The sequence below is a fragment of the Leucopleurus acutus genome, assembly GCF_964270905.1.
Source record: "Leucopleurus acutus genome assembly, chromosome: 2".
Lineage (NCBI taxonomy): Eukaryota > Metazoa > Chordata > Mammalia > Artiodactyla > Delphinidae > Leucopleurus > Leucopleurus acutus.
Window position 1 is genome coordinate 41,748,556 of NC_139143.1, and position 106,058 is coordinate 41,854,613.

At 44.5% G+C, this 106,058-nt stretch overlaps 3 protein-coding genes across 5 annotated transcripts; 1 reads left to right on the forward strand and 2 right to left on the reverse strand.

Annotated features, from left to right (window-relative positions):
* Nucleotides 1–2,686: 2,686 nt before the first annotated feature.
* On the forward strand, nucleotides 2,687–21,612 carry CNTN2 (contactin 2; the record flags this gene model as incomplete). The annotated part of the gene is made up of 22 exons (XM_082834186.1): nucleotides 2,687–2,771; nucleotides 7,033–7,177; nucleotides 7,261–7,436; nucleotides 7,598–7,693; nucleotides 8,074–8,283; nucleotides 8,556–8,655; nucleotides 9,801–9,976; nucleotides 10,377–10,513; nucleotides 10,955–11,084; nucleotides 12,480–12,630; nucleotides 12,752–12,879; nucleotides 13,428–13,603; nucleotides 14,128–14,248; nucleotides 14,752–14,910; nucleotides 15,395–15,544; nucleotides 17,618–17,688; nucleotides 18,005–18,239; nucleotides 18,583–18,695; nucleotides 19,802–19,988; nucleotides 20,334–20,446; nucleotides 20,929–21,097; nucleotides 21,503–21,612. Exons 1-22 carry the CDS (start codon nucleotides 2,693–2,695, stop codon nucleotides 21,610–21,612), a joined length of 3,132 nt encoding a protein of 1,043 aa, XP_082690312.1. The 5' UTR covers nucleotides 2,687–2,692.
* Nucleotides 21,613–29,886: 8,274 nt separating this feature from the next.
* TMEM81 (transmembrane protein 81) lies at nucleotides 29,887–30,672 on the reverse strand (the record flags this gene model as incomplete). Its single annotated transcript, XM_082832313.1, has 1 exon — nucleotides 29,887–30,672. One exon carries the CDS (start codon nucleotides 30,670–30,672, stop codon nucleotides 29,887–29,889), a length of 786 nt encoding a protein of 261 aa, XP_082688439.1.
* A 1,536-nt stretch (nucleotides 30,673–32,208) lies between these two features.
* Nucleotides 32,209–68,481, reverse strand: RBBP5 (RB binding protein 5, histone lysine methyltransferase complex subunit). Of its 3 annotated transcripts, none has more exons than XM_082834356.1 (14): nucleotides 68,353–68,481; nucleotides 56,754–56,779; nucleotides 55,742–55,914; nucleotides 47,938–48,078; nucleotides 46,972–47,134; nucleotides 45,680–45,789; nucleotides 44,499–44,618; nucleotides 44,257–44,410; nucleotides 44,088–44,159; nucleotides 43,338–43,455; nucleotides 41,944–42,013; nucleotides 40,970–41,199; nucleotides 40,170–40,247; nucleotides 32,209–34,275 (listed from the first exon to the last, which is right to left on the reverse strand). In XM_082834356.1, the coding sequence occupies exons 1-14, from the start codon at nucleotides 68,369–68,371 to the stop codon at nucleotides 34,247–34,249; spliced, it is 1,503 nt and encodes a 500-aa protein (XP_082690482.1). In that variant the 5' UTR covers nucleotides 68,372–68,481; the 3' UTR covers nucleotides 32,209–34,246. The 3 variants fall into 3 exon arrangements, with proteins under 3 accessions (XP_082690482.1, XP_082690481.1, XP_082690480.1); XM_082834355.1 differs by having other exon boundaries at nucleotides 32,209–34,272; nucleotides 40,056–40,247; XM_082834354.1 differs by having other exon boundaries at nucleotides 40,056–40,247.
* Nucleotides 68,482–106,058: the final 37,577 nt, after the last annotated feature.

Here is a 106,058-nt window from a genome sequence, read left to right on the forward strand (position 1 = left end):
CCGTTTTGCTCGGACACACTCAGGATAAGTGCCTGTCTCCCCGAGCCCACACCCTACCCCCTCGCTGAGCTCTCAAGACTGGCAGGCAGACAAAGGGCAGGAAGCAAACGATGACTGAGCGCCTTCTCTGTGCCAGACTCCGGACGGGGCACACCTGTGCCAAAGGGGTGTTTTCAAACTCTTCGGAGCTGCGGAAACCTTTGAGTAAAGGGAACCTCGGAGGGAAGTCCAGCAGATAAAGCAAGTATAAGTGGAGTTGCTCTGGCTGAAGTGGGGAGGGGGCCTGGTGCCCCATCTTCTCTCCACGCCCCTATCCCCACCGCTACCCGAAGGCAAGTCCTAACAGCCCCAAGACTGCCTCTGCAGGGCACTCTGTACCTCACTCAACACTCAGAACAGCTCTGCAAAGAAAGTGTTACGATCTCCACTGCGCAGATGAGAAAACTGAGGTCCACCAGGGGAGAGAACTTGTCCAAGCTCCCAGCACTGTTAGGAGATGAAGCCAAGGTCACCAACTCCTGTCCATCGATTCCAACGCCTGTTGTGGTTCCCAGTGCCCCAGTGGCTCCCTATCATGAGGACAGCTTCCTGCATTTGTGTACCATCCAGGGTCCTGCTTCTAGATTCTTCCATGACTAAGCACCCTGCTGACCCCAGTAACCTGAGAGCATGTGTGAGAGTGTATGTGTGTATGAGAGAGAGGGAGGGGGTGTGTGAGTGAGAGACAATTTGTGTGAGAGGGAGTATGAGGGGTGTGTGTGTGTGTGTGTGTGTGTGTGTGTGTGCCCTGGGGTTGCCCTTGGGCAGCACTGAAGACTGGTCAGCCCACTGTGTGTGAGTGTGAGCATGTGACGTGGAGGCACACAATCACAGCTGTTCTCAAGCAGTTAAGTACAACACACAAGTGATACCTATTCTGCGCTGAGGGTGCTGGGGGCGTGTTGGACGGGCTGGAAGTGCTGAACCTCTGGGTTCAAGCCTGGAACTGAAAGTGGCAAGGATAGGGAGGGACAGGTGGAGAGGTGGCACCTGGCCCCCTTCCTGACACAGGGAGGTGGGTATGAGGCTGGATTTGGGGCGGGGGAGGGAGTGCCATCTGTTTAAACACCACTCCCGCCACTTGAATCGGAACACCAAGCTTCTCAGCCTATATCCTCCCTGACGGGCCCTGGACCCACTTCTCCCCTCTCTTCCCCCCACCCCCCGCCTGCTCCTTCGGTGTCAGCTGTGGCTGTTGGGAAGGCAGTAACGGGTGGTGGTGATCAATATTGAGGTTTAAGGGCATTTGGGAGCCCTCTGTTTCCTGGGGAATAGAGCCCGCAGTGTGGCCGGGAGATCCTGAGCTTGCACCGGTCTTCAGACTCTGCACTGGCCCTAGAGGCAGACTCAGGTCATCAGCAGCCTGCCATCTCCACCTCCCCACTCCCACCCAGGGGCAGCGTTCCCAGGCCCTCGGCCACCCTGCACTCTCTGGGAGAATCACAGTCTCAGAGCTGGAAGAGACGCTAGAGAGCACCCATTTTACAGATGAGGACGCTGAGGCCCAGAGATGGCATGGGTCTTGAAGCCAGTTAGTGGAAGAGCCCCCAGCCGGGCTCGCTCCCTCAACCTTAGATCCCCTCCTTCTGCTCTTAGTTTTCTGCAAAGCAGGTAGCAGGGCAGAGAAGCAGAATATGCAGCAGGGCGATCTGGCCCCCAGTAGCCTGGGAGCCCAGTGACCCAGACTCAGTCTGATAACCAAGAAGCAGGCCCCTGAGATTCCACACTCCCCCCACCCCAAACTGGGCAGGACAGCCTGGAGATGGGGAGTTGGTGGAAGGCTGGACCTGCTCTCCCCCCAGACTGATGGAGGGGGGCTCTGATTTGCTCTCGGTGCCCCCCAGGGAGCAGGTTCTTCAGGGCTCCAGGATTTAACCAAATCTCTGCTCATCTCGGCAAGAGGGAGGCTCCTCTAGGAGCTGCGTTAACTCTTTCGGCCCAGAAGGCCTGTCCAGGCCCACTAGCCCATCTGGTTGGGAAACCTTACTAAGGGGGCCAAGGTTATGGCTCCATCATGTACAGTACCTAAGTGCCTTACCTGGGGTCCAGGTGAGAGGGTGTGGGCAAATCAATGAAACTCCTCCTCACTGGTTCCCAGAGACTTGCTGCAGCTCCCAGAGGGGCTTATTACCCCCAACCCAGGCAGCTGTGTGCGGGGCAGGGGAAAGCGGGCCCGATTCCTAGAAGATGTTACTAGTTCCCCAAACCCAGGCACGGGCCCTGCTCTCTTCTGGCCCTGCACTGAGAGCTATTACCGGGTGAGCAGGCGCTGGCTTCTTGCCTCCCAATTAGTCACTGCTTTCACTCCCTGAGCAACACCCTGCTGGCTGCACGGGAGGTGGGGTGAGGGTACAGGGCAGAGCCAGACTCCCAGGGGGCCAGCAGGAGGCACTCGGCCCTGGGAAGAGCTCCTTGGTAATGGCCAAGCCCCTTCCCCTGGGGCCCTGGGGAGGGTGAGAGCAATTCCAGCCTCTCCCCAGGCTGAGGCAAAGGCATCGCCGCTGACCCAGATGTACCTGGAGCTGGGAGGGGCGCTCCTCAGCTCAGAGTCCTCCCCCGTCTTTCTGCCTCCCTAGGTCCTTCTCAGCCTCCAGCCAGACTCTCCCTGTGCAGGGCTGAGGCTCCTCTCCTCCGCTCCCCACTTCTGCCTGGAATGCTCACCATGGGGACACCTGCCAGGAGGAAATCACACTTGCTAATGCTGGCCGCTGTGGCCCTTGTCTCCACTCCAGGTAAGAGGGCTTGTCTGGACTCTGAAGCCTAGCAGGCATGATCACAGCATTATATCATTGCTATTATGTTAGTGGTGACTACAGAAATAATTGACTGCACTGCGTGGCACTCCACTTTGAGGCCATTTCCTTATAAAAGTTTCCTGTTTGTGGAGTTTACTTTCCCTTTGAGATTAGGAGGAGAGGGAATGAGTCTTTGTCGTATTGTAGATGATCCAGAGAGGGTGAGGGACTTGCCCTGGGTCACACAGCGAGACTATGGCACAACCAGATCTCCATGACATCAGCCTAGAGTTGCAGCCTCTTAAGGCTGCAAGATTAAATTTAAAATTAGTTGCTTAGTTGTGTTAGCCACATTTCAAGGCCTCATAGCCGTATTGGAGAGCACCGTTTATAGAATATTTCCATCATCACGGAAAGTTCTATTGGATAGGACTGTCTAGGGTGCCCTGACCACACAACTCTGGGAGGGTTCCTCAGGACAACAGTGAAGCCTGGCAAATGGACCAAATGTGGAATGGGATCTGGGAAGAGATGAGGCAGAGCAGGGCGTGGCCCAGGAAAAAGGCAAGAGGGACCCAAGCAGAAGTTCTCATGCCAGGGGTGCTTCAAGTGGGGAGAGGGGAGGAAGGCGTTTGGCAGAAGGAAAAGGAGGGCACGGAAAACCGAGCAGTGCAGCACAAGGGGCCCGGCTGGCTGGATTCTGGAGAGTGGGCTAGGGAGGCGGTATGGGATCCCCAGGCTGTCTGAGCTGGGGGAACTTTCCAACAGCCTCTGCTGCTCGGAGGGGCCTGCTGGAACCGCTGCTTGGCCTCTCTCCCCTGACCCTCAGCCCGGATCAATAGACGTTTCTTTTTTCCTTAAAGATCTCCGTGGGAGAAAGGGCACCCATCCTCTGGTGTCCTTCTGGAGTTCTAGCTATACCTCAGGCTCCACCCACCCCCCCACCCCACAGCCCCTGCAAGGCTGCAACCAGCACATTTTAAATTCTTCGTCTCACCAGGGAAGGACTCCACTGGCATAGTTTCAGATGTTCTCATTATGTCCTAACTGCCTCCCAACCCAGCATCCAAGTCAGTGAGGCTGCTGGGAAATAGGGGAGCCTCCCAGGACCCCAGCTCCAGGCCTAGCTCCCAGTGCCAGGGCCCCCCAGGTCTGGAGGAGCTGCTGGGGTGGGGAGCCCAGGCTGCAAGGGGCAGGAGACACCCACCCCAGAGAGAGTGGCGGACGTACCCGGGCTCCTCCGCGTTCCCCACCCTCAGGGTCAGTCAGTGCTGGGACCCCATCATCTGAGGTAAGCAGTATGTGCAGCCTCCGCGGTCCATAGACCCAGAGAGGCAGGAAGGTCAAGGGAGACGGGACCTGGTCTGCCACCTCCAGCAACCGCAGAGGCAGGAGCGGAATATCCCATGGCTCTTCCCACCCCCTAGGAAGGGGCCTCAGCTCTTGGCTGTCTTTGCGCACCTACCCTGGGGATGCAGCTTCGGATTCCTGCACCCCAGTGCAAAGAAGGGCAGCACGGCTTCCCCTCCATGGTCTCAGCTCCCTAATCTCCTTCCTCCACGAGATCCTGATACCTGTGTTTGGGGGAGCAGAGTTGTCAGGATAGGGAATCAGGAGAGAATCAGAGAGGATGCCGAACAAGGACAGCACAGAGTGGGTGGCTTTCCCTGGGAGTGTGTGTGTGTGTGTGTGTGTGTGAGAGAGAGAGAGAGAAAGTGCATGTGTGGGTGGATGTGTGTGTAGTTTCAGAGGGAGGTGTGGGGTGAGTGAGGGTGTGTCTGTGGATGTTTGAGAGGGTGGAGATGTGAGTGCGTTATTATTGCATGGAAGGCATGCTACATTTGGGGGATGATGAATGTGTATAGAAGGCCTTACACACAGCGCATGGCTCTCAACTCTATCCGCTCTTCAGAATGCCCGTGAGGCCCTTTTAAAATCTAGATTCCTGGGCCTCACTCCTAGATTCTGATTCGGGACCTCCAGGATAGAGCAGCATCTCTGATGGTCCTGATGGGAAACTGAAGTCAAGAATTCTGAGCCCTGTGGTTAAGGACGCTGGCTATGGGGGAGGCTGGCCAGGGTCCACACCCCTAGATCTGCTCCTTCTCTGTGTGACTTGGGGCAAGTTATTTAACCTTCGAAGTCTCAGTTTTCACATGAGCCAAACGAGAAAATGGCACTGCCTACTTTGTAAAGAGGTTATGAGAAGGAAATGTGGAGCATGGTATTTGGTAAAGAGTTAGCCCTCGATAAATAGCATCTATTCTGTTATTATGAATGCCTAGATGTAGATATAAATAAGTATATGTGGACATTTGTAGCCATATGTGCATGGGAACGGATGTGTGTATAAATGTGTATATCTGACTACTGGAGTAGCTTAGAGAGTCATGTATGTATATATGTGTGATGTCTGTGTGCATATAAGGAAGTGTGCATACGTGAGAGGTGGAAAGCATGTGTCTGTGGATATTGGGTGAGGGTGTGTATATGGCTGAATGCCGGAGAGAAAGCTTTTTCTGGAAGCTTAAAGTATCAGTGTGCCCCAGGCCCACTCAGCCACCATCCGCCCCCCTCCCCCCCCCACCATCCAGACAGAGTTACTGGAAGCTGCTATTATGCAAGGTTGTTCCCAGCAGCCTGGCTGCCTCCGCTACCCCTCCTTTCCCTCCCCTCCCGGCAGTCCCAGCTGGGGCAGGGGTCCCTACCCTCCACCACCATCATTAACTTAGGATTAAGCTGGGCTCTCCAGCCGAGAGGATGCGCCGCCATCTCCGAGGCCTGGGGCGGCGATGAGGGACAGTGATGGGTGGTGGGGAGGGCGGATGGGGGATGCCATTTCAGGGAGCCCTGCCTCCTTCCTCATTCTGAGAGCTGCTTGACAGCTGCCATCACTCCCAGGGGTCCAAGGCTGGGCCTCAGCTGTGGCATGGGGCCCACCCCCACCCCTGGACCAGGGCTGACAGCTGGATGCACCAGGAGAGCAGGCACTAATTGGTTAATGGGGATCCCCCCACGACCCACCAAGGAGGGCCTGAAATCAGCTTCATGGAGGGTTAGGAGCCAATTAGGGGTGGCCTGGCTCCTGCCTGACACCACAAAGGCAAAGAATGACCGGCCACACCAGTCCGCAAACAGAGGCAGATGTGAAACACTGCCCTCTGCCTCTCAGACCCTGCCCCGGTGAGCCTGGACAAGGGGACGTGGAGAGCAAGGCATCTGCCCCGGGAGGGGGCCAGGCAGGAAAATGCCATTTGCATGTGGGATACCCATCTGTCCAGCAAATTCAGGAACCCGAGGTCTAGAGCTGCGCGTGCCACAGGCTTGCCCTGTGACTGTGGGCAAGTCGCTCCCTTTTCTGGGCCTCTCTTTCTTGAAATGTCACAATGGAATTTTATAAAATGCCCCAAAGCAACGTGTACGTCATCCACCCACCACTGAGCCTTCCTCTTCCCCTGACCCCCACCCGGCCCCCTCACTTGGGTCCAGGAGACGGTGGCTGAGTACACACCCTGTGTCAAGCTGAACCCTGCTACAGACCCTGGGAGGGGGGTTCATGTTCTTTCCATTTCACAGGTGAAGACGCTGAGGCTTAGAAGGGTCCTGTAACAGCTAATAGAGGCCCAGGGCCAGAGCACGTTCTCTCAGGACGCCCTCCCCAGAAGGAACACTAGGCTCCAGGGCCACACCTCCTCTCTCCCCCTTTTTAGCCAGTGGCTTCCATGCATCTCTCAAGGCGCATCTCACACCCTGCAGGTCAGCTCTTCCATGAGCCCCCTGACTGCTTCCACTCCGAGGGTCCCTGCTCTTGAACCTAAACCACTATTATGGCTCTCACCTACTGTCAGTTTTCTGTCTTCCTCCCTGGGTCGCAAGCTCCTTGAGGAAGAGGGACTGTGTCTTACTCATTTTACTACACAGGGCCTCACCCAGTGCTAAGTATACAGCAGGTACTCAATATCTGAGTATAGGAGGGGTGACTGACTGAACTAAGTGACTAGATGGGGTCTGCCCAACCTATTGAAATTCAAAGTTTAATTAATTATAATTAAATAAAATTTAAAATCTGGTTCCTCAGCTGCACTAGCCATATTTCAGGGGCACAGTGGCTAATGGCAAATAGCTACTGTACTGGACAGGGCAGAAAATGGAACCTTTCCATCACTGCCGAAAGTTCTATTGGACAGCGCTGCCCTGGAGGCCAGGCTCCAGCTGGCCCCTAGGCCCTAAGACCTCTGGTGGTGTCCCCCATCTGCAGCTTGGAGCTCAGCCTGGGGATCCCCGGCCACCTTTGGGCCTGTCTTTGAAGACCAGCCCCTCGGTCTGCTATTCCCAGAGGAGTCCACCGAGGAAAAGGTGACACTGGCATGCCGTGCCCGGGCCAGCCCTCCGGCCACCTACAGGTGAGACCCTCGCAGTGGTGCTGGGAGGCCCTGGGCAGTGGGCAATTTTTCATCACATCAGCCCCTCTCCGCCACCACTGCAGGTGGAAGATGAATGGCACCGAGATGAAGCTGGAGCCAGGCTCCCGCCACCAGCTGGTCGGGGGCAACCTGGTCATCATGAACCCCACCAAAGCCCAGGACGCCGGCGTCTACCAGTGCCTGGCCTCCAACCCAGTGGGCACCGTCGTCAGCAGGGAGGCTGTCCTCCGCTTTGGCTGTGAGCCCCACGGGGTGCCGGGACGCTTTGGGGTAGAGAAGACAGGGCTGGAAAAAGTGTCCAGAAGGGCGGGTGACTACTTCCCCATGGAGTCTGAGCTGGGGAGGGAGGGTCCCGCAGCCTTGGAGGACAGCGCCTGAGCACACGGTCTCCACCTCCAGTCCTGCAGGAATTCTCCAAGGAGGAACGAGACCCAGTGAAAACCCACGAAGGTTGGGGTGTGATGTTGCCCTGTAACCCACCCGCCCACTACCCAGGTGAGTCAGGCCCCTGGGCCATGTTAGACAGAGGGCACAGGAGGGGCTTCTGGCCGCTCAGCAGAAGAGGGATGGAATAAGAGGTGGTAAGTGACCCTTGGAAGTACTGATCCCGGGGTGCCCAACTCTAAATGATTCTGTGCCCCACCCCCCATCAGACTGGGAGGTCCCCAAGGGCAGGGGCTGTTTCCCCAGCAGACAGCACTCCCTGAGGGCAGAGATAAAGTCGCATCTTCCCTCTAGGTCTCCCCTCAGCCCCAGTTCAGAGCACAGGGGCTCTCAGGACAGGGTCTACGGATCCCCAGCAGCGCGTTGAGGTCCTACCCAGAGTTGCTCCATTAGCCCAGCACCCCCGGTTTCCTCAAACTCCCCATTCCTAGGCTTGTCCTACCGCTGGCTCCTCAACGAGTTCCCCAACTTCATCCCTACGGATGGGCGTCACTTCGTGTCCCAGACCACAGGGAACCTGTACATTGCCCGGACCAATGCCTCAGACTTGGGCAACTACTCCTGCCTGGCCACAAGCCACATGGATTTCTCCACCAAGAGCGTCTTCAGCAAGTTTGCTCAGCTCAACCTGGCTGCGGAAGGTCAGGGTCAGCGGGCAAGGCGAGGAGGAGGGAGCTGAAGGGGTCAAGGGGCGTTGGGAAAGGGGGTCTTCCCTTTGAAGTTGTGAAGAGCAGCTCAAAGCGCACAGGGTCTGGGCCTGGACCCCAGGGTCTTCCTGCTACATGGCCTCAGACCCTTGCTGCATGCCCCCAAGGGGAAAGGGAGTCAAGAAAGTGTGGGCTCTGAGTTGTGCTGAGATCCTAAGCACAGGAGCACCTGATCTGGATCTGATGTGTGAACCCTCTCTCCCCAGACACCAGGCTCTTTGCCCCCAGCATCAAGGCCCGGTTCCCAGCAGAGACCTATGCGCTGGTGGGGCAGCAGGTCACCCTGGAGTGCTTCGCCTTCGGGAAGTGAGTGGTGGGGGAGGGAGGAGACAGGCCAGGGCACAGCCTCTCAGAGCCCCTCAGGGAGAGGGCAGGCAGGGCCGGCTCTCAGTCATCTGGGTGCCTTCGCAGGGTCTAGCAGAGTGCCGGACCCACAGTGGGTAGCAACCGCCACTCACTGAGCACTAACTCTCCGCGGAAGACATCTTCCCAGCAACGTGCATGATAGGCTCAGGCAGCTTATACAACACCCCAGGCTGGGGGCAGGTAGCATGGTGTGTGGACCCCAACCCAGCCTGCCTCGTTCAACTACTAGCTCTGTCACTTGCTGGCTGGGAGACCTTGGGCAAACCACTTAACCTCTCTGTGCCTCAGTTTCCCTATTTGTACATGGTGATAATAATAGTACCTACCTCATGGGGTTGTTATGAGGATTGAATGAACTAATATATGTACAGTGCTTAGAATAGCATCTGGTATTTAGTAAGTATTCTGTGGATGCTAACAGTTATCTCTTAAAATAGAAAATGTATGATAGAACTCTTACTCTCTCAGAAAAAGGACTCACTGGAACAGGGCTAAGCAAATAGCAGGTACTCAATAAATGTTTGTAGAATGAATGAAAGAATGTGATTTGTGCATTGGTCCCCTCCTCCCTCACATATCTCCTGTGGTTACCCAAGATGCCCCCTGCTTTGTGGAAAGTTATTGGGCTTCCAGAAAATCCATATTTAAAACACATGAAGGGTAATGCGTTACCTTGTAAGACTCACCGATACCTCAGTCCATTTTAGTACACAGATTACTAACAACTTAATCCCCTTTGAAAAGTAGAGGCAAGGCCCTGTTGGGGAGAGGAGGAAGGGGACCCATAAAGAACCAGATTGCAGGCCGCTGCTGAGGAGGGCAGGCCCAGAAGAGGCCAGGGCAGGGTGGGGTCAGGCAGGGAGGGCAAGTCAGCTTCAGGAAACAGACCACCTGTGCTCTGAGCCTCCCTGGGAGAGGCCCCTCCTCCTCTCCTGGCCGCTCTCCCTCTGTCTCTTCCCGGCCCTCCTCCCCGTCGTCCCCACCTGCCCAGCATCTCAGGGGGACCTGGGTTGGGGGAGGAGTTGCAGGCACAAGGGAGTCTGCCTAGCTCAGCCCACCCCCTCTGGCTTTGTCTCCCCTGCCAGCCCCGTCCCCAGGATCAAGTGGCGCAAAGTGGATGGCTCCTTGTCCCCACAGTGGGCCACAGCCGAGCCCACCCTGCAGATCCCCAGCGTAGGCTTCGAGGACGAAGGCACCTACGAGTGTGAGGCGGAGAACTCCAAGGGCCGCGACACCGTCCAGGGCCGCATCATCGTACAGGGTACAGAGCCGGACACCCTCGCCGCCTGTCTTCCCCTGTCCTTGAGGAAGCCGACCCAGAAGTCAGGGAGGAGATTAGGCAGCCCCTTGCTGAAACTTTCCTGCCCACGGGCTGCACTGGGTATGGGACCAGACGAGGCTGGTGCTGTGGTCAGCTCAGAGCTTCAGTCAAGGTTGCAGAAAGCACATGGAAAGCATTAGAATGACTTAAGTCGCTAAAAGAGTTACTGGCAGTGCCAGTTGTCTTGAACCTGCTTCTCCCCACCCCGGAATGCGGCTGGCGCCCTCTGCTGTCTGGCGCAGGAGCTGCAGCCCTGCAAATCCAGTCCAGTTAATTCGCGGAGCTCCTCCCAGCTCCTCCCCAGCCCCTCCCCAGCCTTGCTCTCCCTTGCTCCCCGCAGCTCAGCCCGAGTGGCTCAAGGTGATCTCAGACATGGAGGCTGACATCGGTTCCAACCTGCACTGGGAATGCGCAGCCGCCGGCAAGCCCCGGCCCACAGTGCGCTGGCTTCGGGATGGGGATCCTCTGACCTCCCAGGTAGGAGACCTGGGGCTTCCTTCCACACACCCAGCACACCTTCCTCTGCTCACCTGGTTCCCTCACCCTCCAGATCTCCTCCCCTTCCGCACACTGGCAACCTTTCTGGGCCAATTAGGGTGCCACAGCGTAGTTCTAGGTGCTTCTCTCCATCCCAGAGTCACATGGCCTCAGGCTGGTCAACTGGATAGAGTCTGGAGGGTCCAGGGACCTGAGTTCAGGCCCAACTCAGCCACAAAAGCACTATGTGGTCCTGAGTGTGTCACCTGCCCCTCTGGCTTCCGGGTGCAGACGTGCGGGGAGGCCAGGGGAATCTGTGCGTCCTGGGATTCCAGGTGGCCCTGGATAGGACTGGGCATACAGGCGCCCCCTCCAGGCAGCCCAGTCTCCACTGCATCCACCCCATAAGCCCCCACCCAGTGGTCCTGATCTTCTGCACAGGCCCGGGTAGAAGTGCTGGCCGGAGACTTGCGATTCTCCAAGCTGAGCCTGGAGGACTCAGGCATGTACCAGTGTGTGGCGGAGAACAAGCACGGCACCATCTACGCCAGTGCCGAGCTGGCCGTGCAAGGTAAGGGGCCCAGGGAGAGAGGACGTCTCCGGGGACACCCAGGTGGGGGGCGTTAGGGGTTGTGAGTTGCAGCATTTCTAAATGCACACACTCACCTGGCAGTTTTCCTTAGTTTTCCAACAGCTTCTGAGTAGAACTCAGGGATTTAAGACAGGAGATGAGACACTAGATGGAGCTCCCAGAGGACAGGGTCTCTGGCTTGACCCGCGTCTGACGTGGAAAAGGAAATGTCTGCCGCCTTAAAAAAAAGTGGCAAATGTCACTGAAAGCCAAATCAGCTAGATTTGGGTTTAATGCAGCCCCTTTGCCTGTGTGACCTTCGGCAAGTTATTCATCTCTTTGTGTTTCAGTTTCTTGAATAATAAAATGTGGGCAATAATAGCCCAGCCCTCATCCAGCTGCTGTGGGGATGAAAGGAGATGACAGAGCTAGAGCATAAAGAACCTGCCCATCACATAACAGGTGCCCAGTAAATGTCAGCTAGTCCAGTATCCTCAGATGTGTGACTTAAGCTTGTAGTCTGTTTCCTCATCTGTAAAATGGACAGAACGGTACCTACCTCATCCAGTTGTAGTGAGGCTTAACTAAGACTCATTCATTCATTCAACCAATATTTCTTCAACACCTCCTAAGAAGTGAACACGAAAAATAAGGTCTCTGCCTTCAAGTATCTTACAATCCAGTGGAGAGAGGGAGGCAAATAAACACAAAATCAAACAATTAAATAAGATAATTTCAGACAGCCATAAAAAATACAGTAAAGAAAATCCCGCAGAGTGCTGTGGGTAAGGTGGGCCAGTTAGAGGGGATGGTCAGGGAAGACCTCTCTGAAGAAGTTGCATTTGGGATGTGAACCAACCATGTGAAGATCTGGGGGCTTTCCAAGCGAAATGTATAGTAAGTGCAAAGGTCCTGAGGCAGGAAAAATCATGTCATCTTCACGGAACCAAAAAAAGAAGAGGAAAAAAATGGCCCAGGTGATAGAGCACAATAAGTGAGGGAAGGAATGGAGCAAGATGTGATCAGAGAGGTAGGGACTCCTTTGTGAGCCCTTGGGAGGCGTTGGACTTCATTCTGAGTGTCTGTTTTGTGTTTTTAAAATGATATTCCTGAAAAAAAAAAATGATATTCCTGGCAGCTGGGTGGAGAAGAGATTGTAGAAAGAAAATGCAAAATCAGGAAGGCCAACCAGCAGAGATCTGGTGGCAGTGGGGGTGATGAGAAGGGGCTGGATCCTGGCTATTTTGGAAGTGGTGCTGCTAGGGGGTCACTCGTGGATTGCCCATAGAGGGAACATAAAATGTTTAACATGTAGCCAGGTGACATCTGACGCCAGGGCAACGAGTGCTGGTTTGATTCCCTGCGTGACTGTGGGGCGCTCCCCCTTCCTTCCAGCACTTGCCCCCGACTTTAGGCTGAATCCTGTAAGGCGTCTGATCCCCGCAGCCCGAGGGGGAGAGATCGTTATCCCCTGTCAGCCCAGGGCAGCTCCGAAGGCCGTGGTGCTCTGGAGCAAAGGCACTGAGATTTTGGTCAACAGCAGCAGGTACAAGCCCCACCCCCCCTGAGCAATTCCTGCTCACCCTCTCTCTCCCTGGAGGTGAGTCCCCTTCCCGTGACTACAGTGTATCACTGGGTTGGCCAGATCTGCTCTGTCCTTGCTGCAGAGTGACTGTAACTCCGGATGGCACCTTGATCATAAGAAACATCAGTCGGTCAGATGAAGGCAAATATACCTGCTTTGCTGAGAATTTCATGGGCAAAGCCAACAGCACGGGCATCCTGTCTGTGCGAGGTAAGGACCATGTTTGGCTGAGGTTGGTGACTCAGCCACCACGGGGTGCCGTCCCTCCTCGCCATTGGGCTCTTGTGTTCCCATGTTCCTCCTAGTTTGTTTGTTTGTTTTGCGGTACACGGGCCTCTCACTGTTGTGGCCTCTCCCGTTGCGGAGCACAGGCTCCGGACGCGCAGGCTCAGCAGCCGTGGCTCACGGGCCTAGCCACTCCGTGGCATGTGGGATCTTCCCAGAACGGGGCACGAACCCGTGTCCCCTGCATCGGCAGGCGGACTCTCAACCACTGCGCCACCAGGGAAGCCCCTAGTTTGGTTTTGAGGCTACCCCAGGATTCGGTTTCTCTTGGGACTGCCCCCAAACACCGCCATCCGGGATATGCTTCTGCCTCCCTCCCACGCACTCGCGGGGCTGCTGGGAGGTCAGGATGCTGTTGGCCACGCTGCCTGTTCTCTTTCCTGGGGCTCAAGACAGAGCCTCTCACCCTGCCCTGCCGCCCCTGCCTGGGCCTACTTCCTCCCCTTCCACTCAGGGGCCCTTTGTCTTGGTAGATGCAACCAAGATCACTCTAGCCCCCTCGAGTGCCGACATCAACTTGGGAGATAACCTGACCCTGCAGTGCCACGCCTCCCACGACCCCACCATGGACCTCACCTTCATCTGGACCCTGGATGACTTCCCCATCGATTTCGACAAGCCTGGGGGTCACTACCGAAGGGCCAGTGTGGTAAGGCCTGAGGCCAGAGAACCCAGGGCTCCTCCCTCCTTCTGGGCAGACAGGGGACCCACGAGAGCCATCAACACTCCCAAAGCTTTTCCCCCTTCCCCCAGGAATGCCATGATGGCAAGCTCATCCCTGGGTTCATAAGCGCCCTCCCTTAGACGGGCAGTTCCCCGGATTCCACCCGACGTCTATGCATTTAGAAGAGGGTTAGGGTCAAACCTGGAATTCCACACACCGAGCAAGACTCACTCCCCTACTCTTGTTATCCTGCCCCCCAGCGCAGATGATATCATTAACTTGAACCATCACTGACTGTCTTCTGTAAAAAAAAATGTCGTTTAATCCCCAGTGGTACCAAGTAGAGACTAGCTGATCCCTCCCACGGAACAGAGAGGAAGAGCGAGGTGCAAGGGGTCTGGGGAAGTAACAGAGCAGGGGACTCTGAGCCCCGCCTCCTGTCCCCTGACTCATGCACTAGCCAGGGCTGCTTCCTCTGACCCGCCCCGCTTCCTGTCCCCCGTGTGCAGAAGGAGACGGTTGGGGATCTGACCATCCTGAACGCCCAGCTGCGCCACGGTGGGAAGTACACATGCATGGCCCAGACGGTGGTGGACAGTGCATCTAAGGAGGCCACAGTCCTGGTCCGAGGTGACGGGTTCCCACCCCACCCCCACCGTGACACCCTCAGAGGCCAGCTGGGCTATTCTGACCTTCACTCCCTAACTAACTCCCACCTCTCCCTGAAAGCCGTGGGAAGGGCTCCTAACAAGTCTGTTGAGCTGAACTCATCCCGTGGTTCTTCACAGGTCCTAAATGAATAAAATATTCTTTCTCCAAAGCTACAATTGTAAAAAAATCCACTCCTAACACATCCCAAGACTGGAGAACTTGCTGAGGCCAGAAGTTTCAAAGCCTCATGCTGGGAAATCTATACACATCTCTGTGAGAGAGCCTCTGTGACCCCTCCAGCCTTGGACACATCCTTCCTCCTCAAAACACCCCATCTGCCACTCACTACTGCCCCCATTCCTTGCCCTCCCAACCCGGTGTATGTTTCCTGCGCCCTCTGCTGCTCCCTCTTGGTACTGCACCAGCCCAAGCGAGCCTGAAGGAGGTTGGCTCAAATTTGTTGCTCTGACCTCTTGGTGCAGGTCCGCCAGGTCCCCCAGGAGGCGTGGTTGTGAGAGACATCGGTGACACCACTGTCCAGCTCAGCTGGAGCCGTGGCTTTGACAACCACAGCCCCATTGCCAAGTACACCCTGCAAGCTCGTACTCTACCTGCAGGGAAGTGGAAGCAGGTTCGGACCAGTAAGTGTGAGGCCCCACCCAGGTCAGTACTGATTAGGCCTGGCTGTAGGGGGGGCAAGGGGGGGGGTGCTGGGGGTCAGAGGCCAAGGCTGAGCCTGGAGCTTCGAAGAGGGACAAGTGTAGACCCCCTGCCTGCAGGGAGCTCCCAGGCCATTAGGGAAGATGGTCGCACAGGCGGCAGAAGAATGGGGAGAGAGTTGGAGAGGGAGGCACTCAGTCTGCACCCTTGAAGCACTGGCAGGACTATTAATGGGGCAATGAAAACATTCGTGGGGGTGTGGGATGCACACAACATCTTACAAAGGCTCCAAGGCAGAGAGGTCTACGAGTTTCCCAGTCATTCCTGTAAAAGGTATTGAACCCTTAATATAGCGGGTACCACCGTGAGAGCTGGGCATAAAAAAGTGATTCATACCCAGTCCCTGCCCTTTCCATCTAGATCAGTAAATGAAGTGCAGAACACTGACTCCCTGGTGCCTTGCAGATCCCGCCAACATCGAGGGCAACGCCGAGACCGCCCAGGTGCTGGGCCTCACGCCCTGGATGGATTATGAGTTCCGGGTCTTAGCCAGCAACATCCTGGGCACTGGGGAGCCCAGTGGGCCCTCCAGCAACATCCGGACCAAGGAAGCAGGTCAGAGCCCTGGGTGACAAGTAATGTCAGGGCACAGACCCTAGCCCTCCTTAAAGGGAGCCCCAAGCAAGCAGCAATTACATGGAGTTCCAACCCTGCTCACCAGCCTTCGGACTCTAACAAAACAGATGAGAAAGGAACCCAAGTCAGCAACACTGCACAACGTACTGTGCCTTGGGCCACAGCCTGCCAGGGCTGCAAGCCATCCAGTCCAAACCACTCATTTAAAAAACAGGCCAACCTTACAACTGCATGTGAATCTACATTTGTCTCAAAGTAAAGAGTTTAATTTTTTAAAAAATGGAAAAACCATTCCATGTGAAGGAAGGGTCACACTGGCAGAGCCTGGACTTGAACCCAGGACCATGGGGTGATGGGCAGATATCCTCCCTGGAAGTGCACGAGCTGCAGGAATCAGTTAATGAGGAAGGGGTGTGTGTGTGTGTGTGTGTGTGTGTGTTGTGCAGGGCACTAAGTAAGCAGCTGGTGCTCTAAGTCCTTCTTTAGATGGTTTCTTTGGGAGCAGGAAGAATGGACAATCTGCCCACAACCCTCCCTGAAAGGCAGGTAGGTGTCAGAACCTGAGTGGGGAAGGAAGGGAAGAGGTGAAGGTGAAGGCCCAGAATGAGAACCCTGGGATCCTGAGACCAGCAGCATGGAATCAGGACCTGCCTCCCCTCCATACCCACCCAGGCCTGCCCCACTGAATGTGTAATGAGGGTCTGCCTTTTTGTGTCCATAAACATGGTTTCCTGTGTGCCCCATGCTGACTCTCCAGGCTCTTTCTGGAATCATTCAATATTTTTTACTTGTACCTCTCCTGAGTAAAGAATTCCAGAAGGAGCACTTTCTTTGATTGAACTTCTTGGACAGTCAAAGGGTGAGGAGTGGTCTCCTTCACTGTAGTCTCCAGGAGTTGAGCACAAAGACAGCTATGACGCAGAAGAAAGATGATGAGATTTCAAATCAGAAGAGCTGAGTTCAAATTCAAACTGTGACATTTATTAGCTGTGTGACTTTAGGCAAGTCACTTAACTGCTCTGGGCCTCAATCTTTCCACTCTGAAAAGGGTAATATTAATGCCTACCTCGCAGGATCAAATGGGTAATGTGTTTAAGTGCCCTTTGCAAATGAGAAGGCCCTAAAGTATCATCAGAACGAAGTGATAAGTGTCCAGTTGCTGGATCATCTACAGAAATATTTTAACCCTCAGCCAAGTTACCCCCTGCCAAGCTTCACGATCTAATTAAATACATTCTTGTTTTAATATCAGTCTTTTGAATACTAGAGACAAGTAGGAAATTAAGTCTGCCATGAAAATAAAAAAATAATAAAACAACCTGTAACCCAAAAGAAATGTTTTTTGGATTAACTGCAGTTCTGAATTATTTATTCCCCTTAATTTAAAGCAAATTAGAGTTGGTCTCTGCTACTTAGTTTAAACCAACAAGAGGGTTCAAGATAATGATCATTTATGGAGTGTATACTATATGTATATGCTAGCCACTGTCTTGTTTAATTTTATTCTTCTTACAGCCTTTGAGAGAAACATTATTATCCTTATCTTACAGAGAGGGGAATCAGAGGCTCAGAGAGGTTAAGTAACTCGTCCAGAGAAACTCAGCTAGTAAGTGGCAGAGGTGGAATCTGATCTCAGGTCTGCTTGACTCCAAAGCCCACGTCCAGAGGGACTCTTGAAAGACAAAACCAGGTCCCATTGGAATAGTTTCAGAAGGATAGGTGTTAACTCTTCTCTAAATGTTTGGTAGAACTCACCTGTGAAGCCATCTGGTCCTGGACTTTTGTTTGTTGGGAGTTTTTAAATTACTGATTCAATTTCAGTACTGGTAATTGATCTGTTCATAGTTTCTATTTCTCCCTGGTTCCGGTTCAGTCTTGGGAGATTGTACTTTTCTAAGAATTTGTCCATTTCTTCTAGGTTGTCCATTTTATTGGCGTGTAGCCAGGGCCCATTGGAAGGGTGTCCTTGTCCTAGGATGCTTTTTGGTCTCAGACTCAGAGCTTTTGTTCCCTCACTGCCCATTAACTGTCTGTGTCCCTTGGCCCTGACAGCCCCCTCGGTGGCACCCTCAGGTCTCAGAGGAGGCGGTGGAGCCCCTGGAGAGCTCATTGTCAACTGGACGGTAAGCTGCAAGGACAGAGGCAGGGCTATGCCTCCAGTTCTCTGGGGGGACAAGTTCTACCCCACCCTCACCCCCACCCGCACCTGGTGGGACTCGTCTCAGGAGTTGAGCAGCATGCAGAGAGGACCCAGACAGAGCCACTGCACGGTCCTGACTCCAGAGCAGACAAGGTCCCTCCCCTCCCCTGGTACCCACTGCAGGATGGAACCACCGCAGTCCTGGGGCCACCCCTCTTGGTGAAGGCTGGGTGGGGCTGGAGGACGGGCAGGAAAACGCAGCCGCGGCCCCTCGCCCATGCCACGCTCTTGCCCCTCAGCCCATGTCCCGGGAGTACCAGAACGGAGACGGCTTCGGCTACCTGCTGTCCTTCCGCAGGCAGGGCAGCACTAGCTGGCAGACCGCGCGGGTGCCCGGCGCCGATGCCCAGTACTTCGTCTACAGCAACGAGAGCGTCCGGCCTTACACCCCCTTTGAGGTCAAGATCCGCAGCTACAACCACCGCGGGGATGGGCCTGAGAGCCTCACTGCGATTGTGTACTCGGCTGAGGAAGGTGGGCCACCCTGGGGCCCATGCGGCATCCCCACCCCAGCAGCTTGCCCACGGGGTGTAGGGTGGGGGAGTGCTCCTCACACTCCTGCTAGGTTCCGCAGGTGGGGTGGAGAGGACACCTGGCTTCTAAGCCACTGGCTTCCTTCCTAGCCCTTGCTACCTCGTCTCCCCTCAGGCCTAGAGGAGGGAGGCTCTCTGGAAAGAGAAGTGGGCCCCGGGGGATGCTCTGCACCCTGCACCCTGGGCTCCGTAAAATCCTAAGAGAGGGCAGTCCCAGCTGGCAGCTGCTCTGTAGGGTACAGGGAGTGCCTGGGAACCCAAACCCACTCTGTGTCGGTCTCCAGAACCCAGGGTGGCCCCTACCAAGGTCTGGGCCAAAGGGGTCTCATCCTCAGAGATGAACGTGACCTGGGAACCGGTGCGGCAGGACATGAATGGTATCCTCCTGGGGTATGAGGTGAGCACTGACCTGCGCTGGGAGAGGAAGGGGTCGGGGGGTCAAGGCGCGGGGGCACCTCATGGCTTGCTAGTCCTCCTCCTGGAATCACTCATTCACTAACCAGGCACACAGCACGCAGTCTATGCAGCACCATGGACGCAACCTCAGCTAAGCCCCTCTAGCTGATGCCTGTAGACAGCCTTGAAGTTACTGCTTGGCTCGAGCCGGCACTGGACGCTGTGGAAGCCCAGGGGAGGAGGAGCAGGTTCTGGAAGGGGCATAGCCTGCCCGTTTCATGCCAGAGCCCAGTTAGCCTGGCATCCTCAGGGCTGCAGAGAACAGCATGGCCTCCTCTATGTACCAGCCGCTCATCCTGTCCCTGAGGAACTCTGGGCCCAGCAGTTTCTGACCCAAGACTTGGGCCCACTGGTGACTCCACACTGGGGTACATGCGGGGGTGGATGGAGAGTGAGAGAAAGTGAAAGGAAGGGAAAGAAGGGCAAGCAGGAAATGTCATTGTCTACGGGAGAATCATCATACTAGTGATGTTGTCAGTTCCATTCAGGAGAGTCAGCTCTGGGCTTTAGCACAATGGGTTAGGCGAGCCCCACTGAGGAGATAGCTGCAAACTCTGCCATTGATTTGGAAGAATATCTAGAAGGCCTTGGTGTTACGAGGTCTATGACAATGGGTTTGCATTTACTCCGCAGCCCTCATAAGCTTGCTGGAGTGAGGGCTGGGGGACTACTTTGCAAGTACAATGTGCGTTTCATAGCCTTTAACAGAGCCCCCACGGGATTCCTTGAATTAATTAAATGGGGTTGGTTTCAGCAGGCCATCACTAGGTTGAGTCAGTGCCCACACCCCCGCTCCCTCGTTCAGCCCACGTATTAAGCTCTCTCGTTGGACTGGGCACTCTGCTGGGCACCAAGAAGGGAGCAGCCACTTACATCAACTTGTCCCTGCTCCCTTGGAGCTCATGATCTAGTGTCTAGGTTCTGAGACCTGAGACTGAGTTACAAGCACCAGCAAGGAGCAGGATGCAGGTGTCCAGAGCCAGGGTCAGGGAAGCCCCGAGGTCCTGGGTTTGACTGCTGACCCTAGGGTACCCCTGCCCCCTTCAGATCCGCTACTGGAAAGCCGGGGACAAAGAAGCAGCTGCTGACCGAGTGAGGACAGCAGGGCTAGACACCAGTGCCCTAGTCACCGGCCTACACTACAACACCAAGTACCACGTGACTGTGCGGGCCTACAACCGGGCCGGCACTGGGCCTGCCAGCCCTTCCGCCAATGCCACGACCGTGAAGCCCCGTGAGTCCGTCAGCCTGGGTGGGGGTTGGGCAGTATATTTTGGAGGCGGTGCCTCTAGCTAGGATCACTCTTTCCCCCAAAGACAAATGCTCCAGCCCACAAGCCCTGGGCAGGACAGAAACGAGGCAGCACGTCTAATAATAACGAGGGAATGGAATTCATGGCCTCTGAATTGCCTCCCTTTTCTCCAAACTTTGTTGGAGGGTGTTTCTCAGGCAGCGGTGACAGAATGTTCTGGGTCCAACTGCTTTGGGAAGACATCTAGAAAAAGGCTGGCTAAAAGCAAGGGGGTGAGTGGTGGGGAAACATTGGGAAGTCTCCCCAACTCTCTCCCTCCTCTGGCAGCTCCACGGCGACCCCCTGGCAACATCTCCTGGACTTTCTCGAGCTCCAGTCTTAGTATTAAGTGGGACCCTGTGGTCCCGCTCCGAAATGAGTCTGCAGTCACAGGCTATAAGGTAAGGAAGGGATCAACCAGGCATTGAACGCTGAGGAAGAGCTCACTTGTATTTCTGGCAAACACAAGGGAGCTGCAGTTTCTAGCCAGAAGGATCTGAGTTAGAGGTAAGCAGAGAGTTTGGGATTGTGAGAGGCGTGAAATCCATGAGCAGTTCTTCAGGGAGCAGGTAGTAGCGACTAGAAGAAAATGGTATGACTGCGGAAAGACAGGGTTCAAGGGGGCAGCGATGGACTGGGTGAAGTCTGGGTCCTTCTGGTCTAAGGAGTCTGCAGAACCAGTTCAGCTGCTTGCAAGCTTTTCTCGTCCCAGTGGGGAGCTTGTTCAAGAGCCTGGACCTGGTCAACAGGAAACGGGAGGGGTGAGGAGGCAGGACCTCGAGGGCCCAGAACCATATGGGCTCCTCCCATTCCTAGGGCTAGGGAAGAGGAGAATCAGTCCTGGTGTAAGGAAACTCTTGCCTGGCTAACCCCCTTCCCACAGATGCTGTACCAGAACGACTTACACCCGTCTCCCACGCTCCACCTCACCAGCAAGAATTGGATAGAAATTGCGGTTCCTGAAGACATTGGCCATGCCCTGGTGCAGATTCGGACCACAGGGCCAGGGGGGGACGGGGTCCCGGCAGAAGTCCACATCGTGAGGAATGGAGGTGCTGTCTCTCCCCTTATCCCCCATGAGTATCAGGGTCCATCCAGACGCCTGATGCAGGAATCATTCCCACCCAAGCCAGACCCCAACCCAGCCAGTCCCCAAGGGGGAAAAAAGCAGGCAGGCAGGAACCAAGTGCAAAGTAGCCCTGGAACTGCCCTTGCTGCCCCTCCTTCCCACTCCCAAACATCCCTGAGGGCTGAGGTAAGTGCACTCCTTTCACGGGAACAAGAGCAAAGGTCCTACAAAACACTGCAGAAGGAGGGCTTGAGAACACCTCCCCGTCCTGAAGCCAGCCCTCCGTGAATCTCCTTAGGGAAGGTCTGGATTCTGTCCTGAGGGTGGGACAGGGATGTGCAGGTCCCAGGCCCAGCTCACTTAGCCCATTTCCGCCTGCTGGTTTCAGGCACAAGCATGATGGTGGAGAACTCAGCAGTCTGTCCAGTCCCACATCCTGGCACCGTCCTTTGTCACTCCGTGGCGACACTGATCCTCATAGGCTACCTGGAGCTCTGATCTCGGCACCCCTCCCTCTCTGCCACAGCTGGACACCCACCTCCGATGGACAGAGCCAGCTGGCCCCAGCCCCTTCCCAATGCCAAGGTGGCCCAACACTGTGCCTGAGAATGACTGGTTTTAAATACCTACTTTAAGCAGTGCCCTTTTCGTAGGAGGTAGGATATTTCATATTCTGCCACAGGATAGAACCCATGCGAGGAATTTTTTTCTTTAAAGCAAGAGGCACCAGACAGTAACTTCCATGATGATACTGAACCCTATGCCTGGGTCCTCTAGGGTGCCTGGATGGAAGGCAGGCCTACAGGAAGAAGGGGGTTTAAACAGGCATCTGCGCATCAGCGGAGATAGCACTCTGGGACCGCATATGGACTCTGCTCCAGAGAGCGGAGTCCTAAGCCCGGGAACACCGGACAGGAACGGGACAAAGCTTAAACAGCAGCATCTCTCAGTCTAAGGAGAGGGCCAAACCTGGGGACCAGGGACTCTCCTACTTTCTCCTCTTAAAGGACAGCACGGCTGGACCCTGACATTGTCCTGGATAACTCCCTGGAGGCCCCTGCCACCTACCTTGATGGCTGAGAACCAGTGCTCTGGTGTCTGAGGCCGGGAGCCTGAGCCCCTGCAGCTCCGGGGGGCGACGCTCCCGACTGCTGGGTGGGAGCTAAGAGGGGTTGAGAAGCTGAGACTCCTGGTGGAAAGGGGCACCAGACTTGGCCTGCGGCACAGTCACAATCAAGGTGATGTTGCCCTCTTAGCCAATACTGCCAACCCAATCCTGTCACCCCAGAGTGACAGAAGCCACTACAGGTGGCTGGGTGACTAAAGGGCTTGTCTTGGGCAGGTCCCCCACCGCACCAAGCCCCAGCCTGCACGGTCCCTTGCGGGTTTGAGTAGGAGGCAGGAGTGCCTCCACCGTCCTCCTCCAGCAAAATGCAGCTGTAATTCTGTGTGTCTGGAGTCAGGAGTCTTCTGAGAAGGGCAAAGGATAAATGCGGCCCTACCTGCTCGCAGGAACGCCCTGGGCCACATGGCGACCCGTCCCCCAGGCTGCCTTGGATGCTCTTTTGCATTCCCCCAGAAGACGAAGGGGTAAATAAATGGGACATCTTAGCTTGCGCTCTGGGTGTATTACCAGTCACAGCACGTCAGAGCTGGAAGAGGCTTTAGACCTCACTGGGCCCAAGCCACCACTCTACAGATGAGGTAACAGAGTTGGAAGGGGCAGGGCCTTCCTCAGGTCACACAGCCTGTCAATGATGGGGCTGGGATAGCACTCTTCTCCAACCTTCCTGTCCCAGGCTCTTTGTCTACCCAGAGGAAGGGGGCAGTGTTGAATGGCTACGACCTGGTTAAGAAGGTGGTTAAGAAGGGCACTGGGCTATGAAAATTCTGCTTCAAGAGGTGCAGGTGGGTGATGGTGGGGTGCTCGGCATGGCTGGGTCCCAACCCAAGGCGCATGCAGACTACAGGAGACCCCAGTCTTTCTTTGCCTTCTGAGCCTAGCTTCTGCTGGGACCTCAATATGCAGTGCTGACTTGAAGCCCCCTGCTCCCCTTGCCCTTGCTCCAAGAAAAGAGGCCAAAGCAAGGCAGGGATTCCCCAAATCCAGGCAGCAGTGGCGGCACAACCAGGAAACTCCAAAGCCTATGTTGTGACAGGTGGCCCTTCACATATAGGAGCAGCGGGACATCTTGTAGGGCACAGGCCCCCTGAGCCTGGTTTCTGTAGTTTACAGTTAGAGCTCTATTTTGTTATGGTTTTTAAATTTTTCAAGTCCTGCTCTATTTTCCTGGGCAGGTTTATGTTGGTGTTTACCCACTACACATTTTTTAAAAATGTAAGCTCACATGCCTTCTCCCTGCCACCACTGAACCTACCAGCCTGCCCCTGGCCCAGGACTGCCTCCTTGGAGCCCTCCAATCAAAACCTCCTCACCTGCTCCCACCCTTCACCCCCATGCGAGGTGCTGGGGGCTCAGCTGAGTGACCATTCTTCCACTGCAGGGACCCAAACTTGTCCTAGCATCCATCCTGGTCCCCCATGGCTGTGATCTGGCCTGTACCCAGCTCTATCAGAAAGGGGATGCTGAAAGTAGAAAACCTCCTTCCAGGGTTTAGCCGATTCTTTCCTCACTGCCTCGGCTGCGGGAGGAGCAGCAAAGGGACAGGTGTCTAGATGCTGGGCCGAGAGGGCTGACCTGGACTGCCACAGGGACTCACCTGTGCAGCTGGCGGCTGCAGCCCCTAAGCTTGCTTGAGGCAAGAGAGAACGACTAAGAGTCTTAGTTCTGCGGAGGCAGACAGACCCTCTGGGAAACCCAGGAAGGGTTTTTCTAACTAGGAGAACTCAGCCTCAGGAAAACGTAAGCCCTGTGCAGGAAGAACTTGTCCGGGGGACACAAAGCTGGACTAAAATGGATGTTCCTGCAGGCCAAGACTCAGGCAGAGTGCTGGTTAAGACTGAATAAGACAGCAGGTGGCTTGAGGACACGCAGGCACGTGAAGGGGAACAGCCCGTTGGTGACGTGGCTGCCCAGGAGCTGGTGTGGAGGCAGAAGAAGAGATCAGACGGCTTCTCAGAGTCCCTTCCTGCCCAAGAGGCCCGACTGTCGCCTTCGCTGCCCGCACGCGCTGAGGCTCGCTCCTGCTGTGGTAACGACTCGATCCTGGATCTCTCCCCTCTCACACGCCAAGCCCCGGACAAGCAACCAAGGGGAAACAGCCACAAACCAGTACTTCACCCTACAGCTCAGTGGCCAGCAAGTGCCTGAGGACTAGGGACAGGCAGCGCTTCAGGGCTCGGGAGAGTCTCCGTTCTGCGTACGTTGGGGCTCAGCCTATAGCGCCCTTTGCCCCAGCCCTGGCTGCTCCAACAGCCCAGATGTATACCTCACCCTTGGGGGAAGGGCAGCTCTCTTCAGGTGGAGTCTCAGGACCCAGCGCGATTGGGTTACCTACTTTCATCCAGGGAATCAAATGATACAGGTGGTCCCAGGGAACAGGAGGGCCATGGGGTGGGGGGGCTCTTTTTGATAAAATGACAGGAGAGCCGTCAGAAAAAACATCTGCAAGGAGACCCTGGACTGAGTAACTGAGGGGCTTCTTCCTTTTGTAGGGACCTCTGAGAAATTTTGACAGCTGTTTGTCTTGGGGTCTAGGGTAGGTGAAGACTGGAGGGGACGCTGCAAGTGTCCGTCAGGGCTGGGATTCTTGGAATCAAAAGGTGCTCAGCACAGGAAGAGTCTTGGAGCTCCTGCCCGCTGGGGCCCCTGCAGCATGCAGGGGGGAGTGACTGCAGTCACAGTCATTTATGGGGCAAGGCTCACCCCAGGCATTCTTTTCCCAGCATACACTGCTGCCTCTTGGCAGTCGCAGGAGCCAGGCTAATCTACTCTGGGCAAGAGCCCGAGCTGGCCCTAGAATGTTTCACTCCCTTCATCTCTTCTCCAGCTAGAGGTCTGTGTGCTTCCGGATCTCAGAATACAACAGCCTACTGGGCTCCTCTGTATTGGAGGGATAAACAGTATCCTCAAACCTGAGTTTGAGGCATAGGTGTAGCTATTTCCCTGGCTCAGACCTAACCTGGGCTTCATCCTGGAGATGAGCAAGGTTGCCAGAGAGGCTCCTGGAGTGGCATGAGGGATTAGATGGGCACTTTTAAGGGACTTCAAAGAGCTCCATGGAAAGAGGTGCTTGGTAGCTGTATATATGGTAATAGGCTTTGGGAAGGCAGGACAATAAAGGGAAACTGGAGAGGAAAAAAAAAAAATGGGTCTGATAGCTTTCCCCAGAGCCCTAGGAAGCCTCATGCCCTCAGATGGGGTGCACCCTGCTTTGGCCCCCAGACTCCAACTGACCCACCCCCTCCAGGGCCTGCATAGCTTAGAAAAGCTCACAGGTGGGCAAGGGTTGGGGCTTCACTGGACCACTGACTTAACTCAGTTTTTGTTAAAATGGACCCGCTCCCACTGACCTACTGTCTGTCTCTCTTACACTTCTTATAATGGTAGTTATTTATTGACTCTGGTAGCAGGCAGTTCTTAAATAAAGACGGTTTCTCAACCTGCTGAGGCAGCTGGCACCAGCTGTGCGTGTTTTTATCCTCAGACTAAAGAGTATCTCCTTGTCCTGTTCTCTAACCCTAGGCTTTTACCCAACACCTTCAGCCTTCACAAAGTCACCTCTAAGGAAGTCACAACACACGGTCCATATTGCTTCATTCAGTCCTGGGAGGGGAGAAAAATTAGGCCAAGCAACTTTAAGGCAGGCCTCAGCAGAGCAGGCATTCTCCTAGGCTGGCTGGCTTTACCTAACAGGATGGGCAGTAAACAGTGCTCATCTGATGGTACTGCTCAAGCTTCCCTGATTTTTAAGACATTTGAGGTACAGGTTTCTCCCGCTCCTCAAAAGTAGAGTGTTCCTATGAAATCTTTCTTAAGCTGAAATGGTGTAAAGCAAAGAAGCAATTACCTTTTTTTTTTGAAACAGTGAAAATCCTTCAGATTTCTTTTCAGTTAGCGAAAACAGGTACTAACGTAGGTTTCTCGTAAAACCAAAGTGGTGGAAAGTGAACTTTCAAAAAGCAGGGGATACCTGTATTGACTCAGCAGTACCAAAGGGAAGTCTTCTCCCCGCGGAGACATAGTGACCCCCACCTGGTGAGAAGGTGCCTCTAGCCTCTGTTCACAACAACCAAAAGAATTTGAATTTCTAGTCACATTTTCCAGCTGCAACACTACCGTGCATTCAACATTTATCACACCTTCTATTACACCTGAGATGCGTGATACACTTATGCAGCTGTGTAAGTGTTCAATTCTTTTGGTGCAAAGCAGGTAGGGCTCCGTGCTGACTGAGCCTGACAGCTTTCTTCAGGGAAGAGGGAAAGCGAGGCGAGGAGAGGCCCCACTACTCGATGCTGAGCTGTGTGCCCAGGGCCTGTTCAGCACAAGAAGCCCAGGCTGACAACGAGCCCCTGACGGGGCCACATAGATAGTGGTAGTTACCACACAGCCTCATCGGGAGCGCTGGCCACTCTGGAGCCCAAATCTTAGTCCAGGCAGCATCTCCTTGATCCTTCAGAGGCAGACCACATGCACAGAATTCAAAGAACTAAATTGGGTTTTGGTCTGCACTAACACATCTGAGGGGGTTTTGTTCTCTTCCCTGTTCAATCCCCTCACATCCTCAGAGTCAAAATTCAAGAGCCCAATGCACAGAGGGCTGTAAACCTAGAGCTGTACAGTATTCCATCCCCTGTTCGTCTACCGTCTTACAACAGTATGCTGGAGAAGTTATTTAGCTCTTCTTGGGTCTCAGTCTTTCCATCTGTAAAATGGGAAACACTGTACCCCTCAACCCTCCTCCCTCCTCGGCAATGTAATATTAATGTTTTACAGTCTTCTCTCAAAGCAGAGCAAGCTCTCTCCTGACTCTTCAGCCAAGTGTCCAAGTCTGAAGTAATGAGCTTCATTAGTGACATTTCCCAACTCATGCATGTCTGGTCCTTCACAGTTTACAGAGACGTTTTACTCACAGGATCTCATTTGATCCTCACAATCATGTGTTTCAAAGAGAAGGCTCAGTTAGCTTGCTCCATTACACAGTCAGTAGCAGGAACACGACAGGTCTTCTGAGTAACATCCTATCTGAGGTAGAGAGAATGGGTGAAAGGGTGTGTGGAAATTTTAAGATCTTTTCAAAATAAGAGCAATAGTTAAAGACTCCCTATGCATGAGTCTAAGCCAGTGGTTCTCAACCTTCGCTATATATGAGAATTACCTACAAAACTTCTGAAAAACAAAGATGCTTCGGAACTCATGATTTACATATACCTAGGACACTCAAACAGCCTAGAAGCAGTGACTCCCCAGTGGCAATGAGCACATCTAGCACCCAGACCATGGTTTCTAAATACTACTCCCCACACTAAAAGGACCAAGAGCCCCTTGGAGAAACAGAGTCCCTCGGAGAATCTCCCTTGGAGATTCAGGTTTGGAGAAAGGAAAGTCCAAGTGTGCATCTGAGGCATCTTGCTATAGCAAGGACATGCTCAAAGTCAAGTGGGACCACACCAAAAGGACAAAGGAGTTGGCTTGAAGGGACTTCTGGCCAAAACTGGGAACAATCTGAACATCAAAAATATGACAACAGTAATGGATTATATATAATTCACTGAATATAAAACAGAATTCATTGAAACGTCAGAAGAATAAAAAGAATAGCATTTCTTTACAGAAAAATGCAGGGTAATAAATACAAAAATGAATTTAAAGAATCCATCATTTTGCAATCCCCAGCACGTAATAATAAGGCAAAGACCACGAATGGATTCTAAAACGCTTGTGAACGTTTTTTAGAAACCAGATAATCACAAAGCATCACCCCACAGATTACAAAAGGAAAACATATACAGGTCCACCACTGGAGAGATCTGGCAGTCACCACCTTAACCAAACGATCAAGCTTAGCATCAACCATGGGTCACCCTGACATTGTGCCTCCCGAGGTCACGCAATAAGTACATATTATTTTCGCTGGGCTCTTGTCAAAAATGTTTAAGATTCATTCCTCAGGAATCTACTCATGAGGAAATAATTGTGGGACACTATGCAAGACAAATGGCCTCTTCAATATGAATGTCATGAAAAAAAGAAAAGTAGGGGATCTGTTGTAAAATAAGACTTAAGAGAAATAATAATCAAATGTAATACGTGAACCTTCATTTGATCCTAGATCAAACATCAAGTTAAAAGTTCTAAGATTTTAGAAATTGGGAGAAACGAAGTATCAACTATTTGTAAGATTAGGAAACTGTTAGTGTGATGAAGTCATTGTAGTTATACAGGTGAACGTCCTTATTAGGAGATGCATACATGATTTAGGGGTAAAAGGTCACAATGTCTGTGACTAGCTTTCAAGTGCTTCACATAAAATCAATATGTATTTAGAGAGGAAGAGAACTGGAGCAAAACGTTTGCAATCCGTGAATCCAGTTAAAGGGTCTGTGAATGTCATCAAACCTTTCTTTCAACTTTTCTATGGGCTGGACTTTATTTTTATATATAAAATAGAAGAAATAACAGAGATCCACTGGTCATAATTTAAATTGAATTAGCATCCTCAGGTTAGGGCTCAGGAATCTTATTTTTCAAAAGCTCATTCGGGTGATTCAGACACACGGCCAGAGAAGATAACCACTGGTCCAAGTCTTGTTTCTGCTACTTCCTCTGTGCTGAGAAAAAAGTGAGGGGAAGAAATGCTAATTATCTCATATAGAATTAGCTCAGCTGGCGGCCCAAGAGCAATTTCCCTGATAGTTCCACAAGCCAAGGCAATTACCTCAGACACAGTCTGAATGGCCTCTGAAGGTCTTAAGATTGGTTTTCCTGTTGAGGAAGGAAGGTACTAGTCCTCCGTTACGGGGCCTTGGCTGCTGTAAGAAACCTCCAGCAGCACAAGCTTCAGGGCACTGAAAGAGCTAGAAGGACAGGAACAGGGAGCAAGCCTAGGAACTGTTCAGGGGCAATCTACCAGCTGAAGAATCCAGTGTTTCACCAGGAATTCAACTTAGCACTGAGCACAAAGGTTTCACCTGGGAGTGTATAAGGGGTGCAAATAATTTATTAACATTTAGTGACTGTCTCTTACATACCTGAGTCAGAAGTCATTACTAACACCCTCGGCTCTGCCACACATGGGCATATGCCCCCAACAAAGCGATATGTTCAATGTCTATTCTAAAAACGCTGGTGTAAGTTTAACCCCAAACCAGACTGATTATGGGACAATTTAAACAACTGCAAGAAATTTTAAACTAAAGGGCAGAAAAGGTTAGGTTTCCATACAGCTACTGGGAATTGTTTTTATTGAAGAGGAAAAAAACACTTTCACTAGAAAAGCTATTATATCCTTCTACACGATTATACTGCTCGGAAGGGAGATCAAGGTAGGGAGGCATACAAGTTGTAAAGGGTAGAAAATGAATGCAAACTTGGAAGACAGAACTCTTCCCAGGAGCAGGGAGATGCCTGCAGTCAGGTTTCCTGGGTACCTAGCGGGCAGGGAAGATCTGGAAGAGATCCATCTGGAACACAGAGTTAGGGAATATTGCCCACAGCTACCATGATGTTGCCCCGCATCACAACCCCCACTCACTCCTGTGGTAGTGGAAGCCCCCCCTCTTAGTTAATCCACAATCCGGCAGGCAGAACACTCCCCTGAAAAGCTAGTTTGGCTTCCTGAGCAGCCAGCCCTTCGGCAGCAAGGTTTGTCAGGTCTCAAGGATGGCACTGCTGTGGATCACCCTCAGTCCACTGCACAGGGCGATGCTCACCAACACGCCACCAGTCACACCACTGGCAATTCCTATCCCCACAGCTATGGTCACCTTCTTTTTCCACGGTGGGCGCTGAGGCCTGGAATAGTTGTCCAGATTCACTTCCAGGCCCTCATCTACTAACTTCTGATCCTCAGTAAGGGACTGATGGAAATTCAGGTTCACCAAGTCAGGAGGGAGGACCCTCAGCCCGAAATAGAGCCTCTTGACAAGTCTCAAGTTCTTTAACAGCTGCACGTCACACCGGTAGGTCCCAGAGTCATACTCCTGAGCGGACTGAAACTTTATAAAGTGGGAACTGGCTCGGAAGGGTTTGAAGACTTCATCATCAGTTGAGATGATAGCCCGAGCAAGTCTCCAGGTGAATCGGAAAGCTTCCTGTCCAACCTCCAGGATGTCTGAACTCAGACAGCTCAGCTTAAATTCCTGCCCTATGAGAACGGTGAAATGGAGCATTCCACAGATCCAGTTGGTCAGACATTCCAAGCGCTGAGACTTACACTTCCTTCTCACTCCATCAGGGCCCACCTCACAGACGGTCTCCTCCTTATAGCCAAGGCCACAGGTGACAGTACAGGTTGTGGCATTGACAATAACTTTCCCCACAGCTTCTTGCAGTTTCTCAGGAATGGCCAGTGTTTTAGGTAAAGTCACCACCAAAGGGAGATAGAAGGCCAACACCAGGTTCCCAAGGATGAAACTAGTGGCCAAAGTCTTCATGTCTTAGTAGGCATTTCACCACCCTCAGCCAACACCCGACGTGTTCCAGCTAAATCCTCCACAACGTAATTTAATTCCTTCGACATGAGATAGCCTTCAAAGTCGAAAGATATGATGCATGCATTGTCAATAAAACAATACAACTTAATAAAAGTCCAGTCCTTATTAACAGGTGAGGCCACACGGCAGAAAAAATGTCACAAGGTTGTTGCTTTACTATCACTACTTGTTAACAACCACCTTACCAGTCTTCATTCTTTTCCCATCCTTTTAATGCATTTAAGTCCACCTCTTGGGAAACAAAGATGAAAAGACTTCAGAAGCTGAAGTGAATTTCCAAATTACCTCAATGTATAGTAAGGCTGTACCATTCCTCACCCTTTCCCCTCCCCTCCAAATTGTAGGCTCTGAATTCAAAGGTTTCAAAATACCAGCTAAATCTGCCCAAATAAGAAATCAAATATCAAGTCTAAAAAAAAAAAAAAAGAGAGGATTAACTTGAATTAAGTTATTATTAACTTTAAATGCTCCTAAACCTTCTATAAAAAGGATTAAGAACTCTGGACTGAGAGGCAAGTGATTTACCCTTCCTGAATTTGTTTCCTCCTTTGTAAATTAAGACCTCCTTGCCTATTTCAGGAAGGTCACTTTGAGCATCAAAAGTGATAAACTGTACATGAAAACACTTTGTAAAGTGTGTAAGGAATTTTAAAAAGAAATGAAAATTCATGAAGGCAAGGGCCAAACGGGCTTTTAGAATCAATGCTTAGCAGCAAGACAGGCGATGTTAAATGCAGCTCCTCTCCCACTTCTAGGCACTCTTCCTTCCTAAAGGTACCGAAGATATATTCTGGGGGAGAGGATATATAATTCTTCCTGACTCTCAGTCCAGTCCCCCCAACCCCATAGAACGAGAAAGGAGCTCATCATTCACTTGGGTCAAAGTTGCTATGCAACAGCTATGATGTCAAAAAAGATTCTCAGTCACATAACAGGATTAATAAGTAGACACTCAGATTTGGAGATGATTAAAATCAAAGACTTAAATAGACTTTATGAAACATCTTATTCTTTAGGAGACAATAAGTATTCGATGGATTTCAAGGCTATTTAATCTAGGGAGAAAAAGTGCTAATGAAGAGGAATTTATCTGTACTTACACTTTAAGAAAGGTCCTTGGAAGGCAGGAACTTCCTGGCAAGAGTTTTTGTAAGCTCCACAATGTCTCCTAGCACTGAGGCCTCTACAGAGTAGTTATACACTTACTGAGCTAAGGAATTGGAAGAGAGGGCATTCCTACATGATCCTTTTTTCACTAACTTTTTGCTTGAATTGCTTCTTTATATTCTTGTCCAAAGGCAGGTATCTGGACTACCTGGCCACTCCTTAGCCCTTCCAGCTGTTATTTCTACACGGAGAAGATCTAATATCAACAAAGTAAGCTGCATTTTCTGTTGTACAGAGTGAAGTGGCCGGTGACTTTCAGAAGTGATCAGTGTCTACAAACACACACCTACACCTGTTCTTTAATAAACATCAGGTTTTATTTACAAAGCATTAAAGCTTCAGCAAGAAGTACCCAAGGCTAAGTCTCATCTCGTACAAAACTACAGAACATTAGAAAACAAAACACTGGGGGGTGGGCAGGTGACAAAAGGGAAAAAGAATATGCATATATTGTACAAATCGAGAAAATCAAACTGAAATAGACAGAAGGTTTTAGGAGCTGAAACAAATTCCAAAAGCATAAATAATTATTAGGAGCTGCTGCCAGAGACACTCTGACAGGGCTGAAGTTGACTTTCTCAGTAGCCGGTTTAGGAGGTGGACAGAGCTTGAACATCCCAATGCTCAGGCAGAGGACCCCCAGCTACTCTGCATGTGGAAATAAGGCAGACACCTCTTGTATCACACAGTTTGCATACTACTGCACTGTACAGTACAAAGAGAAACAAAATGGAAATAATGTCTGCAAAACAAAAACATGTCTAGTGACCCACCTACCAGTCTCAACCACTGGTCTAATATGAAATAGGAAACGAAATTCACAAAATGAGCATCTGAGGAAAAAGCAGTGGCATCTAAAAATATAGACATTTTGCCACTGAGTCAGGGAGAGCTCTTGCTTCAACTACTGAACGTTTTGGTTCTAAAGATGGAATGGAAGAGGCTCTTGCTGATGTGTTCTACTTTGATTTCTATGCTAAAATCCAAAAGGTAATCACCTCGTTTGGCTACCTATCGGAGCAACCACCAACTGACAGAGATTTCCCAACAAGCACAGTGTTTAACTCTCCTTTGAAAATACCGTGAAAATGATGATCCAGATTAAGCACTTCCAGGCAGCTCAAAGCTCTGCTCAAGAGAGGCTGGAGAGGCCCCTCCCGCCACACCTGGTTTCGTCACTCTGGATTTTCAGAGAATTTCAAACACCTAGTGTACACATCCATCCAATCTGCTACTTTTTATACAAAGAACAGCAAAAGCAAAAATTAAAATTTTTTTTTAAAAAGCTAAGCAACCTTTCACAGAAAGGAAGTGACTGGAAACATGTAGGAAGGAAAAGGGGTGTGGATACAAGGAGGGGAAATGCAATGACTGATGGGAAGGACAGATGTCCACGAGCAATGATAAAAAAAAAAGGTGCTTAGATTTTTTGATTTGAACTGTGTTGTCATTGCTTTGATTTTGGACGGTTTTATTTTAGTCCTTGCATAGATTCCCCCACCCCCAGCAAAAAAGAAGTCTGCTGAGAGACACCTCGGTTTGTTTCTGGCTCTGGAAGCCAGTACAGGTAAAGCAATATAAACTACTGATGATTCTTTGCTGGAGACAAATGAACTAGCTATCTTCAAAAACCATGATTAATGAGAATGAACCAATACTGGAGGGAACCATGCAATGAAAAGGATACAAAGAAAAACCTGACTCTCTTATAGCTCAACTTCTGGAGCAAAATGTTACAGTATGTGAACAAAGAGGGGGCCTTTCTTATCTTTCTTTCCTTTTGGAAAATCTGAAATCTTTCCAGCACTTTCTTTTCTGCCCATCTTTGTAATACAATATGGAAATATAGGAGGTATCTGGTGAGTGGGTAAGTTTAAAAATGGAAGAAAGAATGTGCAACAGACGTTTTTCTAGGATACAGGCAGCAAAATTACAGATAAGAACAAGTCACTCAAGGACGTGCACTGTGGAGGGAAGGAAAGTAGGAGATAGGAAATGACAGGCCGAAATGGTGCTGGGTACAGTAAAGACAGACAAGCAAAACAGGAATCTCTTCTCCAGCAACATAACAAGCATTAAAGTTTAAATGAGTCAAAACTCCTGTTTGATGTCTTCACAAATCCTCATTCCTGAGAGCCTATTTGGACTTATGCTTGAAAGGGAAGGGGACATATATTCTTCTTCCTTAATTCAATTCTTCATTCAAACATAAAATTCACTCCTTCCACCTCCTGGGTGGAAGACAGAGGCCTTTGTTTTAAATTAAAGTCAATCTCAAATGACTGACCACAGTGTCCAGAGGCCACACGATGGCAAAGTAGGGAAGAACAAAGAACTTCAAGGGCCTTCATAACAGTTCTGAGATCGCTCCCCCTGCTAAAGAGATGAGACATAAAAAGATTTCTTTTAGCATCAACTTAGACCAGTTACTTTCAAGAACACAAATACAGATGCTGGATGATGCATTACAAGCACACATGGGCTAAGAACTTCCCCCCTTTAAGTTAAAACCAACTCCAACTCCCAATTACTCTTTACTGAAGCAACAAATAATCCAAACCCCACCCCCTCCCTCAGTACTTTTCTCAGCACTGCCCCAAAGGGAGAAAAAAAGGCAAAATGATCAGACTTCTACACATTTTCCAAGCTTCTAACCATTCTCCAAGGTGTTAACATACAATGCTTCACATTCCAAAAAGTGCAGTTAAGTAGAGGAAAGGAAATTCTAGGGTACTACTGCCTCTTTCAATCTTTCATATACTAAACTAATTCGCCACTAAATGATTAAAGGTGAGCAACAAACCCTTTTCCAAACACCCTTGTTCCTTAAATGATACTCTCAGCTCCTCAGAATCCCAAATATGGTGAAATGTTAATGAAAACTACTGTTGGCATTTCTATGCGCCAACAACTGATCAATTAATAAAATCCTAAATAGTAAAATCAAATGAACACTTCCCTGATTACTGCATAGAAGCTGTTCAAGCTCTGAGGGACATCCTTAAATGGGTTGCTGTGAAATATTAACTAGGAAGTGTAAAAAGAGATCAAGGTGAAGAAAGTCCTCCCAGTGTCATCTGGAATGGGGAAGAACATTCCACTTGAAGGTAAAATAGTTAAAAATAATTGCCCAAGTTGTAAAAAAAAAAAAAAAAAAGTACCCATTTATAAACCTTGCTTTTAACCTGATTTTAAATAAGTTCAAGCACAGATGAAAACTGGCAATAAAAATAAATTCCAATTTGCCTGAGAAGAGACTGAAATTATGAGATACAAACTCTCCTGGATGCTACATGTTAAAAATCAAATTTAAACTTTATATAGTTCAGTAAGATAAAAAGTATATTTAAGCATCTGTTTTTCAGATTCAACATAAAATGTAATAATTAACTTCTTGAATTGATTTTTTTAAAAATCGTGAGATAAAAGAATCTACTCCACAGGGCTCAGTAACAGGCCTTTAACACTTTAAGGCTAGCTTCTCTGATTGTTTCCACAGGTACTCTGACCAATCTAGGTTAACAGTTAAAAAAAAGACAACATTGACATTTTAAGCCTAACTCATGAGAGGAAAAAGTGGCTTGCATTAATAATGGGCACTCAAGATGACTAATGAGCTACATCATTATACTGATTATCTGAGGTCAGTTAATGTTTTTTCTTTAATCGCTCTCTTTCCTGTGAACAGACCAAAAACAAAGCTTGTTGAGGCATCAGGCAACAAACCAATACCAGAGCAAGCAAGTCTGTGACCAAGATAAGATACACAGCAACAGCAACAAAGCAGAAGATCTCCAGGCTACTTAAAAATCTGCCCCAAGTATTATTTAACCGCAACATGACAGAAATCTCCAGTAATATAAAATTAAGAAAAATTCAGCTAATGGTAAACAGCTGTTATTGGTACCTCCCCAAAGCAGCCAAGCCAGGGTGGCTTAAGAAAACACTTAATTTTCAAACATTACCTTAGTCAGCTAATAAGACCACACAGAATGAGAATACCCAACTAGCCATCTAAAAATATGATTTTAGCAGGAATTCATAAATTAGTCTTTGAGAGACTGATCATTTTTCAAAAAGGTGGGGGGAAGCCCCTACCAATCATTTAAAACAATCAGATTCAGCAAGTGAACAGAACATAGTTCAGAGGCCCAGGGTGGGGGGCCAGCACCAGGAGGGCAGTGGTGCAGCCAAAGGCAGGGAAATCAGCGCGGGGCCTGTCGGCCCCCAGAAGCGGCACCTCTGCTCAGTTTGGCCTCAACAGACCATTCCCTTCATGCCCACCATCCCACAAGGCCTTTAGACCACATATGTGACAGACCACAACTTTGTCACACTTGCTACCGAGGGTGTTTACTGCCAAGGAGCCCTACTTCTAGGGCAATCTTTGAGCGGTCACAGGGCAACCGGGACACTGGTGGCTCTGCTCACATCTCAAGTTTCGATCCTGAGGACTGTCCTCTGCAGAGTATCTAATAAGGTAACCAGGGGGAATCTGATAGATGGTGCTATGTCGATCTGGACTTTCTGAAAAGTCCCCGGCTCAGGGTTACCCTTAAGCTTCACTGATGGGTCCTCCCTCATCACAGAAAGTGTGTCTTCGTGGATGTGAGTCCACTGGTACTGTTCAGTACTGATGAGCTGTTTGATAGGGAAGAATTTTCTACAGCCTCAGATTCCAGATGGCTAGATTACTTCTATTGGCGGTCTATGTGTCTTCCAACTGTCGCCTGAAATGCATAATCTCCTGTTGCAACATGCAACAGACTATAGCAGCTTTGTCAGGCCTATCAGGGCTTAGTGAACAGTTTCTTCAGTAACTGATGAATTGCAGATATTAACAAACAGTTGGCATTTATCTAACTTGAGCAGTAGCCTACACCTACAATCTGCCTTCAAATGATTTGGCTCTAATACAAAAGCAGGGCATTTGCGGGGAGGTCCACAAAGCACTGAATCTATAAATACACCCATCAGACTGAACTAATCTTTCAAGATGGTTCAGCCTCAGCCACTGAGGATCAGGATTCATTTCTTAATATCTGGTGGAAAATCCACAGTGACAGCATGCTGCTTTTTACTGAAACTCTCCAAGGTGTGGAAGAACGTGAGACATAAAGAGTTTTTATTACCTCAGAGGCCTGGGGGAGCTATGTGAAAATGAACAGCATGTGTCAGCCAGCCTCTGCCTGCTCTGGGCCCTCCAAGCTGAAAATGGTATTGGATGAAGCACCACCCTCGCCCGAAGAAACCCACACAAAAGGTATGACAGGTTGTCCTGAAACTGAGACTTCTAATGGCGCGCTATATGATACTCAGTTTCAGCACTCTCCCCCAGACTCACAGCCTTCATAAAGACCCAAACCACACTGCAGCTAGTGGCTAAAAGCCCTTCTGAGGAAGTGTCAGGACTAAACCACAATGCCTTTTTTGAGGTTTCTTAATGATCCTGCTCCTCAGCACACTCGGGAGTTTGATCTGGCCATTTCAGTTTTGGAGATTTCCATTCAGGAAAAGGCCAAGGAACCAAGGCAAGAGAAGAAGAAGATGGGAAGAAGGAAGTAGAGGTTACACGGGGAAGTATGCGATGCAGATAATCATGAGAAGTTGGTGAAATGTTTGCAGTAATCTAGACAGTTGTTTTGTCTGTGTGGTGTCAGAAAGCGTATCATCACCCTGGCCTTGTTATGTAAAAGTCTCCTCTAGTCCTTTCAAAGGGTGAAGCCGTTAAAATAACTGCCTCCATTTAAGGCTGACCAACTCAAGTCCCTGATAACAATAATGAAGAAAATAAAAATCCAGTCTGAAGCACCCTGCTGTTTCAAGACACAGGTTCTAGGCTTTAATGAGGTCAGTACCTTTTTTAACCTTGTCAGCTGAGTGAGTGGGAATAAACTTCTAATAGGCCATTGATAATGATATCCAGTCTTGCTAGAAGGAGTTTTGAAATGCTGACATGTACAAACACTATGTATTTCACACATAGACCAAAATTTCAATGCAGTATTTTGAAAACTTCAGGGAATAAAAAGGCCCATTCCTTTACGGCTAAGTAAACTTTCTAAGTAAACTTTCTAACATCTCATTTACATGTTTTTGAAGCATAGCTAAAAAATACCACTGCTGTTATACTCGAAGCTGTAAAATGTAACAGTACTTCATGGTACCTTTGACAAAAACCCAATTTGAGAAATGTCAAAAATATTTAGTGGGGCTTCCCTGGTGGCGCAGTGGTTGAGAGTCCGCCTGCCAATGCAGGGGACACGGGTTCGAGCCCTGGCCTGGGAGGATCCCACATGCCGTGGAGCAACTAAGCCCGTGAGCCACAGCTACTAAGCCTGCGCGTCTGGAGCCTGTGCTCCACAACAAGAGAGGCCGCGACAGTGAGAGGCCCGCGCACCGCGATGAAGAGTGGCCCCCGCTTGCCGCAACTAGAGAAAGCCCTCGCACAGAAATGAAGACCCAACACAGCCAAAAATAAATAAATTAATTAATTAAAAAAAAAATAATTTAGTAACTGTTAGTGATATCAGCTATAATTAAAAGTTGAAATCACTGTATTATAGAGAGAAAATTTTAGTTTTTAAAAACTTCAAATGGTTTATTTGCCATACACTTAGTATTAAAAAGCAAATGATTACTTACAGATAGATTCTGAAGATGCTGGGAAAGTATGTCTTAGAGTATTTCAATTAATTCAATATGTTTGCCTACATTTGAAATCACCCTGAAGCATTTCAGCTCTTGGGGCCAGGGAAATCTATTTGAACTTCAAATTGTTTCTTCTATAGTGGCATCTGCTTATGCAAGAAGTGGGTTATGGAAGGATGGTTTTTATTTACATTAGTCAATTACTGACATGCAATCTTTGCTGGCAATGTCCATATAACTCTTCCAGGCTATTTTTAAAAATATACAGACATGGCCCTAAGTGGACTGAATGTGGAGATGGTAACTGATTATCGGTGGAGTACCATAAGTATTGTTGCTGGGAAAAAAAATGCTAGTGCTCCAATGGTATGGTGTTGGACTATGAAAGTCTAAATCTAGTGAACTTGAGGGGAAATACTCAAAATGATGACTAATTGAGTCTGTTTCAGCTTCTCTGCAGAAGAGAATTCATGTTCACAATGATTAACTGGCTTAAGGAACTCTGTTTTGCATATCATCACATTTGGATTAACACAATTAAAATTTTAAAGTGGGGAAAAAAAACCCCTAAACACAAACACTGATATTTTGTTAGTCCTGCCTCTGAATCTACTGACCTAGCCACAGAAAACTGAGAGTAATGTATTAACTAAAGCAGTGCCTAAATATAAAACAAAACAAAAAGTTTCCAAAGCCCAACAATATTTGAGCAGAAATGAACTTGAGTTTGCTTACTATTTTCCAAACAAAAGACCATTTAGCCTAGATTCACAAGTATTTGACTGGAAATTGAAACTGTTCTCCATCCTCCAATAAAAATCCCTCAATTATATAGAAGTGAGAAAACAGTAAGTTTCAAGAGGCTTAGGTGTTAAGAAGCTACAAAGTTTGTCTTTTTGGTAATCTCCTGTTTAAAAAAACAAAACACCTCATCTTCTTCCTTAACATTATGGTACTACAAACAACTCCATCACTGCTTCTAGACTACTGAAAGAGAGAAAAACACCACCTCTGGGATTTGAACAATTTGAAGAGAGAGAAAAAAGATGCTACAGTTAAATGGTCAAGGGCTGTATAAAGAAGTTCATATTTCTGGTTATCTGTTTGGATCTTCCATTTGAGACAAAACAAAAAACCTAGGAGCAAACACAGATTAAAAAAATGAATTAAACCAGGGGTTCTTACCCTTTTTCAGGTCACAGATTCCTACAGGAATCCAGTGAAATGTACAGGCATCTCCCCCCAAAAAATATTCATAAAATATTTTGCATAAGACCAAGGGAATGGAGATCCCCTGAAACCTGGTTATAGACCCAAGGTTAAGAGCCACTGAATTAAGCCAAATCTGGTTTAGCCTGCCCTCGGCAGTAGTTTAAAACTCAGAGAATATCTGCCACTGGGGAAAAGGAGGGAAGGAAGGAAAAAATGCTGCAGTTAAACGGAGTTGGGGCTGTACAAAGCAAGGCCACGAAGCAAGCCAGACAGTGCTCTCAATGTGTCCTTACCTGTCAAGGGCTGGCTGAGCTCCGCCTGCACTTTACCCTTCGCTGATCCTTCCAGAGGTAAACCTCTGTCCCCTTTGTAGAGTTTCGGTTTAAATGGAGAATCTTTCTCTTTACCTTTTGATCCTTTAGGCCGGCCTGCTTGCTTCTTCTTGGATTTGCCATCCCCCTTCACACCCAGTAGTGGATGGACTTCTGTAAAAGGACAGATAGGCAAAGAAAGAAATCCACACATCACCCCAACTGAGCATGTGCCATGCCACCTATCCATGAGCAAAGAATTCTGCTCTTGCATCTCAGGTCCACTAATACAAGAAGAAAAGTTTGTTTTGTTTATTAATTATAAACTACAGAAGTGTGGCTATTAAATGAGAAATAGTTCCTTGGCCACATGGCCTATGTGATTCATACGAAGCCACAGCAGCTCTAAATGGAAAAGGTAGCTCAAAGACACACTGACACTTTATCACACAAGCCACAACAGGAATGCACATGTGCACACTGGCATGTGAGAGCAGAAAGGGAATGGGCTTTGGTACGCGACAGGCCAGACTCAACCATGTAATTAAAAAGGCTTCTAGAGTCAGACTGTAAAAGTAGGTAGGAAGAATTAAGGTTGTCCAAGTCTGACTAGTACTTTACTACCTAATGAGAATCTTGGGGGAGAGGTAGGGTATTTAAACAAACTGAGCCAGATGTCAGACTTAAAGTATGTCATCTGAGGCAAAGTACTGAGGGCAGAATCTCCCCATTTTAAAAGAGACGTGAAGCAGATGAAATTATTACAAAGTTGTAAAGCACTATAAAAAAGACTCATGGGAAAATTCCTTTAAGGTAAAATCACCCAAACAGGAAATTACCAGATTGTGCTAGAGAGTGGCCTCTGTCAGGCGAGGGAGAGAAAATGTGGCTCTTACCATCATTTGGTACTCCTTGCAGTTCAATATTGGTTGTTTTGGGTTTCTTCTTAGGTGGCTGGGACCCATCTGTTGAAGACTGCCTCTTCTTCTCTGAACTAGCCCCTTCGTCCATCAAGGAGGTTTGGACTGCATCCGGTGGGGGGCCATAAGGATTTTCTTCTGGGTCTTCTACCTCAGGGGCAATGGGTAAATATAATAGAGCCTTTGAATCTTCCAGCTCTTCATCACTATTTGGAACAGGATCAGAAAAGGGATAGGAAAAAAGAGGAGAAAGTTGCTTAAACCGTGAACCCTTCCTCTAGGGCAGAATCATCTAACCGTAAGCAACATGTATGGATCTAAAATTTCAAGAAAGCCAAGACAAATAAAAAGAAATCAGACAGGGGCTTCCCTGGTGGTACAGTGGTTAAGAATCCGCCTACCAATGCAGGGGACACAGGTTCGAGCACTGGTCCGGGAAGATCCCACATGCCGCAGAGCAACTAAGCCCGTGCGCCACAACTACTGAGCCTGTGCTCTAAAGCTCGCGAGCCACAACTACTAAAGCCCACGTGCCACAACTACTGAAGCCCATGCACCTAGAGCCCGTGCTCCACAACAAGAGAAGCCACCGCAGTGAGAAGCCCGCGCACCACAACAAAGAGTAGCCCCCGCTCGCTGCCACTAGAGAAAGCCCGCGTGCAGCAACGAAGACCCAACGCAGCCAAAAATAAATAAATAAACTTTTAAAAAAGGAAATCAGACAACACGATTAATAAAATCACTAGTAAAAATAAACGGCATAAACAAATTATTTCACTTCCTTAAGATTTTTCTATCAAGGGAGAAGGGAAGGGATTTCTTGCACACCAAAGGAGTTCTCTCTGAGGTCAAAGGCAGATGGGCCTGAAGGAAGAGCCGGGGAACTGAGCAGCACAACCAGAGACTGAGGAGGAGGAGCACCCCAGGCCCAGCCTTCAGCGGCAGCTCACCTGCTACAGAAGGCGGCAATAGGGTCCACACTGGTGACATCCACTTCCTCATCCTCTGCAGCATCAGCCCCTGCAGGACAAAAACACAGCAGAGGTGTGAGAAGTAGTAGAAAACTGCTTTTTACATATAGCTTATGGTTTTCATAAACTGAAATCCAGGAGAAACAAAGGAGGAAAACCAAACAGTTTGTTTTACTTAGTCGTTCTGCAAATATTTACTGAATTTCCACCACACGCTAGGCACTGGGAATAGAGCAATGCCCCAGGAAGGTGGGAACGGTTCTTCAGTAAAAATTTTAGAAGTCTAACTGGGGAGACACATACACACAGATAATTTCAGTTCCAGAATCTGTTCCTGTTACTGTAGCACACTAAGTGCTGCAGTAAAGGTTTGTGCAATGTGCCAAGGAGATGGGAAGGAGAAAGAACTTCTGCGGAAGTTTGGGAAGGCTTCGTACAACACAGTCCAATAACACGAATACAATCCAGAATATACTGCAGCCCTGACGGTCTTTCTAAGGCACAGGAGGCATGTAAGTTATCTAATATCACAAAAGTGAGGACCAGCACTTTCAAGCTGGAGAGAACTAATTTCAATCCCAATTCCCCGATTCCTGACATCATCAAGTGGCCCAGCAGTCAATGACCCGTGGCATTAATTACTCAAGCTGACAGTGCCAACTGGGCACATTAAGCATTCATACACACAAACCCCTGCCAGATGCAAAGCCCTGTGTTTAGACAACGATGGGGCTATAAAATGAAATCTTTATTCTCAAGTAACTTCCTATCTAGAAGTTCAGAAGCCAAGAGATAAAAATAACAATGATCACGATCATAATCATAATAGAAGAGAACATCTGAATGCTCATTATGGCCTAGACACTATAGTGAGCCCTTTACATGAATTATCTCATTTATTCCCCACAACCCTAAAAGGCAGGTACTATTGTTATCCTTATTTTACAGAAAAGGAAGTTCAGGTTTAAAGAATAAGTATTCTGCTCAAGGCGGTCTGACTCCAGAGCCCATGCTCTTTACCTTCATCTTACTGACAAAGGAGTGACAATACGCAAACAGCAGCTGAGCACCCAGCGTGTGTGGGTGGCTTTGTTAGGTGCCCCATGCAAATCCTCATTTAATCATCTACAATTAGTCAGGAAATACGAAGTGAAACGTTAAGAGAGCTGCTTGAGCCCTAGGAACGCCCATGTAAGCCCTGAGTCAATGCCTTACAAATAAATATTCTAAAAACACTGTCAAAACTGTGTAAGCTTAGGAAAAAAAATTAGACTAAGTGCTGAAATGAATTTTCAACACAAATTAAGAATGAGTACTGAGTAAAACAATCATTTTTCCTTTGGGAAATACTACCTGCAATTGAGAAATATTACCTGTCTGTTCAGGCTCACTCTTATCTTCATCTTCAATATCAAACTCTGATTCCCTTTCTTCATATTCTACATTTTCATCCAATTCTTTGAAGTCTGGCGCAAATGCACTCCAATTTTCCTATGCCACAAACAAAACATACTACTTAACTGTGTGAGAAAGCAGTGGTCTGTAACCTAGACATTAATGATATAAATAAAAGGACTGACCATGAACAAGACTAAAAATTCTGAGATCAAATTTGGCAGATAATAAAAATTAGGTGTCTACAGTTTTATTACCTTAAGGCATTTCCTATCTTAAACATTCCATGGTATTAACTGTAGTTCTTTCATAAATAACGGCCTTCTTTAATCTTTTTAAGATGTAATTCTGAGGTAAAATGTTAAGTTTTCTTCTGAGTACACTGATTACAAATATAATTAAAGGTGTTCAAAATAAAACCAAGATGTAAAACAGAAGCTAACTGAGCTGAAAATAAGAAAAGCACAAGAAAACTCTATCTCAGATGAGCAACAGAAAAACGTACTAGGAAGTACACTAGATTTTCTCCCTGAAAACAGAGCTGGTAAATTGACTTTGGACCAAGACCTTACCATTAAAATAAAGCAAAACTAGATGCACTGAACTATTTAATTAGAAGAATGGAAAAGAAAGTATATAAGGTAATTTTGGGCTTACTATTTGTAAAGTTCTTTGATAAAAGGAAAGGGTATCTAGCTTCAAAGCAGTTAAACCAGAAAAATACTTACTACTTGATTTTGTGCCCAGATAGATACCACTCCACTAGAAATGGATGCTATGATGGGTCGAACAGGATGCCACTAAATTTTAATGAAGCAAAGAAAAATCAATTCTAAGGATGAATCCAAGATTTTCTGTATTACATAAGTAACAACAGCAACCTCTCATCCTACTCACAGCTACATCCAAGAGGAGTTCTCCTCTTGTCCCATGGAGAATCTTCACCAGGTTACCAATACTCTTCTCCCAGATGTACAGGGCATGCTGCCGGGCTGACCCTGCGACTATGTATTCCCCATCCCCAGAGAAACAACATTTCTTCCATGGGGTCCTAAAGGACAAAGAAAGTACCCAAATAGAACCAGAACCTGACCCCAGGCCATGAATTAGCACGTATTCTTCTAGGTTGTGATACATACCTATTCACCAAGTCCTGCAATTTCTGCATGGGTTCAGGCTCTCCATCTCTTCCACAGGTTAAGATTTCTCTACCATCATAAACTCTAATTATTCGATCTGCTGTGTTAATTAAAAAGCAACTACAGAAAAGATAAAAAAATATCAACACCAGATGTCAGAATCTGTTCCTGTTAACATTTTCCATGGCTACCAGTTACTTAGAAGAGTACCATAAGACAACTAACAAATCAGGGAGAGACTGAGTGAAAATCTAAGTAATAGACTAGACTACTGATATATCTACTTGTCACCTTCCAAGCCAAAATACAGCGTGAAGTGAGAAAACGCTTTACTTCCTTTCCTGTGTAATCCCTGAACCCTAGATGCACAAACTAATCAGCAGTATTTGACTAAAATCCAAACCCTCTAAATTGAAACCAGTTTCCCGAATTCACAAGCTTACAGTTAAATATATATAAATACTTCATTCCTCTGGCCTGCTTTATATACAGTATATTCTTAATGAGTTAATAAACTAAATATATCATTCTGGATTGCCCAATTTTTTACTGTGATAACACTGAGTGTTGGAAACCTGTCTAAAATACAAGTTATTTTACCATCTTCTTACAGACTTCACTGTCTCGTGCTTCAAGAGAATTTGAACATGAATGTCCTCTAAGTATGTATGGTGGTTCCCATACAAAATAGGATGACTGTTACTTCTCTTACTGACAACCTATTTTCTTCTTGTTTCTGCTGATAGATAAATCTACTTCTAGCTGGGTAATCAAACTTATCAGAAAAACATCTGAAATTAAACGGGCGGGTAAATAAATAGGTTTTATGTAAGTAAAGTGCATATTCAGTTACTATGTGAATTTGTGATATCAATTCTGATTATAATATAACAGCTCACCTTTACCCAGTGTTTACCATATGCCAGACATTTTGGTTCTATGCACAGACCACTCAGACATCTTTTCTGTAAAGGAACTGCCTGTTAACCTCCCGATAAGATGTGACTGCTGGCTCAAAGCAGTAAATCTTATAAACTTAAGAACCAGATAGTGACAGTTTCTATAACTATTTTCTAAGTAAACTTAAAAAAAATTAATATACACAAAAACTGTGAATCTCAATGTATTTTTGCATTCTACTCACTTTTAAAACTGTCTCTAAAAAGACAGGTCTCACTTACCTGCCCTTCCGAGCAAACTCTATTGACTTAATGGCTGTGGTATTGCTTGTTCCAGTTGTTACTCTGAAGGAAGCAACAAGATCCTGAGAATCTGTTTTTAGGACCAAGATCTAAAGTTTAAAAGAGAAAAATAATAAGTATTCTGATAACTTACAGTAATTAGATTTGACTTCTGTTTCTGAAACTGGGCAAAGACTGGGTGAAAATATTAATATAAATATCTCTATTCCCATGTATTCAACTTGATCAACTGCTATTGCCTTTTACCTCTTCAATTAAAGGACACTGTCTTAACCTATTGTTAAAAGATAATGTTTAACATTATCCAGAATCAAAAAGTAGAAGCAACCCAAGTATCAACAGATAAAATGTGACACATACATACAATGGAATATTATTCAGACTTGAAAAGAAAGGAAATTCTGACACATGCTACAACATGAATGAATCTTAAGGACATTATGCTAAGTGAAGTAAGCCCATCACAAAAAAACCAAATACTGGATGAGTCCACTTATACAGGTACTAGAATAGCCAAATTCATAAAGATAGAAAGTAGAATGACGGTTTCTAAGGGGTGAAAGGGAGTAGGAAATAGCAAGTTATTATTTAGTAAGTACTAGGTGAGTGCAAGATGAAAAGAGCTCTGGAGATAAACGATGGTGATGACTGCATGACAATGTGAATGTACTTTACACCACTGAACTGTACACTTAAGAATGGTTAAGACGGTAAATTTCGTTAAGTGCATTTTACCACAATAAAAAAAAAAACCTGCCACTCTCTAAAGCAGCCATGAAACTGTACTAGCCCACACGTCCCAGTCAAAAAAAAAAAAAAAAAAAAATCAAAGTGCACTGGAACTCAAACTCTAATAAGCTTGAAAAGGACCCTAAAGCTCACCTAATCCAACTTCTTAGTACATAAAACTATAGACTAAGCTAGCCTAAATTATACAACATTTGCAGACCAAGATATCAGATATTTTATCAGCAGTACTCCATTGATGATATGATTTTTAAATTTTATAATTTAGTAATGGCCTTTCATTACTAGCATCCAGTAAAGGCCCCCCATCCTTCTCTAGGTCAAATTACCTCTGACTGCTCTAAATCCAAAGAACAGAAATTATTAAGGCATGAGAGAAAAATAGGCTATATTTACCACAGGCAGGAGGCATGCTTAGTCAAGGGGTAAAAGAAATTTCAAAGAAAGAACAAGCAAACATGAAATGAGCCAATGTACAGGATGACTGATGCATATTTCACCAGCTTCTAAGCTTCTACGCTTACCTTGCCTTTTGCATTTCCTGTATAGATATATTCTCCTCGCCTATCAAAAGATGCAACCACGTTCAAATCGGAGTCATCGTCTACGGGCAGAACAACATGTTTGGAATCTGAAAGGGTCAACATGACAGGAGCAGATTTCATGGGACACACGAGAACCTTGTTCCTGTTTAAAAATATGAATAGTACATTGGCTGTTGCTATGATATCAGAAGGCTGACTCTCTGCTCTTTTCTGTAATTCCTATCTACTACCTCATCAACTCTCCCAGCCCAAGCATATTTAAAATAGTGAAAAAGCCTAAACTCTAAATTCCTAATAATAGGGAAATGACTGAGTAAAGTTATGAGATCTTACCTTGACAAGATAAAATGTAATTATTAAAAATAAATATGAAGATGTAGCAAACTGGTAAAATATGTATGAAATAAAGTGAAAGTCAAAATACCAATTAAAACTATGTAAAAATACATATTTGCGTACATCTAATAGACAAATGCTTTGTGAGCCAGTAAGTGCTTTGTGAGTTATGAAGCACTATACAATAAGCTTTATACTTAAAGAGAACTTGCCTAAAAGAAAACCTAGAGAAATGAAGATAGTTATATCTCAGTAATAGAATGATGGGTTAACTCTTTTTCTTAAATATAGTTTTCATAATGAACCGTTTCCCCTACTAAAGAAATTCAAATTGGAGGAAAACCCCAGGTAAAGAACAGTTATTATACTTATTTCTACCTTTGCCCATTTCTGAAGTCTTAATTAATATAGGCCAGTTTTTAACTATATACTATAACAGTCTCTTTAAAATCTATTCACTAGATCCAGATAATCTGGAAAGATTATTTTATATAGAAGAGGTTGAAGAGATGTGGGCTTTTGCATCCTAAAACCTTAAACTGAAATTGTCATGGGCCTGGAGATAGAATTAGACCCACCCCAGGAGAGAATAGCACAGATTAAACATACTGATCTCGCGGATGATACTGGACTTTTAAGATGGGTGAAGGGAATCGAAACCTCTGGTCGCAGTCGCCTGAAAGGACATCCCACTGTGACACTATGTTATCAGTGGAAGCACTCACGAGCTTATGACCATCTCGACTCCAGCTGAGAAGGAAAAAGGGTAACTTAGCACACATTCTAAGTATATCATATCACCCTTATAGATAAAAAAGCATGAGTCACACTTATTGCCCTAACTGCATGGGTCACCAACGTTTCTTCTTCTTTATTTTTTAAACATATACGCAAATCCACAACAAGCTTTCCTAACTAAGCAATAAAAAAGAATGTTTTCATGACATCTTCATATCTAGTAATAGAAGCTCTTAACAGTTCAAGATAACAGTACAAGTGGCTCAGTGAAAAAAGGGAGACTCAAACATTTTAGAAAAGTATAAAATCAGCTGGCCCTTAAGTGTTGATTTAACAAAAAGCAGGTTTTCTTCCCCTTGGGGGGAGGGGGAGGAGTAGTTGAGCTTTCTGAAGTTGTCTCAGAAGTAGCACTATCATAGTATAAGTGAACCAGTACAGATAGGTATCTGTTATTTAAAATAATTAAGAAAAGAATTAAGGAAGGAATTAATTCCTCCTGCTAAGTACAGTTAAACATCCTAACATTATACGGAAAACAACCATAAAAAGTTAAAGAGAAGACAGACTGTCTAGGGACTACAGGATATGAGGAACGACACGGCAGTGAGGTCCTTAGATTTTCTTTTTGCCTCATATATCCTGGACTGGGTGACGGAGATGCCAACAACCCATTAGCATCAAAGGCACACACACAAAAAAGTCTCCAGAAGAGCCAAGAGACTAGGAAAGGACAACCAGCAGATGCTAACACACAGATGACACAGGTGTTAGTATTACCCGACAAGGATTGCAATGCAGCCATCATTAAAATGCTTCAACAAGCAATTACAAACATGCTTGAAACAAATGGGAAAAAAAAAGTCTCAGCAAAGAAATAGAAATATAGAGAAAAGAACCAAATGGGAATTTTAGAACTGAAAAATATAAAAACTGAAATAAAAAACTCGAAAGATGGGTTCAGCAGCCAATGGAAAAGAGGAAGACAGAATAAAAAATTCCCAATCTGAATAGGAGAAAAAATGTAAGGAAAAAAATTAACAGAGCCTCAGGGACCTGTGGGACTATAACAAAAGATCTAATATCTAATATCCATGGCATCAGAGTCTTGGAAGGAGAGAAGAAAGAGAGTAAGGCTTAAAAGTATTTGAAGAGGGCTTCCCTGGTGGCACAGTGGTTGAGAGTCTGCCTGCCAATGCAGGGGACACGGGTTCGTGCCCCAGTCCGGGAAGATCCCACATGCCGCGGAGCAGCTGGGCCCGTGAGCCATGGCCGCTGAGCCTGCGCGTCTGGAGCCTGTGCTCCGCAACAGGAGAGGCCACAACAGTGAGAGGCCCGCATACCGCCAAAAAAAAAAAAAAAAATGTATTTGAAGAAATAATGGTTGAGAGAGGATATGGGAATATATGTATACATATAGCTGATTCACTTTGTTGTACAGCAGAAACTAACACAACATTGTAAAGCAATTATACTCCAATAAACATGAAAAAAAATTATGGGTGAAAATTTCCCAAATTTGGCAAAAGATGTAAAACACACAGCCTCAAGAAGCTAAGCAAACTTCAAACAGGATGAGCTCAAAGAAATCCACTCCAAGACACAACCTTCTGAAAACTAAAGACAAAGAAAAAAATCTTGAAAGCAGAAAGAGGAATGACACGTTACCTACGGGGAACAATAATTCACATGACAGCAGATTTCACACCAGAAACCATGAAGGTCCAAAGAAAGTGACAGTTTTTCAAGTGCTGGAAGAAAAGAACTGTCATCCCCAATTCTACATCCAGAGAGACTAACTTTCAAGAACAAAGGGGTAATCAAGGCATTTGTCACCAGATCTACCCTAAAAGAACGGCTCAAGGAAGTTCTCTAAGCAGAAAGGAAACAATAAAAGAAGGAATCTTAGAACATCAGGAAGAAAGAAAAATGAAAGGGTTTTAAAAAATTAAATACTTTTTTCTAGAGTTTTGATGTTTGAAGCCAAAATTATAAGTTATATAGGTATCAATATACATAAAGGAAATGTTTAAGACAATTATACTATAAACAAGGGAGGGTAAAGGGATGTAAAGGGAAGGTTTCTGTACTTCACTTAAACTAGTAAAATGTCAACACCAGTAGACTATGATAGGTTATGTATATACCATGTAATACCTAGCAACCATTAAAAAGCTATACAAAGAAATACACTAAAAAATACTACAGGAGCTTCCCTGGTGGAGCAGTGGTTGAGATCCTGCCTGCCAATGCAGGGGGCGTGGGTTCGAGCCCTGGTCTGGGAAGATCCCACATGGCATGGAGCAGCTGGGCCTGTGAGCCACAACTACTGAGCCTGTGCTCTGGAGCCCTCGAGCCACAACTACTGAGCCTGCGTGCTACAACTACTGAAGCCCGTGCACCTAGAGCTCGTGCTCTACAACGAAGAGTAGCCCTCGCTCGCCGCAACTCGAGAAAGCCTGTGAGCAGCAACAAAGACCCAGTGCAGCCAAAAATAAATAAATAAATAAATAAAAGAATAAAAAATACCACAGATAAATCAAAATGGAATTCTAAAAATAGTTCAAGTAACCCACAGAAAGGCAAAAAAGAAAACAGAGAAATGAAAAACAGAAGAGACAAACAGAAAAAGAAACCCAAAATCAGTCTTCATTCAAATTTTGCAATGAAGAGGAGTTGCTGCTGAGGAACATAGAGGATGCAACACAGTTCATGGTTAAGAACAGAGGCTCAAGTCAGATTTATGCTCAAGCCTAGACATTACAACCTTCTAGCTGCGTGATCTTGGGCAAGTTATACAGCCTTTTTGAGCTTCAATTTTCTCACTTATAACATGGAAATAATAGTATCTACCTGCAGACTCTTGAGAGACCTAACATTAATACATAAAAAACTCTCAGTGCAATACAGTAAGTGCTCAAAAACCATTAATTATATTAGAGACAAGATAAATGTATTCCCAGACTTGTAACTCACAGCAGAGGAAGGCAGGAGTAAACTGAGGAAGTGAATGTGGAGGGACTAAGCTCAAGTCTGCATACAAAGGACTCAGGTGCCTGTGTCTCCCACAACCTCTAGAACACTCCCAGTCAATTAGAAGATCCTTCTGGAGAATCTAAAAAAGAAGATGTCTACAGATACTGTAACTTGAGGGTTGATAACAAAAAAGCCAATGGTCCATCCAATTTCAGTAGATGATGGGAGGGTAAAAGGGTGAGATAAAGCTCACATATACTGTAATAAAAAGTCACGGATAAGTTCTTGAAATTAACAAACTAAGAAGAAGTAATATGCATAAATACTTTAGAAATATGAAGACAAATATTAAGAGAAACAAACCAAAAGAATGGAAGTACACTGGGAATGGGACATTATTGGATTATTGGGAATGGGAAGAAACAAGGGACAGCTTCTGCTGCTGTTCCCCTAAGCATTTTAGCACAATCTGACTATGAAACAGAATGTTAGCTATATTTCCATTTTTCCTTTAAACCCTCTGCATTTTAATAACTTTTTCTTTCATAGCAGGCTTGTATTTCTGTTGTAATAGAGGGAAATCTATTTTTAGAAATTAAATTATAATCAGAGGTGAAACTAAGAGGGGTTTTCCCATTAAAACTAACAATATATTCTTCAATTCCAAATTCCATGAATTCAAGAATTAGGGATTCTCATACATCCTCACATCTGACAATACTGTTTCTTTCCAAAATACAGACAGGTCTTTACTAAGTCTAATATCTTAGAGTCTTAAACATCATTTCATTCTACCTATGGCCCCTATCCAGTGACTGAATATCTTCTGTAGCATCCCTATGAAGAGACAGCAAGCCGAAGCAGGGCCAGTCCCACTGGTTAAGTTCTTTCCTGGGCAGTCCATCCCATCCATAGGCACCTTTGCTTGGGAGCTCATCTCTATTCTAAAGTAACATTTGTTTCCCTATAAATCCCGTTCACTACCTACCAGTCCTGCTTCTTCTCCTTAGGTCAATTTTTCTGTCTTGCACATGTCAGTTCTTTAATAGCTGAAGACAGCTATCATGCCTATCCAAAACTTCTCTTTGGTGAAATTTTCTTAGTCCCTAACACGTTCAAATACTACACAACAATTAAAATAATACATAAAGTTATATACTAATGAGGATGAATCAAAGAAAAATGCAAAATGCATATAACTACAGATCATAACTCTCATGTATACTTATATATACCAAAAATTAGGGAACAGTTAAATAATTATGATGCATACATACTAAGCAATACTATATATATCGTAGGTACACACACACACACATATATCAACACAGAAAAACATCCACTATATATTAAGTGGAAGAGCAAGCTAAAAAACAAAATGTATAGTATGTCTCCACTTTTTAAAAAACATACACATGTATATGTGTATTTTTATACATGCTGAGGGAGATACAGATATATCTTACAGATGAAAGATATATTCCATATACTCTAATACTACTTACCTTAAAGAGTAGACAAAGAGCTTTCGTTTTTTACTCTATATACTCATATATTGTTTGAATGTTTTAAAGTTCTTAATAATCAAGTTTTGTGATAAAAAGTTTTAAAATGTTGGGGGGAGAGGGGGAAAATCTCTCATTGTTCAAACCCTTTGACCTAGCAGTAACATACTTTTGGAAGTCTACACTAATGAACAAACATAGATCAAACGCCTACTGGGCATCTTCACTAAGATATCCCCACCCATCCAACAAGTACCTGAATGCCTACTACATACCAGGTATAATGCTACAGTAAAATGGCAGACAAGGTTCATGTATCACAGCACCTACCATGTTCCAGGGAAGATACTCATAAAACAACTATTTGCAATAAAATACAACAGGAGACACACAACCGTGATCTCAAATTCACCATTATCACCCTCAAATCTTACACTTAACATCTTCATCCAAGCAGGAAATCTGAGGATCTTAACTTCTCTACTTCACTTACACTCCTTATCTAATTAATACCTAAGACCTCTTATTTCTACTATTTCTCACATCTGTACCATTCGGCTCCATTCCTACTGCACCTATCCTCATCAGCTCTAGCCTAGGCCACTGCAATCCTATCTTCATTCACTGTCCCCTTCAATCTCTTTCCCACATGCTGTTCTAGAGATCTTTCTAAAATAAAAAGCTCATCACGTCACTTTCCTTCCTAAAGTCCTTTAATGGCTTCACAGTACCTACACGATAAAGCTCAAATTCATAGTGTGGCACACAATGTGCTCCATGAGGACCTGTTTACCTTGGCTGTTGCCATGTCACATCTCTGATACCACAATCCAGCTAATCTGAACTACCTGCAGTTCCCCATTTTACCATGCTTGTTTCAAGCTGATGTGCTTTTGCCTGTACAGCACCTTCTGCTTGGAATACAACTGGCAAACACCTAGTCATCTAACAAGTTTGAGGTTAGAAATTACCTCATCTTTGAAGCCTTTTCTGACCACACTTCTTCTCCAATACAATTGATCATTTCCTCCTTTGCACTTTTGCCTCCACTAAATCCCAAATATAGTTCTTATGTAGGACCTACAAAGCTTTAGTACATGTAGCTGTATGCACATGTACCTCCCCCTACCAATCAAGAATTTCTCCTTACTCGTTTTTGTGTCCCCCAAACCCTAACACTAACCCTAATCGTAAATGCCTAAAGCAGTATCTGGTATATAATACATGTTCAATGTTTGCTGAAGAAATGATTGTATGAGAGAAAAATTTTATGTGCAAAGACGCTGACTGAACATTATGTAGCAGAGAAACAAAAATGGTTAAGTAAATTATGGTTTATCTATCAGAAGATATTTAGCCATTAAAAAAAAAGTTTTTAAAGGGTACACAAGCAGGAAAATGTCTGGTCAGTGTTAGACAGGAAAAGACCAAAATATAAAATAAAACATAGCACGCTTACAAACTATGCTTTTTATTTAATTTTTAAAATTTATTTATTTATTTATATATTTTATTTTTGGCCGTGTTGGGTGTTCGTTGCTGCGCGCAGGCTTTCTCTAGTTTCGCAAGTGGGGGCTACTCTTCATTGCAGTGCACGGGCTTCTCATTGTGGTGGCTTCTCTTGTTGAGGAGTACGGGCTCTAAGTGCACAGGCTTCAGTAGTTGTGGCACATGGGCTCAGGAGTTCTGGCTTGTGGGCTCTAGAGTGCAGGTTCAGTAATTGTGGCACAAGGGCTTAGTTGCTCTGTGGCATGTGGGATCTTCCCGGACCAGGGCTCGAGTCCGTGTCCCCTGCATTGGCAGGTGGATTCTTAACCACCATGCCACCAGGGAAGTCCTACGCTTTTTAAAAATTATACATAGTAACAAATCAAAATATTTACAGTAGTAATATCAGAGTGGTAAGACTATGGGAGATAGTCTTCTATCTTCTACTTTGCTGTATTTTCCATAATTTTCTAAATTATTATTATTTTATAATAAAAATACATTTTTTTTTTTTTTTTTCCATTACGCGGGCCTCTCACTGCCGCGGCCTCTCCCATTGCGGAGCACAGGCGCCAGACGCCCAGGCCCAGCGGCCATGGCCCACGGGCCCAGCCGCTCCGCGGCATGTGGGATTTTCCCGGACCAGGGCACGAACCCGTGTCCCCTGCATTGGCAGGCGGACTCTCAACCACTGCGCCACCAGGGAAGCCCAATACATGTATATTTTTAGTGATGGTTCTAAAACTAGATTGTGATGATCGTTGCACAACTCTGAATATATAAAAAACAATGAAATGTACATTTTAATTGGGTGGATTTTATAGCATGTGAATTATATGTATCTTAATAAAGCTGATAAAAATGTATGTATCTACTTAAATCTTTATTGCAAGAGCACAACAATAAAAAAAATAAATAAAATGCAAAGGAACTGGAAAGAACCTAAGAAATCATACAGGCCAGTTCTCTCATTTTGCATATTAGAGAAACGTTTTGGCCAAAGCCGCCAGTTCATTAGTGGCCAAAGCTAGACTGGGATTCAGGCCTCCTCCCAATCCAGTGCTTTATAATACCACTGCTGCTTATATTTCGACAAAAGGAAATATGTTAGTTTAATAAATCTAGATCTGATTAGGTGTTTTTGGTCCCAAGTTCATTTAAAAGAAGTGCTGCCCCAAAATAAAATTTTCTGAAAACAGATAGTCCCTGAGAATAAGAATGAAATCAATGGGATTTATATAATACCCGATTTCAGCTCAATATATTTGATGGGAAGCCTTAATAACTACAATTCAATGAAGAAACAGGCATGTTTGTGTTCACTAAAACTACTGTAATTCAAGAACATGGACAAGGCTGGACACTTTGACTTCCAAGCTGCCCTCCTAACCAGGATTTTTTTATTCTAAATGAAAGGTCAATATCACAAGAATACTACAGCTGCAATCTGTAAATGTCTCATTTCAGTACTGAAATATTCTCAGACAGAGCCTGATACAGATCCATATTACAATGAATTTCTCCCCCAAAGGTGTTGAAAGCAGCATGGATTCAAGGTCTCCATAGGCTATGAGAAATTATGTTACTAATGGCTGTATATTTAAAACTCTAAATATTAAAATTTATCTAATGAGACTGGCAACTACACAGTCACCGTTCATCCCCCCGATTTAACTCATATTTAATACATTAACTTTAAAATTCCTTACCATAAGGAACAGACTGGATGAATGTGCGCACTAATTATTTTAGCAATGCCTCTTGTCAAGAAATCCCAGATGACAATTCGGCCGTCATTACAGCCAACTGCAAGCAGTGTGCCCCACCTGTTAAAGGTGCAAGTCAGGGCCATGCTGATACAATCCAAAGTTCCATCAGCTTCCTAAAGATTAAAATGAACATAAGAATATAGACAATAATACCCAGGTATCCAAATAATTTCTTAAAGTTTCTCTAACATCTATGATAATTCTCTTGAATTTAAATTATGATGTATACCAAAATAATCTCTATGTGTGTTCTCATATCTATTAAACTAGCCCAAATAGAGAAATATTTATAAAAGCTAACAGAGAATTTTTAGAAACAGATGTGACCAATCCCTTGCATTACAACTATAACTTCGTACAAATTCTCCGGAAGGCAATTAGGCAAAATAAAACAGGATTCACTAAAAGAGTCATCTTACTGATCAAGTAATCATAGTTCTTGAAATTTATTCCAAGAAAAATAAAACAAAACCCCTGTGTAACATTAGGAAAATCAAAAAATTTATATTAATATCAAGCCATTTAAAATAATCACGACTACATTAAACACACTCTAAGTGTTACAAAATATTTTTACATGTAAAGCACACTTATACCGTACGTGTTATTACTATGCAAAAACACTGATCAAAACTATAAAAGCACACAGAAAAAAAATTTACATGAAGGTGATAGTACTGTTTCTGAAAAATGCTTCAATCAAAAGTATTTTTTTAATTTAAAGGGAAATGAACTGTAAGATTTACATTATGTTGAAATTTCCAGCCAACATTGCCTATCTACCTCCCCTGCTGCTCAAAATTAAACATTTAGTTCCCTTTTATAGCAAAAGATCATCATATTTAATGCTTCTATTGTCAAGAAAAAAAAAAAAAGATGAAAACGTAGTTTCCACTCAAACATAAAAGCTAGGGAGTTACCGTTTTCTAAAATCACAATACAATACTCTTACCTCTGGATAATTCTGCCCAAAGGACTCTGCAACAAAGCAAAGGAAGAAAGTTGATGGAACATGTGCAACATACCAGGAATCCTACAGCTCACAACTACCGCTCACAAACAGTGTACAGCAGTGGCTTGCAAAGCGTGGATGGAGAACTGGCGCCCTTTCAGGGACTCCATGAGGTCACACCTATTTTCAATATCACACCAAGATGGTATGTGCCTTTTTACTCTCATTATTTCACAAGTTTACAGATGAGTTCTGAGGCTATACGAGCTGTGATACTGAAACAGTATGAATGCAGAATCCAGCCAACTTCTATTGATATTTAGGCAAACATTAAAGAGATTTGTAAAAATGCAAAACAATGCCACTCTTCTCACTAAATAAGTTTTGTTTTAGAAAAGTTATTTTTCATAAAAACGTTATTAATGTAAACATGTAATGGGGTGTTTTTACGGTTATTTTTATGTAACAAACTTTAAAAAATCAAATCAGTCAACTTATCTTAAATCCCAACTACTCTCTTAAAACCTTTATTAAGAGCAGCCAACCAACAGGGTTCCCTTCCTAATAATAGTACTAAGGCTATAACACAATCTGGTAGTTGGTTAAACACACAATTCTCTGTATTAATTTCTTAAGCAAATAACATTTTGGTACAGACATCCCTGAATACTTTTCCTATATTAAATTTGGCGTTTATACATTAGTGATAAACATTTTGAGCTATAGTACGATACTGCCTGCTTGTCAGAAGTTTAAGGTTTAGAAGTTTAATGCAGTAGCAACATCTTTATCAGTATTTACTTATGTTATTACCTAAACATTTTATTAGCATGATATTTAAACTATACTCTGAGAACTACAGATCCAAGGAAGCTGTTTTACATTTAGGACATTCAAATAAGTTTTTTACCATATGATCCAGCAATTCCACTCCTAAGTATATATTCGAAGAAAATGAAAATACTAACTCAAACAGATACATGCACCTTAACGTTCACAGCAGCATTATTTACAAGAGCCAAGATATGGAAGCAACCTAAGTGTCCATCAACAGATGAATGGGTAAAGAAGATATAGAGTATGTGTATATATATGAATATTTATATATCTATGAATATTTATATAGATAATAAAATAGTTCTCAGCCATAAAAAAGAATAAAATTTTGCCATTTGTAACAACATGGATCAATCTGGAGGGTATTATACTTAGCGAAATAAGTCAGAGAAAGACAAATATTATATGTCACCACTTACATGTGGAATCTAAAAAATAAAACAAATGAAAGAATGTAACAAAACTGAAATAGGTTCACAGATATAGAGAACAAACTCATGGTTACCAGTGGAGAAAGGGGAGGGGGAGGGGCAATATAGGGATAGAGGATTAAGAGGTACAAACTACTATGTATAAAGTAAATAAGCTATAAGGATATACTGTACAGCATGGGGAATATAGCCAATACTTTATACTAACTTTAAATGGAGTATAATCTACAAAAATATTGAATCACTATGTCATACACCTGAAACTAACATAATACTGTAAATCAACTGTACTTCCATTTTTTTTAAAAAAAGTCTGAAAACCAGTTTTATTACATTTTGTCCTTTATAAAAATTAATAGAAATCAAAACAGTGAAAACATTAAAACTAATCAGAATACAGGCCCTAAAGTTAAGAAAACTAAAAGAAAGATGAAAATAAAGATGAATACTTGCCCCCCCACAAAAGGCAATTATTTTGATTTCTCTAATGTGCACCAGACTTCAGTGTCTGATTGCATTCAAATACTAAAGACAGGAATGAAATGAAAAGCTGAAACCAGATTAAGATAGGTTATTCTGAAAGAACCTTTTTAAAATTACTAAAGTCATACATGTAGGTAATACAGATATGTGTAATTAAAAAATGATATAGTTTCCTCCCTGCAACCCACTTACTAAGGTAAAAGCTTCCATATATTTCTATATGCTTAAACAAACATTAACATATTTAAGGTTTGTTCTTTAAACAAAATACTACACATATTATATGTATTATATGTAATATATGTATTATAATATGTATTATTAACAAAATATCTTATATATATTTCCAAAGCAATAATATAAATCTATATTCACATGATTGAGAGAAAAAAGGAGTATTCATTGAAAAATTAAAAACAAAACAAAAAAACACAACCTAAAAATATGAAGTACTCAGGAAGGAGTAGAGTATGACTTCTGTGTTCAGAGATGGGAAAGCCATATTTAAAATTCTGAGAGAAACTCCCTGGCAGTCCAGTGGTTAGGACTCCGAGCTTCCACTGAAGAGGGCACAGTTTCGATCCCTGTTCAGGGAACTGATATCCGGCATGCTGCGCAGTGTGGCCAAAAAAGCAACAACAACAAAAAGATTCTGAGAGAATCCAGAATCCTGGGACCATTTTAATGTATGATTACCCTTCAACACAGATTACCCCTGATTTTGTATTTTTGTTTTATGTTTTAGGTGTTGTGGGTTTTTTTCCCCTTTTTTGGAGGGTCATCCTAGTTAACAGGATTATAACAAGGAGTTTAAAGGAACACAAAGAAAAAGTGTGTATAAAAAAGACTAAGCTCGTCTGGGCCACTTTGGTTGAAGAGCCTGAGCAAGAATGCTGTCAAGTAGGGTTATGGTAGCACAAGGCCACTGCCCCTAGATGCTCAAGGCCACTTTTATATTCTCTATCCTCCCACCATCTAACCACCCATCATCTAACATTTAACATTTTGTTACAATTAGATTCTTAGGCTTGGTTCTAAAGACCATGAAAGGGGGTAAAAAAGATGCCCAAATGTAGCTGCCAAAGAGAAATAAACCCTGGTCGGATTTAACTTCACAGTACACTTGATAATTCAAAAAACATGAATGACACATTTCCAAAACTGATTACAGAAGAAAAGTCCTTGACTGGGTCAATGAGGAAAAAACACATTGAGAGGTTGTTAAAGACCTACCATTAAATTTTTTTTTAATGTTTAATTATAAAAAAACGGACAGCAGGCCCATATGGTTTTATGAGCAATTTCTCCTAAATCTCAAGGTGCAGGTAATTACTATGTTATTCAAGCTATTTCTGAGCAGAAAAAAATATGTATTCGTGTTTTATAAAGCCAACATAGCTGATACCAAAACCTGATAAGATGATACAAAAAGAAAACAAGAGTCTCTTTCACTTAAGAACATAAATAGTGGGACTTCCCTAGTGGCACAGTGGTTAAGAATCTGCCTGCCAATGCAGGGGACATGGGTTAGATCCCTGGTCCAGGAAGATCCCACATGCTGTGGAGCAACTATGCCTGTGTGCCACAACTACGAGCCTGTGCTCAAGAGCTCACGAGCCACAACTACTGAGCCTGCGTGCCACAACTACTGAAGCCTGCACGCCTGGAGCCCGTGCTCTGCAACAAGAGAAGCCACAGCAATGAGAAGTCCATGCACCGCAACAAAGAGTAGCCCCCTGCTCTCCGCAACTAGAGAAAGCCCGCGTGCAGCAACCAAGACCCAATGCAACAAAAAATAAATAAAATTAAATTGATTCTTTAAAAAAACCCCAAAAAACAGGGCTTCCCTGGTGGCGAAGTGATTGAGAGTGGCGAAGTGATTCAGAGTCCGCCTGCCAATGCAGGGGACACGGGTTCGTGCCCCGGTCCGGGAAGATCCCACATGCTGCGGATTGGCTGGGCCCGTGAGCCATGGCCGCTAAGCCTGTGCGTCCGGAGCCTGTGCTCCGCAACAGGAGAGGCCACAGCAGTGAGAGGCCCGCGTACCGCAAAAAAAAAAAAAAAAAAAAAGAACACAAACAGTACAGGGTATTTCACCTCTAGATTCTGCAGAAATGAAAAGTAATTTCTAGCAGTGTATATAAGTATAACCGAATTCTAAACACAAAAAATCTGGAGTTTATTATTCTACCATGTAAGAAGGCATAATGGAATAGCAAGGGGAAAAAAAAAAATAGGCCTACTCCAAACTCACTCCAAAGGAACAAACAATAGCACAATGCACTCTAATGTATTCAATATATCCTTGGACGAGAATGTTTAAGAGCCATACAATCCTATGAGTAGATGCTGAAAAAAAAATTTTGCTAAAACTCAATAGCTCATTCTAATAACAGCCACATCTAACAGAAGACTACAATAAATGATAAAAACTATTAACCAAAAACACAACAATTATCATTCTAAAAGGTGAAATATTAAAACCATTCCAATTAGTATCAGCAACTAGAAAGGGATATATCACCATTATTAGTTAATATTCCTCTTAGAGGTTTCCAGCCAATGGAATAAGAAAATGAAATAACTGGTTTAAACATTGACTATAAGAGATAAAACTATTTCTTTTGCTGATAACACTGAATACCTAGAAAACACAAATTCTAATTTTAAAAACCACCCAAATTAATAAGAAAATAAGGCAAGGTGGTTTGATACAAGAAAAACATTCAAACATTAACAGCTTTTCTTTAGGTTAGCAATTAATATCCAGAAATGAAAATGAAGGGGAAAATTCCACTCACAATGGCTACAAACATAAATATTTAAGGAAAAAATGTAATAAGAAAGACATGCCATGTATGAAGAATAAAACTATAAAATCTTAGTTAAGGCCGTAAAATATGAATAAGTGAAAAGACAAACTACATTCTGGGGTGGGAAAGCTTAATGGCTTTCTCCAAAAACTAGTAAATTTTATGCAGTTCCAGATGGATTAAAGACAAATGTTAAAAAAAAAATCTACATGTACTGTAAGGTTGCTGATATATGATAAAGATAACATTTAAATTTAGTGGGAATTTATTTAATATATAGGGATGGACAACTGACTATCCATCTGAAAGAAAAAACAGCTCCAGTTCCTCTCTCATACCACATATAAAAATAAATTTCAGGTAAATTAATGATTTTTTAAAATCAAAAATCTTAGAAGAAAACCTAGGAGATCCCATGTATAATCTAGGGTGGGGAAGACCTTAACCAAGTTAGGAAAACCGAAAGAAAAGAGAAATACATTAGATTATATAAAAACTGGAACATTTTGCATGGCACAAGTTCCCATAAACAGTCAAAAGATTTAGAAAAAATTGGCAATGCAGATGACGGACAGGAGTTGACATCTACACTATAAAGCAAGTCTATACACCAATAAGGAAAAATGATCAAAAAGAAAAGATAAAGAATGTGAATAAACAAGTCACAGAAGAACAAAATGAGATGGCCTCTAAACAAAGGAAAACATCAAATTCAGAGAAATGTAAATCGAATGAAAAATGAGATGCCATTTTCATCCATCAGACAGGAAAATTTAGAGAGAGAACACCTGCTGGGGGGGAAAGGGATATTGCCTATAAAAATGGGAACTGTTATAGCCGTTTGGAAAAGGAATCTGACAGCATCTATTAAAAGCAAAAATATACATAGTCCTCATCTCAGTAATCCTACAATTGGAAACCTAATCTCCATAGATGTAAACACAACAATGGGACTTAAGAACAAGGGTACTTAAACTATTGTTCTCGGTGGCAAAAAAAAAAAAAAAAAACACCCCCCCCACCCACCGCATTGGAAACAAGGTAAATACCCATTATTAGTGTAATGGATGAAAAAATTGTGGTATTCAAATATGGATAAATTACACTAATTCTCTTCAAAATTTTTATTGGTGTTACTTAAGTGAAAAAAGCAAGACACAAAGTGTATATCTCATTTTTTTTGTTAACATTATGTATATACACACACACACATATAGGCATAGAGAAAAATATGGAAGGAGATACACGGGATTATCAACAAAGAATGGAGGAGGCAAGGGAAAAAAAGAACACTTTTTAAAAAAAAGCATTTATAGGGAATTCCCTGGCAGTCCAGCGGTTAAGACTCCATGCTTCCACGCAGAGGGCACAGGTTCAATCCCTGATCAGAGAACTAAGATCCCACAAGCTGCACGGAACAGCCAAAAAATATAAAAGCATTTACAGTTAAGTTAAAATTTGATATCGTGAGTGTGTATCTACACGAACGCATTAAAAATCCTTAGTTCTATTATCTCCTAATGTGTAGGAATAGTATCTCATAAAATTAAGTGAAGAAAGCAAGTTGCAAAAAATGTGTATAAAAAGTTCTATTTCTGTAAAAAAGCAAAAACAAAGCCCTTACAAATTGTATTTAATTATACTCATATGAGCAAGGAAAAGGTATAAAAGGATAAATTCCAGACAGTTACCATTTGGAAAGGAGGAAAAAGGCAATTTTTTCTGTATGCATATTTGTATTGTGTCCACTGTTGTGCTAAATATCTACTGTATATGTTAATTTGAAAAGCATGAATTTAAAGAACTTTAATGAGTTTTCTAGACTTAAACTCATGCTGGCTTATCATTTCTTTGAAGTGCTCAAGCCTGCATTTATCATTAGCAGCTACGGCTTACTGAATGCTTATGTGTCAGACTCCATACTAAGGTCTTCTACATACTGTCTCATTTGATCCTCTCAATTCACTATTGAGTACTATCATACTCCATTTCACAGATAAAGAAAGTTAGGATTAAAGGTTATCCCCAAACTGACAGTTAAAAAGTGGCAAAACTGGAACCTGACCAAGAAACCCTACTCTTAACTATAACTGCACTAAAAAGCCTCTATAATCTTGCCCAAATTTGACCTCAAGGTTACTAGTCTATCATTTGCAAAACACATCTGCCCTTTATTGAAAATAGTCAAAATTCTGCCTATCTTCTTTCTTTCAGCATGTCTTCTTTCCTCTCCCCAACTCTCAAAGATCACCGACATTATTTCACATGCCAAGTTCCTTCAAGGCCAAGGAATATAATTCGACCAAGAGAAGTGAACTAAGTGACCCATCTAAAATCTCTACCTATTGAGGACTCTTCTTGGCCATAACCAATGATCACTTTATTTGTTCAAAAACAAACAAACAAAAATCCTTTTCCCCAGAGAAGGCAAAAGAAAAATAAGAAGTTAAGCATTCCTCATGGAAGCAACCTAAATGCCCAACAACAGACAAATGGATAAAGAAGATGTGGTACATATATACAATGGAATATTACTCAGTCATAAAAAGAAATGAAATTGGGTCATTTGTAGAGACGTGAATGGACCTAGAGACTGTCATACAGAGTGAAGTAAGTCAGAAAGAGAAGAACAAATATTAACACATATATGTGGAACCTAGAAAAATGGTACAGATGAACAGGTTTGCAGGGCAGAAATAGAGACACAGATGTAGAGAACAAACGTATGGACACCAAGCGGGGAAAGTGGCGGGGGTGGGGGGTGGGGGCGGGGTGGTGGTGTGATGAATTGGGAGATTGGGATTGACATGTATACACTAATATGTATAAAATGGACAACTAATAAGAACCTGCTGTATAAAAAAAATTATAAAATAAAATTCAAAAAAAAAGAAGTATTCCACTTCCCTTTTGCCTATAAACTATAAAAGCCCAGAGTAGGTGCATGAAGATATTTGTTGAGTGTTGAATAAATAATTTTGGTATTACACCATCCAGCCCAACCAAGCAGGAAACTTCTTTGCTCTTAGCACTCCACATAATGTTAAAAACCCTTTCTAGTTGCCTCATTTTTACAATCTTTGCCTTCAGTCACATTAGCTTTCCTGACACTATTCTTAACAGCTAGTGCCACCCTCATATATTCACCTTCAGCAACGTACCCTTCTTTTGTACATGCCTCTTTGGAATCTGAGTTTAGACTGCTTTCAGTGCAAGCACACCAGTTCCCTCAGGTGCCTCCTCCTTTTTTCCCAGTTAGGACCCTTCCTCCAAACTGCCTTTTAGCTTTCTAGGTCTTGGAATAATATCTATTCTCTAAATTGCTGAACATCCAACTCCTTAAAAACTCGGTTACCATGAACTCTAAACTTTCGTGGTCCTTTTCTCCCAGTGGAAGTATTTTCGACTTGCCAACCAATTCCTCCCTACCGTAACAGTTAGGTCCAGAGTAGCAGTTTCCATTCCACTTCCTCAGTCTAACAGGTGATGACACAATCCGCAGCATTTCTTTTTAGAGAAATGCAACTTGCAGGTGGCTAAATAACTGATCTTACCACACCCCAATCTGATGCCATCGCTACCATAATTACTATATTTCCTTGGCTCCAGTCTGGGCTCCCTCATCAATCCTTAAGAAAGCTGCTACAGCCAACTTTCTAAGCCCCAAATCTCATCACGTCACTTACCTGCTCAAAACTCTCCCTTGTTAAACAATATGCTGAACTCCTAAGTATAATTTTAAAAAGCAATAATTTGGCCCCAACCAGTATTTTCCATTTTATCTTTGACTAACTCCGCATTAGCACCTGGGACAGAACCTTGCATAATCCACCCTAAGCACCAGCTGTAAACTGCTAACCATTTCCAGAATATGTATCACATGTTCATGCCTCAGAATGTTCGCCCCTACTGTTCTCTGCACTGGTAATTACCTTCTCCATTTGTCCCTCTGGAAAAATCCTCCTCCATGTTTACTGTCTGCGTTAAATGGCACTTCCTCTATAAAGTAATCCCCAAATTCTACCGCCAACCCCAACGAGGCAGAATTAATTGCTCTTTCAGCTGGATTCCCATAATGGGGTTCCCACTATTTATTGTGGTTCCATTTCATAGTTATTTGTTTATGCCCCTATCCTCCTAGTTTTATGTATTTATCCAGGGCAAAAGCTGTATCTTATTTCAGTGTTTATCAAACATTAGGAGCCAATCCACCACAAATGGATAAATCATTCAGTGAGCCATACCATAAAAGTTTTTTAATAGATCAGAAGATATCAGAGGACACTGAGCATAACAATTAGTATCATTTTCAGAAACAGTTATATGTGTATGTATGTATAATGGACTGTGATAGAAAATACATTTCTTACGATGAGCTGTAGTAAAAGTAAGTTTGAAAAACTCTTATTTAACTTTTACCTCCAGTGCCTACTGCCTAATACACAGCAAGGGCTCAGAAGTGGTTGCAGAGGTAAAAGCATTTGAGAGTCCACATTAAGAATACATTATCATTCCTTTCCTTTATCTGGCCAGCTACGGTTTGGTATGCTCCCACAATCACATTACTTCTGTTCCTTTCTCCTTTATATCTGTAATAATTAACTTTCTTGCTATAAAACTCAAGTCATTCCCATAGAGATTTATATCTTTTGAATCCAGTCAGCCTTCTTTTAAATTGTCTAACCTTCCAATGCTAAATATTCCTTCCTAAGTTTTACCCACATGAATCTTCTCTATCATACAAGAAAAATCTTTCCCATCTGCTCTTTCTTTCAAGGTATGAGCCTATCTACCACCTTTTCTCCATAGTTAAGTTTTTAAAACTAAACATCAACCCTTTGCCTCCAGTCCATCTCACTCATCTTCCTAAAATCATTGTAACTCAGATTCTGTTCAAGTTGCTAAGGAGCCCAAAGTTGCCCAAGAACTAAGTAGAGTAGCCCTTTCTCAGCTCTTAGCCTCAACTGCTCTACAACTGCTTCTATGGAAGACACCACACCAAACTGCATTCTCTTCTACCTCTACATGAATAAATATATGAAAAGCACTTGAAAATAGGCCTAGCTCATAGTAAGTACTATGTAACTGTTAGTTGATATATTATCATTTATTCCTCCTCCTATTCCCTAAATATAGATGATTGTCCAAGATTCTGTCCTCAGCAGGTTTCTTTTCTTCCCCTCCCACTTTCTCCCTGGGTCTTATCATCTCCTCACAAGGTTTTGTCTAGCCCACCTGTAGGAAGGTTACAAATCTCTCTCATAAATCCAAACCCATCTCCTGAACCACAGGCCCACACTCAACATACCCAATGCTAACTGTCTTTTCCAAATGTCCTTAAATGTTTATGAATAGCACCATCACAGTTCCCATCATTTTTCACTTCACTCCCTTCCTCACCACCAGCACCACCACCAGTGCCGCTACCACCATGATATGTAGTCAATTTTCAAATTGTCAACTCTACCTTCTCAATGTCTTTTCTTTCCATTTTCTAGTTCAGACCTTCTTTATCCCTCATCTACTCTAGCCCTCCAAATTGGCAGACTCAACTACACACTGTTGTCAGATAAATCTTTTTTTTAAAAAAATCACAGCTCTGATTGAGTCACTTACCAGGTCAAAACCCTTCAATGGATCTGCCCTACTTTCCTTAAAAAGCACAGCTTTTCAGCTGGGTATTCAAAAGCCTCCAAGGAGTAGATGGTACTAATCCCATCTCTTGGCCTTCTCCTTATTCACAGTACCCACAACCTGGCCAAGCCGGAAAATACCTTTAGGACTCATCTCACTGATGTCTTAGCTCAAACGTATTCCTAATAAACACTCCTTCCAATATCTCCATACTTCAGTCTGTCAATATTTTACCAATCTTAAATATCCACTCAAAACTCCAAATCCTCCACAGGTTTGGTTTTTTGGTTGTTTTTGTTCTTTCTTGATTACCTTTCTTCCCCTGCCCCAAAGATATTCACTCCCTCTTCCAAATGTTCTTAGCCCTTAGTAAAGACTCTTTAAGGCTGGCCATATATACACTAATATGTATAAAACAGATAGCTAATAAGAACTTACTGTACAAAAAGTAAATTTTTTAAAAAAGAGTGACCTATATTCTACAATATAGTATAGCTATTTACATAAACACCTTATTCTCCACACTTAACAAAAAGCTCCTTAAAAGCAAAGACCATTCCTTAAATAGCTTTACAGTCTTTAAGACTGCCAGTATATCTAATGAATTTAACTGTTTTAAAGAGAAACACAACCACTGAAAATAGCAAGTTGCTTAGTTCTTGAAAACCTCAGACATCCTTAGGCTACGATGCTAAATATTACCTAATGAAAACCCAGAAGAACCTACAGTTTATAAACAACTTGGGTAAAGGGTAAGGAGGAAATGAATCAGAGAGGGTGACAAAAGTAAACTGCCTTGTAGTTCTCCCCTCAGTGTTTTACACACCGTCCCTGATAAAGACCTTAAATAGAAAGTCAAGGTAACTGGATTCCAGTGCCACCTATATGCCAACTATACCATTTACTTTCTTAGTGCCTTCAAGTCAGTACCCTCTGAGCCTTTTTTAATTTATTCAATGAGGAACTTGTACTAGAAGATAAACACGTTCCCCTCCTTAGGCACCCCATGTTTCTTCAAAACCCCATGCTTCACCCAAAACCCTGACAAGTGTTCAAAGCTTTACCTCAAGCCTCAGTTCCTCAGATTCCTTCCCCCAGTAACTCTGGTCCTGCCTGCTCTGGGCTACTTCAGCACCTGTGATCCTTGTAATCGAAACTAAGTCACAAACTATCTTTCCCTAACGCTTCACAATTGAACTGCAAAGTAGCCTCGGGAAAAGCAATGCATTCCGCTCAGGCAGAAGCTAGGCTTCCTCTCCCTGTTGCTGCTCCATAACAAGGCGCCCAAAAAGACGCATCTAGAACTGTGTCCCTAATGTTGCAGCCTGAGTCCCCTCCGCCTGGGTTCCCTCCTTTCCAGGACCAAAAGGTTCTCTAAGAAGCAGCCATAGTCCTCCTCACCCAGTAACTCGAGGTTCATCCCTGAGGACTCTGGCCGTCCGGTCTCAGCTCCAGCAACGACACCTTCTCTTCCAACCGCTTCCAAAACCTGCGTCTAACTGGGTGACGCCGCAAAGAGCCTGGCACAAGCTCCGGAGACTTTCTGGTTTAGAAGACCCCACGGCTTCCGCTTTCTTCCCTCGCCTTCCTTGTTCTTTCAAGTGGGCTGTCCATATATATGCCTAACCAAAAAGAAGAAAAAAACTCTCTCGGAATCACTTGACTATGATATTTTTTAATGGATAAAAATGCTATCGTCACTCAGGTTGTTTTAAAAGTGCAAGAATTTGGGGCTGTTTTCTCTCGGATCATGTAAGTGAGCTAGAGAGTTTAGGCACATAGTTAGACTACTAATCCTTCCCGTGTTGTGCGTTCAGCGGCGTTCTCCCGGCTGGCTGCCTCAGATGCCGCCGGAAGGTTCCGGCCGAGTGCCTGAAGTAGCACAGCAGGAACGGTTGGACCCAGAGCTCGAGTGTGGAGCGCAGCTGTACGCGACAAGGCGGTACTCGCCCTGTATGTAGCCTAGTTATCGTGTATCTGTCTCAGTCTCGTGAGAATTATTCCACATTTGTAAAGGTATGACATCGATCCCACAGAAACGTCCGATAAAATTTATCTAAGGATTTACCGTGTACCCAGCGTTGACCCGGACCCTGGAAGTGAATTGGAATGGGAGGTGGCTGAGTTCCCTGGAACTCAATCAGACAGAACTGTGACGAGATACCCAAAGCTACTAGAGGCCAGTTGATGAAACTAGCGAATGGGCAAATTCTGTATAAACAGGTTTTGACTATGGACGCTGTGGGCTATGACAAAAAGGAAAGATGGGCGTAGGTTGGCTGCAAAAAACGTAGGACTGGAGCTAGATCCTCTTATGTAGATTATGTGGCCTCTTATGTAGCCAGTAATCCCAGCTCCTTTCTTAGTACTAACTTCACCCCTTGGGCAGTATTTTATCTTCTGTGTCTCAGTTTTCTTATATGTAAAACGGGGGTAGTTCTTACAGGGTTATTGTGAGGGTTAAATGAGTAAACACATATGAAATACTTAGAACAGCAAGTGCCCAGTAAATGTTAGCTATTACTACTTTCCCCTAAATTATCTCACTTCCAGACTTCCCTGGTGGTACAGTGGTTAACAGTCTGCCTGCCAGTGCAGGGGACACGGGTTCAAGCCCTGGTCCGGGAAGATCCCACGTGCCGCAGAGCTACTAAGCCCGTGTGCCACAACTACTGAGCCTGCATGCCACAACTACTGAGCCTGCGTGCCACAACTACTGAAGCCCACGCACCTAGAGCCTGTGCTCCGCAACAAGAGAAGCCACCGCAATGAGAAGCCCGCGCACCGCAAGGAAGAGTAGCCCCCGCTCGCTGCAACTAGAGAAAGCCCACGCACAGCAACAAAGACCCAATGCAGCCAAAGATAAATAAATAAATTTATAAAAAAAAGAAAAAAATTATCTCATTTCCTTGAGAACATTAGAGTAGCTACTGGCCCCATTTGACCAGGTGCAGTAATTGAGGCTCAGAAATTAGATATGTTAAAGAGAAAACCACAGGCCCAAAACGGCGTCACTTGTGCTAAAGCCCGTGATACCAGATCTAGATCTAACACCTGATCTAAATGCAGTTTCAAACCTTCGCCAGAAATGTAATCTTTATTGGCTAGTCTGGTATTTTCAGCACCAATGAGGTAATGTCTCCTGGGCCCTCTCCACCTCTGCTTACCACCCGACACCCCCCAGAAGGAGCAATCTGCATGATAAAACCCTTGCCATTCCCTTCCTCCCAGAAAGAAGGTCTCTTGACCTAAAAATAATCCTTTCTTTTCTTTTGCTAATAACTCCCTTACCCTACCCTTCTTCCTATAAAAAGCTTCCATTTTGTACATCCCTCAGAGTGCCCTTCTGTTTACTAGATGGGATGCTGCCCATCTAGTTTAATAATGCCAATTAGATCTTCAAACTTACTTGGTTGAATTTTGGTTTTTAACAGGCAGTTTGCATTCCTTCACATATCCAAAACGTGGCCAAAATGCATCTCAAATATTGTACTACCAACGATGGTATGTAGGAGTATTTCTGCACACCTTTGTAATCATTCATTATTATCAGTTCTCTCAAACGCTGCCAACTGGGTGGGTGAAAAAATGTCATTGTTACATTTATTTCCTAATAAGGATGATCAGCTTTTCACATGTATAAGTGTGTATTTTTCTCTTCTGTGAGGTGACCGGTTCATATCCTCTGTCTATTTTTTGGATGGAGTATTCATCTTGTTTGATTTTTTTTTTTTTGCGGTACGCGGGCCTCTCACTGTTGCGGCCTCTCCCGTTGCGGAGCACAGGCTCCGGATGTGCAGGCTCAGCGGCCACGGCTCACGGGCCCAGCCACTCTGCGGCATGTGGGATCTTCCCGGACCGGGGCACGAACACGTGTCCCCTGCATCGGCAGGCGGACTCCCAACCACTGCACCACCAGGGAAGCCCTTGTTCGATTTTTAAGCAAGGAATAATATGATCAGATTGATGCTTAAAGAAAGAAAACAAGGACAGTGTGGAGCGGGGCTTGATTAGAGGGGTGGAAAGCAGTTAGGAGATTACTACAGTAATCTTGTAGAGATGAGGAAGACCTAGGTAATGCATTCGAGAGAGGTACCAGACAGAACTGACTGAATGGGAAAGACCTTTTGCATGTGGAAAGTAGAAGGTCAGGAGGCTGGTGTGACTCCCATGTTTCTAGTTTGGTGGTTCCATTTGCCCAAGTAGAGAATGCAGGAAAAGGAATAGCTTTGGCAATGTAGATGAAGAGTACCCCACTGGGACAAGTTGAGTTTAAGGAGCCTGTGAGAAATTGAAGTGATCCTACAAGCATGGAGTTCAAAGAAGAAGTCTAGGCTAAAGATCTACTGTATTTCATCAATTCTAATATGTACACTTTTCCACATTTAAAAATCTCTGAAATAGGGATATATCTTACATTTGATTATATCTCATATTTACCAGTGGGTTTGTTAGTGCTAAGAATCACTAAGATAAGATAATCATGTGTCTTATAACTTGTGGCATCTTTGATTTGATGATAAACAGTGTTATTGGTCGACTTTTGCTTTACAAAGTCTTTTTTTTTCTTTTTGGCTGCACCATGCGACATGCAGGATCCTAGTTCCCCATCCAGGGATCGAACCCATGCACCCTGCAGTGGAAGTGTGAAGTCCCAACCACTGGACCACCAGGGAATTCCCTACAAAGTCTTATTAATACTACCAACTACAAAGGAAGGTACCCATATTTGTGTGTTGAAGGGGAGAAAGGGAAATTTAATATTCTTCCTTCCCGCCCTGAAGCAACTTGTACCTGTCATTCAGATTCTATGTGAGAAAGAACTTTTTTTAGCTAGGCTGAACTTCTGTTTCATTAAAGACTTTTACAGATCCTCCTGAAATTAGGCCAGCAGGTATTTACCTCTTCTCCAGGTAAAAATGAGGAATTCTCTGAGTGGAGCACCTCCTAATCAGCTAGGATACACTCCTGCAGCTGGCTCAAATCACAGGCAGTATGGTGAGGGCCAGGAGATTATTGTAACATTTCAAGGATATAACCAGTGGTTCTCAACTTTAGCCACACGTTGGACTTTCTGGGGCACTTCAAAATAATATAGGTGCCTGAGTCCCAGAGATCCTGCATTAATTGCAGAATCTACCTAGAGCATTCCTAGGCATGGTATTTTAAAAGCTCCTAGGTGATTCTAATGTTCAGACAAGGTTGAAAACCACTACTGTAGTACAAGGCTGGGGGTGCCACCCAAATTATTGGCTGAGACAGGGAGTGAAGGCTTTCTCAGAAAGTGTACACTTGACCACAATCTGTGCTTATTGTCAGAGATTACAGACTTCAAACGTAGAGCTAAGAAAGAAAACATTATATGGGCAGTAACATCAGCACAGCTCTTGGTTCCCTGGAGGAAAGAAGGATTGGAGGGGAAGAAAGATCTGTGCTATTCACTTGAATATACACCTCCAACAATGGAAAAATACATATGCACAGGTTATTCATTGCAGTACTGTTTGTAATTGCAAAATATTGGAAACAACCTAAGTGTTCATACATTTATGGTATGTAATACAATGGCATACTCAGCAGCTATTTTAAAAAATGAGGAAGAACTCTGTGAAATGATATAAAGTGGTTGCCAAGACATACTGCTAAAAGAAATGCAAACCACAAAAGATTTATCTATACAACGCTGGCCTAAGAAAGAAAGGAATATAAGAAAACATTCTGCTTTTGACCATATGTGCAAAAGAAATACAGAAAAGATAAATCAGAAACTAAGGAGACTGGTTACCTATAGGGAACAGGTGTGAAAAGAATGGAAAAAAGGGGGGGTAAACGAGAATGGGGTAACAGGGATGAGGAGGTAGTGATACTGTATATATTTTTTAACATCTTTATTGGAGTATAATTGCTTTACAATGTTGTGTTAGTTTCAGCTGTATAACAAAGTGAATCACCTATATGCATACGTATATCCCCATATCCCCTTCCTCTTGCGTCCCCCTCCCACCCTCCTTATCCCACCCCTCTAGGTGCTTGCAAAGCACCAAGCTGATTTCCCTATGCTATACAGCTGCTTCCCACTAGCTATCTATTTTACATTTGGTAGTGTATATATGTCCATGCCACTCTCTCACTTTGTCCCAGTTTACCCTTCCCCCACCATGTGTCCACAAGTCCATTCTATACGTCTGTGTCTTTATTCCTGTCTTGCCCCTAGTTTCACGAGAACCTTTTTTTTGAGATTCAATAAATATGTTTAGCATACAGTATTTGTTTTTCTCTGTCTGACTTACTTCACTCTGTATGACAGACTCTAGGTCTGTCCACCTCACTACAAATAACTCAGTTTCCTTTCTTTTTATGGCGGAATAATATTCCATTGTATAAATGTGCAACATCTTCTTTATCCATTCATATGTTGATGGACACTTAGGTTGCCTCCATGTCCTGGCTACTGTAAATAGTGCTGCGTTGAACATTGTGGTACATGACTCTTTTTGAATTATGGTTTTCTCAGGGTATACGCCCAGTAGTGGGATTGCTGGGTCGTATGGTAGTTCTATTTGTATCTTTTTAAGGAACTTCCATACTGTTCTCCATAGTGGCTGTATTAATTTACATTCCCACCAACAGTGCAAGAGGGTTCCCTTTTCTCCACACCCTCTCCAACATTTATTGCTTGTAGATTTTTTGATGATGGCCATTCTGACTGGTGTGAGGTGATACCTCATTGTAGTTTTGATTTGTATTTCTCTAATGATGAGTGATGTTGAGCATCTTGTCATGTGTTTGTTGGCAATCTGTATATCTTCTTTGGAGAAATGTCTATTTAGGTCTTCTGCCCATTTTGGGATTGGGTTTTTTGTTTTTTTGATATTGAGCTGCATGAGCTGCTTGTATATTTTGGAGATTAATCCTTTGTCAGTTGCTTCGTTTGCAAATATTTTCTCCCATTCTGAGGGTTCTCTTTTTGTCTTTTTTATGGTTTCCTTTGCTATGCAAAAGCTTTGAAGTTTCATTAGATCCCATTTGTTCATTTTTGTTTTTCTTTCCATTTCTCCAGGAGGTGGGTCAAAAAAGGATCTTGCTGTGATTTATGTCATAGAGTGTTCTGCCTACATTTTCCTCTAAGAGTTTTATAGTGTCTGGCCTTACATTTAGGTCTTTAATCCATGTTGAGTTTATTTTTGTGTATGGTGGTAGGAAGTGTTCTAATTTCATTCTTTTACATGTAGCTGTCCAGTTTTCCCAGCACCACTTATTGAAGAGGCTGTCTTTTCTCCACAGTGTATTCTTGCCTCCTTTATCAAAGATAAGGTGACCATATGTGCGTGGATTTATCTCTGGGCTTTCTATCCTGTTCCATTGATCTATCTTTCTGTTTTTGTGCCAGTACCATACTGTCTTGATTACTGTAGCTTTGTAGTATAGTCTGAAATCAGGGAGCCTGATTCCTCCAGCTCCATTTTTCTTTCTCAATATTGCTTTGGCTATTCGGGTTCTTTTGTGTTTCCATACAAATTGTGAAATTTTTTGTTCTAGTTCTGTGAAAAATGCCAGTGGTAGTTTGATAGGGTTTGCATTGAATCTGTAGATTGCTTTGGGTAGTATAGTCATTTTCACAATGTTGATTCTTCCAATCCAAGAATATGGTATATTTCTCCATCTGTTTGTATCATCTTTAATTTCTTTCATCAGTGTCTTATAGTTTTCTGCATACAGGTCTTTTGTCTCCTTAGGTAGGTTTATTTCTAGGTATTTCATTCTTTTTGTTGCAGTGGTAAATGGGAGTGTTTCCTTAATTTCTCTTTCAGATTTTTCATCATTAGTGTATAGGAATGTAAGAGATTTCTGTGCATTAATTTTGTATCCTGCTACTCTACCAAATTCACTGATTAGCTCTAGTAGTTTTCTGGTGGCATCTTTAGGATTCTCTATGTATAGTGTCATGTTATCTGCAAACTGTGGCAGTTATACTTCTTCTTTTCCGATTTAAATTCCTTTTATTTCTTTTTCTTCTCTGATTTTTGTGGCTAAAACTTCCAAAACTATGTTGAATAATATAGTCGTGAGAGTGGACAACCTTATCTTGATCCTGATCTTAGAGGAAATGCTTTCAGTTTTTCATCTTTGAGAATGATGTTGGCTGTGGCTTTGTCATGTATGGCCTTCATTATGTTGAGGTAGGTTCCCTCTATGCCTGATTTCTGGAGAGGTTTCTTCATAAATGGGAGTTGAATTTTGTCAAAAGCTTTTTCTAAAAAAAAAAAAAAAAAGCTTTTCCTGCATCTACTGAGATGATCATATGGTTTTTCTCCTTCAATTTGTTAATATGGTGTATCACATTGATTGATTTGCACATATTGAAAAATCCTTGCATTCCTGGGATAAACCCCACTTGATCGTGGTGTATGATCCTTTAAAGGTGCTGTTGGTTTCTGTTTGCTCATATTTTGTTGAGGATTTTTGCATCTATGTTCCTCAGAAATATTGGCCTGTAGTTTTCTTTTTCGGTGACATCTTTGTCTTGTTTTGGTATCAGGGTGATGGTGGCCTTGCAGAATGAGTTTGGGAGTGTTCCTTCCTCTGCTATATTTTGGAAGGATAGGTGTTAGCTCTTCTCTAAATGTTTGATAGAATTCGCCTGTGAGGACATCTGGTCCTGGACTTTTGCTTGCTGGAAGATTTTTAATCATAGTCTCAATTTCAGTGCTTGTGATTGGTCTGTTTATATTTTCTGTTTCTTCCTGGTTTACTCTCAGAAGGTTTTGCTTTTCTAAAAATTTGTCCATTTCTTCCAGGTTGTCCATTTTATTGGCATATAGTTGCTTGTAGTAATCTCTCATGATCCTTTGTATTTCTGCAGTGTCAGTTGTCACTTCTCCTTTTTTATTTCTAATTCTATTGATTTGAGTCTTCTCCCTTTTTTTCTTGATGCGTCTGGCTAATGGTTTATCAATTTTAATTATCTTCTCAAAGAACCAGCTTTTAGTTTTATTGATTTTTGCTATTGTTTCCTTCATTTCATTTTCATTTATTTCTGATCTAATCTTTATGATTTCTTTCCTTCTGCTAACTTTGGGTTTTTTTGGTTCTTCTTTCTCTAATTGCTTTAGGTGTAAGGTTAGGTTGTTTATTTGAGATTTTTCTTGTTTCTTGAAGTAGGATTGTATTGCTGTAAACTTCCCTCTTAGACCTGCTTTTGCTGCATCCCATAGGTTTTGGGTCGTCGTGTTTTCGTTGTCATTTGTTTCTAGGTATTTTTTCATTTCCTCTTTGATTTCTTCAGTGATCTATCGGTTATTTAGTAGCATATTGTTTAGCCTCCATGTGTTTGTATTTTTTACATTTTTTTTTACTGTAATTGATATCTAGTCTCATAGTGTTGTGGTCGGAAAAGATACTTGATATGATTTCAATTTTCTTAAATTTACCAAGGCTTGCTTTGTGACCCAAGATATGGTCTATCCTGTAGAATGTTCCATGAGCACTTGAGAAGAAAGTGTATTCTGTTGTTTTTGGATGGAATGTCCTATAAATATCAATTAATTCCATCTTGTTTAATGTGTCATTTAAAGCTTGTGTTTTATTTATTTTCATTTTGGATGATCTGTCCATTGGTGAAAGTGGAGTGTTAAAGTCTCCTACTATTATTGTGTTACTGTCGATTTCCCCTTTTATGGCTGTTAGCATTTGCCGTATGTATTGAGGTGTTCCTATGTTGGCTGCATAAAGATTTACAATTGTTATATCTTCTTCTTGGATTGATCCCTTGATCATTTTGTAGTATCCTTCTTTGTCTCTTGTAATAGTCTTTATTTTAAAGTCTTTTTTGTCTGATATGAGAATTGCTACTCCAGCTTTCTTTTGATTTCCATTTGCATGGAATATCTTTTTCCATCCCCTCACTTTCAGTCTGTATGTGTCCCTAGGTCTGAAGTCGGTCTCTTGTAGACAGCATATGTATGGGCCTTGTTTTTGTATCCATTCAACCTGTCTATGTCTTTTGGTTGGAGCATTTAATCCATTTACATTTAAGGTAATTATCAATATGTATGTTCCTATTACCATTTTCTTAATTGTTTTGGGTTTGTTTTTGTAGGTCTTTTCCTCCTCCTGTGTTTCCTGCCCAGAGTAGTTCCTTTAGCGTTTGTTGTAAAGGTGGTTTTGTGGTGCTGAATTCTCTTAACTTTTGCTTATCTGTAAAGGTTTTAATTTCTCCATAGAATCTGAATGAGATCCTTGCTGGGTAGAGTAATCTTGGTTGTAGGTTTTTCCCTTTCATCACTTTAAATATGTCCTGCCACTCCCTTCTGGCTTGCAGAGTTTCTGCTGAAAAATCAGCTGTTAACCTTATGGGGATTCCCTTGTATGTTATTTGTTGCTTTACCCTTGCTGCCTTTAATATTTTTTTTTGTATTTAATTTTTGATAGTTTGATTAATATGTGTCTTGGCGTATTTCTTCTTGGATTTATCCTGTATGGTACTCTCTATGCTTCCTGGACTTGATTGACTATTTCCTTTCCCATGTTAGGGAAGTTTTTGACTATAATGTCTTCAAATATTTTCTCAGACCCTTTCTTTTTCTCTTCTTCTTCTGAACCACTATAGTTCGAATGTTGGGGTGTTTAATGTTGTCCCAGAGTCTCTGAGACTGTCCTCAGTTCTTTTCATTCCTTTTTCTTTATTCTGCTCCCTGGCAGTTACTCCCACCATTTTATCTTCCAGGTCACTTATCCATTCTTCTGCCTCAGTTATTCTGCTATTGATTCTTTCTAGAGTATTTTTAATTTCAGTAATTGTGTTGTTCATCACTGGTTGTTTGCTCTTTAGTTCTTCTAGATCCTTGTTAAATGTTTCTTGTATTTTCTCCATTCTTTTTCCTAGATCTTGGATCATCTTTACTATGATTACTCTGAATTCTTTTTCAGGTAGGTTGCCTATTTTCTCTTCATTTATTTAGTCTTGTAGGTTTTTACCTTGCTTCTTCATCTGTAACATATTTTTTTGTCGTTTCTTTCTTTTTTTTTTTTTTTTGTTGGGTGGTGCTGTATTCCTATCTTACTGGTTGTTTGGCTTGAGGCATCCAGCACTGGAGTTTGCAGGCAGTTGGATAGAACTAGGTCTTGGTGCTGAGATGAGGACCTCTGGGAAGACTCAGAGCTCCCACCACAAGAGCTCGGGGCTGACCTTCTGGCCTGGGAACCAAGATCCCGCAAGCTTTGTAGCACAGTAAAAAAAAAAAGAAAAAAAAAGAAAGAAAAAAGGAGCAGTACAATCTCAAAGAATAAAAAACAAAATTAAATTAGAAAGATAAAGTATATATTAGGAAAAATAAAACTATAATTGAAACAACCGCAACAAGGTAAAATAAAACCACAACAGAAAAAGAAAAAAAGGGGGGCTGGTGGAACAAGCCAAAAGGAGAGAACAATAACAAAGTATAAAGAATAAAATAAAATTAGAAAAATAAATATTTATTAGGAAAAATAAAAATATAAAAGAATCAACATCAATGAATCAACAAGGTAAAACAGAACCCCAATCTAAAAGGAAAAAAAAAAAGAAAAATGAAAAGCCTTGGCTATGGGGGCGGAGTTTAGGCGGGGGTGGAATTTAGGCAGGGGTGGGGTTTATGGTGGGTCAGGACCTAGGCGTGTGGGGGGTGATGTTTGAGCATGGGGCGGGGCCTAGGCCGGGCGACATTCAAGCATGGGGCGGTGCTTCTGCTTAGTACCTGCGGCGGAAGGGGAGAGGCAGCCCTTCAAAAGCAGGGCATCTGGAGTGAGGAGTTCTGGAGTTTGGAGGTAGGGCCTTGAGTGAGGATGTGTCGGTGGGGTTTAGGCCCAGTGAGTTGGGGGTTTCCAAGTGTAGAGGTAGGGCCCTGGGTGCAGGTGTAGGGGCGGGGCTTAGGTTCTGAGCGGCAAGAGGGAGACTCTGAGGGCAAGGGAATAGGCCTGGGAGCCCAACAGGCTCCCCAGTGCCTAAGTGGACAGGGAAAGCGCTGTCCGCGTTCCCTTCCATTCCTTCATGCCTCTCCCCCACCGTCTCCCCCAGGGTCTCCCACGTCGCTGCTGGACCCCTAACCGTGGGGTGGGGGACCCACTTGGTGTCAGAACACCTCCCCATCCCCAAACACCCCTCAGGGGTGCTGGTCCTGGAGGTCCGGCCTTTACTTTTGCTCCCCCTTCTCCCCCTCCCACTCCATCAGGAACTGTGCATCTGGAGGGGGCCTTGGTGGGCAGAGGATCAGGCCTGGGATCTCAGCAGAGGTTCCTGGGGGCCCAAGTGGGCAGGGGAAACTTGGCCATGCTCCCTGTTGATCCTCTGCCCTCCCAGTTGTTCCCCAATTTTCCCCTTAGGGCGTGGGAACCCTTGCCCTCCCCCAGCTGCCCCTCAGGGGCACCCATCCCGTCCTGCCTCCACTTCTCCTCCCCCTTCACTCCCCCCATGCCCCACGTCCTACCTGATGGCTGGGGGTTCCTCCTGTCCCCTTAGGTGTCCGTGGTCCCCGACTGGTGCCTGGTAGGTGCCCTAGTTGTGAAGAGACGCGAATTCTGCATCCTCCTAGTACGCCATCTTGGATAGTGTATATTTTTGTATTGCTTTGACCCTTAGAACCATAGTGGTGTATCACATACTCCCAAAATAAACAAACAACTAAAACCAGCTAGGATGTGGAGAGAACCCAAATGGAATAAAAATGCTAACAAATGAGCCTATTCTAAAGCAATAACATAACTACACTAAAAAGGATGGGAGGAAAAGAACTAAGATGAATTCTGGGAAACAGCATCTTGATGGGATACTATAAGCCTAAAGACAAAAAGAACTATAGAAAATATCACCATTAGGTAAACACTAGTAATTGTTGCAGACAAGTCCCTTTAATGAGTGCTAAAATTAGTGGGCAGAAGTTTGAGAAGAAACAGAGTTTGAATAGTCTCAAAATATCTCCCACAAGATATTTATTAACTATAAAGGAAAAGATAGTAATTTTACAGGGAGAAACCTAGTGTAAACCACCTTAAGTGATAAATGTCAATATCACCAGTAATAAGATACATAACATCATGAACCTGTGATAGAATTCACTGAGGACACACATCATACCTGTAATATTCAGTCTAGCTATTCTAAAACATCAGACAAACTCAAATTGAGGGACATTTGACAAAATAACTGACCAGTACTCTTCAAAAAAGTCAGTCATGAAAGACAAGGAAAGGCTAAGGAGCTTTTACAGACTGCACAAGGCTAAGGAGAAATAACTAAATGCAATGCGGGATCCTGGACAGGATCCTAGAAAAAGAAAAAGCCATTAGTAGAAAAACTGGTAAAATTCAAAAAAGGCCTTTAGTTAGTAGTATTGCACCAATGTTAATTTTTTGGGTTCTGATAATTGTACTGTAGTTACGTAAGATGGTAACATTAGGGGAAGACGGAGGAGAGGTATATGGAAACTCTTAAGCCTATCTTTGCAACTTTTCTGTAAGTCTAAAATTAATTCAAGATAAAAAGTTAAAAAGAAAAAGAACAGGGCCTTCCCTGGCCGTCCAGTGGTTAAGACTCACGCTTCCACTGCAGGGGACACGGGTTTGATCCCTGGTCGGGGAACTAAGATCCCGCATGCTGGGCAGCACAGCCAAAAAAAGAAGAAAAAAGAAAGAAAAAGGACATTATCTTCTCCTACAACTCTTCTCATGAAGGTGGTTAACCCGAATCAAATTTTGCACAACCTTCCAGAAGATCATTGCCTAACAATAAAAGGAAAGGACGAAAGACTTTTAAAAATACAACTAACTTACATTCAAGCAATTCCACATAAAGTTCTGAAGATCTGGATCTGAAGAGGCGATAAGGAACTAGAAAAATGGTGGAAAACATAAGTCAATCTAAAGTTACGATCTCCAAAAAACAGGAAACACTGGTTCTATTTCCAACATATGGAGTCTAAAAACTCCTTTTGGAGGCTCTTCCTCCAGGACCAGAGCGTGGAGCAGCTTCAGGGCATGAGACTTGTGCAGTCACATAGGACCCCACACTTAGAAGGGCCCCACACTTGGTTTAATGTCCTGCTGTTGCCATCTTGAAAGTCTTAATTTTTGAACAAGGGAGCCCTGCATTTTCATTTTGCACAGGGCCCCACAAATTACACAGCTAGTCCAGTTTGCCTCTACTCGTCAACCACAAGTTTGCAGAAAGAGAACCCCATGCACGTGGTGCACCCTGTCCCCCTGCCACAGTTGATTGCTCTGTATGCCCTGATCCAAAACTGAACCCAATTAGACTCCTTTCCTAAGAATTTGAAGTAGGAATTAATTGGCCTCCATAGTCTGATACATCTATTGACGAGAATAGATGTTTATTACAAGGCCATTGTCTCCTAAACCATGGTAGTTGGCTGCAGATTGAATAATAAAAAAGAGGTTCAGAAACAAGTCAAAGATAATGCTGTCTGGGGGCTTCCCTGGTGGCACAGTGGTTGAGAGTCCACCTGCCGATGCAGGGGACGCGGGTTCGTGTCCCGGTCCGGGAAGATCCCACATGCTGCGGAGCGGCTGGGCCCGTGAGCCATGGCCGCTGAGCCTGTGCGTCCAGAGCCTGTACTCCGCAACGGGAAAGGCCACGACAGTGACAGGCCCGCGTACCGCAAAAAAAAAAAAAAAAAAAAAAAAGATAATGCTGTCTGCATCCAACTTGTTCCAGAACATGTTGCATTAAATTCTTCTCATTCTGTTAAATAGCCTTGGACCTTTATAGAAGACAACCTTTTTTTTTTTGGCCACGTGGCATGTGGGATCTTAGTTCCCCTACCAGGGATCAAACCCGCGTCCCCTGCATTGGAAGCACAGAGTCTTAACCACTGGGCCACCAGTAAAGTCCCAAAGACAGCCCTTTTGCTTGTGCTATCCCAAAACACTTTTGCTGATTACAAGGGTCCTAACTAATTCCACTCCTTAACAGCAGAGAATGTTCAAACCCCATTTGTGTTGGAAGGGGTTAGGGAAGGAAGTATCATTTCAAACTGAAAAGACTTACAAAACTATTTCTAAAACCAAACCCAGCCATTCAAAATCACTTTGATAAAGAAAATCCACAGTTGCTCCTCTTCAAAAACAGGAAAACATTGCATAAGAAAAAGCAACAAAGAAAAACCATATGAAAAGAACAGGTTGGTTTCTTCTCAGTACTCTGACTTTCCAATTCTAATTATTTTGATCATCTTTTGTGGGCTGGATGCTAATATTCTTGATGAAGTTCAAATTAAAGCCCTTTAAGAACATTAGACAAAAACCTGATGGGATTTTCAATGCAGTTTTTTCCCTGTTTACCCTCTCTACCCCCTAGTCCAAGAGGACCTTTTTTTTTTTTTTAAGGGAAGTTAGATAACTTGTTATAGAAGTCAGAGTTCAAGCTATGGGTGCTTCCAAAAAGAGAACAACTGTTCTGTTTGGCAATAAATCTTTATAGGAGGAAGAAGAAAAGTTTATTCCCCAATATCTCCACCCTCAGTGCTCTGTAAATGGAATCTGAAGTCCACCTCATGCCAGGCCAGAACCCAGTTTCTTTTTAAGTCAGAAGTGAATATCTTTATTAATTTTAATACACTCTTTAAAAAATGTATTAAAATTTTTTTAGGTTTTTTTAGGTTCACAGCAATATTGAACGAAAGGTACAGGAATTTCCCACGTACCCCCCTGCCCCCACACAGGCATAGCCTCCTCCATTATCAACATCCCCACCAGAGTGGTACTTTTGTTAAAATTGGTAAACATACAATGACACATCATTATCACTGAAAGTCCATAGTTTACCTTAGGGTTCACTCCTATATTGTATATTCTATGGATTTTGACAAATATATAATATCATGTATCCATCATTATAGTATCAGAATAGCTTCATTGCTTTAAAAATCCTCTGTGCTCCATTCATCCTGCCCTTCCCCCAACCCCTGGCAAACACTGATCTTTGCACTGTCTCCACTGTTTTGCCTTTTCCAGAATGTCATAAAGTTGGAATCATACAGTGAGTAGTCTCTTCATGTTGGCTTCTTTTACCTAGTAATATGTGTTTAGTTTCCCTCCATGTCTTTTCATGGCTTGATAGCTCATTTCATTTTAGCGCTAAATAGTATTCCATTGTTTGGATGTATCAGACAATGTTTATTTATCAACTTACCTACTAAAGGACGTCTTGGTTGCTTCCAAGTTTTGGCAATTGTTAATGAATCTTCTATAAACATCTGTGTGGAGATTTTTGTGTGAACATAAGTTCTCAGTTCCTTTGGATAAATACCAAGGAGCATGATTACTGGTCTGTACCCTAAGAATATGTTTAGTTTTGTAAGAAACCACCAAACTGTCTTCCAAAGTGACTGGGACTGCACTGGGACTTCCCTGGTTGTCCAGTGGGTAAGACCTCACGCTCCCAATGTAGGGGGCCTGGGTTCAATCCCTGGTCGGGGAACTAGATTCCACATGCATGCTGCAACTAAGAAGTCCACATGCCGCAACGAAGATCTGGCACAGCCTAAATAAATAAATATTAAAAAAAAAATGACTGTACCATTTTGCATTCCCACCAGCAATAGATGAGAGTTCCTGTTGCTTCATATCCTCATCAGCATTTTGTGGTGTCAATTTTCTGGTGTGTAGTGGTATCTCTTATTGTTTTAATTTGCATTTCCCTGATGACATATGAGGTAGTCCATCTTTTCATATGCTTATCTGCCATCTGTATATCTTTTTTGGTGAGGTGTCTGTTCAGATCTTTTGCCCATTTTTTAAAATATTTATTTTTTATTTATTATTTTATTTTATTATTTATTTTGGCTGCACCGTGTCTTAGTTGCGGCACACGGGATCTTCTTTTAGTTGCGGCACCGGCACGTGGACTTCTTAGTTGTGGCATGCGGGATCTTTTTTTAGTTGTGGCATGCGGGCTTCTTAGTAGCGACGTGAGTGTGGGATCTAGTTCCCTGACGAGGGATCAAACGTGGGCCTCCGCATTGGGAGCACAGAGTCTTACCCACTGGACCACCAGGGAAATCCCTTGTCCATTTTTTTTAATCAGGTTGAGTTTTAAGAGTTCTTTTCTTTTTTTCATGGATCATGGCTTTGGTGTTGTATCTAAAAGTCATTACCATATCCAAGGTCATCTAAATTTTCTCCTAGGAAAATGTTATATTCCAGGAATTTTATAATTTTACATTTAGTTCTGTGATCCATTTTGAGTTAACTTTTGTGAAGGTATAAGGTCTGAGTCTAAATTCATTTTTTTGCATGTGGATGTCCAGCTGTTCTAGTACCGTTTGTTGAAAAGACTACCTTTTCTCCATTGTATTGCCTTTGCTCCTTTTTGGAGATCAGTTGACAAAATTCATGTGGGTCTATTTATCTATTCTTTCAGTAATATCGCACTGTCCTGATTAGTGTACATTTATAGTAAGTCTTGAGGTCAGGTAGTGTCAATCCTCTGATTTGGTTCTTTTCCTTCAGTATTGTGTTGGCTGTTCTGGGTCTTTTGCCTCTCCATATAAACTTTAGAATCAGTTTGTCCATATCCACAAAATAACTTGCAGTTGATTGAATACATAGATACAGAACCCGTGGATACAGAGGATCGATTATGGGACTTGTGCAACCGAGGGTTTTTGTGCCCGTGGCAAGTCCTAGGACCAGTACCCCATGGATACTGAGGGATGATTTCACATTAATTGATTTTCAAATGTTGAACCAGCCTTGAATATGTGGGATAAATCCCACTAAATCATGGTATAATTCTATAATTAATTCTTTTTTTTTTTTTTTTTTTTTTGCGGTACGCGGGCCTCTCACTGTTGTGGCCTCTCCCGTTGCGGAGCACAGGCTCTGGACGCACAGGCTCAGTGGCCATGGCTCACGGGCCCAGCCGCTCCGCGGCATGTGGGATCTTCCCGGACCAGGGCACGAACCCGCGTCCCCTGTATCGGCAGGCAGACCCTCAACCACTGTGCCACCAGGGAAGCCCCAATTAATTAATTCTTTATAGACATTGTTGGTGCTAATATTTTGTTGACAATTTTTGCATCTATGTTCATGAGAAATATTGATCCGTTGTCTTCTTTTCTTGTAATGTCTTTGTCTGGTTTTGGTATTAGGGAAATGCCCTGGTAGAATAAGTTGGGAAGCAGTCCCTCTGCTTCTGTCTCCTGGAAAAGATTGTAGAAAAATGATATAATTTCTTCCTTAAATGTTTAGCAGAATTCACCAGTGAACCAGTATAAGCATGGTGCTTGCTATTTTGAAAGGTTATTAATTATTGATTCAATTTCTTTAATAGACACAGACCTATGAGATTATCTGTTTCTTCTTGTGTGAGTTTTGGCAAAGTGTGTATTTCAAGGAATTGGTCCATTTCATCAAGGTTATCAGATTTGTGGGCATGGAGTTGTTCATAATATTCCTTTATTATCCTTTTAATGTCTATGTGATCTGTAGTCATGTCCCCTCTTTCATTTCTGATATTAGTAATTTGTGTCTACTCCCTTCTTTTCTTAGTTAGCCTAGCTAGAAGCTTATCACTTTTACTGATTTTTTCAAAGAACCAGCTTTTGGTTTTGTTGATTTCCTGTTTTCAATGTAATTTATTTCTGATTCTATATTTTTATTGTTTCTTTCCTTCTGCTTACTTTGAATTTAATTTGCTCTTCTTTTTCTAGCTTCTTAAGGTGGCTTAGATGACTGGTTTTAGATCCTTTTTCTTTTCTGATATATACATTCAATGCTATGAATTTTCCTCTAAGCACTGCTGTACTAATCAGGGTTCTCCAGAAAAACAGAACATATATTTTTAGAGAGATTTATTATAGGAATGGGCTCACGTGATTATGGAGACCAAGAAGTCCCACAGTCTTCCATCTGCAAGCTAGAGAACCAGGAAAGCTGGTGGTATAATTCAGCCAGAGTCCAAAGGCCTGAGGACCAGGTAGGGGCCATGGCATAAGCCCTGGTCTGAGCCTGAAGGCCTAAGAACCAGGAGCTCCAATGTCTGAGGGCAGGAGAAGATGGATATCCCAGCTTAAACAGAGAATGAATTCACTCTTCTTCTGCCTTTTTTTTCTGTTCAGGCCCTCAGTAGATTGGATGATGCTCACCCACTTTGGGGAGGTCCATCTACTTTACTCAGTTCACCAATTCAAATGCTACTCTATTCCAGAAACACCCTCACAGACACAGCCAGAAATAGTGTTTCACCAGCTATCTGGGCATCCCTTAACCCAGTCAAGCTGACGTATTATAAAATTAACCATGACAGTTGCTTTGCTGTATCCCACAAATTTTGATAAATGATATTTTTTCAGTTCAAAATATTTAAAAATTTCCCTTGAGGTTTCTTCTTTGACCCATGTGTTATTTAGAAGTGTGTTGTTTAATCTCTAAGTATTTGAGGATTTTCCTGCTACCTTTCTGTTATTGATTCCTGCTTTAAGTCTATCATGGTCTAAGAGCAAGCATATGATTTCTATTCTTTTCAATATGTTAAGGTGTGTTTTATGGCCCAGAAAGTGGTCTATCTTGGCGAATGTTCCCTGTGGGCTTGAGAAGAATATGTATTCTGCTGTTGTTGGATGAAGTAGTTTACAGATGTCAATTATATCTAGTTGACTTATATGCTGTTGAGTTCAACTGTGTTCTTACTGATTTTCTGCCTGTTGGATCTGTCCATTTCTGATAGAGGGGTGTTGAAGTTTCCAACTATAATAGCAGATTCATCTATTTCTCCTTGAATTTCTATCTGGTTTTGCCTTGTGTATTTTTACACTCTGTTGTTGGGCAGATACACATTAAAAATTATTATGTCTTCTTGGAGAATTGACCCTATTGTCATTATGGAATGCCCCTCTTTATATTTGATAACTTCCTTTGCTCTGAAATCTGCTCATCTGAAATTAAAATAGCTACTCTTGCTTTCTTTAATTAGTATTAGCATGGTATATCTTTGTCTATCCACGTACTTTAAACTATATGTGTCTTTGTACTTAAAGTGGGTTTCTTGTATACAACATATAGTTGGGTTCTTTTTTTGATCCATTTTGACAATATCTGTCTTTTAATTGGTATATTTAGATCATTGATATTTAAGTGATTTTGGGTATAGTTGGATTAGTATCTACCTAATTTGTTACAGTTTTCTATTGGTTGCCCTGTTCTTTGTTCCTATTTTTGTCTTCCACTCTTCTTCTGTCTTTTGTGGTTTTAAATGAACATTTTATATTATTCCATTTTCTTTCCTACACATGATCTTAGCCAAAAGGCCGAGGAGCGATTCCATTTTCTTTCCTTTTTTATCATAAGTTATATTTCTTAAAAAACATTTTTTTAGTGGTTTTTCTAGAGTTTGCAATATACGTTTATAAATAATCTAAGTCCACCTTCAAATAACACTATACAGTTGACCTTTGAACAACATGGGTCTGGACTGCACTGGTCCATTTATATGTGGACTTTTTTCAATAAATACATACTACAGTATTACATGATCCACAGTAGTTGAATCCGTGGATGCAGATCTGCATACATATGGAGGGAGGACTGTAAAGTTATATGCAGATTTTCAACTGCATGGAGGATCGTCACCCCTAACCCTTGGGTCAACTGTACTGCTTCATGGGTAATACAAGTACCTTATAATAGCAAAATAATCCTTATTCCTTCCTCTCGTTCCTTATATCATTGCTGTCATTTATTTCAATTATACATAAACATATAAATTATATATACATATATTTATACATATGTAAGAATACATAGTTGAATAAATGATTGCTATTATTATTTTGAAGAAACTATTATTGTGAGATCAATTAAAAATAAGATAAATAAAACTATTTAACTTCACTATTCCTTCTCTGGTGCTCTTTTTTTTTCATACTGTAAGTCTGAATGTCTGACCTATATCATTTTCCTTCTCTCTGAAGAACTTTTTTTTAACATTTCTTTAAAGGCAGGTCTACTGGCAACAGATTCCCTCAATTTTTGTCTGATGAAGACATGATATACTGGGTAAAAGGAACTATGGTAAATAGGCCTTTAGTAGTGTGGTGATGTGGTGTGGGGAGAGGAACTGTTCTGTAGTCCTGCGATTAGGTGTCAGTCTTTTAATGACCCTGTGCTCTGGACTGTGAAATTCGCAAGTGCTTCTCAGTCCTCCCCTAGCCACCCCTTAGGTGGCACAGGATGGCCAGAGTGGGCTGGAGTTGGGTGTTTCCCTTCCCCCAGGTTAGTTGGTCTCTAAAAAACAAACCCCAATAGTTTAGACTCTGGTAAAATAACTTCTCTTTAGGGCAAGCCTTGTTAAGAAGAACAGAATGTTCTGGCATAGTTCAAAATGGTTCCTTTTCCCCCACCCCTACTGGAAGCAAGAGGGGATTTTTCTTCAATATTTACTGTGAGAAATGGCCAAGCTACTGGAGGTAAAACTCATAAAAGTGTGGGGGTCCCCTATGACTGCGTACCCCTGGAGTTTCTAGCCCTCAAACTTGTCCACACTGAGCCTCCAGCAGTTCGTCAGTTACAGTTCAGGTTTTCATACCCTGGCAATGGCTCCTGCAGGTTTCTGCTCTGTATTGGCCTATCTCTCTCTCCAATTTTAGGGGCCGTGGTTTGCTCTGTGACCTCACTTCTCTGATGGATCTGTTTATTTTTCAGTCTGTTCAGTGTTTTACTTGTTAGGATGGAGTGGCAACTTCCAAGCTTCTTACAAACCAGAAGTCCTACAAACCAGACTGGAAACCAGAAGTCTTGAGTTCTTTGTCAAACTTGTTCCTTTCCCATCTCCCTCATCTCAGTAAAGTCCCCTCATCAGGGACTCAGGTGCCCAAGCCAAAACCTAGGAATCATTCTCAATGCTCCCTTCCTCTGCACACCCATATCCAAATTACAAGCAAATTGTATTAATTCAGTCTACAAAATCTAACCTGATTCCATCTATTCTGCTCCATCTCTGCTGTATCACTACAATTCTTCAGTACATCTCTCTGCTTCTTCTATGGCTCCTTTATGACCCATTGTCTACCCAGCAGGCAGTGACCTTTTCATAACATAAGTTAAATATATTATTCCTCTGCTCCAGTGTTTTCTCACTGCACTAATAATAAAATTTAAAATCCTTACCCTGGCCTTCACAGCCCATAAACTGATCCTAACTTCTTTTCCTACCTCACCTTCGAACTCTCTCCCTTGCTTTCTGGGCTTCAGCCACCTTTACTTTCTTGTTTCAAAAACATGCCAAGTTTGTTCCCATTTAGAGCTTTTGCTGCTCCTACTGCCTAGAACATCCAATCTCCCTTGCCCTCTCTGTAGCTCTCCAACTTTGTATAGTTGATTAAATTTTATTATTCATTTTCTGCTCAAATGTCATAGAGTTATTCCTCATAGAGTTATTTCCTTACCACCTAATTTAAAATGACACCTTTCATTTTATTGTCTTCCATCTTGTTTTCCATGCACTTACCTCTTTCTGGTATTAACTTATTCTCTTGTGTTTTTATATGTTATTTTATATCAACTGCCATTGGAAAATAAGTTCTAAGAGGGGCTTTCTTTTTTTAAATATTTATTTATTTGGCTGTGCCAGGTCTTAGTTGCGGCACAGGATCTTCGTTACCGCTTGCGGGATCTTCATTGCGGCATGCGGGATCTTTAGCTGTGGCCTATGGGATCTTTAGTTGTGGCATGTGGGGTCTTTAGTTGTGGGCTGTGAACTCTTAGTTGTGGCATGTGGGATCTAGTTCCCTGACCAGGGATTGAACCCAGGCCCCCTGCACTGGGAGTGTGGAGTCTTAGCCACCAGATCAGGGAGTCCCCAAACCCCGGGCCACGGACCAGGACTGGTCGGTGGCCTGTTAGGAACTGGGCCGCACAGCAGGAGGTCAGCGGCAGGCAAGCGAGCGAAGCTTCACTTGCTACCACTCCCCATCACTCCCCATCACTTGCATTACCGCCTGAACCATCCCCCAGCCCCATCCGTGGAAAAATTGTCTTCCACAAAACCCGTCCCTGGTGCCAAAAAGTTTGGGGACTGCTGCCCAAGAGGACTGGACTGGTGATATAATATGTGATATATACATTGTGATATAATATAATATGTGATATATATATTGTGATATAACCTCACAATAACTCTGCAAAACATAGCCACTGACATCACTATTTTCACATGAGGTGCTGAGGTTTTAAGAAGAAAAATGACCTGCCCCGACACATAGCCTGGCTAAGGGGCAGAGTCTGAATTTTAATTCAGCTGTATCTGGCCCCAAGACCATGCTCTTCCTATAAATTAGAGACAAATAAGGGCTGCAGTTTACTCCACTGTGCCCCAAGCACTGTGGCGAACATTAGACCTCTTTCAGCTGAATCAGCACTTCACCCCAAGGAGATGGGTGTATTCTCCCAATTCTAGAATGTGGGTGGGCAGCTGGGGGCTCCTCACCAGGAACTGCACGTTTCCTGGACAGTAAGATACTTAAGGACAAGCTGGGGCACGTGGGCCACGAGGCCTGAGTGCAGCCCTGTTGCTCGAGTCCCTTGTTGTGTGTGGCCAGGGAGGGATAAGACACAGGGATGAGCATCTCTCGGAAAGCCTCCACCTTACTGTCCCACTGAACCTGCTGAGAATGAGCGGCTTGAGCTCCCTGCTAGACACCACACCTTCCCTGCCCATCTGCCTACTCCTGCCCTGCAGTGTCAGTGCTCTGTCACCCATGCTCTTGTCCTCCCACTGTGTTGGCAGTCTGCCCTTTCTGCCTACCAGGTTCACAGTCTAGGGAAGGGAAAGAGGTAGTGACCACTCAGACTCACCACTTAATCACAGCAGTACACCAGTCACTCTCCCTCCCCCCATCTCGTCCTTGAGCATGAGGATCAGGGGCTCCTGTTTCCAAAGGACACAATGGTAGGTCCCACAGTCAGGCCCTGCAAGTCTGGACATAGTACAGGTTCAAGAGGGAGAGAAGGAAAGGCAGTCACAGGCTTGACCTGTAGGTTCACATCTACCCCAGTCTCTTTTCCCCCAGGGTTCCAGCATCAGGGAAAGCATCCACCTAGCCTCTGCCACATTTTTCCTCTATCCAAATGCTGACCTGAAAACCTTTGTCCCTCTTGTCCAGTGGCTTGGCCCACGGAACAGGCCTATGACTTACAGATTCTTCTGCATTACTCAGAAACATCTGCTAGGACCACACACACCAGAGACAGCACACAGAGCTCTCCTGAACACAAGCTCTCCTGAATACAATCTCAAGAAGTACAGGACCTGCAGCCAACAGCTGACAATTGAAAGCCACAAATGGCACAAATCTTCCCCCTCCTTGGGCCAGCCTGACCTTCTGAGATTGTCTCCAACCTCACTCAGCTCTCCAGGCCCACCAAAGACAGATACCTTCTCTAGATGCCCAAAGCCCTCATTCTCTGCTCTGCCACACCCTTCTCTTCCTGCTGCAGCTGGCTCTTCTGGATCCAGCTTGCAGTGTTGTCCAGCGAAAGGTCCTCCTCCCCTGTGTCTGGGAAGGGAAAAGTTACCCCTCAGGGAAACCCTGGCCCAGCTGGTGCCCCGTCCCCCAACCCTCAATTTGTGAGCACTTGGTAACATCCTTAGGCTGCCTCTCCCCTTACCTGCCCTGGCCGGCATCCCTCACCTTAGCTTCTGGTTCAGCAAGCTGTTCTTCTTAAGCTATTCTCACATCCTAGCATCCCAGGACCATGGGATTGATGACATGAGCTGCCACAGACTCCTTTCTAGTGCCTGACATTGGATGGGGGTTCCATACATGAGGCTATGCCAGACCCCATGGCTGGAAGAGATGAAGGAGCCCATCTGCCAGCCTCCTTTCAGCTCAGAGGGCCAAAGAGAATAATTAAGAAAGGAAAACTGGCCTGGGGATCAGGAACATGGGTGTTAGTCTTGTCCCGGCCTCTAACTAGCTGTGTGGCCACCTTTCCTCTCTGGATCACAGTGTCCTCTGCTGAAAGAGAGGGGCTTAAACGGGGTGCTTTAAAAAGTCTTTCCAACTCCAAGTCTGTCTCTAAAAGCCTGAGCTGCTGCCCAGGGATCACCTCTCTTAGGAAAGAAAAGAGGAAGCAGCAGAGATCTTTTTCCCAGCTTCTCATTCCACTTTCTAGGTCTTCATGATGCTAAATGATGAAGCATATCCAGAATTGGTTCTGGCATCAGAAGCTGAAGGAGAAAAAAGTAACTCTCTGCTGAAGAACGCAGGCTCCAAGGTCTTCCAGCTCCGGCTCCAGCCTTGGGGCCGAGGACATGGGCTGTGCCCTCTCCTGAGTACTGTGTGACATTTAAAGTGGCAGAGACCATGAACTTCTACCCTGTAGCCTCAAGGTAGGACATGGGCTGTGCCCTCTCCTGAGTACTGTGTGACATTTAAAGTGGCAGAGACCGTGGACTTCTACCCTGCAGCCTCAAGGTAGGACAGCTTTGTAGTATTCTTAAAGGTCCACAGCTCCCCATGGAATGGCTCGGGCCTCCTTTGCAGCTTCACTGCACTTCAGATTTCTCCTCTGCTTGTTCTCGCTTCCTTTGCGTCTCGAAGGTGTTGATCCTAAGTGGTCTAGAGATCTCCCCAATAACTTCCTGCATATAAATATCGATCTCAGAGCCTGTTTCTCAGGGAACTAGACCTATAGGAACATAACTCATGGCCTACAGGGTCCTTCATGATCTGGTCCCTGCCATCTCTCTAGTCTTATTTCTCTCTAGTGCCCCCTCGCACTCTACTCTTCAGCATCACTCAATCTGAGCATCACTCAAACACCAAGTTCTGTCTTGCTCTGTGAAAATTTGTGTGTGACGGTTTCACATAATTCATTCAACAAATATTCATTATGCTACTGTATCAATCATGATGCTATCAGAAAAGAGATGGCATACTCAAAAGGAGGAACTGAAGGAAGTTTAATGAAGGGACTATTTAAAAGATGTAAGCAGGGTTATGGGAAATCAGCAAAGCATCCTAAGACTAATAGCAGTGGGAAGCTCCTAGGCTTGATGGGGTGAAGGGAAGAGTGGTTAGTGGAAGCTACACTGCCAGAGCTGTAGCTACAGGCAAAAGCCATCTGACAGGAGCTGTGACCTTCAGGAAGCAGGCAGCCATTGCCAATCCAGCCCAGCTGGAAGTGAGCTCAGGGGAAAAATACCCCAATCTCTCTCTTCCGCCACCCTCCAAACTCCCACGGGTCTAGCTGAACCCAACTGGAAACCCCAGAAAAAAAGATGTGGTCCACAGAGCTGGGTGGAGAGGTGGAAGAGTAGATTTGGAGGGGCAAGGAGAAATCATTCAGCATAATCCCTGTTGTGTGCCAGACACTGAACAACACAGAATAGCAGTGCCCTTGTCTCGTTTACAGTCTCAAAGGGCAAAATGGACTTCCATCAATGAATCATTAAAAAGTAATGAAAATACTGATTATTTTCATGTTCACATAAAACTCTTATTAAAAATTCACCATGAGGACCCGCCCCGCCTGCTGCTAAGTTCCGCGGAGTTGGCCAGGCCGTGCTCCTAGGTTCCCGTGCCGCGCGCTCCCTTCCGCGTTCCGCCGTCTGCCTCACCTGCGCCCCAGCCCGGCCGCTGGGGCCCCGCGCCATGGCCCGAGCGTCCGGGGCGCGGCGCTGACGGCAGCTTGCAGAGGGCGCCATGCCTAGCGGGACCGGCCGCAAGATGGACAGGAGCGGCGGCCGCGGACACCTGAAGGCGCACTACAGCGGGGACATCCTGATCACCAGCCTGGACTCCACCACCACCTTTGACAAGCTCTGTGAGGAGGTGCGGGAGATGTGCCACCTCCACCAGGGCCACCCACTCACCCTCAAGTGGGTGGACAGTGAAGGTGACCCCCGCACTGTGTCCTCCCAGATGGAGGCCTTGCGCCTGTCCTGTCAGCGCAAAGACGAAGGGCTCATCCTTCACGTTTTCCCCGGCATCCCCGAGGAGCCAGCATGCCCTGTCCTGGAGAAGACAGTGAGTACCGCCTCTCCCACGACGTGTGTCACGGTGATGGGTTGACATGTCTGCTCTGCGAGGCGGGGAACGATGGAGCTTGGTGGCCCGAGGCTTAGGTGCTCCTCGCGAAGAGTCTGAAAGCAGAGTGGGCGGCGGGTGTGGCCTCGTGTGGGGTTTTCAGTGGTGTCCTCGCCCTTGGCTAGGGGTGTGTCCACCATCAGACAGGGCACCGGCTTGGTCAGTGGTAAAGCCCAGGAGAAGCCCTGATGCCCCCCGGCGGGAAGGGCCCTGGCTGGGATGGCTGGACACTGCTCCCGTGTGTCTGTCCCAGCTGCGGCCACCCCCAGACCTGGTCATCGGCCCCTCCCAGTCCCTACCGGGCCCCCCAGGGAGGCATCCGTTCCTCCTCCACAGCAGGTCTGTTGGTTGAAGATAGAGTCCCAGGGGCTGTGGGTCAGAGGAGAGCTTCTGACCATGCCCCGGAGGCCCCCGACCCTGAACAGTGTGCCCTGCCTCGTCTTCCAGGGCAGGGCCCCCACTGGGCATAGAGAAACTTTACACCAATCACCAGACCCTCCTCGGGCCCTGGCCTGGTGCTGAGGGGCTCTGGACCACGGTGGCCGCTTGTTCAGTTAGGGGGACTTGGCTCAGCCTCCTGCCAGCAGGGGTCCCAGGGTGGGCTCCGGATCAGGTCCCTGGGCCCAGCCTCTGGGTGCCAGCAGCGTCCTGTGTGGGGTAGGCGCAGATTTGAGCAGAGGCCGGACTCAGTCTGTGGTCCGTCAGACCCAGTGAAGCTGTTCAGTGGGCACTCGGGTGCGTGAGTCTTGCATTTCGGGGAGCAATCGGGGCTGAAGAGAGATTTGGGAGCCCTTAGCATAGAGGAGGTTGTTGAGGCCACGGAGGGTGTGGCCAGTGATGAGGGCCAGGCCCTGGGGTCTCCCAAAGAGAACAGTGGACCCCGGAGGAGCAGTCAGCAAGGCCATGGAGACATCCCGATGGTGGAGTCCTGGTGGGAGTGGAGCAGGCAGTCTGAAAAGGCCGGAGCAGCCCAGGGGCCGGCGGGAGGTGCTGCCCCAGCAGGTGGTTGTGGGGGCGGACGTGCGGGCAGGTCTGGGAAGGCTGGGGGGAGAGTGAGGAGTCCCAGTGCGTCCTGGCTGGGACGCAGATGTCCGCCGGTGGTGGATAAAGCTAGAGGTGGGGGGTGAACCTGGAGCTTCTGAGGCCTGGAAGTTGCCCTGAGAAGGTGGGCGGGGGGGTGGGGAGTCAGTCCCATGGGTAAGACTTTCTGGCCGCCGCCCGCCCCCCGCCCCGTCCAGGACAGCAGGCTCCTGTGTGCATGTGTGGTTTCGCTGCGAGCGGCCCTTGGACCTGCCAGGACGTGGCTCAAGGCAGGACATTGAGGGAGTGGAGAGTGCGGCCAGCTGGGAGCAGACCCCATGAGCAGAAGCCCACCTGCAGGAGCCCCAGGTGGCCAGAGAGGAGCTCGTCGGTGGGGGGCTCGGAGGCAGGTAGGCCTCCCAGGGGTCCTCATCCCCCGCGGGGTGCCCCTCCTCATGACCTCCCACCCTGGGGTACCCACGTATCACAGAAGGGGCACACTTTTGATAGTTCACGTTGTCTTTTCAGACACATAAAAGGATAAAATAAGGTAGACCTTCCTGCTGGAAGGAGGGTCCCCTCCATTGTGCTCTGTACGAGGGGTCCCCCAGCTCGTTTCTTTGCCCCCTTGATGGCTCTCAACCACAGTGACAGGCTGTCTGTCTGCCCAGAGCCGTCGCCAGCAGCCCGTGCTGGCCCGCGGCACGGGGGTCGCCCAAGCATCTCTGCATCTCGATCTCGGGTTGCCCGACCATCAGCTCAGGCCAGGGCCCTGGCAGTGCCGCCCCGAGGGGCTCGGGCCTGTCTGTTCTGTCCCCGACTCGGTTCCCTCCTGGCTTCATCCCCACGTGGACGCCTGTCTGGGGCCTCACGTAGGGGATGGTGATGGGGGTCGGCACAGCCGATGCGGTGCCCTCCTGGGGTCGTGGGGGTCACGGGGTCTCTGCTGGAGGGTGATGTGGGGTGACGCGTGGGCAGGGGCTGCATCACCGAGGCGGAATGCGGAGAATGTGGGGCCATCCTCACTCGCAAGCTGGTCCTTGAGATGCTCACCAGGGGCGGCTCCGAGCTCCGGGCCACTCGCTTTTGTTGGAACATTCCAGTAGCCTCTCGGCGGCCGGTGGGGGGTGGGGTGGACGGAGGGTGGGGGTGGCGTCCTCTCCCGGGCTCTGCTCGTCCAGCTCGATCGTGACAATGACCTTGGGCAGTTAGGATGGCCCTGTGCTGGCCCCCCGATGGTCCGGGTGCAGGCGTGATCCTGGCACCTGCGTGGGCATTGGTGTTCACTGCCAAGGCCGGGCGAGTGAGAAGGGTCAGGCTGGTGGGACAAATGGCACCCTTGACCCGGGTCAGGACCGCATGCAGATGCTGGCGGCTCTGACGGGCGGTAGCCAGACAGGGACACACGGCAGAGATGCAGCCTCGAGGTCATGCCTGGGCATGTCCGGCCGGGCCTGTGTTCGTGGCAGCAAGGCCCCTTCCAGCACCTTCTGTGCAGGTTGTCAGCCTGAATTTAATCGGTTCTATAGGGTTTTTAAAAAATGGTGTAAAGTACACCTAACATAAAGTGTGCTATTTTGACCACTTAAAAAAAATAAACTGAACAATTCAGTGGCATTTTGTAGGTTCACCACCTCTGCCGTTTCTGAAACACGTTCAGGAAGAAAACCTCGTGCCCACGAGCAGTCGCAGCTCCTCCGCTAAGCACCCGACAGCCACCAAACTGCACCATCTCTACGGAGTTACCTGGTGTAGACATTTCATGTAAATGGAATATATGTGTGGTCTTTTGTAACTGGCTTCTTAGCGTGATGTTTTTGAACTTCATCCATGTTGTAACGTGTATCAGAACTTCAATCCCTTTTTTTCCCCCAATTTTTTTATCACGGTGAAATACACATAAAATAAGTTTATCATCTTAACCATTAAAAAAATAAAATTCACCATGAGCTAGTCCATAAAGCAAGTTCCCACAAATTTTTAAAAACTGGCATCATCCAGACCATGCTGTCTGCCCACAAAAACATAAAGGAATTTATCCTCACACTTAGAAATTTTAAAACATGCCTATGTAAAACTCAGGGCAAAGAAGAAATCACAATGGCAATGAGAAAACACTTAAAACTGAATAATAACAAAAAATGTTACATATTAAAAGTTATGGGATGCAGCAGTAGTTGTATTTAAAGGGAAATTCTGAACGTAAATGTTTACATTAGAAAGATTGAAAGAAAGATTAGAAAGATTGAAAGATTATAAAATGTTTACATTAGAAAGATTGAAAATCCATAAGCTAAGCATCCAACTCAAGAAATGGGGGGGAGGGGCTTCCCTGGTGGTGCAGTTGTTAAGAATCCGCCTGCCAGTGCAGGGGACACAGGTTCGAGCCCTGGTCCGGGAAGATCCCACATGCCGTGGAGCAACTAAGCCCGCAAGCCACAACTACTGAGCCTGAGCCCACGTGCCACAACTACTGATGCCTGCACGCCTAGAGCCCGTGCTCCGCAACAAGAGAAGCCACCACAATAAGAAGCCTGCGCACCACGACGAAGAGTAGCCCCCACTCGCAGCAACTAGAGAAAGCCCACACACAGCAACAAAGACTCAAGGGAGCCAAAAATAAATAAATTTATTAAAAAAAAAAAGAAGGTCCTGGGAAAATGGACAATGGAATAACCCTAAAAAGAAGAACAAAGATAACTAAGACAAGAGCAGAAATTAATGAAATAGAAAACAAGAGATACAATGGGAAAACAACCAAACCAAAAGTTGGTTCCCTGAGAAAAAGCAAATGGCTCGACTGCAGTACATGTGCACATTGGAATAATACACTGCAGTGAAGTGTATTATACTACAGTGACAACAAATTAGCTTGGATAAAAATCAGGGACATGGGAGTGAAAATAAAGTTACAGAAGGTTAAATACAGGTAATAGCATTTTTGTAAAGCTCAAGAACATACAAAACCAAATTATGTATTGTTTAGAGTACATGTGTATTTGGGGAAAAAAACTTTTTTTTAAGCAAGAGAATGATAAGCACAATAGTAACCTTGAGGTGGGGGAGAGAGGCAGGGGACTGGCATCTGGGAAGAGCACAGAGGGCCTTCAAGACCATGGTAATGTCCTGGTCCACAGATTTACAAGGATGTTACACATGCTTTTTTGCAGGTAGCAAATAGTAAGTAATAATTTTTTTTTTTTTTTTTGCGGTACACGGGACTCTCACTGTTGTGGCCTCTCCCGTTGCAGAGCACAGGCTCCGGGCACGCAGGCTCAGTGGCCATGGCTCACGGGCCCAGCCGCTCCGCGTCACGTGGGACCTTCCTGGATGGGGGCACGAACCCGAGTCCCCTGCATCGGCAGGCGGACTCAACCATTGCGCCACCAGGGAAGCCCATAAGTAATAATTTTTAAAAATTGTAAGCAAATCCTGTTCAGTAGAATGTCTCAGACTAATTCTGTGTTGGTTCTCTACGTTGCCAGCTTGGAACCAGGAGCAGCTCCCTTAATTTTTGGAGCCTGTGGCTTCACATTGAGCCTGGCAATCGCCTCATCCTTTTACCTTCTCAGTTCCTGGAATCCATACATAGAAAGCCTCTGAGCAGATACAAACTACTATGTATAAAATAGATAAACAACAAGGTCCTAGTGTATAACACAGGGAACTATATTCAATATCTTGTAATAAACTATAATGGAAAAGAATCTGAAAAAGAATATATATATGTGTATATATATATATATATATATATATATATATATATATGTATAACTGAATCACTTTACTGTACACCAGAAGCTAACACAACATTGTAAATCAACTACACTTTGATTTAAAAAAAAAAAAAGGCCTCTGATTTAGCACATTGCTAGGTGCTTGAGTGTCTTTGTGATTAATCTTGTTGGGAAGCCATGCTAAGAAAACAAGGAAGGCGGAAGAAAGGAAACAAGCTAAGGGGGTCTTCTTACAATGAAAAAAAGTCCAGAGATTTAAAAATGAACTTACCAGAGACCCAGCTATTTCCCCTCCATGCACAGGTTCCAATCTATAAATCTCCTTCCACGACCTGGCCTCCCAGTTGTGCCAGAAGACTGGATATGGATGTCGAGCAGCCCAAGAGGTGAGCTGTAGTGGACATCTGTCAACCTGGAGCCTGTCCTGAATCTAGGTCCCTTTTCTAACTGTTCTTTGATTACCTGTCAGGAATTACTTCTCCATTGAATGCGGTTTTAGTGAGCAGGCAAATCTAGGCGCTTGTCTCCCACCGTGGAATCTGGAGGGGAGAGAGCCTTCCAGTTCAGAACCAGTACAGGTAGGAGATAGGCCTGGGGCCCGTGCTGGGCCAGTTGAGAAAATCCTCCCTGGCTGCGGACGCATCAGGAGTGAAGATGGTTCTTCACAGCCACAATGAAAAAGAGTTGCTCTGGTTCCAACCCGCTGATTCTATCTATGAGCCTGAACTTATAGTTTCCTGTAGATTTTGTGAGCCCCTAATGTCTTTCCAATACATATTTCCTTTCTCCTAAATTAGCCATTTCATTCATTTTCTTAAATTACAAAAAAAAATAGATGTTCATAGCAGATGAACAATACAATAACAGAAAATCAATACACTAAAAGTTGGAAGTTCTCTCCCTAGGAAAACCACTGTTATCATTTTGATATATATTCTTACAGACTTTTTTCTATGCATGTATATAAAGAGATGGACTAGATCTCCAGATAATTTGGTGTTATGGAAGAATGGAAGGGATTTTTATCAAAAAAGGGGTCATACTAAATATATCCTTTTTTTTTTTTTTTTTTTTGCGGTACGCGGCCTTCTCACTGTTGTGGCCTCTCTCCCGTTGCGGAGCACAGGCTCTGGAGGCGCAGACTCAGTGGCCATGGCTCACGGGCCCAGCCGCTCCGCGGCATGTGGGATCTTCCCAGACCGGGGCACAAACCCGTGTCCCCTGCATCGGCAGGCAGACTCTCAACCACTGCGCCACCAGGGAAGCCCTGCCTCCAACTTTTTAGTATTACAAATAATGATGCAATAAACACCCTTGTACTTACATAGCTTTGCACACATGTGCAAATATTTCTGTAGGTAGGGACTCCCTGGAAGTCATTTCTGGCGCAAAGGATATATACATTAACATTTTTTGTAATATTTACTGCCAAATTGCCTTTTGCGGCTGTATCCACTCCCCGCCAACATAGGTAGTGCTCATCCTCCACACTTATGAATAGGTTTTTCATATTTATTTTTAGTAATTTGATAGATGAAATATCATCTTGGTTTTCCCCAATTGTTAGTATAGATGAACATCTTTTTTCAAATATTTATTAATCAGTTTGCCTTTAGATTTTTTTGATTGATTTCTTCATATTATTAGGAATATGAACTTTTTATCAGTTATATATTGCAATTGTTCTCTCTAAACTAGTGATTAGTCTTAATTTTGGTTTTGGTGTCTTTGGCTCTTATATATGTTCTTTATATAATTTCTATCACTTTTTTTCCTTATGGCTTCTGGGTTCCTGATCATATTCAAGAAAGTTCTTCCTCAGAAATCTCTGGCATTCCTATACACTAATGATGAAAAATGAAATCAAGAAAACACTCCCATTTACCACTGCAACAAAAAGAATAAAACATCTTGGAATAAACCTACCTAAGGAGACAAAAGACCTGTATGCAGAAAATTATAAGACACTGATGAAAGAAATCAAAGATGATACAAATAGATGGAGAGATATACCATGTTCTTGGATTGGAAGAATCAACATTGTGAAAATGACTATACTACCCAAAGCTATCTACAGATTCAATGCAATCCCTATCAAACTACCACTGGCATTTTTCACAGAACTAGAACAAAAAATTTCACAATTTGTATGGAAACACAAAAGACCCCGAATAGCCAAAGCAATCTTGCGAACGAAAAACGGAGCTGGAGGAATCAGGCTCCCTGATTTCAGACTATACTACAAAGCTACAGTAATCAAGACAGTATGGTACTGGCACAAAAACAGAAAGATAGATCAATGGAACAGGATAGAAAGCCCAGAGATAAACCCACACACATATGGTCACCTTATCTTTGATAAAGGAGGCAGGAATGTACAGTGGAGAAAGGACAGCCTCTTCAATAAGTGGTGCTGGGAAAACTGGACAGGTACATGTAAAAGTACGAGATTAGATCACTCCCTAACACCATATACAAAAGTAAGTTCAAAATGGATTAAAAACCTAAATGTAAGGCCAGAAACTATCAAACTCTTAGAGGAAAACATAGGCAGAACACTCTATGACATAAATCACAGCAAGATCCTTTTTGACCCACCTCCTAGAGAAATGGAAATAAAAACAACAATAAACAAATGGGACCTAATGAAACTTCAAAGCTTTTGCACAGCAAAGGAAACCATAAACAGGACCAAAAGACAACCCTCAGAATGGGAGAAAATATTTGCAAATGAAGCAACTGACAAAGGATTAACTTCCAAAATTTACAAGCAGCTCCTGCAGCTCAATAACAAAAAAATAAACAACCCAATCCAAAAATGGGCAGAAGCCCTAAATAGACATTTCTCCAAAGAAGATATACAGACTGCCAACAAACACATGAAAGAATGCTCAACATCACTAATCATTAGAGAAATGCAAATCAAAACTACAATGAGATATCACCTCACACCAGTCAGAATGGCCATCATCAAAAAATCTAGGAACAGGGGCTTCCCTGGTGGCGCAATGGTTGAGAGTCCACCTGCCGATGCAGGGGACGCAGGTTCGTGCCCCAGTCTTGGAAGATCCCACATGCCGCGGAGCTGCTGGGCCCGTGAGCCATGGCCGCTGAGCCTGCGCGTCCGGAGCCTGTGCTCCGCAATGGGAGAGGCCACAACAGTGAGAGGCCCGCATAACAAAAAAAAAAAAAAAAAAAAAAAATGTCATGAAGAACCTAGGGTTAAGACAGGAATAAAGACACAGACCTACTAGAGAATCGACTTGAGGATATGGGGAGGGAGAAGGGTAAGCTGTGACAAAGTGAGAGAGTGGCATGTACATATATACACTACCAAACGTAAAATAGATAGCTAGAGGGAAGCAGCCGCATAGCACAAGGAGATCAGCTAGGTGCTGTGTGACCACCTAGAGGGGTGGGACAGGGAGGGTGGGAGGGAGGGAGACGCAAGAGGGAAGAGATATGGGAACATATGTATATGTATAACTGATTCACTTTGTTATAAAGCAGAAACTAACACACCATTGTAAAGCAATTATACTCCAATAAAGATGTAAAAAAAAAAAAAAGTTCTTCCTGCCCCCCAACTATAAGTATACATAGTTACATACATTTTCTCCTAGAGGCAGCACAGTGCAGTGGTCCTCTGTAGAAGCAGAGTTTCTGGTGCCGGACTCCTTAGTTTCACATCCCAGTTCTGGCACGTATCAGTTGCATGACCCTTAATCTCTCTATGCCTTAGTTTTCTCATCAGTAAAATGGGGTTGTGGTGAGGATTAAGTTAGTGAGTACAGGTAAAGCATTTAGAATAGTGCCGAGCATATGGTAAATAATGTGTGTGCTATTATCTAGTTCCTTTACAGCCTTTTTTCACATTTAGATCTTTGGTATACCTTTTTTTGCATGATGATTTGAGTCTATTTTTTTCTCAGATGGATAGCCAGTTTTGTTAAATAGTCGATTTTCCCACTGATCTGAAATGCTACCTTTAGAATATGCTAAGGAACAGGCCATCCCTAGAAGTGCCCTAAGACCTCTCAACCAGTACATAGCCACCTGTGATAACTACACTTGAAAGCAGGCTATTCAATTAGCACTTTGTGGACTCCTTGGGGAGCTGTTAAAGACAGAAATTCTGAAGTTGAATTTAATAATGTTCAGAAACTAGGCCTCTCCCCTCTGAGCCCCACCCAAACAGGGGTTTGGAAGGCCACCCCAGTTGCTCTGCTTAAAGAACAAGGCCGCTGAGGACTGTGTTCTTGGAAAAGCATACGCAATCTAAAAATGTACATACCACAAACTATTTTCTCCAAAATAATAATGATGAGGAAGAGAACTCAGTCATTCTGAACTTTATAGTAGGAGAATATACGGTATATGCATAAAGATGGGATATATTTAGCTGTGAAAGATGGCTGGAGTTAGTGGAGAGTTTCACAAGTGTAACAGGCTTATCTACATTAGATGACTGTTGTGTAGGGGAGGCTGAGAACCAGAGATTCAACCTTAGCTTTTTCTTTAAGACTTAATCACAAACACATCAACTGTTCAAGGTGTGCTGCCATCTCCTGGCCAAACTTGTGTTGCAGTCAGATCACAAGCAGTTACAGCAAAACGTGAAGCAGCTATGAGTATGATGTGGTAATCCAAAACAAAACAAACACGCACACCCTCTGGGAGAAGGCATGCTGTGTGCTGACTGACAGTCCCTGGTGGCTACAGATAGTGCTGCTCTGCTGGTAGAGGCCTATGACGGTGTCCATCAGGCACTGCCGAGCAAGCAAATCTGAAGAGCAGGCTGAGGCTAAAAAGAAAATTCACATATTCCAAATGCAGATAGGCCCATATATGGATTCCATGCCCAGATTCTCTCACAGTGTAATGAAGAGTACATAGGCTTGTGCACAAGTTCAGAATGTTGCAAGTTCGTGCTGAAAAGAGGCTGGCGGAAAGGGTGTGAACCCAGGAGAGGCTCTGAAAAATAAATTGCTATCACTCCACTTTGCCCCCGTCTTCGCTCTCCTGCCTCCCATTCCCGGGCCTTACCCTCTGGTAGTGGTTATGTCAAGTGCCCAGAGACCGAGAGCAATCCATGGGGGAGAGTAACATGTTCCATCAATCTCCAAGGCAAACTAAAAGACCTCTAGGGTCCCAGTGGAAATGGAATGGAATAGAGAGCATTCTGTAGACACAGTGAGGTTAAGGGAAAACAAAAGCCAAACAGATATGAACCTAAAACGTTAATGTGATCTTTATTATACAGCACATCTGGTGTTTGTGCACCCCAGAAGTATACACAATACTCTATAAAACCAAACCCAGCCATTCAAAATTACACTAAATGAAGACTTAACCCATAGTTGCATCTCTTAAAAATATACACAATTAACACTGTCCCGCTGTAACAATATCATGGAAAGAGACAGGTAGCACAAGGAGGGAGAGAGTGTAAGAACTGAAGTTTGTGCCAAAGTAATTTTCTCTTGTTATTGCACTTTTATTCTACACACTTAGTATATTACACTTTTATTTAACACTGTAATAATAAACATTAGTCCTTTGAAACAAACAAAAACATTACATAAAGACAAAAGACAACAAGCTCCAGGCCAATTTCCTTTCCAACCCTCTGAGTAAGGTGTTCCCCCAGTGTCAGGTGTTCACACACAGTCTCTTCAGTCAGCTCTGTGGACTGGATGTTAGTTAACAAAGCAGATAAAGTTAAAAATAAAACCCTTTTCAGAACAGTAGTGTACTTAAAACCCCCCAAGGGAGTTTGCCATACAGGTTTCTCAAGTTGACTCCCTCCTAACCCACTTAAACATCACACTAGCCCTAACCCACCCCACCCCCATATTTAGAAGGATAAACCCTCTTTTTTTTTCTTTTAAAGAAAAAGTGGGTTATTTGATCCAGCAAATCCAAAAATCAAGCTTTGAAAACTCAAAGAAAGCAACTACTCTTTCGGCAATGGACTCTTTGAGGGCCATTTATTCCACTCTGATGCAGTATGAACTTAGGAGGTTCCCTGATTAGTCAGATGGAATACCACGCATGCCTTCTCTCCAAAGCAAGGCCAGAGGGAGTCTGTTCCCCAAAGTGCTGTTATAATCACCAATCCCTTTTGGCTTCTCAGTGCTAAATAATAAGCCAAAAAATAAAGTGTCATTCAGTGCAGTTATCACTTTGCAGCCCTGCTACCCCAAACCACTTTGCTGATCAGGAAAAAGCTTTGTCAACACCTCTTTGGCAGCTCAAGTGAAAATGCAAAAAAAACGCATTGGAGAGCTGACAGGTACTGCTTGAGAGTTCTACCAGTCCCCTGTTTCTATCCGTGGTAGTAATATATCCCTCCCTTCACTCTTTCCTTGAATTTTAGTGTTAAAAATTAGGAGAAGCTGCTACCTAGGCTCTGTCCCCTTGAAACTGATGGAGTCACAAATGACTTCTTTGGTCTGGGAAGAACCAGCACAGTCCTCCTTCCCAGAGAAGTGAAAGGCTTTTGCTCAATCAATGAGCCACTCTCTGCAGAGGATCCAGGGAACTAGGGCATGCCTGTGGAAACCTCACCCCGACGTGCATTCTGCAACGCCCCCAGACTGACCTTGCCGCTGGCTCCCTAGGCACTAAGGCAGCTACTCTGGAGCCCCAGGCTCCACCGCGTCTTCTGATTGCTCTGCAGGAAGGTCCGTCACTCAATTCTGAAGCAACAGAAGCGACCAGACCTCAAGCACGTTAAAAATGGCCAGGTAATCATTTTCAGGCTGGGGTAAATTGCCCTAATTAAGTTGGTAAGAAGGATGGAACACAGTGAGGGTAACTCTTTCATCCCATCCTTCTTCCGCCCCCTGCCACAATCTCACCTCACCACGTGGGAGCACAGACAACCAAAGCTAGGAGGTAAAATCTTCAGGACTTTGGCCTTGTTGAGCCCTCTACAGCCCAAGTGCTGCCAGGCCTCTTTGAATATCTAGTGTCTTCCCAAGTAATATACAATACAGTACATTTCATGGCATTGCATCACCTAAATAACGGATGCCAAGCAACAGAAGAACCCCAAATTAGCAGACACTGTTATTCAACAAAAGCAAAGTATACACACGTGTTATACATATGTATTCCTGTACTCAGCCTGCTGAGTGTTTAAATAACACTTCCAAATATCTACATGTGGACTCTGGCTGACCTGCACCTTTTCTCAGAATACTTTTTAAAAAATGAACTGCAACCACTCATCTCCTTACTAAGCGTTAGCTCCTCCCTTGCTTCT

What these genes read in the sequence shown, in the direction of transcription:
- RBBP5 (XM_082834354.1), bottom strand. An exon ending in TTGCAGGACTTGGTGAATAG is followed by an intron (nt 44,411 to 44,498) that starts GTATGTATCACA and finishes TTTGTCCTTTAG; the next exon opens with GACCCCATGGAAGAAATGTT. An exon ending in GAGTGAGCCTGAACAGACAG is followed by an intron (nt 42,014 to 43,337) that starts GTAATATTTCTC and finishes TTTGTCCTGCAG; the next exon opens with GGGCTGATGCTGCAGAGGAT.